General features: G+C 42.2%; 1 protein-coding gene across 1 annotated transcript; it reads right to left on the reverse strand.

Annotated features, from left to right (window-relative positions):
- Positions 1–7,533: 7,533 nt before the first annotated feature.
- ALDH1A2 (aldehyde dehydrogenase 1 family member A2) lies at positions 7,534–94,349 on the reverse strand. Its single transcript, XM_079769514.1, has 13 exons — positions 94,001–94,349; positions 57,985–58,089; positions 57,693–57,833; positions 54,464–54,593; positions 44,090–44,151; positions 41,884–42,012; positions 41,646–41,759; positions 22,147–22,249; positions 19,633–19,817; positions 17,663–17,827; positions 16,335–16,492; positions 15,947–16,021; positions 7,534–9,342 (listed from the first exon to the last, which is right to left on the reverse strand). Exons 1-13 carry the CDS (start codon positions 94,115–94,117, stop codon positions 9,270–9,272), a joined length of 1,557 nt encoding a protein of 518 aa, XP_079625640.1. The 5' UTR covers positions 94,118–94,349; the 3' UTR covers positions 7,534–9,269.
- Between the last annotated feature and the right edge of the window lie 49,830 nt (positions 94,350–144,179).

The following is a 144,179-nucleotide window of genomic DNA, read 5'->3' on the forward strand; positions in this document are numbered from 1 at the left end:
TCAGGATCAGGCGGGCGGTCCCGGGAGCCACTCCATGCAAACGTCAGTCTTGATCACAAGAAAGAAGAGCTTGGGATTCATTACAAGACACTGAAGCCAAACGAGAGTTAAAGATGGAAGTGAGCCGTGAGAACTGAAGAAGGCGCGGCCCAGAAAACACGTGTGCGCGCAGACACACCTGCTCGCCACTGTTTCTGCTCCTGCCGCGGGCGGGTGCGTCTGAGAAAGGGGTGGTCCAGAGGAGATGCCCTATTTTTCATTCCCTGGCAGGACCCCTGGACCAGCTGGTATGCGGAGCCTTAACCTAAGGCTTTCCTCCCACTAAAAGGCAAGTCAGTGCTCCCAAGGAAGGCAATGCTCTCTTACCAGCCACACACACCGAGTGTCTACAAGCTTATCAGATCTTTTCATGAACAGGTGGTTGTTTATTATTATTATTATTATTATTATTATTATTATTATTGTGATAAAATATACATAACATATAATGTGCCATTTTCACCATTTTTTAAGTGACAAGTTTTGTGGCATTGAGTGCATTCCTTATTGTGCAACCATCACCACCACTGTCCCCATAACTTCTTATCTCCCCAACTGAAGCTTCCTCGTTCCCCTCTCCCCACCCTTGGCCACCACCATCCTACTTCCTGTCTCTGTGGATTTGACTGTTCTGAGCACCATGGGTAAGTGGAATGGTGCAATGTATTCCTCTCATGTCTGGCTTATTTCACTTAACATAATGGCATCACAGGTTCAACCATGTGCTGTCATGGGTCAAAAATCCCTTTTTAAGGTTGAATAAAAAGGGATGTGTCTATACCGCATTTAGTTGATTTCTTCATCCACTGATGGACACCTGAATTGCTTCCATCTTTATTGTGAATAACACCTCTGTGAACATGGGTGTGTAAATATCTGTGCCAATTCCTTCTGTGACTGGGTTTGGATAGGGGTGGGCAGGCCATATCTGGCAGGCTGAAGCATTGCAGGCCGGCTCCATATTTCAGAGTTTTTTTCCCCATGCAGTGAGTGAGTCCTCTGGCCTCCCCACCGTCCGGTGGCAGCCACTGTGTCGGACACCCCCAGGCTTTCCTTTCCGAGTTGGGAGGGCCTGGCCCAGCGCGTTTGGTGGCTCCGTAGAACGTTTTGGACTTTCCTGCCTCCTCGGCTGAGGACACGGATGTGTGACTCAAACTCACGTAGGAGCACATCTCCCGAAATCTCAATGACCTTCAAAATAGGAAAGAATTTAATTGGAGGGTATGGGAACCTCTCTCCTAGAGTAGGGCTTTAAAGGTTACCAAAACATTTCTGAACAATGTGTTGAAGAGACAAGACTAAAACTGTGGTTTAGTTTCCTGAAAAGAATTCCTGACAAGCTATTTATTACAGAGCCCTTGATATCACTGAGGGTAAGTGGAAAAAAAAAAGACAAGTGTTTCCAATATGTGCGTGGCTTTGCGCATTAAATTATTTGTTATCTTTGAGAGGGAAAAGGGAAAAAAAGCCAAATCAGAATCCTGGGTCATCATGCCCCGAGCCAAGCACTCGGCACTGAGTTCACAGAGTGGTTTTACTTTCCCCAAGTTTTTTGAGGTTATTGAGTCTTCTTGTGGGCAAGCCTTGTAACTAGTTTGTAAGAATAGCAGTTACTTTTTTATTATTTTTCAATCTTCACCCAAGGATATTTTTTTCCAGATTTTTAGAGAGAGTGAAAGGGAGGGAGGGGGGAGTAGGAGGGAGAGAGATAGAGAGACAGAGAGAGAGAGGGAGAGAAACATGGATGTGAGAGAGACACATTGGTTGTCTCCTGCACTTTCCCTGACCAGGACAGGGGATTGAACTTGCAACCCAGGTATGTACCCTTGACTGGGAATCAAACCCTCAACCTTTTGGAGTGAGGGCCAATGCTCTAACCATTTAGCAACACTGAGTGTGGGGTTGGAGGAGGAGATGAGTGGAAGGGGGGAGTGGTAATGGAGATGTGTGGCCAAAATGTTACTTATTTTTTAAATATATGAGAGCCAGGACAACATCTTCTGTGTTAAGAATTCTTCTCTAAAACTCAGTGTCTCCACAGAACTGACGTGTGATTTTAAATGGTCATCATCTTTCCAGTCTCCCAGAATTCACATGAGTTCCAGTTCCAATCCCATCATCTAAGGCCACCTTTAAAAAACATTTATTTTCCAATTACAGCTGACATACAGGTGTACAACAAAGTGATTAGATATTTATATCCCTTCTGAAATGATCACCCTGATAAGTCTAATAACCTCCAGCATCATCACATAGTCATTGCAATATTATTGACTATATTTTCTATGCTCTACATCACCGTGACTATTATGTGACTACCAATTTATACTTCTTAATTCCTTCACCTTTTTCACCCAGCCCCCTAATCTCCCTCCTCTCTGGCAACCATCAGTCTAGTCTGCTCTCTGATTCTATGAATCTGTTTCTGTTTTATTTGTTTATTTACATTATTTTATAGGTTCCACATATAAATGAAATCACATGGCATTTGTCTTTGTCTGACTTATTTCACTTAGCATAGTACTCTCTAGGTCCATCCACGTTGTTGCAAATGTAAGGCCACCTTCATGTAGGTGTCCCCCTGCCTGGCTTCCACATGAGAACCCAAAGCCACAAATGTGCTAGTGCAACCACAAGGAAACGTGAGATTTGCAACCTCTTCAGGACTACAGCTCTAGTGAATACTGATTTATTTATTCCCTTTTATTCATCGCTACCACTTTATTGTGATCTTACAATGGCCAGATTAAGCACTTTACACACAGTTTCTGTTCCACTCTTGTGACAGCTGTATGAAGTAGGTCATTTTATTGCCCCGTTTTACAGGTGAGGAAAACTGAGGGTTTGAATGTCTAATTTTCCAAGGGCACACAGCTAGTGAATAGTGAAATACTTTAAAACTCTGCTCCTTTGCCGACTGGGGAAGGTCTTTATGTAACCAACAGATTTCCCTTTCTGGAATTAGAGTGTGTCAGATGTGAACTTGAAAGACTCAACATGTGATGGATGGACAACCTTACACACACACACACACACACACACACACACACACACACAGTCCCCAGCCTATGCCTGACAAGCTCCTGCCCCCACCTCCCTTTGGCAGGGCAAAGCACTCTTTAGCACACACAGTTAGGGGCAGTGGGGGTGGGAGGGGACATCGCTGTGAGCTTAGAGAGTGTCTGTGGCCATTACACCTCCCTCAGGGCTACTTGGGAGCATGAGCTAATTGTATTAACAAGTGACATCTGGAATTTATTCAATTTTACACAAATCCTGTGTTGTTTATGAATGAACCTGGGATCTCAGCTGTTTAACAAACAGACCCTGCCCATGGGTTTGCCAGGTCTGGCTAGAGCAGCACCGTGGGTCCTTGTCCATTGACTCAGCTCCCCCCAGGGAGGCCTGAGGGTTCCTACCCTAGGTCACCAGACAGGAGGGACCAGGACAGGTTCTACACTGTCCTTCCACAAATAGGACATAGCTGCGTGGGATTGGAAAGAGGGGTCCTGCCAGGGTCCTGGGGTCGCCGTGTTTGGCTCCAGATGGGGTCGGGTTGGAGGGAGAGCTATTCTGTACAGCTCAGGACTGCTTGGGATGGAGTGCTTTTTATCCTGCTCAGAATATAAAATATGAAACCAGCTGCCCATCTCTGCAAACAGACTGCAGAAACAGTGTTGTACAAGAAATTAGGCAACCCAAGCCCACTTGATAAATAACATCTATTTCATAAGAAAGAAAAGAAGGGCAGGGACCTGCTTTGGAAAAAGAAACAGAAAAGGCAGGGCCCAAAGACCTTGAAACCATTAAGAGGCAATGGGGCCCAGGCCACCGTGGTTTCAGGTTCCTGCTCGCTACATAGATAAATGGCCAACGGAAACATTATCCAAGCAGTTTCACATCAAAGGCTAAATGGCAAGCCGGTCTTCCTTTTAATCTGGCCAATAACCAAGTGAGAATCAGACATGTACATGTTTAGGGAGAGGGCTTCAGGCTGTCCCAGAGTGGACTCTCCCATGCCCGTTCCCAGCCGGTCTCCACGGAGGAGCACGCAGGGTGGCACCCACAGCTGGCCAGAGCCTTCGGGTCTTGCAAGCACCCTACAGAGCAGCTGAACAGTGTGTTAAACACACAGGACCAAAGCCTGGGGGACATCGGAGCTGCACCCATCTCCCTTGCCCCTAGCTGGCTGGAGGAATTCCCATGGGGTCCACCTGCCTGGACACCCACAGGAAACCTACCCTGAGGGGTCAGGCTCTACCCGATGGCCTCGAAGCTGGGGGAGAAATGATGAATCCTCATGACCTGCTGACTTATCGGCAAAGCAACGGAATCATTTTGTTTTTACTCTCCGTAGTTGTCTAAAGCTGTGCGTCTCTGAAATACATCAGCCGTGACGTGGATGAATCCTCACTGAGCTTTGGGAGGCAGGCAGGGCAGGAGCGATCGTCATGATCCCACGGAGGCAGGGGAGGCCCACGGAAGTGAAGTCACTCACCCACAGACGCCAGCTTGTAATGGCCAATTCGGGGCTCCAAGTGAGGGCTTCTGATCGCTTGCCCAACCCTCTGGTGCAGCGTGCTCTTCACCCCGCCTCGTCGCTAGTCAGCTACGGCTAAAGAGGCAGCCCACAGAGCAGGAACAAAGTCTGTGTGGAGGTTTTCCCCAGCAGTCTCGCTCTCTCTCCTCTTTACACCTTTCGCAGTTCTACTCACAGGTTGACACTATTCCATGGCCAGTTTCCTCCTGCCTGACCTCAGCCAGCTAAGCTAGTCCAGCTCCAGTTTCTTCTAACTCAATGTGACGTGTACTAATTATGGGTTCACATCCTCTTTCCAGGGGGTCAGAGGGGGTACTGGCTTATTGGTAGAGTGTATCCTATGGCTCGGGGAGGCCTGGTGGCTACAAGGCTGTTGCTGAGCACGGGCCTGTGAAGGGCCTCCTCGCTCACGGCATAAAGCACGCACATGGCAGGGGTTGCTGATGCCTCCTCAGCCCACAGACCCAGCAGTCTCTACTTCATAAAGGAATAGAGAAAGTCAAGGTCTCCTCACATCACCATCATCCTCTACCCTCTTTGCTGCCTGCCTTCTTAAGCTCTCCCCTGGGTTTCTGGGGGGCACACCTGGTGCGATCTCCTCCTACTTCTCTCACTACAGCCTCCGTTTGTTTTGCTCAGCTTCTTCTCGCTGGCCCTGGTTTTTGTTATTGTTGTTGTTTTCTTGTTTTTTGTTAATCCTCACCTGAGGATATTTTTCCCATTGATTTTTAGAGAGAGTGAAAGAGAGGGAGGGAGAGAAAGAGGTGGGGGGGCGGGTGTGTGGAGAGAAACATTGATGTGAGACCCTGGATTGGTTGCCTCCCACATGTGCCCCGATGGGGCCGGGAAATGAACCTGCAACACAGGAACCTGCCCTTGACTGGGAATTGAACCCTTAACTCTTTGGTGCATAGGCTAGCGCTCTAACCACTGAACACACCAGCCAGCGCCTGGTTTTGTTCTTATTCCTGCATTCAGAACCATCCCTTTCATGTCCGTGCTGTAGTTCGATCACCTGAGCCAGGTTCTGACCCCGATTCTAAATGCCTGCTGGAGATTTCTGTCTGGATACCTCTTTATCATCCCAAAATGTCCACGTCCAAAGCCTGACGGCAAGACTCTCTTCCCAAAACTTTGTTCCACGTTTCAACCTCTGGGGCAGCGGTGCTGCCATTTCCTCACTCAGCTGGGCTTGAAAGCTTCCTCGCCCACTTTTCATCTTTCATATTCATTCATCAGGCTCTGGTGATTGATACCCTGGCTTGTTTCCTTCCGCTCCATCCCCATGACCAAGCAAGCATTACACCAAGCTCATTCATAATCAGCCTGTGTCTCCTCTCCACGCCGCTCCACAACTGCATGCTCTGCCCACTGCCTCATCGCTTCCCGCTCCAAAATAGCCGGAGATGCCTGCTCTCTGTGACGTGACCTCGGGGCAGTGGCTGCCCCAGCCCTCTGCAAGGCAAGCCGAGCACTGCCAGCACGCCAGGCCTGCTCTGGCCTCGTCTCCTCACGGTCACACAGGGGTGCCTTGGCCTCGCCTCTGCAGCTTTGCAGCTTTCTCCTTTGACCAGAAACCCCTTCCTCTTGCTTCCTGGCCTATTGGAATGACGTCCTCCCAGTTCAAAACCCACCTCTTCTACTAACTTCTCTTTGTCCTCTTTCCTTGGGTGCCTTCCTGTTCTCCCACACAGTCCAGTGGGTTCTGTTTTTTACTGTTTCTTTGTCCCTACATTGTAATATCTTTGTCCTTTGTTAACTAAAATGTCATGAAAAAGAATGAAACCATCGATATGAGTGCACTGAGGGTGTTTTGGAGGAAAAGGTACAATGGAAATCTCAGGTGTTAACAATAAGCTAAATGTGAGGAGTTTGGGAGGCCCTGTTCTCACAAACCTGGCTACGTGGGGAAAAGACCGTAACTACGTAGTGCTGATGGTGAGTGACCGATGGGTGTCTCTGTTTCGTTAATGACATCTGTGATGCCGCCTGCACTTGCCTGTATGTCAGAATCATAAAGGGAGGAAGTTTGAGGAATGCTATGCTTTGAAGAACACGGTATGTCTATCTTCTAATTCATGCTACAAATAAGCTCTACAAAGGCACCTGCCCAGAGGACTTCAATGCTTAGTCTATGCCCAACTCCTTCTCGTTTTCTTCCTGAGCATGAGGGACATTAGCAGGAAGCCTCTTATAGATTGAGTTCAGCCCGGCGTCCGGGGACTGCACTCTCGCCCACACCACCGGCTCCTCTGAGGGACAGGACACAGCAGTGAGTGGCCGAATCCCAGCCACAGTAGCTTTCCTCTGCGGCCACGTCACCACTTTTTGTGTTTGTCTCACTAGACCTGGACTTGGGTGGAGATTGGAAGGAGGGGATGTGCAGGTCTAAAAGGGTAGACACCACTCCCCAAAAGCTCAACTCTGAGAACACAGACAGAGCAAACAAGCGTAGGTGGTGGTACAGTCATCCGACAGCTTCCTTCTTACAGCTGCAAAATGTTGCATCAGGCAGTCAGTCTCGACTTCATTTTGCTTCGGTAAATACAAATGCAGCCACGCTAAGTGCCATCAGCAACGTGAGCTCTCACCACGTAGCCACGTTTGTGAGAACAGGGCCCCCAAAACTCCTCCACATTTAGCTTTCATGGAGGCTATTTTGAATGAAAAATGTTATTTCACATGTTTCATAGATGGTCATACGTGTTCGCCACATAAAACCATACACACACACACATTCTAAGTCATGTCAGAAAATGAGGGTGTTGTCTGCCCTGCCTCGGCCTGTAAGAACACCCTCCCGGACTCCTGCTCCGTCACCAGAGAGCAGCACAGCTGGGTGCCCGGCCGCCGGGAGAGGGATGCGCATGTGCTTTGTGTGACACAGACTTATAAACACAGCCAGAGCCCTGAGGAGTACACAATATAAATGCTTTATTGCTAGCACAGAGGTTTCTTCTTAAGTAAATTAAAAGAAATAAATCTTCATTTTCACATTCTATATTGCAGTTCGAAGGTAACTAGCTGGTTAATGGGTATGTTCACTTGGACACACGCTATAAGGGGAGAGCATGACATTCACACGGAGGATCAGACACGTGGCATCCCTCGAGGCATCAGGCCACGGAATGCACTGTCGTAGGTAAGTAACAGCAAGGAGGGATTTCTTTAAAACGTGAACAGACAAGGGTTAGAAAGGGAACCCGGTATGGTTAGAAAGCAGAAACAGTTAAATACAGAAGGCTATATATGGGTTGCCCACATTCCATATACTCTAGGTTATGTTTGGTACTTTTAAATAAATGATCTTCCTCTAGGTTAGAGATGGGGTTGGATTTGGCAACTGGAAGGAGGGAAGAAGGAAAGAAAGCTGACACTGCTCACATCTCACTGGTGGGCTCACGGGAGAGGAGTGCGTGGCTGGGAGGAAAGGGGGCCAGCCTGCTTCTCACCCCCGCTGGGGAGGCCGGGGGGGGGGGGGGCGTTGAGAGGCAGGAACGGCCCGGGGAGGGCCCGCTGCGTGTGGCAGAGCAGCTCTGGTGCAGCGTGGCGACCGGGGCACACTGGAACCGTGCCAATGGGCAAGAAGACCGCCAGGCTTGGCCAGATTTCCCAAGGTTCCTGCCAGTGGAATTGGGGCATTTTAAGGCATGAGAGGCCAACACCCATAGCACTGGGGGGAGCCACTGGTGGTGCAGTGGGGGCTGGGGTGCAGGAGAAACTATTGATCCAACCGCAGAGGTAATCCACTTAGTTAAGAATTGTCCAGCGGTGTTGGAAACAAAATTATTTCTGCCAGGCACCCAGCATTGCCTTTCTCCAAATGCTCGAGCCTACTCAGATTGCTTTGGTTGACTTTAAAGATAAACTTTGGAAAAGATCTTATTAATCTATGAGAACCCACTCCCTGCCTTATTCTAGAATAACCAAGGAATCAGATGCAGCTGTGCACCCCCTCCCCCAAACATGCCCAAGCTCAGAAGCTGGGAACTACACACGATCTCTGCATCCCCACCTTCCTGGTCCTGCCCTCGTGCTACCCGTGGATGTGAGAAATCCAGGCTGGGTCTGGAAAATCCCCAGTTCCTCCTTCCTTCCTAGTGTATCTGCAGTGCACCAGCTTCTGGCATCGTCGGTCTGGCCTGGCTCTAACTAAAGCCATTTCAGTATTTTGCTTTGAAGAAATGGATAACATGAAATGGTAATTTGGCTGCAAAACCTTGGAAAATTGTTCCTGGCCCAAACATCTGCCCCAAATGAGCTCAGCTGAGCTCTCCTCGGAGGAGCAGGGGCAGGGGAGGAGCAGGGAGCGCCTGGACCGGGAAAAGGAAGCCGGCGGGAAGGCTGCCTTTCCCTAGGAGGAAGGGTCTTGTGACAGAAGGCATCCAATAACACAGCTCCCTAATCAGCCCCACCTCAGAGAGATACTGGGTGTGCCGGTAGTCACCCTCTTTCCTTCATCCTGCCCGCCCCAATATTTGGTATCGTTAGGTGATCCCCTACAGAGTGCCAAGAAACTGTGCCCAGCTGGCTTGCTTTAGTGATGCAGTGACCGGCCTGGCCTATGTGTTATCTTTTTCATCTTTAAATAAGGACCGAGTATCAACTTTGGATTCCTGAGAGCTGGGCCCCTCAGGGAAAGCAGAGAGGGGGGTCGTGCAGGCGGCCTTCACCTTCCCTCGTGGCCTCCTTAGGAATTCTTCTGGGGGATCTTTACTGTCACAGTCTTCACTTCGGAGTACTCTCGCAGGCCGAATTCGCCCCTGAAAACGGAAAGGGACAGTGTCAGACACCAGGCCGGGCAGCCCCACGGGAGATGCCAGAGTCCGGGGAGGTGCAGCTTGCCACCTGCTACCAGCGGGCCCTGGGGCTCCTGTAAGAATTCCTAATGACGCCCAGCCCCATGTGTGGGCTGGGGAAGCCGTCATCTATAAGCAGCCACTGTTTCTTAAAGGTAAAGGATGATCTGTCTTCACAGTATTACACACAAAGGCCACACTTCCCAACTACTCAGAAACAGGCCAGAGGTTTGCCGTGGCCAGCAGTCACCAGAGACCCTGGCTGTGCTCCTGCTGGGCACCACGGTCAGCAGCAGACCCAGTGTCTAATGCCTGGACTGTTTCTACTGCAGGGGCACCGGCTCCTCAGGACCATGGCGTGCTTTACTCTTCCAATCCCAGTCCTGCCACTGGGCCCAGGATGCGTCTGTGCTCCGATAGCTCTCCCAGAGAGCGGGTCCACTCTACCTGGGAGGAGGCCAGGAGATCCCCAGGCTAAGGGCCTCTGGGTTTGGGATTCTAAATCCCTTCTCATTGGCTCTTAGATCTAATACATGGAAATGAACCCCAAGGCCTATCGCGGCAGAGCACAAACCACCTGAAATGCCTGAAAAACATCATTCTGAATAAACAATGTCCGCAGCCCTCACAGTAATCAAAATAACTGACTGAAAACGACTGGGGAGCATTTGAGAGCTTGCTCCTTGGCATATATTGTCAAACAAACTCTTAGGGAAAATGTTTTAGAAGATAGGAAGTGGCAGTAAGCTGTCATCCACCCCCCACCCCCCACCCCTGCCCCAGACTCTCCTTCAGCCACTTTCCTTCCTGGCTCACAGGGACCTCTGGGATCTTGGTTATAGATCCAGGATTGTCATCCATCTGGTGAGCAAACATAACTGAGCTATGACTATGGGCAGCACTGCACTGGGCTGGGCGAAGGAGGAACTAACGGCTCCAGGCTCTGAGGAGCGTGCCGGTGGCTGAGCTGAGAGGAGGGGGGAGCTGCTCACCCGGCCAGGTGGCCACAGGAGACTGCGGCCGCCCTCCCCAGCCCTCTGGACACTCTCAGAGGCGGCTTGCAGCCACTGCTCTCAGGCTGCTGGGATGGAGTGAAGCCTTGTGGCTACGATGCAATTTGTCTTTATTTTTCTTCTCTAGCCCCTCCCATTCTTACCTCTTTTTAATTGTCTTTTATTCTTTTCTTGATTTCACTGTAAAACCAAGTATGTTCTATTTTTTCTTTAAAAATGCTTGAATTTTCTCCTTCTATTCTCTGTAAAGTCACACCTCCATGAAGCTTTTCCTGACGCTCCACAGAAGCAGCTGCCTGCCCTCTGTGTTCACAGAGCCCTGGACCCACCTCTAGCACAGCCTGTCACCAGGAGCTGCCTGAGCTTCCATCTCCCCATGGGCTTGTATCTCACTGACCGGACTTCCTGCCCCACCAACCTAGTGCACAGCCCACAGCATCAGCTTCCTGCCCACCAACCTAGTGTACAGCCCACAGCACCACTTCCTGCCCCACCAACCTAGTGCACAGCCCACAGCATCAGCTTCCTGCCCACCAACCTAGTGTACAGCCCACAGCACCACTTCCTGCCCCACCAACCTAGTGCACAGCCCACAGCATCAGCTTCCTGCCCACCAACCTAGTGTACAGCCCACAGCACCACTTCCTGCCCCACCAACCTAGTGCACAGCCCACAGCATCAGCTTCCTGCCCACCAACCTAGTGTACAGCCCACAGCACCACTTCCTGCCCCACCAACCTAGTGCACAGCCCACAGCACCACTTCCTGTCCCACCAACCTAGTGTACAGCCCACAGCACCACTTCCTGCCCCACCAACCTAGTGCACAGCCCACAGCACCACTTCCTGCCCCACCAACCTAGTGTACAGCCCACAGCACCACTTCCTGCCCCACCAACCTAGTGTACAGCCCACAGCACCACTTCCTGCCCCACCAACCTAGTGCACAGCCCACAGCACCACTTCCTGCCCCACCAACCTAGTGCACAGCCCACAGCACCACTTCCTGCCCCACCAACCTAGTGTACAGCCCACAGCACCACTTCCTGCCCCACCAACCTAGTGCACAGCCCACAGCACCACTTCCTGTCCCACCAACCTAGTGCACAGCCCACAGCACCACTTCCTGTCCCACCAACCTAGTGTACAGCCCACAGCACCACTTCCTGCCCCACCAACCTAGTGCACAGCCCACAGCACCACTTCCTGTCCCACCAACCTAGTGCACAGCCCACAGCACCACTTCCTGTCCCACCAATCTAGTGTACAGCCCACAGCACCACTTCCTGCCCACCAACCTAGTGCACAGCCCACAGCATCAGCTTCCTGCCCACCAACCTAGTGTACAGCCCACAGCACCACTTCCTGCCCCACCAACCTAGTGCACAGCCCACAGCACCACTTCCTGCCCCACCAACCTAGTGCACAGCCCACAGCACCACTTCCTGCCCCACCAACCTGGTGTACAGCCCACAGCACCACTTCCTGCCCCACCAACCTAGTGTACAGCCCACAGCACCACTTCCTGCCCCACCAACCTAGTGTACAGCCCACAGCACCACTTCCTGCCCCACCAACCTAGTGCACAGCCCACAGCACCACTTCCTGTCCCACCAACCTAGTGCACAGCCCACAGCACCACTTCCTGTCCCACCAACCTAGTGCACAGCCCACAGCATCAGCTTCCTGCCCACCAACCTAGTGTACAGCCCACAGCACCACTTCCTGCCCCACCAACCTAGTGCACAGCCCACAGCACCACTTCCTGCCCCACCAACCTGGTGTACAGCCCACAGCACCACTTCCTGCCCCACCAACCTAGTGTACAGCCCACAGCACCACTTCCTGCCTCCACCAAACCCCACTCCAGCATAAAGGCAGACCTGTGATTGCGGTGGTCGCCTTCACAGCTGGACCATGTATCAGGGCACAGGTGCACTTAGAAGTCTTATTCCTGTTTCTCAGCCAAAACAGGTTATATTCCCTAAGAGGAACCAAACTTGGCATATCTACAGATAAGGTAAGATGTTAGATTTTGGTGTCTCTCATCCCGCCATTTAAGAAAATCAGTTAGACTCACTCACTAAACAAAGGGATTTCTGCTTTCGGGTGTGTATTTCCCTGCCTTGCTCTTTGGCTCACAGCAGCATTTCTCAGCGCAGGGTCCCCAGCCCACCTGCATGAGAACCACTCCAGGAGCCCTTTAAAAATGCAGAGCCTGGGCCCCAGCACACATCTACTAAGTCAGAATCTCTGAGAGGTCCCCAGGTAGGCACACTCAGCACACCCCTCCCCAGACTGCAGGCACTTTCTGTGCATGCGCGTGTTGTGCACAGACATACATGCACAACGCGTGTGTGCACACCATGAACTTGAGAAGCCCTTATGCAGAGCATCCTAATAATGCTTCTCATCTTCAACGCTTGTGTCCTTCGTTTGTAAAATGCTGAGGTTCACGGCTTTCTTTCCTTTCCCTTGACGGTGACACATATTTTATAGCTCGGGCTCTTGTGTCTCAGGGGAGCCTGAATGAGGAAGGAAAAGGACGGGGCAAGTGAAACAGATGGAGTTAGCTGAGCAGGCGGAACTGAGAGAAACAGCCTTCTCTGACCCCGGAGTCAGAGGCCAGCCCGTTAGGTAACCTGCAGAGGGAGCCCTCTCCACAGCTCTCCCTGGGGGAGCACACAGAGGCTCCCCAGCCCTCCGTGCAGCTTGTTTCAGGAGGTGCTCCCTCCTGTCTCTACTCCTCTCAGAGGTGGCAGGGAGGTGGCAGGGAGGTGGCAGGGAGATGGCAGGGACCGAAGCTGCATGGAGTTTGCAGGCTGTGGGGCAGACAGTTCCTTCCACACGCAGGGATAGGTGGGGTTTCTAGGACTGTATTAAATGAGAAGGAAGAGTGAGGCCGGGACAAGGCAGGTCCTTTATATGAAGCATTTCCTACCACGCAAGGTTAGTTAAGGAAGAGAAAGCATGTTTGAGGGGCAAGCGGGGACAAAGAAGCATATAACTGAGCAAGATGAAGTGGGTCTCATCAAAGAGCTCTGCTCCCTAATTCCTGTTTAACTGCCTGGGAAGGCCAGTTCACTACGTATAGTGCCTATAAGACGAGTCGAGCGCTGTTCTTCAGTATCTTGGCCCACTGTTCTGGGTGGTTCTGACACAAACGGACTGTCTCCTGGACCATCTTTCTAGCAGGGGGAATGTTTCTGATAGGAGCAGACTGGACCTGGACTTCACAGCCTGAATCCCGGGAGGATGCTTGACCATGACGAGGGTCCAGGCCAAGCCTGGGATTACAGCCATCAGCCAGCGCTTACTTATTACAAGTATAGTTCACACGCATGATTCACCCTGTTGATGACCCGTCACAGGAAAGTCGATGTGAGTAGCATTCCCAGAGCCAGTGACTGTTCCAACCTTTCAGAGCCTGGGGGAGCCCAAACCCAGGGGCGGGAAGCGAAATGACAAATGGAAGCAGAAAGCAAGGCCATGTGCAGGCTAAGGAGAGACACTTGGAGTATGTGAGGACTGTATAAAAGCTGAGGAGCACTAATGGCTGAGCAAAGAGCATCCAGACTGGCTCTGGGTTCTGGCTGTAAAGCAAGTGAGGGGTGCTGAAGCCAGAAGCAAAGGTTCAAGCAGGAGTGGTTCCTCCCTGGCATCACCAGAGACAGCACAGAAGTTGGTGATACTAGCTGGAATTTAGGAAAAATTCTGCCACACTTCCAAAGTAAGATATTTATTAAGAAAAAGGAGGATCACCTGCATAGCACTCATCTACAGTACTTGATCAATAATGATGAGAGCAGCTAACATTTTCTGAAGGTTGGCCAGACACTCTGTTGGATGTTTGGCATACTTAATGCTAACATTTAATCCTCACAGCAACCCTTTGGGGCAGGTACTATAATTGTACCCATTTTATAGATGAGGAAATTGAGGCTTAGTAAGATTAAGTAACTTGCCTAAGGTTGCACAGGTATTAAATGCTACAGCCAGGATACACATCTGAGCAGTGTGATTCTACAAAGTCTCCTCTTTGCCTCAAAGTTACATCTACTTTATGGTTTAATGGCTAGGGGCTGGAAATGACCAGTTAAAGTATCTTAACACATTACGGACCAGGACTGGTAGTTTTATTGCTAGCTTTGCCCAGTGGTCAGATAAGTTTCTATTGAACAAGTACAAAAAACGTTTTACATAAATGTTAAAGGCACACTTTAAAATTAAATACCCATTGCATTTTGAAGTTATTTATTACATGTTCTTACAAGCTAATATCTTTTTAAAGTATGATACTTTGTAAAACACTGTGTAATATGAAGTGAGAATTCTCGTGATCCGTCCGCAATTTGTTAAGCATGTAGCCCTTCTGTGTTAGTCTTATGGGTTCACTGCACTCTCCCCGCAAATCACACTTATTTCTCCCACAGTGTCTTTACTTACTCCTCTCACACTGCTTCCTTGGCTGATCTTATGGAAACTAAGTGCATTTAGAGCCACTGAATCCCAGGTTCAAATCTCAGATCTGCCATTTACTGGCTCTATGACTTGTGCAAGCTACATAACTCCTCTAACCCTTCATTCCCCCTCTAAACTATCTGTAATATAGACAAGTATTTATCTTAAAGGATCATTGTGAAAATTGAATCAGACGTTAGGATACAAGTTAGCATAAAGCCAAACACAGATAAGGCATTTAACTAATGGTATCATTATTGTTACTGCAAATTCCTTCTAGCGGGTCATCTTCTTATAATCTCTGCCCAAGCATCCTCTTGTGCCATGAATCTTGGCCTTAAACACTCTGGGATTTCCTCAGCTCCCACAGAATGCCCCTTGAAGCCCTTTGAGATTTGGATTAAACCACTCATTCATGCTATGCACTAACGCTGCATTTCCAGACTCAAAGAACCTACAGGTGCTGAGCAGGTGAGTGAATCAGTTGTGTGTAAAATGAATGACAACCAATACTCAGGTCCCACAAGCAACAAGAGGGGTGGGGAAATGGCGAACTGCAGAGCTCACAGCTGCAGCAGTTCTATAGGGAGAAGGAAATAAGTGAGGAATCTAGATTTATTTAGAGCCTCCTCATTGTTGAATGGTCGATAAAAATTTTTAAATGTGAGGCAAAACAAAACATTGCCAGCCACCTTCGTACCTGGGCTAGCAGTTGGTGACCTTTGTTTTAAACACTCCAAACTTGGTTTGGTCCCTGGCTATTCCATATTTGTTGTACCTTCACGCTTTTGTTCTTGCTATTTTCTCTGCCTGGAATGCCTGCTCCTAAAAAACTCTCTGACCCCATCAGGTGAGATTAATTGGTTCTGCCTCTATACTTACAAGATGTTTGACATACTTCTCTAATGGCCCTTATAATATGGCATTGCTGGTACATTAACTTTTCCCCATTCCCACCTCAGATGAGAGAATTGTCTTTGTTCATCTTCGTAACATGCAGCACGGAGCTTAGCTTACAGTGGTATACGTTCAAGCAAATGCTTGTTTAATGAGAGTCCTCTTCTATGCTAAGAACCAGCTACTTTGGACACTTACATTTCTCTCCCATTTCCAGACATCTTGAATCCCCCAAAGGGGCTCTGGGCATTTAAGGCATTGTAACAATTGATCCTGAAAGAAGAAAACAGTGCTACTGTTAGTGTGAATTCTGCTCGCACAGAAATAATCCCACAGGCATGATACCTCTTTTGTAAGTTTTATTTTTATTTCCTTTGTTTCCAATGGAAAATTGATAATTCACTTGGATTTCCTGATCTGGCCAGTAAAGGCTGCATCCACTCTCAGGGTGATGTCTGCTGCTTTGGGCCTTCCCCATCCCTCCAGAGGACACATGTGTATTTCACCCAGGCTCTGGAGAATGGCAAGGCCCCGTACCACCCCTGGAATGTGTTATGGCCAGAATGCTGACACAGACAAATCTTACCAAACAGTCCCAGCTTGCATCGCAGAAGACACTGTGAGGGCCTTGTTGATGTCATTGGTAAAGACAGCGGCTACGAGTCCGAAGTCGGAGTTATTGGCTCTTTCGATAACTTCATCCATAGTCTTAAACCTCAGAATTTCCTGAACAGGGCCAAAGATCTGCAACAAGATAGTTTGCCTCAACATTGTTGCTATGCCATTCCTTCGCCTGCTCTCCACATTTCAAAGAAAATGTTCTCTGCCTTCATTATTTAAATAACTAGAGGACCGATGCACAAAATTCATGCATGGGAGAGTTTCCCTCAGCCTGGCCTGCATCCTCTCCAATCCAGGACCCCTTGGGGGATGTCCGACTGCTGGTTTAGGCCTGATCCCAGAAATCGGACCTAAACTGTCAGTCAGACATCCCTCTCACAATCCGGGACTGCTGGCTCCTAACCACTCACCTGCCTGCCTACCTGATCACCCCTAACTGCCTCTGCTTGCCAGCCTGATTGCCCCTAACTGCCCCCCCCTGCCAGCCTGGTTGCCCCTCCCTGCCTCCCCCTGCCAGCCTGGTCACCCCCAACCCCCCCCCCCGCCTGCCTGGTTGCCCCCAACTGCCCCCCCTGCCAGCCTGGTCACCCCTCACTGCCCCCCTGCCAGCCTGGTTGCCCCTCACTGCCCCCCCTGCTGACCTGGTTGCCCCCAACTGTTCCTTCCCCCCCACCCCGTGCCAGCCGGGTCACCCCTCACTGCCCCCCCTTCCAGCCTGATCACCCCACGCAGCCTGCTGTTCACTCATTGTGTGAGGGTGTCCTGGCCAATTTGCAATTACCCTTTTATTAGTATAGATGTTTATGTTCAGCAGCACAAAACTGGAAAATATCCCAAACTTTGCAGAAATAGATTACACAGGAGTCTATCCTTAGAGTGCGTTTGATGCCCCATGCCCCACCCTCCCTGGTGTCACTTGGTCCCACTGTGTGTACTTCAGCTGTGTCTCTGAGCCTGGGCAGAGCCGAGGAGGCACTGTTCTGGCTGCTGGCTGACCTGCGTGTTCCCTCTGCTGCATTACTGTGAGGATGCCTGGATGCCTTTCCTTTCATGCTTAACAGCCTGGTGACCCCACAACTGGCTATTCTGATTATTCTGTTGGCTAATAACAATTGCAATCATGCAATATGTCACCTACCTTCCCTGTCTTTTTAACTTTTTTCTTGAAACAGAGATTTGCGTAGCCATGTTTATTGCTATAGTACAATATATACAAAATAGAAAACGCTAATATCATTGTACTAGAAATGCTCTGGAAAACATGCCAAAATGTTAGAATCTTGTATTTTATACCTCCTCCTTGGCAATGCGCATGTCATCAGTCACGTTGGAAAACACCGTGGGCTCGATGAAAAACCCCTTCCGGCCCAGCCCCTTGCCGCCACACTCCAGCTTGGCGCCCTCAGCCACACCGCTCTGGATGAGCTCCAGGATCTTGTTGTACTGCTTCTTATCAATCTACAGACAAAATTGTCAAGTGACTCCAAGTAAAATCTTCCATGAAAACAGAAATAAGCATGTTCTCAGGAATCATTTGTGTTTTTAAAAAAGCTTCATCATATCTAGTCAAATCATATGGAATACTATTATTTAAACATTTTTTATCCATGGAAAATGGCAATTTGTTTGGTTCAAACAAATATATCAAGAATTCCAATAAAAGAACGGCTCTGATGATACCACTAAATCAGATATACCAGTTTAATGTTTAAACAATGTTTCTAAGTGATGGAGACACTGGTGAATTGATTATTCACTGTGTGGAGGAAAATGGACTTCTATAGCCAAAATGAAGAGTTTAACAAGTTGTACTGATACTAAAAAGATGAAAACAAGAGATGAGCTAATGCAGCCTCTTTACCTCAAATCCTATTGGGATAAATTTTTAATGGAATGTTCCACCTTTAGAGAAAAGGGTTAAGTTTAAAGAGTGAGGCCTAGCTTCCTACTCCATAAAATAAGGTCAGTCTTGCTTCCCAAAAGTTATAGGCTTATCATGCAATTATTATGGTAAATAATATAAAAACTGACATTCTCCTGAGTTTCAAATGCTCAGCTAGAACCGTGGTCGGCAAACTGTGGCTCACGAGCCACATGCGGCTCTTTGGCCCCTTGAGTGTGGCTCTTCCACAAAATACCCACGGCCTGGGCAAGTCTATTTTGAAGAAGTGGCATTAGAAGAAGTTTAAGTTTAAAAAATTTGGTTCTCAAAAGAAATTTCAATCGTAGGGCTGTTGATATTTGGCTCTGTTGACTAATGAGCTTGCCGACCACTGAGCAAGAATATCAGTCTTCTCTCAAATGGCCCCACAACTGAGAAGGTGTTGATTCTTATTAGGAAGACCCAGGCTCTAGTGGCCCAGATGAGATCTGGTCCACGCATTCATTACAAATTCTCAGCCTCTATCTACAGTTTAAAACCAGAACTCCATCTGGAAATACGCCTTGATGACTGTGGAAAGCCTGCAGCGCTAAGGAGAGCAGGCTGCGGGACTTTTGTGGCCTCCCCATCCACCACAGTGCATGAGGCACTCAGCGTGAGAGACAACTGTATGGTCTTCAAGTCCAAACATTCACAATCTACAAATGGTCTCCCCAGGCGCATCAGGGTGGTGGAGAGAACCCTTTGCAGCTGAGAAAAGGATATATGGCTTCTGAGAATGAGAGAGGCCCAGCCTCCTTGACTGTGGCCTCTGCAAGAATGTCTGAAGTCAGGGCTGGGACTGGGTTCTCATGGCAAGATCCACCGTGTCATGACTAGGTCTTCCTTTAGGGCTGAGCGACTCCAACTTACCCCCAAAGTTGAGAGTATCCTTAAGGCAACTCTAATCCTTTTGTTTTCCAGAAATAAAATTGAGATATGGAAAGAGAATCTAAGATATAAGCAATGCCTCACCGGCCACACTTCCAGCTGTGAAGGTGAGGCAGAAGAGTGAGGAGGCAGCGGGATAAAAGAAGGTGGTGCTTTGCTGGGTCCCACTAAGTGACCAGTTTCTGTGCTCACCAGGGATAAAGTAAAGAAAGGGCCCGGGCCGGTATGGCTCAGTGGTTCAACATCGACCATGAACCAGGAGTTCACAGTTCAATTCCTGGTCGGGGTATATGCCGGGATTGTGGGCTTGATCCCCAGGGAGGGAAGTGCAGGAGGCAGCCGATCAAAGCTTCTCTCTCATCATAGATGTTTTTATCTCTCCCTCTCTCTTCCTCTCTAAAATCAATATTTTTTAAAATGTAAAGGAAGGGATGGTTCATGATTTCTCTACCTGGGGTCCCTGCTCAGTGGTGGGGTCAAAGGGACTCCCCACTATGCGCCTCTTGGCCCGCTCCACGCTTCTCCTCACGAACTCCTCGTAGATGGACTCCTCCACGAAGATGCGCGAGCCCGCAGTGCAGCACTGGCCTTGGTTGAAGAACACACCCTGGTGAGCCTGCTCCACCGCGTGGTCCACTGCAAGAGGAAAGGCACGTTCCCAGCACTGCCTCACCTGTGAGGGGCCGTCCGTGAGCCGCCCCTCCCCTCACAGCCCAGGCAGGGTCAGGCTGCCCACGGGGCACAGGGCGAGTAACTGTGAGAGCCCTGGACTGAGAACGCAACGTAGTTGTGGTTCTAATAGACCCTGACGTTACTGGCTGTGTTAACTTAGGCATCTTCACCACTTTGAGTCCCAAACCCCAATTCACAGGGGTTGGCAGATAACGTAATGGTATGAATCTGCCCGAGAGTAAAACAATGTGAGGGACGCTGGGAAGGAAAGCCACCACATTTGGCTATTGCTATGCATGGATATAAGCCCATGATTGCCACATTTCCAATTTTAAGGAAAAACAGAAATCAATACTTTCAATGTACAGTTTTTGTTTTTTTAAGCACTGTGTAATATCTAGACTATAAGCATAGTTAGAATGGCATATGGCCTGTGACTACCAGTGTGCAACCCCTAATCTATAGGGCCTTGTGGCTGTTATGTTTAATTAGTATTTTGGTGAATTTAACTGTAACAGTGATGGCTTTTCTTTGAAGACATCACATTTCCTCTCTTTTTACAGGGATTTGTATAATAGCCTGTGATAGCGCTTTCATTTCCATCTCTTATATTTCAAGAGAGAATTAAATCTGGTGTGCGCTAGCTGCTAAATGACTGAATCAATCCATCAACGTCAGGTCAATGAAGTGCCTACTCCTCGGGAGGATTTAGCTGTAAGAATTCTGATCCCCTGGCACCTAGTATAAAACTGAAGCTGAACTCCTTGCACATTCCCAGCTGGGGCTGGAACGCAGGCAATCTGCCCCCTGTTCTCCCAGCGGTGACAGTGGGGAAGCAGCTCTGCCGGGCAGGGTGTGGGGAAGGAAGAGGATGGCTGAAAGAGACTGGGAATGTCATTCCCGGGACAGGTTTTCAAAACAGAGAGACCACACCTGTGCAGAGTGAACCAGACAGTATCCTGCCTGGAGACAGGGGGCTCCCTAGGCTACTGCTTCAAGCCTCCCTAAAGCCCCACTGCCAAGGCGGAATCGCCTCCAATTTGGGTCTATTCACACAGAGCTGACCACCGTGTGTTGTCATCCTGACTGAGTGTCACGGGAGCAACAGAAAGGGGTTGGGCCGAGACCGGTTTGGCTCAGTGGATAGAGCGTCGGCCTGCGGACTCAGGGGTCCCAGGTTCGATTCCGGTAGGGGGCATGTGCCTTGGTTGCGGGCACATCCCCAGTGGGGGGTGTGCGGGAGGCAGCTGATCGATGTTTCTCTCTCATCGATGTTTCTAGCTCTCTGTCCCTCTCTCTTCCTCTCTGTAAAAAATCAATAAAATATATATTAAAAGAAAGAAAGAAAGAAAGAAAGAAAGAAAGAAAGAAAGAAAGAAAGAAAGAAAGAAAGAAAGAAAGGGGTTGGGCTGACCAAACAGAGGAGAGGCTATGGGTTTGGAAAAATATTGGCTAGTGAAGAATTTTCTAAATGACCTACAAAGCCACTAGGCACACTTGAGAAGTTTCAGACTTCTTGAAACTAGCCAGGGAGGTTATATTTCAGGTGTTCAGATCGCAGCACATTGGTCTTTCTAGTATATAGCGCTGACCAAGCCTTCACCTCCCCCCCTTCCACCCTATTCTACACATCACAAGGTCAAATGGCTTATTAGTGTCTAGAAAATAAATCCTATTCAGTTCCACATTGATAAGTGCTCTTTTCCTATATTAAACTATTTTCCCCTCGAAGGAAGAGTCCAGAGTCTTCTTGAGTGCCCCTTAGCATTAAAGATCTTTTTCTCAGTGTCCTGTCAAAAGCTATAGGAGTTCATCACCAGTATTACATGAAATGTTGAAGGGTATTACTTAATAAAAAGATGAAGAAAAAGAAGGGGAAAAATGATCAAGATTATGAACAATAAAATGGCAATAAATACACACCTATCAGCAATTGAATCCAAAACTCAAAATAATTGAACAAAATAAACTGATGAATAAAATGCAAACAGAGGCATGGACACACAGAACAAACTGATAAATCTCAGAGGGAAGGGGGGATGAGGATAGGGGTGTGGGTGAGATTAACGGGGAACTTATATGCATATATGCATTACCTATGAACACAGATCATACAGTGGTGGTGAAGGCCTGGGGCAGGGCAGGAACCGGGTGGAGGGGGGCAATGGAGGGAAAAAAGGGGGACATTTGTAATACTCTCAACACTGAAGTTTTGTGTGTGTTTTTAAGGGAGATACGAGAGATCACTGAAGGGCATGTGCCGGAACACATATGAGGCCTGTGGTTGACTTACAATCAGCATCTGCAAAAATAATATTGGGACTTTTCCCTCCAAGTTCCAGAGTTACTCGCTTCAAATTACTTCTGCCAGCTGCTTCTTGGATAAGCTTTCCAACCTGAAAGGAAATGGAGAGAGGTTTCACACACTGTGCATTGAGATGGTCAGTGGCCTGAGCCAGCTCTGGACAACAGTGGCAGGCAGCAGAAATGGACCCTGCAAAGCAAACCCACCCACTGATGACACAGGAACAGCTCCTGGGGTCAACTTGTGTGGACAAGATACAAGTTAGTGCCTCAGCGACTAGGAAGCTGTCAGCTCCTTCAGAATCTGCCTCAGCTAGAAAGAGCTCTCTTGCCCACAGGGATGCCCTCCCCTGGACATCCCTCATCCATCCACTAAGGGCCGGGGTATGCAGGCCTGCTCTCTCAGCCCACCGCAGGCCAACTCCGCAAGACCATATATGCTCAGCCAGGCCACCTATGGTTGGCTGAGGACGTCAGGCCTGCACTGCAGCTTGGCTTCCCCTGTGTCCACTCCCCTTCAGCAGGGAAACCTGATAAACAGCCTGCACGCCAAACCCCACCTCAGGGTCTTCTGGAGAACCTGACCAGTAACGGCGCCGCTCTCCTGGAGGGCAGAGGTCACTTTATGGAAAGCACTGAGCCACCATGTAGGCAGTTTGCTCTAGTTGAGATGAGAAATGTTACCTGTGCCTGGATCCACCAAAAATTAAGTATTTTGAAAGCCTGGAGAAGAGAAATGCTGAATTTATGTTGGATTCCTCCAGCCGCGTGTTGAGACCCTCAAGCAGGACTAGTAATTCCTCGAGCAGTGTTGAGTCACGGCTAAGAGCAGAGGCTCTGGGGCCTGAGTTTCTTTTACTGATTCTATCACTTATTGTTTGATCTTGGGAAATTTATTTAGCTTCTCTGAGCCTCGGGGTTCCCTCCTCTGTAAATGAAGCTAAAAACAGTATCTGGTGGGTGGGTGGGAAGAGATCAACCAAAGAACTTGTATGCACGCATGCATAACCCATGGACACAGACAACAGGGTCGTAAGGCCTGGGTCCGGAGGCGGGACTGAGCTAGAAGGGGTCAAAGGGGGGATGGGAGAGGGGAAGGGGACATCTATCATACTTTCAACAATAAAGATTTTTTTCCCAAAAAAATCAATGGAAAAAAATAGCACAGTATCTGCCTCAGAATTTAGTTGTCCTGAGGATTAAGTGATGTAAAATATCTGGGCCTGAGAACCCATGTGCAGGCGTGGGGAGCCAGGGCCCCTCTCCCTCCACCTCTAGTGCAGAGGAGGAAATGATGGTGCGGGAGGGCCCCAGCCCATTCACAGCAGGTCTTGTCCTGCATGGACATCCTGTCCATGGACATCCACTGTTTCGGGAATGCTGTGGAAGGTCTGAGGACCTCCCACACCATCCCCTCCTTCTCTGGATTAGCTGGCTTAAATGCTTTGTGGTTGTAGTCTAACTCCACCTCATGGCAAAAGTTTTAGAACATACACACTCCTTCTGAGGAAACCCAATCTTGGGGAACAAACAGCGATGTCTCTGAAAGAGGTAAAATTAGAGCCTCTTTGTTTGTGGAACAATGTTAGTTAACAAGGGGTTGAGAAACGCCTACATCTGACCCTAAAGATGAATGGGCAGACGTCAGCCCACCAGCCACATTGCTCCTTCCCTGCCTTGCCAGCTTGTCTCTTCTGTGACGAGGTAAACTCCCTATGAAGACGGGCTAACAAAGGCCCCGTTCTCAGGCAGACATACTCTGTCTCTTTCAAGAAGAAAAGACGAGTACACCAAGGAAAGGAGGATTGGCCCTCTGTTCCAGGGACCATCAGCGGGTGGGAATCATGACAGAGGCCTGAGGCCTCGCAGGAGAGAGAAGCAGCACCCACAGGCAGCTGGGTAGCAGCATCAGGGGCATCCCCAGGAGGCTGAAATCCCTGTTCTGAGGGATTTCAGTGTGTGTGGCTCTCTCTGCCCTGAAGAAACCATATTAATTGATGGGGACTCATTTCAAAGTCCAGAAAGATAGACAAGTGCTTTCTCAGAGGAAATAATCACTGCAGTCATGAATGTCATGACTCATTGTATTAAAAAACTAACATTTATTGAGTTAATGTTAGACATTTACACGCATTCACTCATTTAAGACTCTCAAAGCCCCTAAAAAATAGGTACTAACTCATTTCAAAGGTGAGAAAACTCAAGAGTTAGACATCAATGGATGTTACCTGGTTACCCAGCTGGCTCCGGGCAGAACCTGTTGGACTCTATGAAGGCTGAATCCAGAGCACAAGTGTGGCTCTCACCCTCTCCTTCCCTCCCTTCCCCCAACACTCTGCCCTGGCTGCCTGCCTTTCTGTGCATAGTGAGCAGCTAATGTGTATCTCCTCCTCCCCTAAATCTCATCCTCAAACTCCAAACTGATTTCAAAGTGAGTAGAAATTTCACCTTTTGTAGACACAAACGATTATCTTAAATATTCTGCCTTCAGATAGACATTTTTAAAAATAAGCAAAAGCCAAAAATCATGCATTTTATACAGTGTAAGACATTAAATAAGTGTTTGGTGTTGGTAAAGAGAGTGTTGGCCTAGCGCAGTGGTCGGCAAACTCATTAGTCAACAGAGCCAAATATCAACAGTACAACGATTGAAATTTCTTTTGAGAGCCAAAAACCGACTTCTGCGCATGGGCCATGCGGTTTCAATCGCACTGTACGTGCGTGTCCGCACGTGGTATTTTGTGGAAGAGCCACACTCAAGGGGCCAAAGAGCCGCATGTGGCTTGCGAGCCGCAGTTTGCCGACCACTGGCCTAGCGGGCATTATGTTCTGTTAGCCCTACTCCCTGACCTTCCTCAAACCCTCTGTGGGTTGATATATATGTATTTTTTTGCCACTATGATTATTTTCATGGCTGCAGTAACTACACAAAATCTTGCTCAGTCTATGGTCATCAGAGAATACCTAAGCATAATTTTTCCTGTGTCAATGCTTTGCCAGCCTTTCCTTAGAAACCAAATCCATGCTAAACACTGCAAGGCAAATCTCAGATGAATAATGAATGTCTTTCCTTTTCATCTTTGGAAGAAGGTCAAGTTGTAGCCCAGCCTCCGGAAAGAACTGGGTGTGTTAGGCGAGGGGAGAACCACTTCCATCTGGAGTGGCCGCAGGACGGGATACCCATCTCCTTCATTCAGACACATATTTCTGGCTCTCCTACTGTGTGTCAGGTGCAATGTTGGGCACAGTCCCTAGTAACAAGGAACTCCCAGCTAAGAGATCTCCCACGTAAACCTAGCAGGTGCTCAATAAGTGCAGTTTTGCAGTCCACTTAAAGGAAAATCTGAGTATGACTTAATATTAGATCTCAACAGATGAAATATGGTTCTGCAGCACTTCGTTGTAAGCCAGAGTCAGACCTCTCTGGCCCTTACCCATAGAATGGCCAGGATGCAATAACCTTCATTAATTATGGGATCAAGTATCATGTGCCTTCCCATGACATGCTCAGTTTCCAGGTCAGACTCTTTGGAGAATATATTGCTACTCATGAATCCTCCCTGCCAGTGGAGCAAGAGAGGTGAAGTGACCCCAAACAGGAGGCATGCCTCATTATCATTACCACGAGGGGGAAGAGGCCATGGAAGGAGAACAGATGCAACTCAAAGCAGGGGATTCTTAATAGGAAAGAGCAATGTTTAAAAACAATAAGCTCAAGGGAGAGCTGACTCTGTGTCTGCTTACAAAACATGGTAGGTCTTGTGCAAACCAACCTAAACTATTACTTACACAAATACCATGCAAAGGTTTCCCAAATTAAAATCTAGGGGGTTAAAAAGTCTAAGAACAAATGAAATATTGACATCAAACCAAGGCCTTGGATCCACCGGGCCACCTTACATGGAAAAGTAATAAATAGGCTTCCTTGGGGATAGGTGCTACACTGGTCATACTGAACCCTTTCATATGTGATCAGAAGGTGGAAGGACGTGGTGGGATAGATGAGGCTGCAAGGACGCTCGGGTCTTCTAAGTGGTTAAGTCAATAGGAATGGACCAGAAAACCAAGCCCTATTCTGATCAAACAGGCAATCTGGGCGGTGAAACAGATAAACATATAGTTTGGGAAACATACAGTATGGGAAGATAGATTAAACAGGATAAAGGCATAGAGACCAAAATTTGAGTTCATCGTTATCTTTTATCCCCAATCAGCAAAGATATCACAATATACCCTTCTTATACTTCCTGCCCTATCTCTGGCTAATTATAACCATGCTCAGATTTGTGGACTACAGTTTGGCCCATAGCAGTTGGAAGACCTACGTACTACAAACTCTGGCTTGGTCCCTAACTCACCTTCAATTTGGGAAAGCCACTTCAGCCCCCTGGGCCTCCGTTTCTTCATCTGACAAATGAAGGCACAAGCCAAGCAGTTAATCTGTCCCTTCGGTCTCCAGGTTGTTGGAAGAGTTAAGCAAAGACCCAGAGGGCTCCTGGAGCCCTGCTCGTTTGGAGTCTATCCCCAATTCTTCTGCATTCCTCCAGCCTTGTGGAGCAGAAATAGTTTTTCATGGAAGCACCGCGGCTGCACTGAATGGGAGAAAAATCTGACCTTTTTTTTTTTTCTTTTCATTTTTCACATAGAGCTTATTATGGAAAAGTGACCGTGTTCCTATCATGTGGTTTCCTAACTTCACACTCCCTGCAGAGTCTCTCAGCTGTATCCATGTACCCCAAACAGGCAAGGGCAGGGCACCGGGGCTCCCCCACACATCATGGAACTGGGCTAATTCTCAGCAGGAATGTTGGCACAGATCAACTCTGACTCCCATCCTGGTTTTGAATAGTCCTCGAGATTCATATCAGGAGCATCGCTGGACAAGCCACAATGTGCCAGAATCATGTTCACAGCAATGCACAGGGTAGGAAATGCGACTTGGCATTTTGCACGGAGAGTAATTAGTTACACAGGATAAAAGAGAACGCGATGGCTCTCCCTGCCCTTTGTTCAAGGCTGCTTCTCCCTGAACAGAGTTCCTAAAGTTGGGTGGATTTTTTTTCTTTTTATTAATTACCCATATCGAGATGGGTTTCTTCTCAAAGATATTTATTTTTCTTGATTAATTACTTGTACATATTAGGGTGAATTCCTTCTCAGAGATATTCTATCCTTTTTAAAAATAAAAAATCTTCTAGTCAAGAGCTCAATAAACTGGTTGAAGATGCCTGCTTTCTGCAATATGTTTTCATTTCTTAAACCTCCTTTCTTAGCTTTATTGTGCTCACTGGTTCTAACTAGGATGGGAATAGAAATGCCAAAAATGTGTGTTATTGGATATTTGTCTCTCTGAAATATTCAGAAATAACAGGCTAAATCAATCTGTTTGATTTCTACCAGAGAGTAACAGGACTGAGGCATCTAAATATCAATTTAAGTGGTAACAGCAATTTCAAAACTTCATTTGTGAAATTCAGATTATGAAAACCAATAAAGCCACTAACGACATTTCCAGCCTCTTTCCCACTATTCCCACCACCACAGCCCCATCACTCCGCCACATGAAACCACCTGCCCTTCCCAGAAGGTGCCTGTCTTCGTGTAAGCTGCTTCATCTGAAATCCTCTCCTCCCCCATTTACTTGATACACCAAGTTCTTCAGGCCTACCACCTGTCACCTCGCCAGAAACACTAGCTTTCCACACCCACCTCCCCCGGGTTTAGGTGTCCACGCTCCACTGGCTGGTCCCACATAACTCACACCATTTTCATTTAATAGCTGTCTTCCCCACTAGGATGAATGTGTGGGCAGAGGGACCACACACACACACACACACACACACACACACACACACACAATTTTCAACATGAGATGAGCCAATGGGCCAGACATGACAGCTGCTCTTGAGGTCTCTGAAAATCAGAGAACATGACGTCTTTAGATAAACAGAAGTGAGAGACTGGGACACAGGACACCTACTTCCCAGGCTTAGCTTTGCCACAGCTGGCAGCATGGGTTGTAGCTTTTCTCTTCTCACTTTGGCTTAAATTTCTGCATCTTTCACGAAGGGCAGGTATTTGTGGTCCTGACTCCACATTGGAGTCCCCGCACTTAAAAGCTTTTTCTATGTCTGGGCTCTACTTTCAGAGAGTCTGATCTTTGTCCGGAGTGGGGCACACAGGCATGCGTTGGGTATTTTTCTTCAATCTCAAGAGCATTTCAATGTGTTGCTGGGTTTCAGAACCATGAGATTAAAGACTCTTTAAGGACATTTCTCTCCTACTGACTCTAACCTTTCATGGTTGGTCCTAGTTTCTAATTTTTTAACATTATCATTTATTAAGCACCTATTGTATACTGCTTGTTCTCACCAACATTACTTTATATAATCCTCATGACAACCCTGTGAGGCAAGAATTATTGCCCCATTTTAGAGCTGAAACAAACAAACAAACCACAACTCAGGTCAAGAAGTGACTTGCTGACAGGCACCCAGCAGTGGCAGAGCCAGGAGTGGACTCCAAAGGCCCACACCAAGCCTTTTGCTCCACAATAGCTGCTCTCTGTGGTTCCTGCTTCTCTTCTCCAGATGTTCTCCTGGGATTAGATCCCCTCTGCTGTGGGTAGAATTCTCATAGCTAAACACACTACCCACAGCTAACGAATAGTCTAGATCAGTGGTCAGCAAACTCATTAGTCAACAGAGCCAAATATCGATAGTACAACGATTGAAATTTCTTTTGAGAGCCAAATTTTTTAAACTTAAACTTCTTCTAAGGCCACTTCTTCAAAATAGACTTGCCCAGGCCGTGGTATTTTGTGGAAGAGCCACACTCAAGGGGCCAAAGAGCCGCATGTGGCTCGCGAGCCGCAGTTTGCCAACCATGGGTCTAGATCGACTGCCTGGCACACTTAGCCATTCTTTTGTTACATGACTGTCCCTTCCTCTGTCAGAAAAAAAAATTTTTAAATCAAGATTTTGATTTTTTGGTCACTTAGATAGGAAGTAGCCTGATATACTCAAGTCAAGGTTACTTCATGTTAGTCCCACTAACTAGGCGAACTACAGGGTGGGCATCTTAGAACCCTGTTCATGCTCAGCCGAGAGCTGAGGAGAGAATCCTGCATCCAGTCACAGAATCAGCTAGCAGGCGGAGACTACAGCATCCCTTTTCTCCCTCTTCAGTACTCCAGTTTAGATTACAGCATCGAAGGAGGAAAGGGAGAAAGCTAACCATTTAAAACATGTCCATCCAACGGTTTTGACACATCAAACTGGTATATTTGATGCAAATGCTGGATATTCACCAGTGGACTCATACAACCTTAGAGAGAGGCCCTTCGTCGTTTTTAAAAAAATGGCTAAAACTGGAGCTCGCTGCTTCCCCACCTGCAAAGAGGCAGAGGCTGCACAGAAGAGAGCTGACCCGACCCATTACTCAGGCAGCAGAGAGGGTGTCTGTATCATGCAGCATGACATTCATCTCACTTAGGAAATGAAAGGGGAACCCCGGCTGCGTAAGCTGGAATCAGTGATAATACAGCTGTTAGCTACAAACATTTGCTTGGCACGAATCAATCTGGACTCTCCTGTAGTTCGCTTTGATGGTCTCTCTACTATCTTGTTGACTAATGATGAAATCATGGTTTGTTAATCTAAGTGAATAAAGAAAACACCGCACAAAGCAAAACGCAAACTGTTTCCCTATCCTTCACTGAGGCTGTTTATTGACTCTGTGTTTGTTAGAGCCCTTTCATATTCGCTTCTTAAATATTTACATGTATTGCCTATGTATTTAGCTGCATAAATAGAAATTAATTCCATCTTTAATCTGAGTGGCTTTGTTTGCTTTTTAAAGGCCTTTGCTGAAGTAAATGGGAAGCAGCCATCTGAAGTGAGCGTCTTGTTGCTGACTGATGGGCATTTGGTGATGTACCAATAGGTCCCTCTCCCTGGGGTGACCATAACAGGAGCCACGTTCAAATCCATATTTAAGTGACACGTGCCCTCTGAAAGCATCTATACAATTTTCCATGTAGCCTACAAAATTGGAAAAGGATAAATAGATATGAAACTAAATAATATAAGCTGAAAAGGGGTTTGGGATTATGTGATCATTTGGTTTGCCTGTGAAAATTATCCACCTGCCACCATTAATAGGGATAACTAGAGGCCCGGTGCACAAAATTTGTGCACTAGGGGTGTCCCTCAGCCAGGCCTGCCCCTTCGCACAGTCCGGGAGCCCTCAGGGATGTCCTACTGATGGCTTAGGCCCACTCAGCAGCTTGCTGGCCCTGGACAAGAGGCAGTGGCCATCGGTGGCTTGCCAGAGCCCCAGGCCAGCCCTGGGCAAGCGGCAGCTGCCTTCACATCCCCAACACTGCAAATCCCCACCCACCCACTGCTCACGCAGCCTGCTGATCGGTCGTTACTGTGATGGCATTCTGACCAATTTGCATATTACCCTATTATTAGATAGATTATAAGTTGGCTTTCATATTCTAGACAAATGCATCTCCCTCAGGCTCTCTATTGTCTGTCAATGATATCATCCCAGAGAGGAAACTAGGAGATTCTCCAGAGGCCACAGCATTGGTTCCCATCCAAGTGAATGTAAGCCTCTCCCTAGAGAGAAATATCAATAGACTGTGTCAGGAAAACATAGCTGAAATTTCCTCTATTCACACTGCTATAAGCCACCGCACTGCGAGTAATCCTAATAGCAAAACACTTCACAGGGCCACCTTCCACTGCATTCTCAAATTTTCTCTTCTCTTTCTTTCCTCTCTGTTCCCTCATTTAATATCTGCATCTTTGAAAATTGCATATTTAGGTCTTACTGTTCTTCCTACGAAGATAAAAACAATTCCTATGAATAAGTCAGTGAGAGAAAGATAGGTATCACATGATCTTACTCTAATTAACAAAATAAACTGATGAACAGAGTGGATCCAGAGAAATGGAAGCATGGAACAGAGTGTGGAATCTCAGAGGGAAGGCGGGGGAGGGAGGGTGGATGGCAGGTAATCAAATAAAGACCTTGTGTGCATATATGCATAACTCATGGACACAAACAGTGGGGTGGTGAGGGCCTGGGACGGGGGCAGGATGGGCTGAAGGGGGTGGATAGGGGAAAAAGGAGACATATGTAATACTTTCAACAATAGATTTAAAAAAAAAAAGAAATTCCTATGTTATGTTATACTAGAGGCCTGGTGCATAGACTCATGCACCAGTGGGGTCCCTCGGTCTGGCCTGCACCCTCTCAAAATCCGTAACCCCTTGGGGGATGGTTGGACTGCCGGTTTCAGCCCGATCCCCATAGGCCAGGCCGAGGGACCCTGCTGGTGCACGAATCCGTGCACTGGACCTCTAGTATGCATATAAGTTCTTTGGTTAATCTCTTCCTGCTTCCCTCCCTCCCCTCTTCCCTCTGAGATTCATCAGTCTGTTCCATGTTTCCATGCCTGTGTATTGAGCATCTGCCCCTTGGTGGTCAGTTTGCATCATAGCTACTGGTAGAACGGTCAAATGGTTGAATGGTCATTTAAGCTTTTATATATATACTAGAGGCCCAGTGCACAAATTCATGCATGGGTGGGGTCCGGCCAGCCTGTCCCGATCGGGGCCCATCAGGGCTGGGCCATCTGCGGGGAGGGGCCGCAGGAGGTTGGCTGGCTGGCCCCACCCCTGATCGGGCCGGTTGGCTGGCTGCAGTGTGTGTCATAGTGACTGGTCATTCTGGTCACTTGGCTTTTATATACACTGAGTGGCCAGATTATTATGATCTCTGAACGCATAATAATCTGGCCACTCAGTGTACTTCTCTTGAGTATCTCATTTATTTGATATCAAAGATACTATAAATTGTGCACCTGATCAGTTTTCCCCTTTGCATTGGCTGATAGAAAGCTCAGGGCAAATAGGTGGTTGATCTCCAGCAAAAGTCTAGAATACTTTTGATACCCATTTGAGATACAAATACACTGAGTGGCCAGATTATTATGCGTCCAGAGATCATAATAATCTGGCCACTCAGTGTATGTAGATATAGATAAAGCTACAGGGAGATAACATTATACACCTATTGGAATGGCTAAAATTAAAAAGACTGACCATACCAAATGCTGGCAAGGATATGAAGGAGTTGGAAGTCGTTTACATTGCTGCTATGAATGTAAGCTGTACACCACTTTGGAAAACAGTTTAGCCATTTCTTAACCTAATATGACCCAGCCATTTCACATTTAATTCCTAAGTATTTACCCAAAAGAAAAGGAAATACACACACACACACACACACACACACACACACACACACACACAAATTTGCACATGAAATATTCTTGGGAGCTTTTATTTGTAGTAGTCCTAACCTGCAAACAACCTGAATGTCCTAAATGTCCATCAACAGGAAATTGCTATTGTCCATAAACAAATTATTTAGCAATAAAAAGAAATGAAGTATTAATACACGCAACAACATGAGTGGATCTTAAAATAATTGTATAAATAAAATAACTGAACAAATTAATTAAATTTTAAAATAATTAGAGCTGAAAGTGAAAGAGAACAAGCAAAGAGGAAAAAAAAGAAAAAGAAAAACAAAAGGTAGTAAAAATAAAGAACAGATCAGAGGCCAATAAAAGAAATTACAATTGGAACTAAAAGGAGACAACATCTGAGATTATGAATCTGAACAAGAATGAAGCATTGTACTCAATATAGAAGTTGGTCAGTTCTCATTTATCTGCACAGAAGGTACAACAAATCATTGTGCTAAGGACTCACTAGATAGGTGGGAAGGGAGGGCATTTCTGGCAGAAGAAATGGCATTTGCAGTCACAGAACTGTGAAAGTGGTTGGCAAGCACTCAGGTAAGGCTAAAGAGCAGGGGAAGGTGCAAGGGCAAGGCCATGAATCAACTTGTCCATTACCTTAAGGAGTTTTCATCCAGGCAGAGATGTCCACTCCACAGTTAGACATGGAAGTCTGGAGCTCAAAGGAGGACTAATAATTATCAATGAGCTATTTCAGCAAAATATTCTAAATGAAATATTAGTGTTCACTCACTTGTTTGATTACTTTCATATTGGTAAATAAAAAAATCAAATGGATCAATTAGGTTACTACAGGTGAAAAATCTTTTATATTGATGGTCTTAAGGAAGAAAGCAAGTTGGAGAGGGAAATGGTGGTTCATTTTTCAGAAACCAATAGTTATGGCAGAAGTAAACATTGGACCTTGTTTTAGGAATGGCGCTTTTATGCAGATAAGGGTACATGAACAAAAATTGCTGATGGGAAGGAAATCCAACCAGCTAAGCCTGGAAGATACAATTTCCTACCAATTCATCAGCTGAATCCCTGGGCTCCATTGCTCAGCCTCTGTGCATAAGGGTGCCGATGATGGCATTAGATCTGTGCTAAACCTGTAGGACCCTCTGGGGAACAGGACTGGAGCACAAAGGAAACAGAGAAGAGAGGGAGGAATAATTCATAAAGAATTCAATTCTATTTACCAGGCATCTGTTTTATGCTCATATGCTGGGTGGAGCCCTGAGTTGCTTCATTTGTAAAGTAAGGAATGATCTAAGGATATCTTCACCATTGCCTGGCACACAGGAGGACATCAGTTAGATAAAACAGGAATCTTAGTTCTCAGATAATCAAAGCCATCTCTCTTTTGTAGCTAGTGAGCCCATTCCTGCCCTTCCAGGCTCTCCAGGTGCTCCAGTACCGGGGGGAGCAGGAAAGAGAGAAAGTGTAATTAACTACACACGGACTAAAAAAACGCAACCGAGTTGCTATACTGCTTGTTGACAAGGTGTCACGTATAAAGTCTTAGCACTTTACAACTGCATTGTGTGAGTTAGAGCCTCTATCTGAGAAATACAATCGAAGCAGAACTGCTCACATGGCAATTAGTTAAGTCCCCCTGCATTCAGTCGGCTGTTTTCCCAGATCATCAGCACTGTGCAGTTTCATAGTATGTATGCACTTTTGGAAACATCTGTAAACTTCTAATAAAATACGGGCATTTTTTGTTGTGTCTTTGTTGAGTAATTCAAGGATATAAGGACTGCTTTGGACCATGTCCTTGCTTTGCTAAACTGATTTTGAACTAATTTCTTTTTTCCTTCAGGTGCTTGGGAGAGAGGTTATTGCTGGAGGGGGAACTACAGACATAGCATACAATATGAGTGGCACCTGTCAGTTTACACGACTTTTTATTTTAGCGCAGATGAACACACTCGGAGCTGTATTTTTTTTTCCTTAAATGGGCCTGGGAACATGTTCTGGAGTATGACCCAGCTACTTAAACTGTGTATGTTAATGAACAGAACAATCACGAGGAAACCTTGTTAAAATGAGAATTCCTGGGCCCCATTTCCAAGTGTTCTGAGAAGATCTCGAATGTGCACAGGAGTCTGCATTTAAATAAGCTCCTCCCTTCCCCTGACTCCACCCCTTCTCTATGACTGTATGTGAGGTAGTCCTTGAAGGACAACTGAAAAACAATGGTACCTGCATTACACTTGACTGTAAAGGATTCTGTCCCTACACCAGAATTCAGTTCTGGCAAACTTAGTTGAAGGAGTGGCCCCTGGACTAGGCCAGTGGTCGGCAAACTCATTAGCCAACAGAGCCAAATATCAACAGTACGACAATTGAAATTTCTTTTGAGAGCCAAATTTTTTAAACTTAAACTTCTCCTAATGCCACTTCTTCAAAATAAACTCACCCAGGCAGTGGTATTTTGTGGAAGAGCCACACTCAAGGGGCCAAAGAGCCGCATGTGGCTCGCGAGCCGCAGTTTGCCGACCACGGGACTAGGCCATAGCAAAATCATAAGCGATTCCTTAATAGGTACCAAGTGTCTTCTTTCAGCACTATCTCTAAATCCAGCACACTCTACCACTTAAAAAAAATAAAAAGATTCAAAATCAGTTTATCCAAGCAAGCACCTGGGCAATCTTCCAAAAAGTGAAACAGAAGAGCAAATACAAAAACAGAAAAGCCCAAACATTTATTAGAAGACAAAAATATTTATAAAATATTTATAAAAGCTATAAAACAAACAAAAGGAAAGTAAAACTGCCAGAGGCGAGCAGGAATTAGTTTTTGATAGGCATATTCTTTACAAATGGAAGTTTCAAATTCAACTAATATTTACTGAGTTTTTACAATGTGCCAAGCAATAGAACTGGAACTTTCAAATATATTGCCTCCACTAATCCACAAGTAAACCTTTAAGGAGTTATTCATGGTGCCTCTTAATAGATGAAGAAATGAGAGATCAGAAAAATTAAATAATTTGTCAGGGTCGCACAGCAGGAGAGGTGGGATTTGATCCAAGGTCAGTTGAACCCAGCCCCCTTCTATTATTATTTCACACTTTCCTAAGCATAAATTGCTCTATGAATTCATTTAAAAATAAACAGAAAACAATGACAACTAATATTTATTGACACTTTTCTAAGAACCACGCCCTGTTTAAACACCTTAGATAGTCCAGCTTATTTCAGCCTCAAAACCCATGAATTAGGTACAATCACTACTTATCTATGGATGGAAACCTGAGGGCTGGAAATTGTTAAGTAACATGTACTGTGAACAACTTCACACAATCATTATAGAGATTTAAATTATGTCTAGTTTTCTGATATGGATATGATATCTTATTTCATCTTGATTGCTTTGTATGATTTGAAGACTGTGTTTGGAATTTCTTATTGAAAAAGTGACAGTTTCCTCTAGTTTTTGTTGTTGTTTTTCTTTTTGGTTTTTTTGTTTTTGTGTGTTTGTGTGGGGTTTTTTTTTGTGTGTGTGTGTGTGTGTATTTTTAGAAAAGTATGGTATGATGAAGCATTCTTTCAAGCTTTCATTTCAGTAAAGGAATGAAGAGTACTCTATTTTCCTTTAAGAGACTTTAAAGAATTGAAAAACATTAATTCAAGCTGAACTACATCAAAGTTCTTAACTTCCTGAATCATTTTAAATTCTATGAGGTGTCCGTTGATCATTAGATTAATTATTAACTACTCAGCGCAGTTATTACCTTTGCTTATGATAAGCCACTGGATAGTTTTGTTGCTGAAAATTAATTGGGTCTGAATATAGGTGAGAGTTATATCATTTGAGGATTAGAAAGATGATTTATGAGACATAGGTATCGAGGCAAACCTAATTTCTGCACACTTCTGTGTTTCTTAAATATTAAATGCTTTCACTAGAACACTGGGATTATGTGTTTAGCAATCATTGAACATCTGGTGTCCAGCATTGGCTCAATCCACCAAGTGTCCGGGGCACTAGGAAATCAGACACACACTAACGCCTCAACATGTCCCATCTGTCATAATTTAGGTCCTTAGGGCTTTTATTTTCCATTCTCTATAAGGCTTTTCACTTCCAGAGGAAACTTTTAAAGTTACACACTGAATCAGTATCAAATCTACAGCTCTGGAATTCAAATGCCTGCTAAAAGTAGAGCTGCCTGAAATGAAAAGAAAAAGAAAACTGCATTTGTTACTGGAAGGCAACAGTGAAACCTAATCTCCCATTTTACATTCCAGCCGAATATGTATTGAGCTTTTTCAAAGTGCTGGTCCTTAATGTCAGGCATGGGAAATGATTCTGAGAATTGAACGGTACCAGTATTTGTTGATTATCTGCCAATATTAAGCAACACACTACTCACAAGGGTCCCTCGCTGGGGTTCCTCCAAGTCCTTTTGGTACTTTGGTTCCCACACCTCTACAATTTCATTTTCTCCAAAGAGAAAAGGAAATAAACCTACATTTTCCCAGTTGTGAATATTAACAACTGTAGAATTAAGATGTAGAATTATCTTTGTCTTAAAGATTATTTTTGCATGAAGTAGCTTTTCATTTAAATTTAAATATCTTCAACTAGCAATACTTCTCCTTTATGCACAGACACATTTAAAAGGCATGTTGAGCAAGGTAATTTTAGTTCTATCCTTCATCTTTTAAAACATCGTCGAAATCAGGAAATTTTTAAGTAAAGTGATGCAGAACTGGTTTTCTCTTCCTCCACACTCCCATACACATCCCACAATATTAGTTACATATTCACAGTAACTAACATTCAATCACCTGAATCATACAAGTTCTCTAAGGTCTAGCATAGTACTTGATATTTAATAAGTGCTTAATAAATGTTTGTGGAATTGATTTAAGAAAGTTTAGGTTTAAAACTTCAGGTCCTATATCCCAGAAAGCCAGATGGAAACATAATATATCAAATAAGATTTAAAGAAGCTAAAGTAAATTTTGGGGTGGGGGGGGGGGTTAGAACAGCAACCTTTCAGAATTAGAAACTTTTGACCATGATTTGAACAAAACATGTTCCACTGAGAGATATTCCTTGTTTTTAATGGCTCCCTCCTCCCATGGGGTGCTGTACGGCCCCTCAGCCAGAGAGGCAGTGCAGCACTGTGATTTGGAGCAGTTTTGCTATGACTCTCTGAGCTACAACTTACTAGTAAGTGACCATGGGCAGGTAATTTAACCTCTCCCAGCCACACTGTGCTCACGTGTGAAGATGTAGTGAGATGATATATGCAAAGTATTTAGAGGAGGTGCTCAATCAATATTGGCTATTAATAACCACAATTAAAACCTTAAATGCTTTTTTAAAAATCGTCCATTTTTAAGAGCATTACTAAGATGTAATTCACATACCATAAAAGCCACCTTTTAATGTGGATGAGTCAATGACTTTCAGTACATTCAGAGAGCTATGCAACCACCACAATTGCTGCCATCTAATTCCATCATGTTCCTACGTGAGAAGTCAATCTCATGTGGAGAAAGTACTTATCCTCAATTTAATATAAACAGGTAATGTAACACCAGTCAAAATTCCAATGAGAGATTTTTGGGGAAGAAGGGAAGGTGCTTAGAAAATGGATTTGAAATTTTATCTGAAAAAATGGGCAAGAATAGCCAAAAGGTTTTGAAAAAACCGAATAACAGGGTGTCTTGCCTACCACACTGCAACACATCTTTTATAATCTAGTAACTAAAGCAATCTGGCACCAGTGAAAGAATAGACAGATAAAATTCTGAGTCTCAAAACAGAAACATGAATATATGAAAATTTATCATATAACGTTAATGTTTTATTCAAATGAGCTGCAAAGGGATAGATTGTTTAATAAATGGTGTGGAAGGAACTGAACACTCATTTGTAAAGAAAATAAACTTAGACCTCCTCTTTCATTATTTATGAAAATAAATTCCAACCAGATTAAAGATTTAAACAAAAACAAAGCCATAAAGGTACTGAAAGAAAATGTTAAGGGCCATTTGTATAATCTTGAAGAGGTTCTTTAAAGATGACAGGAAGCCCAGAAGCCATTAAGAGAAAGATTGAAAGCTATGACTGTATACAAATTTAAAACTTGTGCATGACAACTCTTTTTTTTGTTTAATTAGAAAGCAACGAACAAACTGGGAATAGTTGTAAATTCTACAAGAAATAGATTAACACAATATATAGCTCAAAAATAAAACCATCACTCTAATGCATTCTTGGTGATAAGCAAGTTAACATATAAATATCCTTTTGTTTTGCAATTCCACTTCTAAAACATATCGAACAGAAATTCTTAGATCTCTAAGAATTTTTATTTCAATAATATGTGTAATAGGCTGTGTAAAAAAGTGAAAAAAATGTCAGTGTACATGAATGAGTGTTACACTGTATTAAACTATGATACACTAATGCAAGAGTATTCTTGCAGCTATTAAAAAAGAATGAAGGTGATCTATAGAGGCTGACATATAAATTCTAATATCTCATTTTATATATTATGAACTCATTTTTATTAAAAATTATTATATAGCCCAAGACTCTCATCTGACTCAACCAGGACCATTGGTTGGTTAATGAGAAAAAGGTTAAAGCATAGGCAGTGATGGCGAACCTATGACACGCGTGTCAGCACTGACACGCATAGCCATTTCTGATGACACGCGGCCGTTGAGGCGGCCGCATGCTGAGGATGAAACATTTGCTGCTCCTAAGGATGAAACATTTGCGAAATGTTTTTTCCTCAAAGTGACACACTACCCGAATTATGCTCAGTTTTTTGGCGAAGTTTGACACACCACGCTCAAAAGGTTGCCCATCACTGGCATAGGGAAAGATACTTTAAGTACTTCATTTTAGTTTTAAAAATATGTACACTCATTCTGCAATCTTTGGATATAGGACCAAGGACTTTTCTTTAACTAGGTGTCCACCTGTCCTTTCTTAGTAAACTATACCCTTAAAATATTGTTTAAGATTTCTGGTTTCAGTTTCTTTAAAAATGCAGTGAGGACTTAAAAACATTTGCAAAGCAATCCAGGTGCACACTCTATCTAGATTTATATTCCCCCCACCCACTCTTCATTGACTGCCGTTTTCCTAAGCATCTAGCTCTTAGCAAATCTTTTCAACACATTAGACTTAGTTGATTAGGAATAATAATTCTCTTTCACACTCACATTTTGGGTTATGTTTCACTGAAATTTCAAAATTACTATACTGAATACAACTAAAATAAAAGGTTGACAAACATAAAACAATAATGTGTAACTATAAATTACCATCAGGTTTATTAATCAATTAATTTCTTATTAAACATTTTGACATCTGTCAGTTTAACCAAGTACCATTAACTGTATCAGCAGATATACTCAAGTCCCTAGACCTGTGCTGTCCAATTGCTCAGTTGAGCCCAGCTGGCATTGCTCAGTGGTTGAGCGTTGACCTATGAACTAGGAAGTCACGTCTGATTCCCAGTCAGTGCACATGTCCGGGTTTCAGGCTCAATCCCTAGTGTGGGGCGTGCAGGAGGCAGCCGATCAATGATTCTCTCTCATCGTTGATGTTTCTATCTCCCTCTCCCTCTCTAAAACAAATAAAAATATTTTTAAAAAATAATAAAGCACTTGAAAAGTCAAAATGTGAATTGAGATATGCTAAATGTAAACTATATACCAGATTTTGAAGACTTCATAATGAAAAAAGAATGTAAAATATGGGATAATGATTTTTATATTGATCATAAATTAAAATGATAATATGGAAATACCAGATTAAATAAAATTGCCCAGCCAGTGTGGCTCAGTGGTTGAGTGTCGATTTATGAACCATGAGGTCACAGTTCAATTTCTGGTCAGGGTAAATGCCCAGGTTTCCAGCTCGATCTCCAGTGGGGGGCATGCAAGACGCAGCCAATCAATGACTTTCTCTCATCATTGATGTTTCTATTTCTCTCTCCCTCTCCATTCCTCTCTGAAATCAATCAATATATATATATATATATATATATATATATATATATATATATAATTAAAATTAATTAACTTAAAATGTTTCATGTGGCTAATAGCACATTTTAAATGACAAATGTTGCTCTCATTATATTTCTATTAGGTAGCACTGCTCTAGACCCGCAAACATCCTTTGTTTGATGATGGTGTCATCCGTAAAGTTCTACTTGGTAAAGTGGGTCAGATTATCTTTTGTCACCTCTGTTACCTCAATCCAAGACATTTTGGGGTAACATTTTATTATAAACCCTCTAAGCAGACTTGTGACTCCATATCAGGCAGGGATAAATAAACTATGGCCCAGGGGCCAAATTTGGCCCCTTGCCTATCCAGTATGGCTCACAAGCTAAGAACCGTTTTTGTGATTTTAAATGGTTGGAAAACAAATTTTAAAAAGATTCATATTTTGTGAGGCATAAAAATTATATGAAATTCAAATTTCAGTATCTTTAAATAAAGCTTTATGGGCCTGTAGCCACGGTCAGCTTATATACTGCCTGTGGCAACTTGGTGCTACAGGGGCATAGTTGAGTAGTTGCGTCAGAGACAGTAGTGCCTGCAAAGTCTACACTACTTATCACCTGGCCTTTTACAGAAAAAAGCTTGCTGACCCCTGCTCTATATCATCCCTTATGACTCATGGGCAGAGGTAGTTGCCAGTTGCATCTACATGATCTGGTGGAAATAAACAGAAGAGAACACTTCCCACTTTAATCTCTACCAGAGATTAATTTCCAGCTTCTTAACTGGCTTTTGCCATTATTGTTCTTGATTCAAGAGAGTGTTCAGAAACCCAGTCATTGGGAGAGTCTCTTCTGAAATAGTTTTTATTTGTTTTTGCCTCTGTATTTCTTTTATTTCAAAAGACAATAGGGTTTTGTTTATTTTTCTGAGACAGGTTTTACACAGATGGCATCACACACAAAAAGATCAGGGGTCTGTGGCCGCGCTGGTCAACGTGTGCCTTTACTTTGAGATTCGCCAGTATCCCAGCTATGACACCAATGATGTCCTTGGAGGGCTTGGGTGCTCACTGCTCCTTTGGTGACCAGCCTCTCAGTAACATTTCCTGTTCCTTTTGAACCCTCAACTCACGTGCAGGATTGTTCAACCCATGGTTTCCCAGGTACCTACCTCAGTAGACCCTGTGAACGCAATCTTGTCTATGCCAATGTGAGATGCTATTGCTGCCCCAGCCGTTGGCCCATATCCTGGCAAAATATTGACGACTCCTGGTGGAAAGCCAGCCTAACAAAACACAATTGGAGGAAGGGTGGCTTGTGAGAGCTGAAGAAGCAGGTGAAATCAGCTAGGCTCCAATAGGCCCCAACTGTACGGAGCGGTGGCCACTTCTGAAGGCGGCTTCTCTTACCTCCTTGATGAGGGCTCCCATGTAGAGCGCACTGAGTGGTGTTTGCTCTGCTGGTTTAATAACTACTGTATTGCCGCAGCACAGAGCTGGAGCAATTTTCCAGGCAAACATCAGCAGGGGGAAGTTCCACTGAAAGGAAAAAAACCGCGGTTGGTAGATGGAAAACTATCCCTCCGCTACTTTGTTTTCAAGCTGTGACTTCTCAGGTTTCTCAGACTAGTCCTCAACATAAATCTTGTCCCACCACAAAGTGTAGATGTTTGGATTTTTAAAATTACTTCATTAAGAATAAAATAGGACTGGCCTTGAAAATCCAAATTACTGTATTCCAACTACCCAGCAAAAGAAATCACACAGTGAAAAGAGTCTTTGCTTTTTTTTCTTTGTTTTGTTTTTTCATTGTTGTTACTTTACATGTTTTTAAAACTAGACTTTGGTTCCAGGAGGTTCTTGAGTATGAAAACTTTTTCTTGCATTTGTGATTTTTGTACCAGGGATTTCAGACGGGTATGAAAGCTCTCCAGTGTGGAAGAACTGGAAGAGAATATTCCAGCTGTGAATTATATTTAAGTCAATGCGTATTTCAAGGCCGTGCCTTTTACATATATATATGTAAAAGGCACGGCCTTGAAATACGTGATATATATATATATATTATCACAAAAACATGATTATAAAAATAGAGTGCATCTTTGCTTTTGGAGTAGGCAAAAATTTTAGTTTGTTTTCTTTCCACTGCAAAATAAGCTAATGGAGACCAAAAAATATATGTATCTGAATTTGGGGCCAAAAATGATTTTAAAAGAATATTGAGCTTGCATTGTCCTAAGCACAGGCATGAGCCTCAGGACTATCAGGTGTTGCTGATAATTTCATTAAGAAAGAAAACAGAATTGCTGGTCCCCTGGCTTCAGCCCGACCACAATGTGTTTCTGCCTGAAGCATCTCAGCTGCCACCCCTGAAAGATTCTCACTGGCCCTGGCAAGCTTGCAAAAATATACAAGTGTCTTGCCTTCACCAAACACCCAATTTCTTTTCCCCTTCGTTGTTTATAAACTTGGGAGTCCACAGTGATGTTTCAATTCCATCTACAGCATATAAATCTTGGAGCGCGGTAACCGAGCGGAGTGGCTGACAGGCAGCTCTTGTCCTGTCAGTGAAAGCTGCTGCCCCGAGAGTCTGGGAAGGGCCAGGAGAGCAGGCTTCAGCTCCTGCAATTAAGGTAACAGACCTCACCCCTGCTCTGATCCAAGTGGGGTTTCCCGGGGGGGGGGGGGGGGGGGAGGGGGAAAGGGTCGGGGGAGAAGGGGAGGGCGGTTAGGAGCAGGAGAACTTAAACCAAACCTCTCATTTTCCGCTTTCATTCTCTAATAAATTTCACAGTAACCCGACTCTATAGCTCATGAAAAGAATATTGATATCTCTAAAAAATTTTTGCCCCCCCAAGCCCAAAGATGATCTTAACTCATTCTCGTAGATTTTAAAAAGAGAAATCTCCTTGTCTACAACGTAAGAGTTTAGTTTGAGCCTCCCCTGAAATCCTGGCCAGAATGATGAGCTAGCACTGTTGGGAGATTGGATGGTGTTTTGTATAGTGCCACGGCTGTGTATGAGAGAGAGGCAGGAAAAAAAGACAATGTTTAATGTTCCAATCCAAACACTAAGCACTACATCTATTTCCCTTTACAAGACACACAACAGCCCGGCATGGTTTCAATTATGACCGTGACGTTAATGGTACTGCTGTGTCTTCTGTAGAGTCTTCTATCTAGATTCTTGTGAAAAGAAACAGTGAGAAAGAATGGGATTAAAAGACCATATAAAACAATATGCCTAGAAAGATGGTGAGCCACAGTTTTAAAAAATAAACAAGCAAATATAACAAAGCATTAATTTTCCATAAGCTGAATGGACATCCATAACCAAGGGTAGGTTATTAATACATGGGGCTTGGCTTTGCTTATTTTAATCATGAGAATTCCATGACTTGAGAACTCAACTCCTGGTAACGGAGCTGAAACCCTATTAACCTGTTCAAATAAGCATTTGCAGGGAGGCTGTTAAAGATATGTCAACAACATGAGCTCGGTTTTTTTCCCCCCCCAGTAATGGAAAACACACATCACTGAGATCCATGTTTTATGTATCTTTTAAGAGAACTGGTTCAAATGAAAATAAATACGAAGCATGAGGATCTACACTCACCGGGATGATCTGTCCACACACTCCAATGGGTTCATGTCTTGTGAAGGTAAAATAGTCTCCATCTGAAAGAAATGAGAATGGTCACTACCAGAGAATCCAGATCAGAAAAAAAAACAAGCAGAGGGAGAACTTGGTGGCAGCAAAAATGAGAAATAAAGTTGAGAAAACATCCCACTCAACTGAGTACGAAAGCGGGTAGATACTTCACTTGGCATAAAGTATCTCTGGTTATGGCTCCCAGATACCCAGAGTACTAACCTCAGAGGCAGAATGATGGACAGGTTGATGGTACTAGAAACAGTCTTGGGGAGGAAGTTTTTGGGGTGGGGGTTACTGGAAAATATTCACTACTAAATTTTATATTAGATATTTAAATGATACTTATATGTAGAACAGTTATTTGATTTAAAAACTGAGACACCTCAAAATTTTCAAATGCACTTCCTGAGCCCTCGGACGCAAGCATATGTAGGCCTAATTTTAAGAAGGCCAAAGTCCACTTCAAAGAAAACTCCATCAATAACCCAAAGCCTCCACCCCCAAACTAGCCATGGAAACAAGGATGATTTAATAACCTGGTTTTCCTTATAGGGACAAAAGGTAATTGGAATAATTATCCGGGAAAGCCAAACCAAATTCTCCTTTAGGAAAATGCCATTATGTTTATCTGAATTATTTTAAATGGCTAATTGAAATAACCAAAAAGAAAAAGAACAGCGCATTTTTAGCATAGGGCCTTCCCTTTCTGGTCCTGGGCAAAGTCTTTGTTTTTCCCTCAATTGCCAACCTTTTGGTCACTTCACTGATACATTTTCTCTCTCAAAAGCCATCCCTCTGGGAAAGTGAAGAGCATCACTGCTGGGGACAGGCAGGGGTACAGGTGGGGACAGGAGGGAGGCGTGGGTTTCGGGAAGAGAAAATGATGTGACTGTTAATCATTATCTCTAAACACATCTGAATCACTAATATTTACCACACAGAATTGTTTTAAATTCAAAATTATACATTTTAAAATAATTAAAGGTCTCTCTCTCTCTCTTTTTCCTGGACCTCTTCCCAAAATTAACAGCTATCTGTTACTGGTAGCATCCTTTTATTCTGCCCCACCTCTTGTTTTTTTAAAATGTAAATAGCATCATATTATTCAGTCTTCTATATTTTATCTTTTTTCCACTTTTTTTCACATAAATATAACATATTTAACTGCTGAGTGTTATTCCACTGGCTCAATAATGGTACTACTTACAAACTATCCTGAGGGACACCGAGACTGCTTTCAGTTTAGGCTATCTATCTATAATAACAAAAGCGTACTATGCTAATTAGACAAGACAGCTGAACAACCTTCTGGACATCATTCTGGACATCCTTCTGGATGAAGCTGTGGCAGCAGGGCCGAGGCAGAGTCGGTTAGGGGTGATCAGGCAGGCAGGCAAGCAGTTAGGGGCAATCAGGCAGGCAGGTGAGTGGTTAGGGGCGATCAGGCAGGCAGGCAGAGGTGGTCAGGGGCAATCAGGCAAGCAAGCAAGTGGTTAGGGGCAATGAGGAAGGCAGGCAGAGTAGTTAGGGGCGATCAGGCAGGCAGGCGAGTGGTTAGGGGAGATCAAGCAGGCAAGCAGAGGTGGTTAGGGGCGATAGGCAGGCAGGCAGGCCAGCGGTTAGGAGCCAGCAGTCCCAGATTGCGAGGGGCATGTCCCAGATTGCGAGAGGGTGCAGGCAGGGCTGAGGGACTCCCCTACCCTCATGCATGAATTTCATGCACCAGGCCTCTAGTATATATATAAAAGCCTAAGCAACCGAATGACCAAACAACCGAATGACCAGTCGCTATGGCATGCACTAACCACCAGGGGGCAGATGCTCAATGCAGGAGCTGCCCCTTGGTGGTCAGTGCGCTCCCACAACCAACCTCCTGTGGCCGGCCAACCTCCCATGGTCCTTCCCCCCCCCCCCCCCCCGCCCCCGGCCGGATGGGCCGGATGGCCCACCCATGCATGAATTTGTGCATCATGCCTCTAGTTACAAATAATGCTGTAAACACTATCATTTTATATACCTTAGTTTGTGTGCAGACAACTCAAGAATTATCATAGATGTCATTCTTTACAATAGTGCCAGTTATTACCCTTCTTCAATTTATAAATCTCTGTAAAGGTGGGTGTTTTTTTTAAATGTTAATACCTTTTTATGTTTCAGATTGTTTTTTTCAGTAGATATAAATGTGATGTCAGGCTCTTCTTCCAGGGAAGGTATTCCATGGGGAGCAGTAATACCAATCAATAGGCTAAAGAGTTTCATTTCCAAGGAAATCCTTCCCAACTAAACTCTACAGTTTGGCTAAGGTGATGGATTCAGGTGGATAATCACAAACCATAAAAATCAGAGTATAATGTCAAGATGGAGTACAAATGGGCTGAGGAAAATATGGGAAGAGGAACTGAAGAACAATACAGGTGTTTACTTTAGAAGCCCGTGTGGGACATGGGAACGGTTCAGAGAAAATTCACAAGGCACTAGTGCAAGCACAGCATGGTGATTCATAAAGCATTTCCCCCTCTGCGTGCTAAGTGCTTAAGAATTTAGTGGTATTACTTATGTGATTTTGAAAGTTACTGAAGAAATGAAAGAGAAGAAAAAAAAGTGTAGGCAAAATCTTAAAAAACTGACCTCATGAGGAACTGAACTTGACTCCATAATTGTGTCCCAAGAGAAACTGAGTATGGGGAGTGAAACTTTCCTGAATAAACAGCTCACAGATTGGACAATTAGCTAAAGGCTGGCACTGAGAAATGAACTGAAGAATCTTCTGTCCCTAGTAGTCAATAAAGAAATACAGGGTTTGGTGCTTGAACTCTTCCCAACAGAGCACTGAGTGAAAGAGATAAAGAAAGGACCATAGTTCAGTCTGTATTCCAGTCTGGTCAGCACAAGGTGATTCTGGACACCCCTAGCCTGATCTGGGGCCCTGGCAAATACAGTAGCTGTGCCTTCTACATGCATCCTTGTCTAAGGCTAAAGGCATTTCAGAGGTCCTCCCAGGTACTACGACCCGCTCCAAATCCCACCAAGCTTCCAGACTAACGTTATCCAAACACCAATTGATCAAGAGCCATCTTCATCATTTCTGCTATATCCAAGTATAACTACTCTATTACTCAATCATTCTATTAAATCAACTCATCTTTTAAATATATGTACATGACTACTTGTTAGCATCACCTTAAAGAAAATCTATGAAGCAACTGGGTTCATGAGTTAGCAATCTTTTCTTCTGATTTCTTCAAACCTAATAATTAAAATAAAAAACATTCACTACTTTACTGTGTAGAGTCACCTTGCATGCTACAAGCGCCAGGTGGTGTGCTATATTGTACTTCTCAAGTTTAAAAGTGTACACAAAGCCCCTGGAGGTCTTGTTGCAATGCAGACTCTGAGTCAGGAAGTCTGGGGGACCTGAGCCTCCACAAGCTCCCAGGTGATGCCGGCACTTCTGACCCATGGATCACACTCCGAGTAGCGAGGTTCAATGGAACCAAGAGGGTAAATGGGAGTCGACAGGCATCGTGATGACCTACAGCCGGCTTCATGCTGACTTCATTTCTGTTTATTTATTTTTGCCTCTCTGGTAACTCGACTAATTTGCCTGAAAGGAATCTGAAGGGTAGGGGAATCTGATCAATGTTTTTAATACTTTTAAAATAGCAAAATAAGAACAAACATATATATTTCTATAGAGCCTTACAAAATATTTTCACATTCTTATTTCATGTTCAAAACAATTTGATGAGATTAAAAAAACAAAACACAGCAACTGTTATTATCAGCATTTTATAAATAGAGAAAATATGGCACAGGTAGGTTAAGCTCAGAGTCATATAACTGGTTAAATTGTGGCTCCTGGACTTGAAACTAGGTCATCAGACTTCAAGTTCATTACCCTTAAAAACATACTAAAGACTCTTTTGTGAATAAGGTGTTGAATTTAGGTGGATATCACAAATCATAGGATCCGTGTTATGTCAACAAGTTCAAATGGGGTAAAACGACAACCCTATTGTAAAAAGTGAGGATGACTCTGAGGATCTGGAATGTGGACACACAAAACTCACAGAAACTCCAGCATCTTAAAGTATACAGGGAACACTGCAAAGCAACATCCCCTTACCTCAGTTGGGGGGCACAAGGCTGAGCGCCTCTCTCCCCTTTTCCTAGGTGAGTTGACTCACAGGGGCGACAGTAATAACCTCTCTCTCCCTTCTACACCTAAGATGATACATAATGAGTACTCTCATCTGCTAGAAGAAAAATTACCACCCATTTTCCCATCTTTTATGTTAATAACTAGAGGCCTGATGCACGAAATTCGTGCAAGGGGCTCGGCCCTCACAGCCCCGGCTTCGTCTGGAACGTCGTCCGGATGATCGTCTGGAAGGATGTCTGGATGGTTGTTCTGCTGTTCGGTCTAATTGGTATATTAGCTCTTTATTATATAGGATGCTCCCCAAGTACGGCAAGATGACTTAAAAGGTTGTTCCCTTCATTTCTCATGGGCTTGATGTGGAAAACATGTCCACCCAAACACAGACTCTCCACTTGGGGCTGCGATGATCTTAGGTCTTCTTACCAATCATGAAGCAGAGAGAACCAGACTCAGCACGAAGGCCTGCATTTGATGAGGACACCAAAATAATGTTCTGAATCCCACAGCCTGAACTGACAAGTCAGAACATAATAACTATGGTGGAGAAAACTAAAGAAAAGATGAGATACTGAAACAGAAATACTAAAGCACACATGTAAGGTTTTTATCTCTCAGCCTCTTTCCCATTTCACTCAAGAAAGTAAAAATCATAGAGTAAGATACCACTCTTACAGGAGTTTAAGACTCATCCAGAGACAACTTCCCTGATGTGTTTTACACCTGAGTGTTTTTACACAGCATGAGGAATATAAATTTCTTACAATTAAAGATATTATCATACTACTAGAGGCCCAGTGCACAAGATTTGTGTACCCAGGGGGGGTGGGGGGGGAGGGTGGAACCTCAACCCAGCCTGTGCCCTCTCATAGTCCAGGAGCCCTCGGGATATGTCCAACTGACAACTTAGGCCTGCTCCCGTGGGGAGAGAGCCTAAGCTGTCAGCCAGACATCCTTAGCGCTGCCGCAGAGGCCGGCTTCTGGCTGAGCAGCACTCCCCCTGTGGGAGTGCACTGACCACCAGGGGGCAGCTCCTGTGTTGAGCTTCTTCCCCCGGTGGTCAGTGCGTGTCATAGCGACCAGTCATTCCACCGTTCAGTTGATTTGCATATTACCCTGTGATTATACAGGATAAATTTAGTTGAACTTTGGATCAAATTTTATATGTGTAGATTGAGCCATTTCTAGAATTATATCGTCTTCTTTCCTAGAAATAAGTAATAAACTTCCTCTGTATTTGTGAAATACACTTGAGCTACTGTACTGTTTTTTGAGGAGGGCTCAACAAATTACATAGGAGAGACTTGGCTGGTTTGGCTCAGTGGATAGAGTGTTGGCCTGTGGACCGAAGGGTCCTGGGCTCAATTCCAGGCACGTGCCTCTATTGCAGGCTCCTCCCCGGCCTGGGCCCTGGTCAGGGCACGTGCAGAAAGCAACCAATCGATGTGTTTCTCTCATATCAATATTTCTCTCTGTCTTTCCCTCTCTCTTCCACTCTCTCTAAAAATCAATGGGCAAGTATCCTCGGGTAAGGATTAAAAAGAAAAAATTGCACAGGAGAGATAGCAATTATTTAGTTAATTAGAACAATTTAATTATTTGGATTATTCCTTCAAAGTAAACATTACTTCTTAAAGCAGATTTTATAGTTGCTTGAAAAAAAATTTTACAGACTTCTCATAAGCATATCTGACATTGGCACAGTCTATACAAAAATTAGACAGTATAATTGGGCAATATGTAAAGTCAATAAAATCAGAAAAATCTGAAATGTGCCAGAAGTTGAGAAGTTTATCCAAAATGGACTGCAAGAACTAGCTCTCAGTTACGTAACAATACTAAGAGTATTTGAAGAACTGCAGTTAGTTTGATATACCTGGTCACACTAAAAATTAGTTTATTTGATAGCATAAAAATCTGTACAGAATTCAGTGAATGGGAGGTCATCTTTCCATCTCCAGTATTAAAACAATTAGACCAGCTACACTGATCCATCCCGTCATGTCCCCTGGCAGATTCCTATGTATTCTGACACTGAACAGACACTGAACAGACCTCGCAGAACAGTTTACGGCTATAATGATAAACTATAAACACCTATACAAACACTGAGACTTTACATTACTTTTCTGGACCTCAGTTTCTTTGTCTGAAAAATGAGGAGATTGGTCTTAGGAATCCTTGAGGTCTTTGCAGCCTTAAACCTCTCAAAGAGGTTACATGTGAAACAGACTTCATGACCTCCTGTCACCACCAACTCAGGTCCCACTAACTACCCTGATTCTTCCCTCTTAGGGAACAATAAGATTTCACCATATGCGACCTTCGTTAATAGCTCTAAACTAGATGTAGCTGTTTAATGCAAAGCCTTGGGATCTGAGTCAATGTCTGAGCACTTTTTTACCTATTATTTCATTTAACACGTAAAACTGAAAGGGGATGGAAGTGAATAAATAATTACATATGACCTGAGTAGGTTTTTAACCTTTTTTGTAGGCTAATATAAAGCCATTCTGTAGGAATTCAGCTTAAAGCATGAACTATATTTTCTCTGCTTACATAGCCCAAAATCAATAAAATCAACACTAAGTAGTTACAGAGGAAAACCTTACGCAAATCAATTAACCTCCATTTCTCCCTCCATTAATTGCAAATAAGTTTTGATCCTCCATCATAAAGAGTTTGTGGACACAAGAGAATATAGGTTTAAAATAATCAAAATGGGGAAAATAATACTTTGCCTGCTGGGTTGCTATGAGATTAGAGATAATATAATGAGCACAAATAAGGTGTTCACTAAATCATAGTAATGGTTATTATTTATCAACATAATTAGAAGTGCCATTGTAGCAGGGTCAGAGATAGGATTTATGGTCAGAGACAACAGCTCCACTGAGCATCATGGCAGGAAATGACAGACAGTGCTGTACAGGAAAAAGCATCAAGACCTTCGTGAATCACAATGATACTGCATGATTCTGGGATAACATTCACGATGGGCCTTGAGTGGGATGTAATGGAGAGGAAAGGGAGAGGCTCTCAAGTCAGAAGGAGAAGCAGCTGTCCAGTGGATGGCTCAGAATGGTCATGCCATAACCCTTTTGTCCTCTTTCCAAATATTCTAGAGGGAGGCTACCCTACGAGGGGGTGGAGGAGGTAGCAGATACTTGCTCTCCAACTGATTGTCCATCATGTAATCAAAGTGCAATTTTGATCAAGGCACTCATGTATTTAAAATAATTCAGTGACTCACCATTGGAATAAAATGTGTAGCATAGTTGCCCCAGCCCCAGAGCCCCACTGTCTTCTATATCTGGTTATACTTTCAGATCCACTACCACTCTGTACTCTCCTCCCTCCATGCTTTGCACAGGGATTGCCACCATCTGTGATGGCCCTATCTCCATCTTTACTTTCCTATCCTTCAGGTATCATCTTGTTCATCTCAACTCCTTCTCAAGGAAGCCTTAATACTGGCTAAGATTGCCTCTCCTATGAATTTCATGCTTCCACATCTGAACAAACCACACTGTACTGCATTTGCTTATCTACTTGTTGCTTTTCCTTACTATTTTATGAGCATCTTACTTACTCACCTTTGTAGTCCCCAATGCTTAACACAGGACCTGAGAGAGCAGGTGCCTGCTCCGTGCTGGTCTCTGTCCTCTCCTTGCTACTCAAGGCAGAGGCCCTGCAGCCCAGGCATCACCTGGCAGCTGGTTAGGAATACAGAATCTCAGGCCCCACCCCATGCCTATTCAATCAGAAACTGCACTTGAAGAAGATCCCAGGTGGTACACAGGCACAATGAAGTTTGAGAAGAACTGCTCTAAGCCATCTGCACTATCAGCCAACCATCCCCTTTTTATAAACCAACGAGAGGCCCAGTGCACGAATTTGTGCACCGGTGGGGTCCAGCCCCAGTTGGGGCGAATTGGGGCTGAGCCTATCAGGAGGAGGAGACAGTGGGAGGTTTTTTAGCCGGCCCGCCCTGATCGGTGCCAATCAGGGCCAGGCCGGCTGGGGGGGAGGGGCTGCAGGTGATTGGCCAGTGGGCCCTGCCCCCGATTGGGTGGGGGGGCCGATTGGGGGTCAGCAGCTGGGGAGGGACTGTGTGAGGTTGGCCGGCCAGCCCCACCCCAATTGGTGTGTGTGTGGGGGACAATAGAGGGCGGAGCTGGCTTGGGGGAGGGGCTGCAGGTTGTTTGGGGTGGTGGGGGCCCATTGGCGGCAGGGTCGGCCTCGGGGAGGGGCCGAAGGCAGTTGGCCTGCCAACCCTGCCCCTGATCGGGGTGGGGGGCCCATCTGGAGTGGGGCTGGCTGGGGGGAGGGGCTGGGGGAGGTTGGATGCCAGCCCCACCTCCAGATCTGGCCAGTTGGCTGGTCGCATTGGGCGTCATAGCGACCAGTCGTTCTGTTCATTACAGCTTTCTGGTTGCTGGCTTTTTTTATATATATAGATACTCTTGAGTCTAGGAATGCCTCACAGGGCACTCCCAGGATCCCAGCATTATTTCGCACTCTTCCTAGTACAGGCAGTCCTTGGGTTACGTTTGACTCGACATACTTCGTTTCATAGTTACGTGCCAATTATTTATTAAAAAAAAAAAAGTTCCATCATTTCGACATATGTACATATGTGCTTTATGTTTTTTATTATTTATTTACCACAAGTAAAGGTGAGGAATTGTTATCTTCCTTTTAATTTCTTTTACTGTTTCACTTCATTACTGCTGTGTACGTGCTCCATGTGAGTGATGTAGGTGCTTATGTAGGTGGGTTCCGACTTACTGCGAAAATACGTCGTGCCTCAGGAAGGGATCTCCGACGTAACGCAAGGACCTACTGTATGCACAGGGAGAGCAGGCTGTGTTCCGGAGAACACAGGTAGAGTACCTGGCACGGGACTTGGCAGCCTCCAGGAGCCACTCAATAAACATGTATTTTCTTTCCTTGTATCTACTCACACTCCCATCCACATGGCTCTTTCAGTCAGTCCCTTTCCTGTCATAACTCTTCCTCCCAGTAGGTAAAACGGATCCTCTAGTGAGCCGAGTCACCAAGCTCTAATGTTAAAATTTCAGCTTTACAACTCTAGCTGGGTTAGTTAGAAAAACTATTTAACTTCCCGAGGCCTCAGTTTCCTCCTCTGTCAGTGAGGAGGTTAATAATAGTGCCTTCCTTTTGGGGTGCTGGGCAAGCACTCCATGTGGGATTCGCTATCCCTAATATTCACGCTCAGATCAGGAACTCAGTCTGGATACTTTCCCTCTCCTTTAAAGGAATACAGCACTGATAGGCCAAGCCACATGACTTAAAAAAAAAAAAAGAAAGAAAGAAAGAAAGAAAAAGAGCCCTAACTGCTTTGGCTCAGTGGATAGAGCATCGGCCTGAGTACTCAAGGGTCCCATGTTCAATTCCGGTCAAGGGCATGTACCTTGGTTGCCTTTGGTTGTGGGCACATACCCAGTAGGAGGTATGCAGGAGGCAGCTGATTGATGTTTCTCTCTCATCGATGTTTCTAACTCTCTGTCCCTCTCCCTTCCTCTCTGTAAAAAAATCAATAAAAAATATATATTTTTAAAATGTACTCTAAGTCTTAAAAAAAGAAGAAAAAGAAAAAAAGAAAGGTATCAGGATGATTGCTGTTTTTATAGATTGTGAAAGTAATTCATGGTCAATATGGAAAAAATATTATTTTTAAAGAAATACGTCATCCATAATCTCACCACCAAGAGAAAACAACTGTTAACATTTTAGAGTATTTTCTTCCAAACAAATAGATCTTGCTGGTATGTTTCAGGAGGGAAAGAACTATGTCTTAATCTTCTCAGAATTTTCCCAGACTTCACCAAACCCGAGGCCTCTCCCCGGCTCTGAACCTAACCTAGCCCAGTGCTGAGCACTCAGCAGCTGACAGACACATACCTGTTCCTTGGCTCACTGATGTATTGATGTAAGTGGCTTTACCCTGCACTTATATGTGAACTGTCTATGTGTAGAAATAGGGTCATTATCCTAGTGATGTAATTTGTTTGGTTCTTTGCTCGGTTCAGTCTGCTAGAAGTGTGCTCATATCTGTATTCTATGTGACTGCTGTTTGTGTTTGGTGGTGAAAAGTATGTTTCCGGTGGGGTCTCATGTTTCCTTTTTCAATGTAGTCAGATCTCACATACCTACAGGAATGGTCATTCCGTGAATTTTATCAGCCCAGCCTGCGTAATACCGAAGGGTTTTGATGACCCCCTGCAAATCCACATAAAAAGCTTGCAGGAACGGTTTGCCACCATTGAGGGATTCCATGGTCTGCAGGAAAAGAAACAGAGAAAATAAGTTTGAACTTTCCAGTAATACGCTATATAATTTCTGGAGCAGAAGAAAAAAGAAAGCAAGAGAACACAGGTGAATATGGACAGTGATGCATACCTGGTCAACTCTGATTTCTCAAATACAAAGTTTTCAGTGCTGCCATTTAGTTTAGTTTCCAGTAAAAACCACAATAAATATATCTGTGCATGTTCTTGGGCTTGCGTGCTCCCAGTAATCACTATCCAAGCGCATAAACACAAGATTTCTTCAACTGGTGATAAACAAGTACTCTCTAGTCACACCACCTTCCCTTATATTAGTGATCAGAGCTGGGGAGGGAGGGGGTCAGAGTCCACGCCAGTAATCTGAATCCACAAGAGGAGTAGGGACATGGGCTTTTATGCAACTGATGAGAATATAAAACGTTTTCCACAGCTGCCAAGACCCCTGCTGAGGAAGGGAATATCCACGGCGCACAGTGAGTTTATTTATTGCCACCAAATAAACAAGGTCTCCTCCAGGGAAGCTCAGACTTTAACTACTCGAGGGCTGCTTTTTTGTAAATATTTATGTTAGCAACCATTATATATTGAGAGTGAAGTATCTGGTTCATTTAATAAAAATAGAGATATAAGCAGTTTTAGATTATAAATGTTATTATTTTAATCACATGTTTCTAAATGGTTAAATCCGTAACAAAAAGAATTAGAAATGAATACACTGAAATGAGAAAAGAGTATTTTGACTTGAGAAATATTAACGGTGTTACAAGGTGAACAAATGAAATAAACAAAACATGTTTGTAATCTCATGTCCTTTTCTATGAGGACATTTTATAAAACATAATGGTATGAAAACTGAGCACTGAAAACTAAAATTGAAATATTCTCCATCCCATAACATGAAAATACTATTATTTACAGTGCAATTTATCCACTTACTGTATGTATAAGATGAAATTCATTTTAAAATATCATGTTACTTAGCTTCTTTTTCTGACTGACTTATTTTGCTTAGCATAATATTCTCAAGCTAAGAACCATATGATTTTGTTCATATGTGGGATATAAAAAAGAAACCCATAAATACAAACATGGTTACCACAGAGAGGTGGGTGGGAAGGTGGTAAAGGATATAGGGGGCCTAATACATGGTGATGGAGGATGATTTGACTTGAATGGTGGGCACACAATGCAATATACAGATCATGTATCATAGACATGCACACTTGAAGCTTATATGATCCTATTAACCAATGTCACCTCAAAAACATAAATAAAATATCATGTTACTTATCACTGTACACTGACTCACCTTTATTAAAGGAAATCAAATTACTTCCTAGTACTTTTTAGAATATTTATACATTCATGAGATGAGCATTACATTCTCCATGTCTAACATAGAGCCATCTATACAGCACAGAGTGGAACAGAGTCAATAATGAAAATCCGGGCCACCTGAATGGTCCCTAGGAGCTACTGGCACCAGCCAAATCTGCCTGAGAGCTGCCAGACTCGGTTTACTTTCAACTGTGTTTACTCGGATACAGTATTAACTTCAGTTTCGGGCAGGAGCTCCCCCACATTCCAGAGGCTACCTCTTATTAACACTCACTCCTCTGGTGACTTGGTAGGGTTTAAAAGTAGAAAGGCCATTCAAGTGTCATCACAGTGAGACATATGTCAGAAAAAGAATGGCATTTGAATTTTATGACATGAAACTAACAACTACAAAAATGAGCTGTATCATCATCCAGTACATATTGTTAATCTAATGTTGTAAATATTGTATGTCTTTAACTCAATCAAGCTGACCCTTACAGACCCTCAGAGTACCTCCCACTGACTATTTATGTGCCAAGAACTGTGCTAAGGATTTTTTTTTAAGTAAAACATAATTTTCACTCTCAAAAAAATCATGTACCTTGGAATACCCTAAGCTATTCCAAAAAATTCAGTTTTGCATGATATTGATAGGTTAGCCAAAAAAAAAAAAAAAAAAATTGGTGTTGAGGCTTAAATAAGTTTGAGAAACATGAGATAGGACTTTTCAGAGTCATTAATATGCTTGGTGTCTTGTGAATCTCCAAGAAGGAACCATTTCACCATGAAACACCTTTTTCACAATATGAATAAGCACCTCCTTGAAGGACCAGGTTAGGAAATGGTTTTATAGATGAATAACTGTCACGTATCACTAGCGTTCCAAACCCTCTCCATAAGGATGCACTTTTGTTTCCATACTCTGAACAGATCCCTGAGGGGGCTGGTGGGAGGGAGCGGCCATGTAGGTGTGAACTGAGGAAGGGTGCTGATGCCTGCCTCTCCCAAAGCAAGCCCCACGGGGACCTGTTTGCCCAAGTAGACAGCAGGGTCTAGTATTCGTGGTTTGAATGCCCTGACTGAGCAAGGAGGCCCTAAATATTAATTGATCAGTTGTGTGTCATCCACGTGGCGATCCCTTGTGTACAGAACGGGCATTCCTTAATGGTGCCAGCTTTCAAAAACTCTTTTCTCTAACAAAATGATTTTGCTTTAAAAACTGGCAGTAACAACAACAAAAACATTAAGAGAGGCAAGTTCCTTATGTAAGAAAAAGACTGTTTTAGTGAAAGGAAGTAACTGAAAGGGACTGAACAAAGGGCACAGGAGTCCCCATCACGCCCCGTGCTCCTGAAGGAGTCTCCTTAGTCAAGAGGGGTTAACTCTGGGGCGTCAAAAACTGCCCTTTTGATTCTTCAATGAATCATTTGGCATTGGTTTTCCGCAAGCAGCATGGTGACTCTCCTGCTGCTTAACAGGGTTGTTTTGTTTTGTTTGTCGTGGGCGGGAGGGAGACAGGAAGACCCTTACCAGTCATGGGAAGCTAAGGTTTTGTTCTTCAAAATTAAGTAAGAAGAGACACTCAGCTGGTCCTCCACCTACCTCCCCCACCTGATGCAAAAACCAAACATCTCTCGTTTTTCTTGCGTTACGTACCCCGTGGCTTGTTCCCCAGGTCTGCTTCACACCACACTTTCATAGAGAGTGAGGAATCTGAATTTCAGCGGAAAGGTAAATTTGGGGTAAAGACATGTTTGCTTAGGCTACTTACTGCAAGCACTGCCCTGTCTCGTTCCACCAAGTCTGCGAGCTTATCCAACAGACGGCCTCTTTCAGAAGCATCCATCCTTCTCCACACTGAACCAAGGGAGAAAGCCAGGCGGGCTGCCTGCACTGCTTTGTCTATATCCGCCTGTTAGAGAGAATGAAGCACAACTGAAGCGAGACAACACTCCAGATAAAGGAAGAACCAACTGCTCTCATGAAAAAGGTGATGAGTGAATGTCAGGGGTGGTGTCTGGAAAGTAACTTCATAGGGAGTCTTTTTTCTAAGAAGGACGTACCTTGTCTGCTTCTTGAACTTCACACACCTGTTCTCCTGTGGCTGGATTATAGACAGGGAACACTCTTCCGCTCTCTGAGTTCTGCCACTCGTTGTTAATAAAAATCTAAAGGAGTAGACAGCAGAATGGGCTTGGTGAGACAGGTGACAGGAAGCCAGTCAGAGGCAAACTGTTACGGAAGTATCACAGTAATCATACTTACTCTATATGCTTGCAGCTATGCAAGTAAAGTACAGAATATGAAGAGTTGTAAGAGACCCCTAAACAGTATGCAGTCCAGCTTCCCCCCAATTCAGGAATTTCCTCTATACATTTTTTTTACCTCAATGTCATCCAAAGATTAAATACAGTGAACCTGTCAACCAGTGAGAGAGTCAAATAGAAATGAAAGGACAGAGTCTCATAAACATAGAAAACATACACTGGGGCTGAGAATATTTATTGATCTATTGTCCAAGCTCTGGCCAATACACGTACGAGTAAATTGTGGATTAAACTGACAGTGGTCAAACCTTAGATCCTAGTTTCTCTGTCAGAGGCATAAGCGTCTTCACAAGGAAACTTGAAGGTGCTGAAATAAGCGTTTACTTAATTTACAGTCAGATCCTAATCGAGCAACGACTCTGACCAAACTAACTAGTGAATCAAACAAGTTACAAGTTGAACCCAAGTGAGATTTCTTTCTCTTTGCTTGGTAGGTTACATGGCTTAGCAGAGGGAAAAGGTCTATAACTTTCAAATTTTTCAAGTTTCCTTATATAAAAAATGAAGATTTTTTTAAAATGGCAAAGAGACTAATGGTTTAAGAAATTATTTGAGTCAATGTCTCAGAAGATTTGTAAGACACGAGTTAAAAGAGAATGGGAAATAAAGGCAAAAAAATTTTAAAAATTTTATTGCATTAAGAAAGAAACCCAAGTGAATAGTTTGGACTATTAAAAGTCAAAGAATGCACAGACATTCTCTGTAACATTAATGGCATGACAATGAAAGTTTCTGAACTTATGAGTCAGTCAGTGGTAAGCTGGTTTATTGTTGCCTGCCATTTTAACAATCACAGATGAGGCAAAATGATTACAGAGTTACAATTTTAAATATTAGGTTCTATACTATTCCAAAGCTTCCCTTTTTCCTGGCTTTGATAAAACAATGAGCTTGTGTTGAAGAAGTTATCTTTTCCTAAAGGCTTTTTAAGATAAAGGGAGAAAAATATATTATATCTATATAGCACTTAATACAAATGTATTAAACACAAACACAATGACCTTGTAATTTCATACATTTTAATATACAATGTATAAACATACTTAGTGTAATTATTCATTTATTCAATAAATACTTAGCTACTTCTAGCCACTGGAGCGGCAAAGATGTCTAAGAGTTCCAGCCTTCCAGGCAGCGTCTTACATAGTCTCTAGTAATTCATTAAATACTTACAACACCCCTAACAGCAGGATTTTATTATCTCTACAGAAAATGAGACAACAGAGGCCGGGAAGTTAAGAGTCCTAAGAAGCAGGTTCTCGTGGTGGCTCTGAATCAGTCTATTGCTCTTTCCACTATACCATGGTTGCCAGGATTGCTCAGTCCAAAGAAACACAACTAGTTAGCTGATGTCTAAGCCTGAATTAGAGCTACAGTTCTTGGACTCCTGGTCTAGTTCTCTTTTCACTCCATTTAACAAATTTCCTAACAGTTCACAGCTGATCATATCTGCATGTTCCTTTGAAACACTATATGATCACACAAGAAAAATAAGAGGTTAATTTTATTAAGGATTCATAAGTACTGTATTATTATCAGATTTAAGGAACAAGGAGTCTTGCCAATATTTATTCATTTTATCCACTATTTATCTACTTCTCAATCTTTGGAAAATCATCACGATCCAATTTTAGTTTTTAAGATTCTTTGCTGAGCAGTTCTATTTGTAAGGATTGATATTTCATGACTTTTATTGTTTCATAGTGGTCTTCTAATTTGATCTAAGAGAAAAATTATTTGTTTTTAGTAGAATAAAATTCATTCTCTTACTATTGTCATTTAGGAGCATTGATCTTTTTATAAACCAAAGATATAATATGGGATCTTAGTGATTTTTCCTAAACCTTGAAACATTTTGCTATTTCATCATCCTAAAAACTATTTCATCATCACTCATTAATTATTTCTAACTATGCTAAAAAAAATCCTAAAAAATAAGGAAACAAAAACATTATAGAACTGCCTAGAAATCTATATATATAAAAGGCTAAGTGACTGTCCGACCGTCTAACCGACTGGCTGGCCTGTACATCTGACGCGCACTGGCAATTTAAAAAGAAATGTTGACTTGTGCATGTGTGATACATATAAAGCTTTCATTGGCACCAATTGCACACATGTGTTTCAATCTGCCATTGTCAATCGTGAATTTGGTTGACACTTCTATTATAGAGAAAGGGCAAATAGTGATATTAAAATATTTCTTCTAATTAATTTCCTTTTCATGTGCACGAATCTGTGCAACAGATCACTAGTGAATAAATAAACACATCACCCTATTTCATCATCATTCACTTTTCTTACTGTGTTGTCCAATGTATTATCTTTCAAAAGGGTATACAAAAATTGGGAAGCACCACCTTTGTCACATTCTTTTTAGCTTTTACTGAACATAGTTAAGAATTCAAATTGTTTCATTTCTGTCCATAATGGGAAAGAGAAGGAAATTAACAAGGACATTTCACAATTGTTAGATGAGTCAGAAGATGAAGGCAGAGAGACAGAAACACTAGAGACTCTACTAATGGGGGTGAGATTGACTGAATGAGAAAAATCTTGGACTATGAGTCTTTAGGATAAATAAATTTTCTCAAATTGAAAAATCAAAGAGCGAACAATTTATAAACACAAAGAGGAATATGACATTTTAACCAGTCATTCATCAGGAAGGACTTAATCATTTATTATTTTGCAACAAGAACCTGGACCATCTTGTTTTGATAAAAGGATATGTAACAACTGTTTTATCTTTTATGATATGTGTAGATAAAAATTTACTTGCTATGATTCATAAATGGATAAATACTGAAGGTAGGTGTATACACAAAGGTGATTGAAAGGACAGATATGATGTAAAAGTTCATTGGATTAATCAAATTTATGCTTTCAAAAATAAAAATAAAAATGTTTTCGTAATTATGGGACAAAATGATGGCCATCATCTTTTTTACAAAATTATGAGCCTTCAAACTTTTTAATAGTATTACATTGTATGCACATGTAAGAAAAAAAAACAGAAATGATATGCTATAACCTACCAGAAATGTATTTAAAATCTGGAATCAGTATTTATGACATGAATATTTCCCATTTCATACATGAAAACTGATAAACGCATCAATGTACTCAAAGGTCATTGCCTATTTCAGGTATATATACTTTCAAAACCAGAAAAATACAGAAGAAACTTTGGTTTGCTATGTTTCAATTATTTCGTTCGTTTAGCTATCTGTTTATTTACTAATTTTTCATAAAATAATTTTAAAAATTTAAAATATAAAGAGTCCAGCCCTAGCTGGTTTGGCTCAGTGGATAGAGTGTCAGCCTGTGAACTGAAGGGTCGCAGGTTCAATTCCAGCCTAGGGCACATGCCTGGGTTGTGGGCTTGATCCCCAGTAGGGGGCGTGCAGGAGGCAGCGGATCAATGATTCTCTCTCATCATTGATGTTTCTATCTCTCTCTCCCTCTCCCTTCCTCTCTGAAATCAATAAAAAAAAATTTTTTTAAATTTTTTAAAAAGAGTCCTTTGGGCCCAAATGGTAAATGTGATGACTATTTTTCCTGATATGACAAAGGTTAAAATACTTTATATTTCTACTGCATTACTATTTTTGTAGACCCTAATTTGTCTACAGTATGACCATTTAAAAGCTTGTACAACAACTTTGTTGGTACATGTGATAGCAAATACCTCCACAATGCTTGAAGGTTTTCAACTTCTCTGGACCATTTCAAAAATTTTAAAATGCTGTCTAACGTGTTCTTCTCTGACTGGGCTCCTTGGAGAAATAGTTTATTTCAGAGTTGTAGCAGGGAAGCACAAAATGATCCTGGACTAGTGTGATACCAGAAATCAAATACATGTTCAAAAACTGATGGGACATATTGAAAGGACAGGAGCCAACATGAAGGGGCTCCCCAACACCAACACTGGGATAATTTAAACAACAAAATAAGTAAGAATATTAATGAATTATATTCATATAATGAAAAAAGCATCCAAGAGTCCATACTGATATAAAGATTTTAAATGAATAAGTAAATAAATGAGGGATAAGGAAAAGCTCTTCTTCAAGTAGAATTCCAACTAACAGCAGTGAAGGAATGATGGAATTAGATCATCACCATTTGTCAAACACCACAATAATAACTGCTTCAGGCAAAAATCATCAACACATGGTAAACTTAGTGGGCAAAAACATGATGAAAAATTGGGTGTTTGTGTAGTCTCCCTCAAGATACTTCTTAATTACAAAGGGAAAAACAGCCACTTTACATTGAAGAAACTTGGCAGACACCACCTTAATCAACTGATCAAAGTTAACGTCACCAGTGATGGGACATATTGATAGCATGTGCTCCTTATGTGATACACTGAGGACACAGATCCTTCTGCAGTATTCTTACTTGAAAGGCATAACCTGAATTTAATCAGGAGGAAATTATCAGACAAATCCAAATTAAAGCACATCCTACAAAATAAGTGGCCTTAATTTTTTTATCTTTTTAAAGAGCCAAGGTCATGAAAGACAAAGAAAGACTAAAACACCATTCTAAAATAAAGGACACTAATGATATGTAAAAATAAATGAATCATGTGACTGTGGCCTGGCTCCTGGACCAGAAATATATATATCATTGGGACAACTGATGGGATTCGAGTAAGGTCTTTGGATTAGATCGTGTATCCATGTTAATTTCCTGGGGAATCTGGGTGAAAGGTACATAGGAATTCTTTGCGTTATTTTTGAAATTTTTAAAAATAAATTGGAAATTATTTCAAAATGAAAAGTGAAAAAAAGTAGAGGTTAGAGTTGCCCTTTGGTGCCTACCTTTCATACTATAAGTGACCAAAACAAATACGTTAAATGAAATAATGAAGATTTAACATCTTTCTTTTCACAAAAGTTCATTCTTAAATGTGAGTTTGTGGAAAATAAAATAATTCAAGCTCTGCCTTAAAATATGGCCCAATGCTGCCAAAATTATTCTTTTAAATTTACAAATTATTTCTGTTAAAATACTTGTTAATAGTTGTATGAGAAACTAGAAAATTCTGCCTTGCATGGTATTGAATTTCAAAATAAGTATCAGGAAGATGTAGCCTTTTCTACTCTAGACCTCTGTGCAAGTAAAGATGTCTGACTCTAGCTAAGTTATCTGAGCTTGCTCAGTGTCTTCATCTGTAAAATATACAAATATTGACATAATACATAATATTATATAATTCCGTGATGCTCAAATCACAGGCAAAAAAAGCATATGACCCATAAATAAGCTCCCTGTCTGCTGTAGGATGGATTAGCTCATAACCTAACTTTCTTCCTATGGCTGTGAAGAACTGTCCATTGGCATTTTATGGGTTGCTGTTGGTATTCAAAGACATAATGAATGTGGTGGGCACTTAATTGATGTTAACTGGAATGGGATGTCTGCTGGGAGAGGACATGAATCACTGTCTAGTACCTTTCCTGATATGATTAGAAATATAATGTCTCCCACACCAAAATAAAATCTGAAACACTCTGAAGAATGAAAACATATTTGGGCAGTAAAGTTTTCTTTTATAATACTATATTTAATACATACAAAAGAATATATGTAACATAAATGTGAGTGAACAAGCACTATATTAAAGCACATCATGAACACACTATTCAAGCACTAGAATGTTATTAATATCACTGAAGATGCTTGTGGGTTTCTGCCAGGTCCCATCCTCCTGCTTGACCTGGCATCCTAAATTTTAACTTTTTTATTCTTAGATACATTTTTTGCTTTATTTTACTTCCTGTTTTCCCCTTTCTTGATTCTTCTCTCAAGTTCATTAATATTTGCCATTGTTTGTTTTACAATTAAATTTCCCCTTTTATTGGTTTGGTATTTGCACACAATATTTCTATTCTTTCATTGATTGTTCATGATTTTTTATGATGTTTTATCATGTATATTTAATTTGAAGTGTAAAGTTTATATACATTCCTCCCAAACAATTATAAGGACCTTAGAACACGAAATATAATTGCTTTCTTCAAGAGTTTGTTATAAAATTATTTTACTCAGAAAATTATGTATTTAAGAAGTTTTTATTTTATTCTTATGATTCTTTAGAATTTCATTCAGTAAAGATCTATTGGGGATGAAGTCTCAAGCCCAAATATAAATATATATATACACACACACATATATATTGCACCCTCATTCTCAAAAGATATCCCCAGAAGACAATTACTTTCTCACACTACTTTGAGAATATTATTCCAATATTTTCTATCCTGCAATGGTGTTTATAAGAAGTCTGCTGTAAGTCTCTGATTATCATCTTTGTCGATGATTTGCCCTTTTATTATTTTCTTGCAGGTTTTCTTGTGCAGTTTGTAATCATTGAGTATTTATTTTTTGTCCAATTCTTTTTCTTTCTTTATTTTTTTTTTATTGTCTAAAGTTTTATATATGTTTCCTTTTTCCCCAATTGATCACCCCATCCCCCCCCCCCCCCCCGCAGCCATTCCCACCCCGGGCAAGCCCCCACTGCCCCAGTGTCTGTGTCCACTGATTATGCTAATATGCATGCATACAAATCCTTTGGTTGCTCTCTAGCCGCCCCCCTCCCCTACCATTTGTCTCTGGATCTATTCTTGTTCATCAAATTATGTTGATCATTATATCCCACATATGAGTGAGATCATGTGATATTTATCTTTCTCCAACTGGCTTATTTCGCTTAGCATAATGCTCTCCAGTTCCATCCATGCTGTTGCAAATGGTAAAAGTTCCTTCTTTTTTATAGCAGCATAGTATTCCATTGTGTAGATGTACCAAATTTTTTTAATCCACTTATCTACTGATGGGCACTTAGGCTGTTTCCAAATCTTAGCTATTGTAAATTGTGCTGCTATGAACATAGGGGTGCATATATCCTTTCTGATTGGTGTTTCTGGTTTCTTGGGATATAGTCCTAGAAGTGGGATTACTGGGCCAAATGGGAGTTCCATTTTTAACATTTCCTATACTATTTCCCACAGTGGCTGCACCAATTTGCATTCCAACTAACCATGAACAAAGGTTTCCTTTTCTCCACATCCTCACCAATGCTTGTTTGTTGATTAATTAATGACAGTCATTCTGACAGGTTAAGGTGATAGCTCATTGTGGTTTTAATTTGCATTTCTCTGATGATTAGTGTGACATTGAGCATCTTTTCATATGTCTATTGGTCATCAGTATGTCCTCTTTGGAGACGTGTCTATTCAGATCTTTTGCCCATTTATTAAGTGGACTGTTTGTTTTTTGGTGTTGAGTTGAATAAGTTCTTTATTATTAACCACTTATCAATGTGTCATTGGATAATATGTTCTCCCATTCAGTGGTTGCCTTTTCATTTTGTTGATGGTTTCCTTTGCTGTTCAAAAAAAACTTTTTAGTTTGAGATAGTCCCATTTGCTTATTTTTTCTTTTGTTTCTCTTTATATTATCCAATATACCAGAAAAAAATATTGCTATGAGAAATGTCCGAGATTTTACTGCCTATGTTTTCTTCTAGGATTACTATAATTTTGAGTCTTACATTTAAGTCTTTAATCCATTTTGAATTTATTCTTGTATATGGTGCAAGAAGGTGGTCTAGTTTCATTTTTTTGCATGTGTCTGTCCAGTTTTCCCAACACCATTTATTGTCTTTACCCCAATGTTTATTTTTTCCTCCTTTGTGAAATATTAATTGACTATAAAGGTGTGGGTTTATTTCTGGGCTCTCTATTCTGTTCCATTGATCTGTATGTCTGTTTTTATGCCAATACCATGCTGTTTTGATTATTATGCCTTATAGTATAGTTTGATATCAGGTAAAGTGATTCCTCCAACTTTGCTCTTCTTTCTCAAGACTGTTGTGGTATATAATATGTTTATACATTGTTGGGTTTTATTTGCTAATCTGTTTTAGTATTTTTGCATTATGTTAATGAGAGGCATTGGTTTGTAGTTTTCCCTTTCCTGGTTTTGTATTAGAGTAATGCTGGCTTCATAGAATGCTTTAGGAAGTGCTCCTTCTGCTTTCTTTTTTTCTGGAAGAGATTGTAGAGAACTGATATGTTTGATAGGTGTCACCAGTGAAACCATCTGGACTTGGTGCTTTCTTTGGGGGGAAGATTATTAATTACTGATTCAATTTCTTAAACACATAAACCTATATTGGTTTAGTCAATATGGGTATCCACTCTCAGCTCCCACCAACAACTATTCTTTTCCTTTCGGTCTCTTAGATTAACCTCCTGAGAAGAGCATCTTTTCAAATCAGTCAACAGCTGTAAATTAAATGGCTGCCCGTGGGTCCAAACATCTAGAACCAGGAAATAGTACCATTTGAGGTGATTTAAGGGCCAAGTTATGAATCAAAAGAACTTCTTCTTCTTTTTTTTTTTTTTCAAAAGAACTGTGGAGAGGCAGGCAATAGGTGATGAATAGCTCAAGAATGGGTGCCACTTTGATAGGTGTTAGGATTTTAAGGACATTTTTCTGGTAATGCCTTTGGTTTTGGTATAAGCGTAATGCTGGTCTCAAAGAATGAGTTGGTAACTACTCTCACCTCTTCAATTTTTTTGGAAGGGTTTATGTAGAAGTGGCATTTTTCCCCTTAAATATTTGATAGAATTCACTAAAGGCCTTGATTTTACTTTGTGAGAACTTTTTTTAGCTACAGATTCAATTTCTTTAGTAAATATAAGGCTATTCAAGTTATCTATTTCTCCTTGTATGCGTTTTGGCGTCTTTCAATAAATTCGCGTCTTTCAATAAACTTATCAAATTTGTGAGCATTGAGTTGTTCATAATATCTTTCTATTATACTTTTAATGTTTATAGAAGCAGTAGTGATGGCCCCTCTTTTAATTCTGATATTATAATTTATGTCTTCTCTCTTTTTCTCTTCGTTAGCCAGCCTAAATGTTTAGCAATTTTATCCATCTTTTCAAAGAACCACCTATGGTTTCACTGATTTTCTCTATTCTTTTCCTGTTTTCAATTTCACTGATTTCTGCTTGCTTTAGTTTTATACTGCTCTTCTTTTTTTAAAAAAAAAAATGTTGTTTTTATTGATTTCAGATAGAGGAAGGGAGAGAAAGAGAGGGATAGAAACATCAACGATGAGAGAATCATCAATCAGCCGCCTCCTGAACACTCCCTACTGGGGATGGAGCCCACAACCTGGGCACATGCCCTGAAAAATCCTGAGGAGCAACTTTTGGCAGCCAGCACCTATTAACCTTTTAAATTATGCAAATTTAAAATAATAATCTCAAAGAGAGTCTAAAGAATAGTTATGCCTCTTAGTTGCAATGCAACCATTTCATAAAATTCAGGGAACTGCAAAACTCCTTCCCACATCCTCCTTTCTGAAACAGATTGACAGAACAAAAATAGTGTGAGTTGCAACCAAGAGGGAAAGGAATAGCTGAGCAGAAATTTGATTTCACAGAAAAACCTACAAAATGTTTATTAAAGGTCTATTGTCAACACAGAGTTGTTTGTAGGGCCTACTGAAAATCCACAGAAGACCTGTATGTACTCTGATGTCCTCAAGCTGATAATCATGTTTCACAGACAAGATTACTTTCAGGAAAGTTAAATAATGCAAGACACTGTATGATTTAGTGCCAAGATGATTGGTGGAGATAAGCACTGCAGGGAGTACTCTTCTGAGAAGGAAAATATCAGTGTGGGCTGACATGTTAGAACACTTCAGGGAAACAAGAAATAAGGAGGGAGTATGACCTGGGGTAGGGAATGGATAAGGTAGAAGAAAGAAACTCTATCCCTAATAAAATGATTCAGCTGGCCTGATCAGCCCCGCTTCCTTAACGTTAGCTCCTCTCTGAAGATGATCTGATAGCCTGGTTTAAGGAGTGTGACAGAGAAAGAAGATAATTGAAATTTAGCTTCTCTCCTTCCCTCTTCAAAGTCCCAACCCACCAGCAGTCTCAGGGGCTGAGTGGCCCCTGTGGCACTAGCCTCTACCACAGCATTGGCCTACGAGTAAGCAGGGTGGCTTCAGGCAAGCAGGACCCAGAAATCATGGAAATCCAGAGTCCGTATATAGGTCAAAAACTCATAAAGCTTGTCCAACAGAGTCATAGAAAGGAAGACACAGGAAAAAGAAAAATGTTAAATATGTTATAAATTAACCACATTCAGAATGAGCAATGATTAAAGGGAATGAAAAATGCCATACAGGAAACAGGAAGAGGAGACTTTTAAAAGACAAGGACAATGAATATTTAAAAATAGTGTTAGAAAACAAATACTTATTTTAAAAATATATAGTTCTGTTAAAATAGAAGAGACTGAGAAAAATAAGCCTTATTACTGCATATTGAGAAACAATGAATTGACAAGGGAAACAAGGATGAAGGGAGGGTGGAGGGACAGGGAGAGGGTGTGACAGAAAAAAAAAAAAACAGAAAGAGGTAGAACTCATTTCCCAGGAAATTTCAGGTATTCAATATTTTCAACTATTCAATGCTAAATAACCAGCTTTCTTTCCTTTCTATCACCATGAAAACACAGTTAGAAAAAGCATTAAAGCAAGACCAGCCAGAAAACATACATAGCCTGTGCATGAGAACAATTTGATAGCCACAGGCTATCAGAATCCTGCTATTTGCAGAAATGTATCATGCTGCTGGTTTTGGTCTATTTCTGCATTTTGCTGGTAACCCCACACAACGGAGAAGGAATTTTATGTAGGGGAAGTGTGGTGTTCCTTGGGTAGCACAATCCTGATATTCATAAGTATCTCCTTGGGCCAAATGGTTCTCAGAAGCCATGCAAAGAAATGCAGAAATAAAGACAAGGAGTCCCTGGCAATCAGTAGGGACTTTTTGTTTTATGAAGTCTAGTCTAAACAAAGCTGAACTCATGAGCATATGTCTCTCTTAAGATATGGGTTTCCATGGTCTCTTCCTATTAACACCCTCCCTTCCCTTCTTCCCTTCCTTTCTTATCTCCTTCTACAGTTTTTACTGAGTGTCTGCTCTCTTCTAGGCATTGTACTTGCTAGTGTCTCCTTAGATTTGTACCTGTTCTTTCTTTTCCAGGCTGAGCAAAGTATGTCTTTCGGGCTAAATATATCTGCCCGTCTCCAGTTTATGATCCCAGGAGTACAAGAGGGCTAAAGGGGTTCCTGTGCCAGTCATCCCAAAAGAAAAAGGCCCCTGCTTCCATGTAGAGCATCAAAACACCCCCAAATAATTTTGTAAGAGAAAAAAAACAAAATTCCCATGACTGATTCACTTGTAGAAAACAGAGCTAGCTGAAACAAACTCAATTATGTGTAATCAGGGTACCAACCTACTTACTGTCCCATGACGCCCATGTCTGAGAAAGCTGTTGATATCTGCTTTAGGAAAAGTAGTAGGAAACAGCCAAGCAGCCTTGACCAAGTCACGCTGAATTACAGCAATTGTTACCCTGTTGAAGCAACATGGCATTTAAAGCCAAGTACACACCATTGTCAGTTGTGACATATTCCCACACTGGAAGAAACTATACATGCCATCAGTGTTGTGGCAGAAGGCAATGGGAGTTGCTACTGGTAATGGTTAATGTTCATTTCTTCCTGTTCCACTTTCTATAAACAAGGTAATGCCTATACAAGCTCATTACTGTAAACTGAGCACATTTAAATTGGCAGTAAAACCAGAGTATTTACTCTAGTGCACATATAAAGTGCCTCATCCAATGTTTTGGAAATGTTTCAAGTTTTGAAACCAAGCAGCTGGCAGCTTTACAAGCCAAACCTTACACTTAAATCACTCACTCTGGAGAGTTTTTGGGTGTCCCGTGTCAGGTAGTACCAGTCGGCAGACATTCATTCCCCCACCCCTTGGATTCTTTTGCAATAAATTTGCATTCACAGGGCTCTTATAATTCTTCCAGCACCACAGACTCCAATGGCTGTTGATTAAATGTATATATCCCATGCATTTAATCTGACTTTCATTATGGCCACTTCGTAAAAACGCCACACTGGACAAGCGATGACACATGGCAAGAAGCTGGAATCCCTGCAAAGCCTCAGATTAGGGTTTTTTCTCCTCCTTTATTAATAGTGACCATTTTGTGGCCTAGCTCTAAATCAGCAAAAGTATTTGACAGCAAATGTTCCTATCTAGGGGTTATATATAGCCCGTCCTAAACACCAGATGAAAAAGGGATAACCCGGGAAGGGAAGGACTCACTTCATGTAAATCATGTTACAAATTGGACAACACCCAGAGAGTTCATTGTTCAACCTCAATTGTGAGGGCCATTCCCATTACTATTCCCCTAGAATCGATGTTAATTAAGGCGGACTGAGACCATAAATCAGCCTGGGAGTTTTACAATGTAATTCAGCATTAAGCATATATATTTATATTAAAAGTAACTGATTAACCACAAGAGTTTTTCCAGAAGTTGCTGAGGCCATTTCTTTACAATGAAGACATGTCACCTTTCATTTTTGTGAAGAGAGGAAATGAAAGAAATATTATCTTCTAGAAACTGAAGATAGTATTAAAGCTAGCAAGTACTCAGAGTAGTGATAATTGGGGAAAAGGGAAGAGCTGAAAAGAGAGCGGGAAAAGAAGAAAGGAGGACAAGTTACATGTGAAAGGGGACGCAGTTGGCATCTTTATTCTATCTCCCTGGAAGTCATTAATTCTTCCTTTATTCACAATCATTTCTTATGCACCTACTATATGTTAGACACTATGCTAGGCACTAAAGGACACAGAAATAAATAAGAATCAGCCGCTGTCCTTGAAATAAATGTTCAGCACTGTGGTGGGAAGGCCAACACAGTAATAGCTCCAATAATATGATGTGGTCACAACGTTCAAAAGTATTTATGGAATACCCACTATGAATATGCTCCAAAGATCACCTATTTTATATTCTAATCGTATAAAACACTAGCCAGGGAATCTGTGCGCCTCAGAGAAATCCAGCCAAAGAACCACACCTGCCTGACTGGAGGAGGAGGTGAAGTGCTGTGTTCTAGTCTTGGTTTCTCACAAGATGTCCTGCAGGTTTCTCACCAAACCTCCCAGCTTTCCCAGCCCTGTTTCTCTGTCTATGAGAGAACTGGACTTGGTAACCAAAGGCAGGCACAAATCTTCAGTCCAGCCCCTGGGCAGACATGGATAATTGATCCTGACACTTCCCAGTTGAACTCTTGAATACTTTCAACTTGGCACTTTAGAAAGCTGCTACCAGCTGGGGAAGATGCCCCACCTCAAGACTTCCTAGTTCTAATGCTGGGTATCTAAGGTACTGTCCATAGAACATATGTGGCCACCAGTGGGCGCTCCATAAGAAAGTTCACCAGAAGCTCTGTGACACTAGGTTCGTCTTGCTCCTTCTCTAACCACGTGAATAACATATCTCCATGCCCATAGCAGAGTCCATCCTCCCAGTTCAAACCTGACTGCCACCTTTTCCAATTCTGTCTAGTACTTGATCACGCAATTTATGTACTAGGAAGATACCATTTGAAAAGAGAAAGTTCGCTGGAAAACAAGCATTTAAAAACCTATGCAAAGTAATCACCAAGAGCAACTGGAAACCTCTCTCTCACACACACACACACCCCCCAAATAAAAAACAAACAAACTGGTTTTAGTTTCTTGTTTTGAAACTATGGAGTATGCCCAGATCATATTTTAAAGCCAAGGCTTATTAAAGCACTATTTTATTTTATTTATTTTTACTTATTTTGTTAAGCCTCACCTGAGGATATTTTTCCATTGATTTTTTTTTAGAGAGAATGGAAGGGAGTGGGAGAGCCAAAGAAAGGTAGGTGCTTTTGACTGGAATTGAACCAAAGACCCTTCAGTCCACAGGCCAACATTCTAACCACTGTGCAAAACCGTCTAGGCCCTAAAGCATTATTTTAAAATGCACCAATAAATGAATACATTTTTCTTGTTCTAAATATAGTGGAGGCCACTTTATTCACAGAGCTGGAAGGGGCCTTAAATATATGCAAATGGAAAGTGTTATATAAACTTGTCAAAAACCCAGTGAATGGCACGAGGTCACACACCTCACTAGTGGCAGAGCAGGGATTGAAACCCCCACATCCTGATTCGCATCCCAGTGATTTTTCTAAATTTAATTTTTGCTGATGTTTCCTTAGAAAGCAGATTTGATGGTTGGCCAGGGACTATGAGCAATCCCCACCGCATCTCTTTCACGGTGTCCCCTAAAAATTATTCAGCGCAGGGAATTTTGCTTCATTCCCTTTTGCTTTCAGCACAATCAACACAGGTGACTGCAAAATAATTTTTCATTTCCTTTCTTGAAAGCAAAGTGTATTAGGGACAACGTGGTGATTTACATTCCTGATGCGATTCTGCTTGGAGGTGAAGTCCTGGGACAGGCTGCAGTCTCCCAGGTGCAGAGGCAGGACTTCTGCCAGACGACACCCAGAAGCCAGACTATTGTGAGCCTCAGGTAGGAAATCATTTTCCTGGGCGCTGTAAAGATCAGTTCTGTGCTCTTACAGCCGCAGGGCTATAGCTGAGGGTCCAGGAAAGGGACTTCAAAACGTGTCCTAATGACTTTTCCCAGGAGGGTTGGTTTTGGATGAGCAGAGAAAAAAGGGAATTGCCAACCTGGGCTGATTTAGGAGCTGATCACAGTTGTACTGGATCAAAGTGATTCCTTTTTCCTATGTTCCTTTCTCTGTAGAATCCAGGTATCCAAGGCTGAATAAGAAAAGGGCATCCAATGCCAAAGTCTTTATAAAATGGTCACAGATGTTTGGCTCAGTTACTTCTCCCAGCTAAGGGAATTAAAACAAAAATTCATAATGGCACTTTATTAGGACACTCCATACAGGCATTTGAAGAAAAGAAAAAAAACTGTGAGTACAATTTCCTTTTATAAATATTTCATAGCATCCTAGATTCTGGGCACCTGGGCAGGAAATGTCATATATTTCTCCATCTGAGAAGTTTTATTCCCTTTCTGGTGGAATGCTTTTAAGAACTCTAACAAGCACAATATTCTACTGCAACAAAGGCTTTCTGTCGAACAAAAGTGTCTCTTTCCAAACCTGAAAGGCATTATGCCTATTTCATAGTGTCCAAACAACAAAGATAATAAAGTTGGGCTTTTTTTTCCCAAAAGAGACCATCAAGATAACAAAGTAACATGCAAGTCTATTCTCCCCAAGACAAGTGTAGAGACTGAAGTTGCTTAATTTAGTCAATCATGAAAGGTCAGTGTTACGAGGGTTATGTGTATGCATATAAAACAAAGTATGGAAATAAGGAAATTCACTGAGGAGTGAGGTGATTAATTTAGCATGTATTCCTTTATGTTCCTTATAGAACAAACTAGATGGAGATACTAGAGCTGAAAGACGTCCATTTAAACACGTCTGCTTTTACCACTTATGTAATCCTGAAGGATCTTAGGCTCTCCATCTCTAAGCTTTGTAAAAAGGGGCGGAGGGGGCGGAGGACGGAGGGGAGCCCTATCCACCTTACCAGGCAGATGCACAGTTAAGGAGATACCATGTGAATGTTCCTAAGGCTTCCTGGCTGAAGTGGAAGTTTCTCCCTTTCCTATGTTCCTTGAAGAAAGATCTCCTGGCTTCATGTGATTTCCCCCACATTCTAACATGTAATCAGTGTTCAAAAAAAAAAAAAATAAGTGATAGTACTGGAGAAAGAAGTGAAGATGGGATAAGGAACTCAGATTGACTGTTAACAGGGATCTGATTCATCTAAAAGTTGCTTTAAGTTGTTTTATAAATCTCAGCAATTACTTGGATAAAGATTCAAAACCATGAAGCTTCGCCATGCAAGCCAAGCCACATCACTTGGCCACTTTTGCAGCCAGAAGGTAATCCAGGACAAGTCAGACTTACCACACTTTTCCTTGGCCCACAGCAAAGTGGCCGTGACTACAGAGAGAGGCTGCCATGAATTTTCTAACTGGGGAATCTAAACCCCTGAGGAATTCTCAAAGCAGCAGGCATTAATGGCAGTTAGGTGTAGATAATTTCCTATCCTCAATGAATCTTTGACATAAAGCTGCCATGTTTTACTTCAGTAATAAAATGTTTTGTTATTTTAATAGTAAATGCTTCAAATGATTTGTATTAAACCCTGAAGTAGACTGTGCCTTGGAGAGTTGAATTTTACTCACCTTGCCACTAAACTGTTTTTGGTTCATCAAAGGAAAGTACCAGATAGCAAATCAATAATCACATTGATCTATTTATAGAAAAAAGCTCAATTCATTTTAAGTAAGCAGAACAAAGAAGTAGTTTGAGGATTTGTCATATGTTGGTTATCTCCTTTTACATGATTAATCCATTGTTTCTACAGATGTACTTTAGAGACTTATGGACAATGAAGAATAGACAGCACTATCATTTAACTATATGAAATTAAATGTCTATTGTTATAAAAATAGTCATATTGATGATCACTTCAGTATGCTACTCTGCAAAGTAACATATAATTTAATATTATAATCAAAGGTAATAAAGGTATTTTTAACTTGAATGAGGAAATCTTCACCTTATTTTACTTCTAATCAACAGGTTTTCTGTATGAAGTAAAATGATGAAGCAAATGATCAGATCAGTTATGGAGGGATGTCCTCCTATTGAAATATCTAGGTAGGTAGAGCAAAAGTGGTTCTGTTGACTTCCATTCTTCACTCTGCTTCACGCCAAAACATCTGGCTAAAAAGTGAAAAACCACCCAAATGGCATTGTATAGGAAAACACCTAGATGATTGATTGCATTTTTTACTTTAAAGTCAATGTTTTGATATTATAGAGCCATGGCCTTTGTTCAATAGGTGTAATCTTTTACTGGTAAAAAACAAAAAAAAAACAACAACAAAAAAAAACATGAATTTACAAAGCTTGTTTTGACAAAGACTAATTTATTAGTTCTAATTTTAAATCAATGAACAATTTTAAACACTGGACCCAATATTGTATGCCCTGAACCCCTCCTATCCTGAGTCCTAGGCTGAAAGGCAGGAAAAAGGAAGACTTCACTAGAAAAAACTGCAAACTAGACTTTCAAAGTATTTAGACAGCCCAAGGTCAAAAGAAGTAAGAAACTAGAGGCAACATTTTAAAAGAGCTTTAAATATTAATCTAAAGTGATTGTGCCAGACAGAATATTTTAAAATAAATGTTGTATGCCCAACATATTATACTAACGTGCAATGATGACACAAATTGTGTGGAGTTGTAAACAGAAATAAGTTAGGACATTAGCAGTTAGTTAGGTAGTGAAGATCCACTCAGTTTCTGTCATATACATCTAACCTCAAGGTCTGTTTCTGAAAGTGAAAGGACACTGATGAGAGTACAAAGACAAAAGGTCATTAGTCATGTTCCCCAGAGGACAGTTCAGTTTGGCCAGCCTTTCGGGGGACAAATAAACTGGGAGGTGATGTAAGGGGGCGCGGGGGGCTGGCCTGCTTCCCAGAATGAAGCTTCTTGGATCTTTCAGATAGAGAGCTCTGGGGTAATTCTAGGGGCTAGTGGTACAAATTAGGGCAGACCTAGTGTTCCCTTTGACTCAGGATTCCAAGCCTTGTGGTAGGATGTCTCCATCATAGACCTAAACTGCCCGATTTTCCCATCTCCCGGGTTTGACTAGCACCTAAATTGAATCTCATGAAGGTCTTTTGGGTCTTCTTCAACCACAAAGATGGACAAAGGTGTCCTAAAGTCAAGTTCTGCCTCCCCATTGCTTTCATATGATTTCTTAATGGGTCAAATTCCTACATGTATAAAGATTACTAGATGATATGACTTGGGTGTGTCATTTAAACTTCCTGTGGCTCAATTTTGTCATCTGTAAAATAATAAAACCATGTCATCCAGTGGTCATGAGGATTAAATAAGGTACCTGATTACTAAAAAACCTGGCATAGTATGCACTCAAACTTTTAACTGATTCTAATTCTGAATGCAAGCAATCAATTCAGGCAATTTAGTAGTGCTGTTAAAGCTAGTCACTCCTTGTCCTGTGTTTGCTTATTCATTCATTTATTCTTCTCTCTATGGCTAGTAACTAAGACCTGTCTGCCAAACCATCAGAGACCCATGGGGCAAAAGGATGTGGGGAGAAGGTAAGGACTGTGAAGGCCATCCAAGCCGTTAACTGGTCCCCTGGAATTTCTGATTGCTACCCTTTGCTGCTGGCCATGAAGACCGGCTGAAGCAGGCTGGTTCAAACACAGCAGAGTGGCCTGCTCTGAGAGGGGCTGTGCAGGGTGTGGGAAACGTGCTTTGAGAAGAGGAAACGGGAAAGGGCTTTGGCTCCCTCCTGTCAGTCTTAAGAAAACCTCATGTAACATGATTTCTTTTTGTCTTGGGCTTGGAAACAAATGTTCCTTTGCCTATCTTCCCCAGGTTTAATTAGTCTTCTGTCTTTCTCAGAATTCAGCCTGTTCATTTGCAAATGGAAGACATCAGAAAGGCTAGTGAGGGTGGGTGTGGGTGTTGGGGGAGAGGGGGTGGAGGCTGAAGTGTTTGTTTTCAAAGCCACAGGGGTCCCCATTTGAAAAAGCACCCAGCTTATCTCATGTTTTTGTTTGTATGATTTTGAATTAAAAGGTTGGAGCAATTCATTTAGGAGATTAAGCTGTCTTTACAATGGGCCTAGTTGACCTATTTATTCACTAGCATTGCTAGGGTTAAAAAAAAAAAAGTCTACTACACTCTTCTTTATTCAAGTGCAACAATTTTAAAGGATTCTTTTGGTCTTTTATATTTATTGCCAATTAATTTTACATTAAAATTATGTTTATTTGCTGGTCACAAATAAAAGTCACAAACCATGTGTATAACAGTTTAGGGTTACCAGTTTTAGCAAACAAAAATACAGGATGTGCAGTTAAATAAGAACTTCAGAAAAGCAATGAATTAAACTTCAGTATAGTATGTCCCAAATCACGGGCAAGTCATGGGAAATACTTATACTTTTTAATTATTCATTATTTTCCTAAAATTCTAATTTAACTAGATGCTGTACATTTTATCTGCAACCCTACCAGGTTTTCATGGATGTTTATGTGTTCCAAGGATGCCAAGTGAAAACTAGGAGAAATTCCATTTCATTATTATACTTAAACTTGCTCCCAACAGAGCTGAAGTAGTTCATCAGTCAAAATAATCCCCAATTTATAAACAGATAAATTGATAGATACCTCAGGAAATCAAGTGAATTTTGACTACAGGATGAGATCTAGTTCTGACCACAAAGCCCATTCCATTTATGGTAATGAATCCCATTTATGGCCATCTCATTAAGAAAAGAAAAAGTAAAACACAGAAGGGACAACTTGAATCTTCAGTTAAATTAGAAGTTAATGTCATGACCTACTACATTTAAAGGCCAATACCATCTTTCATTTATGTTACAAAGCAAACATCCTGTGCAAAGAGGGCTGGAACACCCCAGTGCACATCCTAGGGTTGAAGAGGCCTTTGAACCAATAAATAAGTGATTTCTCCACAGGAGACTAAACATTTGTTTGTCATAGTAACAAAAAAGCAAGCTGAATTTCATGTAGCACTATCATTCTCATGTATTTGTTGATACAGTTAAATGAGGAGAGGGAGTGTTAACTTGTTTTTCAATTAAAATTAAAATGTTTGCCCTTGACTCAAATCTTAGCAAATATTTTCAAACATACTTATACCTATTTTGTAATTAAATGATTAAATTCTTCCTCTTTGCTCTTGGTCATCACAAATATGCAAAAAGGTCTATGTGTTGCCTTCCCTTACCCCAGAATTATATTGTAATATTTGTAATTATTCATTCCAAAAGCCCCCAAGTTAATAAAATGTGATGTTGAACTAAAAAGCCTAATTGCACATAACTTATAGAGTCAATTTCATTACCTTAAATTCATATCTAATATTTAGGGGGAAAAAGCTTTGTTGTTGTTGTTGTTGACCTCAAAGGACCTTAATTTTTTTATTTATTTTTTTTATAGGCACCTTCCCAGAAAATGAAAAAAAGAAGAAAAGGAGACATTGGGCTCAAATGAAGCTTCAAATATTTGGTCAAGAAATGCCTATTTGCCATGTAAATAAAATATTTAAAAAGTCTTGCAAAGACTTGATTTTGAAACAAACCTCATGTTGGAGGTAAGTCTTGCTAAGAAACGCCACTGAAAGCTGCCACTTGACCCGGAATTCCTTTACAAGAAAAACCCACCATCACTACATGTGAGACCTGTATGAGAAACTGCCGGAATGTCAACTTCATTCGCAGTGGCCCCATATGGCCTGATCACTCTCCCTGGCATGATAAATCACTGGCAGGATCCTTACCTTCCTACGTTTGATCTCTGCTCAGCAAGATGTGGTTTTGATGTGAAGAACTCCAGATCTCTTAGGTCAGAGACAAATAGCAGTGGCACTCACTGACCTGCAAAGTGCTAAGTCTCTATTAGACTCAAGTGAAGAGCTGTAAGTTTCTGACAAGTTCCCTCTCCCCCCGAGTTTGCCCAGGCTCACTGAAAAGCTGCTGATGTGCTTTGGGAGAAAAGTGCCAACAAGCCTCTTCTTTCTACCACTATTGCCAAGTATTAAAATCAATTTTTCTTAAGATTTAAAGGAAGAATTCTCTTGGGAGTCACCACTCTACTTTCAAGTCCTATAAGTCTTTAGCAAAACAAGTATTTTGATTTCCAGTGGATCTTTATGCCACTGCTCAATCACTCACTTGTATAAGGAGAATCATTAACAGAGATTTCTGTGCACTACTCTCCTCGGGATCCCTTGATGTGACATTACCAAACGTACAAGTTATTTAGCAATAATAATAAAAATAAAGATCTGAAATTAATCTAAAACAAACACATTTGGGAAGGCTTCTTGCAAAAGAGTTGTTGTGTTCAGCTGTAATTTGTCACTATAAAAAATATACCCTGTAGAATCACTGCAAAAATTGTAAGATTAAGACTGGTGTGAATTTTAGTTGGCTGAAATAATGAGGAGTTCAAAGAAAGCAAAAAGTGTGCTATCATTTTAACAACTTCATTATTTCAATAGCCATCCTCTTTATACCACTCATGATTAGAGACACTCATAAATAAGCCTCTCGTTAGCTCTCTGTGGAACTGAGTCAGCGACTTGGCAACTTCATTAAAAGCAAAATGTTTGCTTTCTTTTTTTAGCTAAATGTAGTTTCTGTACCCATATTTGTACGTAGGCGCCTGTACTAAATGTTGAACAATAATCTCTCTCCTTAATTCAGCTCATCAAGAGTTCCAAAAACCTCTGATTAGTGTACTGCTTTGCTAAGCCCTCTCTTTTTCTGTTGGAATTCCTGGTAATGACACCAGAATGTGGGCAAACCTCATTAGTCTCCCTGCTGTTTACAAGACAGGATTTATGCTCAATGTGCTGAACACAATCACACACATCACTAAATGGCTAGAACTACCACCCAGGCTCTAATCTGAGAAATTTTTCACTCAATGCAAATACCTATCAGCGTGGAGAAGCATGGAAGAGCAATTACAGCCAACACATGTAGTCTTTTAAGAGTACACCAATAAATATCCATTTGTGAAGGTTAATTTAATGCAACCCAGGGTGTTATCTGGAATAGTATATGTCACTGATTCAATCCATTAAGTAATTACTAAATTCCCAGGAGGGCTCACAGAAGTCAGATGTGGTTATTCCAGGTTCATTGCTTCTGGTCTCCCTAAGGACCATTTAGGCCAACAGCTGGAAGAGCTGACTACAAAGGTTCCCAGGCATAACTAGCCATTTTGTGAAAACAGGTAATGAGTCTAACCAAGGAAGGAGAGTCTTTAAGAGCCTGTCCTGCGAGAAATACTTAGGGAAGCAAAGAGAAGTGCAAGTGCGTAAAAAAAAAAAAAAAAAAATAGAAACAGAGATGAAAAAAGATGAGAAGAAGTAGGAAGTAGAGGAGAAAGAGAAATGTTTTCTCTCTAGAAGTGAAGACAGAGAAATCTAGAGAATAAGGTCTGGCTTTAGAAGACAACTTGGCAACAGTTTCCTTAGACAGGATTTTTGAGCCATTGACTACAAAACATTAATTGTGCATCCCACCACCCTGTCACTGAAACTCTACTAAAGTTTGGATATTGCATAAATTTCTGGGGCCCCTCTCTATTTCTCTATTCTGCATCACCCTCCTAAGGTGACATGTAACAGACAGATCTAACAGTAAAGCCTTAGTGAGAAAGGATTGCTCCTAAAAGACAACATGGAAGATATCCACCCATCTCTCTTGACAAGTGTCTTCCCCACAAATGATGGTTTATGGCAGGAGAAGAATCATTAAAAAGAATGTGAAATATATTCGCTTTCCACAGTCTCACACATCCTCACTCCCAATGGAATCTAATAACCATAACAAAGAAAAGAGCATTTTGAATGAAAACACAAACAAGCAGGTGTTATTAAGGGCCATGTGTGACTGACTACCCGGTCAGTGAGAATCTAAAAGCACAGTTCTTTATCACAGCCTAAAGAATCACACCTGCCCAGGTGATTCATACCTAAAGTGTTGCTTATATCAATAGTTTTCTCTTTTTGGTTTGTATGCGCATTCTCATCTTTATGTCAGGTTGAAATTGTTGCTAATAGTAGCTATGATAATGTCAACTATAATTAAATTTCGAATTTATATTCAGAGAATTGAGTTTGGGATTATCCAGCAAAACACTCAGCAGAGCTTTAAGCTAAGAGTTCAAATTTTATTGCCTTTGTTGTGGTTCTTGTGTTTGTTCGTATTGTTATGAGCAGGAAAAGAAAAGGATTATTTGAGTTCTGAAATTGTCACTTACTAGCTAGTGAGCCTGGAAAAATTATTTAACTTTAATATGTCTGAGTTTCTCATTTATAAAATGGGAATGTCAGCATAGTATTCACATTTTAGGACTGCCACAATTATTAAATGTAGTCACATGTGAAAAGCCCTTTGGAAATGTATTAATAATAAAAGCTGTGGAGTATAACAAGTATTCATTCAATGAACATTTTCTAAGCATTTACACTATGAGACACTGAGCTAGATGCTCAGAAATACCATGATGAATAGGAGTGCACAATCTAGTACAGTTTAGGAGTAGGGAGTTACACACAAAAAATATAATACGAGACAAAATTTGTACCATTTAGGAGTAGTACAAACAAGTAATATGGGCATTCAGAGAATATGTTCAGCCTTCTTAGAAAAGTATGGGACAACCCTGTTAGTTATTACATAAGTACTCCATGCACAGAAGGACTAGATTCCCTTTTAAGGTTGGAAAATTTCATTCTTCTTCAGTAGCTTCTTCAGAATTAGATGCACACACGAACAGATCAAATCGCTTACAAAATACAAGCACATAGGTGAATGAGTGTACAACACCTGCTTTGATTCAAAACACAGTAAGTTAAAGAATTAACAAAATACAAAGCAATGTTATTTTCAAGCCTGATGCTAAGGAATAACTTAAATTCTCTAAACTAGCAAGATAAAGCACAGTATTGAATCAGTTGCTCAAGAAAAAGGGTATTTCTATTAGAAATTCTTTTTCACATTATATCCATTGTCATCTCTCTACTTTTCCTCCAGTTCCCAAAACAAATAGCACACAGTGAACAATTCATCTATTTACCAGGTAATAGCCCTTCAAAAATGGGTGGTGTGTGTGTGGGGGGGAGTGATAGTGAGAGAGAAAAAAAACCCACAATAGTAGCTACATTTGAGCACATATTCTGTTCTAGGTAATATAAGAAAAGTAGGGAAATTAGTCTTAACATGAAAAGTTGTAATGATCATGTATTCCAGAGTTTCCTACAATGACACCTTAAGGTAGATTTAAGGAATGCATTTCTGTTCTTAGTTTAGGAAAACCAACATGTATTCAAATCATCCACCAATGTAGGACTAGTTTCTGATATTTTCCCCTAGTGGAGAAGATTAAGCTTAGAAAAGAAACACACATTCTGGACCCCCTAATCTTATTCCAAAATTTCATAAAATACAATTTTGAAAATCTCTGACACATTAATATCGTTTGACTTTACTATATGTTGCATCATTTGTCCTTAAGATTTATCTGTGTTCCTATACATAAACAAATACCAATTACAAGTGGATAAAGACACAAATGCAAAAGGTAAAAATTTTAATAAAAATAAACTTTGAGAATACTATGTAGAAGAATATATTTAAAAACTTGGAATAAGAATGAATTTCCTGCCGAAACTGGTTTGGCTCAGTGGATAGAGCATTGGCCTGCGGACTCAAGGGTCCCAGGTTCGATTCCGGTCAAGGGCATGTACCTTGGTTGCGGGCACATCCCCAGTAGGGGGTGTGCAAGAGGCAGCTGATTGATGTTTCTCTCTCATCGATGTTTCTAACTCTCTATCCCTCTCTCTTCCTCTCTGTAAAAAATCAATAAAATATATATTTTTTAAAAAGAATGAATTTCCTAAACAAGACATCATAAGCACTAAACATTTTTTTAAAGATAGAAAAAATTCTCCATTTACATTTAAAGCTATATGACAATTACACTAGAAAAGAAGAAAGAAAAAGCACCGGGGGAAGGAAATGTTCACACAGTATATAACTGTTAAAGAATTATAATCCAAACATATAACAATTACCACAAGTCTACACACCTACACAAACAGAAATGAGCAAATTATATACTAACCAATTCACAAAGGAAGAAAGTCAAATGGCCAATAAATATATGAAGAGATGTTCAACCTCACAAGAAATCAGTGAAATGCAAATTAAAACTGCAATGGGATAACTTTACACTCATCAGGTTGGCAAAATTTAGTAAGTAAAGAGAACTCTAAGTATAGGTGAGGATGTAGAGTAATAGGAACTTTGATATACTGCTGGTGGCAGTGGAAACTAGTATAACTGTGTTGGACAGAAACCTGGTCATCTGTGATTAAGCTGTAGATACATACACCCTATGAGTCAGCAATAGCACTTCTAAGTGTATATCCTAGATGGCCTTTCACACAGGTGTATAAGGAGATGTGTTCAGGAATGTTTAATGCAGCACTATTGTAATAGTAAAATGCTAGGAGTATCTTAAATGTCAATAGTAGAAGAATTAAATGTTGTGATATATTCAAGGAATGGAATACTGTGCAACAATGACAATGAATCAATTGCAGGTACATGCAACAACATGGGTGAATCTTGAATATATTAAGCAAACAAATCAAATTGCAGAAGAATGTATACACCATTTATATTAAAAGATTTAACATGCAAAACACCCCCATGTATTGTTTGTGAATACATATACACACACCTATGGGAAAGATAAATGGCTCTGAGGAAGGAAGGGGGAGGTAGAGAGGAAAAGTGGAGTTCGCAGGGGAGTTTCAGTGTATTTCTTTTAAAAACAAATTAGCAGCAGCCGAAACCGGTTTGGCTCAGTGGATAGAGCATCAGCCTGCGGACTGAAAGGTCCCAGGTTCGATTCCGGTTAAGGGCATGTACCTTGGTTGCGGGCACATCCCCAATAGGGGGTGTGCAAGAGGCAGCTGATCGATGTTTCTAACTCTCTATCCCTCTCTCTTCCTTTCTGTAAAAAATCAATAAAATATATTTTAAAAAATTAGCAGCAAACATTGCAAAATGTTAAGAACTAACAAATCTGGGTATAGATACGTGTTTGTTATATTACTGTCTATAATCTTCTATATGTTTGAAACATTTCATTTCCTGTCATGTCTAACAATACATTATGCTGGTGATCTGCTGAGCAGCAAATATCTCTTTACCTTCTGAATCTTCGAGGTGATTAAGTGCACTTGTCTCAGGCATTTAGCATCTTCTACCATGTACCATAGTTACTGTGTACATGTCCTCACCCCATACCCAAGTGGGACTCCTCTCCAGCCTCCTTTAGGACAAAGTCCACATCTTTGTGTCTTCATGCCAGATGGTGACTAACAGCGTTTTGTACACAAGAGGCCCTAATAAATGTCAAATGAATAAAAGAATGAATAAATTCAGGGAAGCAAAAGGGTAGCTCTAGCTGCAGTTAAAAATAAAAATGACCCCAAGATAATACAATTAGATATAACTTTCCCTGTGAAAATCAAGTTACATTGGTACACTGGGTATCAGATTCTAAAATATAAATGAGGCAGAATTCACTGGTTTCAGGCTTGCTAGAGAATTTAACCAGCCTCATATTGGTTCCTGATCTCCTCCCAAAAAAGGAAGTCCATCTTTCACACGTAGGAAAATAAGATTTTAAGTTATCCTCTGTAGATGCTTTAGACACTTCATAATTTTGTCTTCTTAGGCAAGGTGTCATTATTATACCATTTTTTGGACTCAGTTTAATCTTTAAGAAACCCCTAGAAATGACCTCGGGCAAAAATCCTTAAGAGTCACTGGATTCGAAATCAGAAGACTTAAGCTAGACAAATCAAAATTATGTATCAGAAAAATATACAAAAATATAATCTTTTAATTATTTTGAAAAAATTTCCTTATATTTTATAATCAAGACTAGAGGCCCAGTGCACAGATTCATGCACATTGAAAGGAAATTAATTAGAAGAAATATTTTAATATCACTATTCGCCCTTTCTCTATAATAGAAGTGTCAACCAAATTCACGATCGACAATGACAGATCGAAATGACAAGCGTGCGATTGGCGCCAGCAAGAGCTTTATATGTATCACACACACGCGAGTCAATTTAGCCATTTATATAGAGAGAATAAACTTGCTTAATTAGACCTGCTTTCTGATTTAGCTAAACTTTTTCCAGTCCAGTGAAGCACCCTAACTTCTCTTTCAGGTAATTGTCAGCAACACAGCAGTAAATATCAACATGAAGCAGATTATTATTGTAGATCACACAGGGAGAACAAAGAGTAAAATATTTAACTGCAGCAGTGTTTGACTATATTTTGCACAGTGAGAAAACCTGAAGTCATTTTCAAGGTCCACCATTTCTTACTTCTCTTCAGTTGGGTCAAGTTTCTAAACTTTCTAAATCTCCATTTTCTGGCTAATGTAAAGAAAATAGGATTTTATCGAGTCTCCTATCTACCTACTCCAGGACTTCTGTGAGGATCAAATGAGATAAGGCACGGGAAAAATGCTTCACAGACATTTGGTTACAGTGTGAAATGTTTCCACCTGGCTATAAAGCAAGTCGTGTTCCTGGGCTGAAGTAACTCCAAGGAGGCTAGTCCTTAGGGAGAGGAAGCTGGGCGTTGCTACATGACGTCATTACCCGGTGCCCACAGGGACCGTTTCTGGGCTGGGCTGGGCTGTGGGCCATATTTTGCACCATGGGGTCTTGGCAGCATTGGCTACAATTTGGTGGGGTGTTGCTATGGGGTGGTGGCGGGGCCTGTGTCCCACTTGGGAGAAGTCGAGTGTTGGTTTGTCAGTGCCAGGTCTGTGGTGCTGTTTCTTTGTAAATGGCCAGTGTGCATCACGGCAGTTCCTGCATTGAGTGTCTGCCCCCTGGTGGTCAGTGCACGTCAAAGCGACCAGTTGGACGTTTGGATGGACACTTAGCATTTTAGCCTTTTATACATATAGATTGGAGAGTGTTTTGGTACCACCAATGATATCCTAAATTCTTCTAAATAAGAGACAGGTGTTTCCAGGTTCAACTGGACAATAGGTTTTATCTCTCCATGCAGAAACCAATTCCAGCATGTAATAATTACAAGAGTTTCACCAAAAGGTTGGTGAAGTTCGGAGGCTCAACAAGGGCTGAGCCACATATATAGTTTACCTGTTGGAACAGCTAAACGGCACTTCCCCCAAACCTGAATATTATTGTTTGCTGCCAGACAGCTCAGAGCATCTTAATCTGCATATTATTGCCTCTTGTTGGCCAAACACCTGAACAGCTATAGGCTATTCCCCTAACTGACAATGCTTCTGTAAACCTTACCCTTTAACCTTTTGCACTCGGATGTCGAGTGTGACTCAACACGGTTAGCATCGGTAGCAGCTCGAGAAAAAAACAAGCGAGTGCAAAGGGTTAAAGTGTGTGTCTCCACCTTGCCTTAGGACAAATTGTGTTAATAAATAGCATGGGGTCCTTAGACAAAGAGTAGTCTTCAGTTCCTTTAGCTGAAGCTCCTCTGACCCCCAATGCCTTTCAAAATTATCTTTTGTCCTTGGACTTCTTCTTGAATCTACGCGCAGCTCCTTTCTCCAGATTGCTGAAACCTTTGTAAGGCTGGGACAAGAACCCCGGCATCTCCAGAGATGTAGGAATAAAGAAACTACTACTTTGCTCTCCAAAGATCAAACTATAGTGAGGAAAGGAAACAAAGCTGGTAGTAACAGAGCTGAACTGGAGGAAAAGGAAAGCTTCCTTCTATAACAAAAATTAGAATGTTCACCCATGACAGTCTAATTTTCAATCACAATCTACAGAGGTCAATAGCCTCTGTGTTAGCCCCAGCGAAGTTTTGCTGAGAGACCAATTATTATTCCAACTGGAATTTTCAAAGTCTGGAAGTGTTTCCAAATCATGTGACACAACAGAGACTTGCTATAAATAAACTTACTAAGAGTTAAGATTATGAAGAGAGACAACTTGAACATAAGTCAGGCCAAAAAACAAGCAATAGATATATGCCAGAGATAAGAAATTCCCAATTTGAAGAATCTTATATATCTGAACAGTAAAATGGAATAGAGCTCAAAGATATGTCTGAAAAGGCAATTAAACATTAATCAAAGTGACATTTTGGCAATCACTTTTATATGCATTAGACTCAGTCTTTGAAGAGAAATGACTGGCTTTGAAATGACCTGTCACAGCAAATAAAAAAAATTAAAGAAATGCTAGAAGGACTTTCAAAATAGTCACTGCATGGTGCTTTTCCAGGTGAAGTGTCCCAAAATTGGGCAGTCAGGACCAGTGAAAGTCTAGTCAGTTTTAAATTATATAACTTAATATACCTTCCGATTTCCAAATAGTTATCTTCCTTCAGAGAATGTCCTCACAGGCTGTCATACTTCCTAGATCTAAGCATCCATGACTTGGGAACATCTTGGTCCAAACGACTTAAAACACCAGTCAGTTGGGTATACTGAGGCATATTAATGCTGAATTTTGGCACACAAGTGTCAGATACCTAATTTAACTATTAAAATACAGTCATGCACTGCTTAACGATGGGGATATGTTCTGAGAAATGCATTATGAGACAATTTTGATCTTGTGTGAATACGGTAGAATGAATTTACACAAACCGAGGTGGTATCTGTCATCTGTGTCTGTATTTTTAAAATTTCATTTTTTATTACAGTTGACATGCAATATTATATTAGTTTCAGGTGTACAGCATAGTAATTAGACATTTACATCCCTTATGAAGTGGTCACCCTGATAAGTCTAGTACCCACCTGGCAGCATACAACCTATATAATAAAAGGCTAATATGCAAATTGGCTGAACTATGATGCGCACTGACCACCAGACGCTTAATGCAGGAGCTGCCTCCTGGTGGTCAGTGTGCTCCCACAGGGGGAGCACCGCTCAGCCAGAAGCCCTGAGCCGGCTTTATGGCTGGCGAGCACAGCAGCTGTGGCGGAAGCCTCTCCCGCCTCCTCCGCAGCAGTCAGACATCCCGAGGGCTCCTGGACTGCAAGAGGGTGCAGGCCAGGCTGAGGGACCTCCACCCTCCCCCCACCCCCGAGTGCACGAATTTTGTGCACCAGGTCTCTAGTTTATTATAATATTATTGACTATATTCCCTATGCTGTACTTTATTTTTATATGACTGGTAGGGCAGTAGGTTTGCTTACACCAGCATCATCACAAACACATGAGTACTTAGAGTTTAAGCCCTGACTGTTGGCTTTCCTTTTTATAATACAAGTGCCTGATTTAAGCTTTGATTGCTGAGGCATTCACTTTAAAGAGGCAACACTTCTAAGCAGGCTATCTGGAATGCACACAATTCCAGTCATGGGACTGGACAAAGAGTCAGTCCACCTCCTCCCATTTAGGCTCCTTTGATTTAGAGATCTTGATTGATTTAGGTAACTATTTTAGGCTACTTGTGCTTTGTTTTGTTTTATCTTCCCATACTTTAAGTTCCCACTCTTCTGTTTTGAATTCACCAACAAAGAGTGAGCCAGTGTGTGACGCTAGCTCATGCCCTCTCTACTCAGGACCTTCCTGTGCCGTGGGTCATGTGAGCCAGGGGAGCACCCCCAGCCACTTCTAGCTGACAGCAGGACTGTGGATGGGCTGAGATGGCCCAAAACATTAATGCCGTGGGCTACAACATTATGATGGCTATGACATCACTAGGGGATAGGGATTGTTCAGGTCCATTTTAATCTTATGGGATCACTGTAGTAAATGCAGTCTCTTGTTGGCCTAACCACCGTTATGTGGCTCAAGACTGTACTGGCTGGGAAACTGATTTGGCTACTTTTTTGGTAAAAATAATACCTTGGTAGGGAAACCTCCAAGGGATCCCATTTGATGAAAATCCGGTGTAAACATACGAGCTATGCAGAATATTACTCTTATGACTAATTAAACTACTAAACATGAAATAAATAAAAAGAATACTAAACATTGGCCTGTTTGTGAAACTTTATTGTTAGTACAACTCTGATATTTCTTAATGGGCCTCCATTAATTTGGAACTACAAATGTAATGATCACTTTACAAAAATGAAATGGGATTAGTCTTGGGTTGATTGTCATTATATGCCATTTACTTTCTCACACTGACAACTAGAAATTGATACCCAGTGAAGAAACCCCCTAAGAAGAGACACCATCCATAACTGCTCACATAGCTAATTAAGCACATATCTGATCAAGATTTGAACAAAGGCCTATTTTAATTCAGAGCCTTTCTTTTCCTAAGTCAAGGCTTTATAAACTTTTTCTAAAATTCGGGCCAAATGGTCTCTGTTGCAAATACTTGACTCAGCCATTGTAATACAAACACAGCCACAGACAATATCTAACTGAATGAGTATGGCTGTGTTTCAATAAAACTTTATTTACAAAATTAGGTAGACAGTTTGTAGTTTGGTGACCCCTGCAAGTTGTCACTAAAATAACTAAAAAGGCAAAAATATCCATCAGTATTTGTATTCCACCACCCAAATTGAGAAAGACTTGAGAGAGAACTGTGCATGTTGGTATTTGAGATGCTTGTCTAATACAACAGAGAACTAATTATGCATGCCTGGCTTCTCTTAAGCCTGGATACAAGGAAATGAGACCTCACAGAGTAGGCTCCTCAGAGAATCTTCTACCCTGAAATGGAAACACTGGTTCCTCATTTTATAGATAAAAAGGACTTGATGATTCGATATGGTAACGTAAGCCCATCCAGCAGAAGGCATCGGGGCAGGCAGGACCCCAGGAGAAGGGCCTAATTCAAGTCTAACAATGAAGTTGGTCAGCTCCCCTGTGTTAAATGGAGATGATACAAACATCAAAAAGCTGTGCAATTGCAAAAAGTTTTCTTTAATGTAAGTTCCCCTCTAAATGTAAAGTTTGATTAATAATTTATGATCAAGACAGACAATCTCAATTAGAGGCAACTAGACCCACACCATCTTATAAGAAACGATCCCTAAGACAGGCAACAATCCTGCCTCAGACATACAAACCATAGACACATCTAAAGTAGTAATTTAAAGTTAGGGAATCAGACGTCACAAAAGGTAGCTCTTTCTTAAGAGGACTAGGCCAAGTCATACTCTCTCCATGTTTGCAATAGAAGCAACACAAAAATGAAGATTTGAAGTCTCTCTCTCTCTCTCTCTCTCTCTCTCTTAAAAAGAAAAAAGTATGTGACTATTAGGAAAAGCAAAGGTTATGATGAGGAGTGCTCTATCAATTTTTAAAAGTCAAAGCCAAGGTTTTCCTTATCCATTTTTCCTACTTCTTCCTATTCTCTCTCTCTCCTTCATAAGATATATATGAAAGTGCTTGGTAAACCATTAGGCCCTATAAACAATGTAAGTAGCATTATAACTATTATTGTCATTATTGTTATTTTCACATTGATCAACCGAACTATCACCAGGCTGACAACTAATTTTTGGCACTCAATGCTTCCACAGCCCAGCTAGCATAATGGAAAGCACGGCTGTTAGAAACATAGCCATTCATATTTGAAATTGACTTCAGAAAACAGAAGTTCAATAAAAGGTTGTTAATTTAATAAATAAAAGAATAAATAGTAGTTACTCCATGCACATCAGCTCTGATTATCAGTTGATTGCCTTTTATTTTTCCTCTTCTATTTTAGTAGGTCAATACCCCATAAATGCCCCCTTCCTTCTTCTGTTCTAGCTCTCCACGCTCCACGGTATCAGATGCTGGAGTAAAACACAACACTTTATATTACTGTTAGTTATGGGCATAAACTCTCACTGAACAAGTGATCAACAGGGAAAGAGTGCAACCCATGTGTGTGTGTGTGTGTGTGTGTGTGTGTGTGTGTGTGTGTGTGTAGTGGAGTAGTGTGTGTGTGGGAGGGGGGGGCGGGCTGGGACAGATGGACAAGTAAAGCCAGGAGAGATGATACAGACAATGGAGAAGGTAGGGGTGGTATTAAAGTTTCCAAAGACCTGGGGATCTGGCAAAGATCTTTTCTGCAGTTCTGGGCAGTCAGTAAAGTACTAGGCTTGATTTTACAATGTGTGTGCTCCTGTGATATATTCAGCTATACAAAACTTCTAAAAACTAGACTGATAAAACAGAAACAACTCAGAAAAAAATTTAATTCATAAAAGCATAGCTCAAAGCAATCAAACCCTTACGCTAGCTGTTAAGCATTCTTCTTAGCATGCAAGCAAGAAAGTATCCGTTCTCTCTACCTCAAAGTAGTCCACTCACTCCTTAGTGTTGGCGCTGTTATCACACTTTCTTGACTAATGCAGTCTTATTTGTTTGTTTAACATATTCTTTAATAAGAAATCACTTTTAAAGCTTGAGGTCTAGCTTGCTTTATTAGGAAAATAAAAATAGACATATTCCAAAGATAGTGTTGCCATTGATCATTAGTCTAAAATGGGTAGTGGAACCTTAAGGCTTATTTTCAAAACTGAATGTAATTGCCTGAAAGTCAATACATACAAACCGGGAGGTTAGCCCTTTCAGCATCCTTGGAGATTGAACTTTAATTTTGGAGCACTTTCACTGGACCTTTAACAAACAAAGGCAGTAACTTTCCCCCCTAATTATCTGCCGCATTCCCCTTTTATTAAAAAAAAAAGTAAAATAGTTTTAGGAGAAAGAGAATGGTGAATAAATACAATAATACAAGATCCCAGTGCAAAGTTTCCTAGATGCATGCTACTTGAAATTCTCAGTAGTGACTTTATGTTGGTCCCAAAATCATATTTTAAAATCCTACCGCAATAGCCTTCACTAAAAATGTATTTGTTTAACAAGACAAAAATGATTGAGGATCCACCTATGTTTTTGTCTTGTACTATTTTCTGACACAAACATTGTTGGTTCCTATGTGTTATTAAACAAGCCCTCTAGCATAATAATTTTTAGCTACTAACTACCCTTTTAGAAATTCCTAGTGATTGTGGTATCACTCTTCTAAAGGACTAACTGTCCATCCTACCTTATTCATTCTTCTGCTTAAAAATGATAATATAATTTCCCTCACTTGTGAGCATAAGTGAATTTTTTAAAAACTTCCCATTCATCTTATTTTCCTTTTAAGTAAAAGAGCATTCGCCATTACCCTCGGCTACCAAAGAGCAGCTTCTGCCCCGCGTTAAAAAGGCTGCATGCCCACACGCTTGTCTCAGAAAATTTTAAAGTCTCACCAAAGAGCTAAGAAGGAAAGCTGCTGGGAATGTTCACAGATACCTGATTTTACAAGGTTTTGTGAAAAGAGGTCGCCTTTAGATGAGTACTACTCAGTGTTTATGAGGGTTGTTTGTCAAGCCAAAAATAAGATGCCTCCTCCCCACAAATTAAAGAATCAAGTTACAATCCATTATTTCATTTCTGATTGTTTTTCTTTGTAATAAGTGGGAAAGCGGATACTGGATAAAAGTCTCCCCTGAGTGAAATGACTCCACATTAAAGACTTCAATTAGCTATAAATCAGTTGTCTTTCCTACTGAGGGAGAACAAGAGAAAAAAGAGCGCGGGGGTAGTGAGAGGGAAAGAGAGCTGGAAGAGTTTCCAAGTGAAATTCGGAGATACCTACTGCATACCTAAAACTCCTTTCGGGGCTGTGAGGAGAATCTGATCAAAAGGGAGACGAAAATCAAACCCTCCCAAAGCTGAGGATCAGGTCCTCTCTAGGGAGTAGATCTTGCATCTTAATAATTTTAAAGTGGGGCTGAAGGGGTTAGAGACCCTCCTAAAACAAAACTTGATGCTTCAGGCTTCCCCCGCTGGCTCCTGAACCCAGAGATGTGCCAAACATTGGCACTATAGTGATGCAAATGATGCCTAAATGGCTGTAACCACTAACGACCTCTCATTAAAACGGCTTTCAAAAATTTGTCACACCACCTAAAAAAAAAAAAAAACTAGCAGGTACATCAAATTCATCTAAATTGGCACTCAAAACACGAACCACCCTGATTTGTAACTTAAAACTCAACGCAAGTAAAATTTTAATATTCCGATGTTGTTTTTTTGTATTTCTTTCAACCATTAAGTCAGAACCAAACAATTTACTTCTCGACAAAATTTAGTTTATCGTGTAATAAGCATGATGGAAAACAACTTTAACCATATTGTGTGTGTGTTCAGTGTGTGTTTAAGTTAATCGGGAGTTTAGGGTAGAAATCAACGGAAAGAAAGAGAAAAATCAAACAAGAGAACTGTAAAATAAACTCCAAGAAACAAGACTTAAAATCCCATCTCTCCCTCCCAATGCTATAACACTATAATTCCCCCATACGCGTAATTAATAATTTTTCTATGTCGAGTTTTTTTTTTTAAAAAAGAAAGTAAATTCAATGTATACTAGGTAGCGAATACATATTCTTTTTTTAATGTGGTGCAACAAAAAACATTCGTGCTTGGCAAACCCAAGATGTCAGAGTTCGTTATAAAGAGTTAATTTTTTTCAGTTCCAAAGCGAGCCTGTTGATTTATACAGATGAGAAGACTTCCCAAGTTTTCCAGGGAAGCTGCCACTGCCTACAAAGTCCGAGTGCGACGCTGACGCCGGGTCTCCTGCGCCCAGCAGCCAGGTTCCCACGAAACCCGTGCGGGCGGCCAGCGCCCGCGCTCCTCCCGCCGTCGGGACCCCGAGGACCCGCGGGGCGGGCGACCGAGCGGCCCTCGACGGCGGGGGACCCAGAAGCCACAGCCAGGCTGCGGGGCCAACCTGGCGGGACGCCCTTCTTCCCCATTGGAGGAGCCGACGGGTGCCGGCGCCTTCCCCGAAGCGGCCGCGACCCCGAATGGGATGGGAGGCAGCCGCGGATGCGGTTTGGGGAAAAGCCGTTGACGGCGAGCCCTCCGCGCCGCGTTTCCCGGGTGGTCAGTCCCCGAGGTGTCCCCAGACTCCGCGGGACTTCGGCAGCCCCCACCCCGAGCCCGGGCGCCCCTCTGCTGCGCGGGGGTGACAGGCTGGCCCCGGCGACCCGGCCCCCGACCCCCGACCCTCGCCCCCTAACCGATCACGCACGACGCGGAAGGCAGGTCCGAGAGAGCGTGCGCGGACGGCCCCCCGCCGCCGCTTACCTTGGTGTACTTGAGCTCCAGGTTGGGCGTGGGCGACGGCAGGAGGTGCAGGGACGCCATGAGCGCGGCGGGGTCGGCCTTCACCTCGCCGGGCATCTCGATCTTGCTGGAGGTCATGGTGTCGCCCCGCGGCGTGGCGGTGCGGGCTGCGGGCTGTGCGCGGGGCGCCGGGCGCTCGCCTGTTTATAGGCAGGTGTCAAGCGGGGGCGCTTCTTATTGGACGTGAGGGCCGGGGCGCGGGGGCTGGTCCATCCTACCTAGGACTTGGGGCGCAGCGATTTACATACAGCCCGCCGCCTGGTGCTCGCGCCCACGGTCAAGGGCGTCCGCGCCCCCGCCCCCGCCCCGGCCGCGGGAGCCGGCCCCCGCCCACGCGCACGCCCACGCCCACGCCGCCCTCCTCGACGGCGGAGCGCGAACCTGCCCAGGGCTTCGCGGGCTCGGAGAGCAGCGGGGCGGCCTCGCTCTGGCCAGGTCGGCATCGGCGGGAGGCGCACTTTGGCCGAGGGCGGGGGCGGGTCGTGGCCCCAGAAGTGGGTGAGCGGGGGGGGGGGGGGGGGGGCGGGGTCGGCGGGACAAGCCCGGGACGTAGCTACAGGGGTGCGGAGAACCCCTCCCACCCGCGTGCCGGGGGGGCCCCTCCAAACTCCGGCGCTCCTTTCCCTCCCGGGGGCCAGGGAGGGGGTGTCCTCAGCTCTCCTTCCCTGGGCAGGGGCGCGGGGACCTCCGCAGCGAACCCCGCACACCTCACTCTCGCAACCGAGCCCGAGGTTCGCCTTGGCCGCAGGGTCGGGGCGGGTAATGATGAGTCGAGTCCCTCGCCCCACACTCGACAAGAGTGTCCCCGCGAGCCGGGCGACTCCGCGGGCCCGGGGCTGGCTTCTCCCGCCCAGCTGCTGCCCTCTGCCGGCCGGGACTGCCGGGGAGGCGGGCCTCGGGCCTCAAAAGCTCCTCAGAGTTGCCAAGTTTCATTTGCCCCTCTAATCTTCCTTCTGGGATCCCTCCTTCCAGCTCTCACATTCCTCGCCCGAAAACACACAAACATACACTTGGTTTGCTTTTTTTGTTCTTCACGCTAACAGCTATCATCCCGCTGGACATGGGGCCCCTCACTTAACTACCCCGTTGGGCTTGAGCTTCCGTATTTATACCCCCTATCTTAAGTGTTTCCGTAGCTCCAATAGGCCTTCTTCTCGTTTGTGGGAGCCTAAAGGTCAGCATGTAAGTGTCCATCTGTCAAGAACCCAGCGACCCCATACCAGAATGGACTTAGGGCTCAGTGGACTAAATCTGGGTCCAAATGAAAAGATCTCTATAGGGCACTTCCCTCCTCCCATTATAAACCTAACAGGAGCCTACTGATTCTTATCCTAATTGCCATTTTCAGAGCCCTGAGAACCCCATTTCTTTGGGTGCTAAATGTCAGCCAGACAAGATCTTGCCTTAAATATTTTCAGTACCTAAAACTGTCTAATGTTCAGTGCTTGGCTGCTAAACAATAGAAATAGACAAAAATATTTCATTTTAGTATTAGGTCTATAGAAATAACTTTCAGCTCGAAGTATATACCCACGGGTACCTGAGTGAATTGTTTTCATGGAGAAACTAGGGACCTTAGCTTAGGTAGTTGAGAGATCACAATTCACACAGGATCTCTATACCCAAAAAAATCATGCTTTAATAACAGTATATGTTCTTGAGATACACTTTTAGAGGGTTAGAGATACAACTGAGGAATACAAGAATACGGTCTTAGAATTAGGTGGGGAGAGAGGGAGAAGGTAGCAGCAAAGGAAATAAATCAATGATGCTGATGGAACTATTCTGCAAAGGTGTTTTGAGCGCTTTCCAATGCAAGGCAAGGTGCTGGAGGCTGGGACAGCCCTTGCCGTCAGTGAGCTTGAAACCCTTCCCCGCAGAGAGGGAGATCACTGATTATGAGAGCTTGTGGGGGAAAGTTACAAAAGAGCATCAGCAGCACGTTCTGGATGCCCAAGCACAGAGATCGGCTCTCTGGGAATGCTAACTTTTCGACTAGGCCTTAGAGGAGAGGTGAGGCAAGGACAAGCAGAAGGGTCCAGAGAGCAAAGGCATAGAGAAGTGAGAATACTTTGTAGGAAACATCAATGTGGCTGGAGGAGCAGCAGACGAGGAGGGCAAGATAGTTGATTCAAGGTTGTAGGGACTTTAATTCTTGAGACACTGAGACATCATCAAAAGGTTCCAAGGAGAAAAGGGAAATCTGTCAAAATTAAACTGATAAATGAATATTGTCAGGAAAGACTATCACAAACGAAAAGCCATTGATTTTTTTTTTTTCTCTCAAAAGCATAAGATGGGGTTGTTCGTCCGTGACCCACTTCTTGCTTGCTAACTCCAGTTCTATCATCATGGCTGGAAAAATCTCTCCCAGAGAAGAAACAGTGTGATGAAATGATGAGCATTTGTTACACAGTGAGGTAGAGCCAGTAAAGAGGTCCCCTTCTTCTCCAGGCAGGAAGGGAGGATCTCTTGGCTTTCATAAGCATGTCCAAAAGACCCAGGACAGTGACAGACGGCACACTGGTTTGAATTGTTCCCTGGTGGCTACTTTTGTGTGAGATTTGCTCTCCAACTAGATAGTCAAGTGATCAGCACAGGAACTGTGGCTTCTATTCCTCTTGTTCCTTCCCTCAATTCCTACAGCAGCATGGAGCACACAGTAACTATTTGATAAAAATATTTGTTGGCAAGACAACTCTGGTGAGGGAAGGAGTGTTGGGTCCAGGCAGAGGGTAGGGGGGCATGCAGGAGGCAGGGGATTGATATTTCACTCTCACATCAATGTTTCTCTGTCTCCCTCTCCCTCTTTTGCTCTAAAAAAAAAAAATCAATAAAAAAGTTTTTTTTAAAAGAAAAAGAATTCATGGACACAGTAGTGTGGTGATTTCAGTGGGGAGGGGCGTTGGTGAAGGTGGAAGATGATATGGGGGAATAAATTGTGATGGAAAAAATAAACTAAACTAAAATATTTTTGTTGAGTGATATGAGCAAAAGAGGAAGCACATTCCCTATGGGGGCATTTGACTACGTCTAGTGTAAGTAGAAATGAACTTTTTCTATGCTCACTGATTACAAAACATTTTCTTTTCCTAATCTTGGAGTTTGTTTTGCTTTGCCCCATCTTTTACTGCAAACCCTCCTGGTCATAGATTATTAATAATTTTCTTCATATAATCATCCTCTGAAAAAAAAAAGTTACCCTATCTTCAGTTCATGATTACAGTCATATACTAATATATATATATATATATATATATATATATATATATATATACACATATACACACACATACTAGTAGCCCTGTGCACGAATCCGTGCGCCAGTAGCTTGCCAGTAGCTCGCTGTTGCCCTCCAGTAGCTCTCTGCCTGCTGCCCCACCCTCCTGTAGTTCCCCCGGCCTCCCCTCATAGCTTGCTGCCCTGCCCCCTCCTGTAGCTCTCCATCACCCACTTGTAGCCAGTAGCTCGCTGCTGCCCTCCTGTAGCTCTCCGTCCCCTGCCCCGCCCTCCTATAGCTCCCTCCACCCCCCTGCACTCCCCTTATAGCTTGCTGCCCTGCCCCCTCCTGTAGCTCTCCACTGACTGCTTATAGCTCGCTGCCCCACCCTCCTGCTGATCTGTGATCCGGTCATTACACAGTCAGTCGTTACGCTTAATGGCATAACGACCATTTGCATATTACATCTTTATTATGTAGGATGTATACTAGAGGCCCAGTGCACGAAATTTGTGCACGGGGGTGGAGGGGTCCCCTCAACCCAGCCTGCACCCTCTATAATCCGGGAACCCTCAGGGGTTGTCCGACTGCCGGTTTAGGCCCGATCCTGGGGATCAGGCCTAAACCGGCAGTCGGACATCCCTTTCACAATCCGGGACCGCTGGCTTCTAACTGCTTACCTGCCTGCCTGCCTGATTACCCCTAACTGCTCCCCCCGCTGGCCTGGTCACCCCTAACTGCCCCCCTCTGCTGGCCTGGTCACCCCTCACTGCCCCCCCTGCCAGCCTGGTTGCTCCACGCAGCCTGCTCTTCAGTTGTTTGGTCGTCCCTCACTAATGCCTCTGCCAGCCTGGTTGACCCCAACTGCCCCCCCTACTGTCCTGGTCATCTCTCACTGCCCCCTCCTGCCAGCCTGGTCGCCCCACGCAGCCTGCTGTTCAGTTGTTTGGTCATCCCTCACTAACCCCCCTGCCGGCCTGGTCGCCCCATGCAGTCTGCTGTCTGGTCATTACTGTGAGGGTGTCCTGACCAATTTGCATATTACTCTTTTATTAGTATAGATATATATTTTGTCCAAGCTCTAATTCAACACGAGACAGTATATGTCTTCTTGGTTTTTGTTCTTCTGTTACTTATGTTTAAGGATGCCTTAACATCTCTTCTGACATTCTCATTCTTTCTCCCTCTTCTTTCTTTTATCTTATTTTATTATCTTCTCATTTCCTCTATAGATTTCAAGATGGTTTAAGTCTTCCCCACAACTACCTTCAGGTTGCTAACATTTTGAATTACAGTCTTTTCCCTGATTTTGTTAAGAAACATTTTCTCCACCCTTATAATATTTCCTTCTTCTAGTCTCCCCCATCTATAATTATTTATTGTTTAGGAGAGATAGTGTTTAAAACCTTCTGTGCAAGGGAATGTAAACTACAGCATGCTCTATTTATTTCCTTGTGAAAACAGTTTATTAGGCATGGCAGAGCTAATCTCCTGGACTTGTAGAGGAGAAAAATAAATTCTTGCCTCATATTTCCTCACCTCAATAATAGAATGCAAAATTATAATTTTAAAGCATCAATTTTATGTGAAGTTTGACTTTGGTATGAAACCATAGCAATTCAGGCTTCTTTTTAGTTTTCACTTAAGGAGGGTAAGTGTTTCTTATTAGAGAAACATGCTTTAGAAATCAATGAGGTCCCAGCCATTGTGGCTCAGTGGTTGAGCATCAAACTTTGAACCAGGAGGTCATGGTTCAATTCCTGGTCAGGGCACATGCCCGGGTTGCAGGCTTGATCCCCAGTAGGGAGCATGCAGGAGGCAGCCAATCAATGATTCTCTCTCATCATTGATATTTCTATCTCTCCCTACCTCTTCCTCTCTCTGAAATCAATTAAAACATATTTTAAAAAAAGAAGAAAGAATTAATTAGGGCAACTGAATGGAATATCAAGACTCCTCCTAAAGAAGAAATACTTTTGGTTTTGACAGTAACTGAATGCCAATCTTGAATTGCAAGCTTCCATATTCAGGAGCTGTTTCAGCCTCCGGTAGCCCTGCCTAATGGCCTTCCTGTTCCTCTTACTAACTTAAATGACAACCCACCTTTTCTAACAGACACACTTGCGTTTTAATTTATCTGCCAAAATAAATCACACATTATAGCATTTCTCTCTTCTGGGTTAATTGAATCAGGTCCTTAAATGTCTCTGTCTAATGATTTGAAAGAGGCACAATGTTTGAAATATTTAAAAAATTAGGGCCCTTGGGTTGTATGCAGAATGATTGCTTATTTCAGATATAAGTGTTTCCTAATGATCTCATTCATCTCAAATGGGATATGCTGGGCTACTTTATGTAAAATGTTTCCATGAAAACTATAGCAGGAAAGCTTAATGCATGGTATATTTATAGAGAAGTGGTATTTAATTTATTAACAAAAGCTTGTACAGAGCTTTACATATTTCAACACAGAAATGTTTAATGAAGTATTTTGGACTCGTTATGAAAACTTCTATTAAATAACTTCGCTTATATTTTTATTTAATGTGAATATTAACTTTTTATTTGGGATCTAAATGCTCATTTAATTATCCCTTTCCTTCCAGCATCTATAAGAAAAGAGGCTGAGATTGTGGCATTTATTAACCATAAAAATTCTCTACATATTAAGTCCCTCGTGGCCCAATGTGGCCTCTGGTCACTCTAGTCTATGAAAAGGGGTATTTATGGTTGCAGGGAGTATATTCCTAATTGGTTATGACTCAAAAAATCATGTTTTGATACAAAACACAATTCTTGCCTTTTAAAATATATCCTCCACCTTTTGGGAACCTCAAGAGACTAATTTAAAAGTGGGAACTAGCTTTGTCTTTGTTTGTAAAGCCCAGTTCCACCTCACATATGTTTAAAGGCTTCAATCTAGGTGCAGAGATGAGCTCAGTACTGTATCAATAATCACACTTTCGAGGCACAGGGGAAAATAAAAAACCCCAGCTATGCCCCCTTTTCTGACAGGCCTGAGGAAAAAGGCATTAGCTCCCTCTGCAGTTCATGGTATGTATGTGCAAGTGAATATTATTTTAAAAGCAAAAGTTTGAATTCAATGTATTATATCTGCTACTGATGAGAAATCTTCGAAGATGTGATATTTATATTTGATTACTTTGGAGGAAAAAAAATCTCAGAATGCAGACAAATTTTAGACTACAAATTTTTAGGAGAGGGACTTTCACTAAAAGACCTTTTGACTTTTAAGATAGGAATGATGGTGTTCATTAGCCTGACTTACCACAGAAAGCGAAGTACCCAGAACACTACAGTCCTGCTCACGTAGTAGTTCGGAGCATGCAACATCACAGAGCAGGTCGCAGGGATGTGTCTCAGATCGGAAGCAGCTATTTTTATCGTGGTAGGCAGGGAAGAGTTACTAATAGGCAAGCTCCAGGTTTTTTATTCTTGCCCTAATAAGTGCTTGGCATGTAACTAAGTTAAGTTTGCTCTTTTGTTTTTTTTTCATGTTCCTTAGTTGACACTTTTCTTTTTACTTTTAAAATTCTTTATTTTTATTGATTTCAGAGAAGAAGAGAGAGGGAGTGGGAGATAGAAACATCACTGATGAGGAGAGAGCCATTGTTTGGCTGCCTCCTGCATGCCCTACACTGGGGATCAAGCCAGCAATCTGGACATGTATCCTGACCGGGAATTGAACCATGACCTCCTGGTTCATAGGTCCACACTCAACCACTGAGCCACACCGGCCGGGCAGGACTCTCCCATTCTTAAACATAAGCTTCTTTCCCAAGTCCTTCTGCCTTTATATAATCATTCACTCAAAGGGTCTTTGGGTATAAGGAATTCTCACATGAACTTTGGTGATATTTTGGGTAGGGATCCATTAGAAAATGGGACTAAAGGAACAGTCACTGTGTCTCTCTTTTACATGCTGGAATGAACCACTGAAAAGGTAATGAGGAACATGTCTTGACAACAGAGGGAGAATGCCAGCCTCTTTCTTCTCAACCACACAGTCCAACCTGTGAATGGCACCAGGCAAAAATGGGAAGCCTTCAGAGATGTCAGTAACAGACATCCAGTTTGGACTTCCAGCCCCACCCTACAGAGGAGGGGTGTCTTGCTTCAGGCACACGTCTTTCCCCTTTCAAAGCATCTGTGATGCCTTGACTGCTGTTGCTAAACCTGGGTTTCTTTCCTCTATCAAATAGCTGTGAACAAATACTGAAACTCATTGACAAAGCATTGTAAGCCAAGCATTGACATAGAGTCTGTGAAGAGCAAAAAGAAGTCTGCGAATAACAGTAGCTGTATACGTGAAGTTACTTAAGGGGCCACGAGATAGGAAAGAAGTCGGAATATGCAGGGCAGAGTGAAAGTGAGAGAGAGGAGACAGCCTAGTCACAAAGTTTCATTGGGGCTTGCCAGGGACCTTCTCCTCTTCTAGGTGCTACTGGGGAAACATAAGATACAAGAGATAAAGATAACATTTTCCAAAACTGGTCTCTACAAAGAATTCCTTTTACTTTTTTCTAGTGTAAAGATAACAAATGTTATCTGTTAAGTTGAACTCTTTGTAAAACTGGAATTCCCAAGAACAAATACTTGGAGCTGAGATTGCCTCCTACTTCCCAAATCTGAGTTAAATGTTCTCAAGTGTAAAGACCCTTTGGTACAGACCTAGCCAGAAGAGGAAATAGAAGAGGGAACAAGGCAGCCAATTTTTTCCCACTTAGGAAGAAAAGAGAAAATTAAGTAGGGCATGAGATCATGTTTCTAATGCTTATATACCTGCTACAGATTGATGCTGCCACTCTCCTCCTGCTTACTCAGAGGTTCAGACATTCATGAAATGGTCCAATGGTTTTGAACTCAGGTTCTATCACCCCAGAGGTTTCAGTTAGTTTAAGAAGGGGCCCAAGGCATTGATATCTTTAACAAAGCTTCCTGACGTCTAAGACACTGCTTGATTTGAGAACCACTGGTTACCCCACAGTGCCGGCAACCAATTCCAGCATGTCATAATTACAAGAGTTTCATCAAAAGGTTGGTGAAGCTTGGGGGGCTCAACAAGGGCTGAGCCACATATGTAGTTATCTGTTGGAATGGCTAAACAGCACTTCCCCCAAACCTGAATAGGATTGTTTGCTGCCAGACAGCTCAGGGCATCTTAAATCTGCATGTTATTGCCTCCTATTGGCCAAACACTTTTACAGCTGTAGGCTATTCCCCAATCTGACAATGCTTCTGTAAACCCTACCCTTTGAAGTGTATTATCTCCACCTTGCCTTAGGACAAATTGTGTTAAGAAATAGCACGGGGTCCTTAGTCAAGGGGTAGTCTTTTAGCTCCTTTAGCTGAAGCCCCTCTGACCCCCAATGCCTTTCAAAATTATCTTTCGTCCTTGGACTCCTTCTTAATCTACTTATCAGCTCCTTTCTCCAGATTGCAGAACCCTTTGTAATGCTGGCACAAGAACCCCAGCACCACAGCAGATTAACTCTGTGGGGTTCCTTGAGTCCACTCTGCAACCTCTGGATTGGAAGAGTGGATTCCATGCTTCCCATTTTGTAATGCTCTTTGATTTGCTATTTTTAATTTATTATTTGAAAAACACATCAAGCCTCAAATGGATTGACCTTTCTGCTAATGTGTCTCACCTAAATTAACAGAGGCAATTAACTAATTTATATTGGAACTGTGCACTTTCCAGTTCACATTTATCAATTCTTAAATGCTTGATCTGGTGTTGCAGTTTAAATTTTTTATTATTACCCTTTAAATCTGAAGAAATGTCTTACATCTAATTAGCCAAACTTACATATTCAATTAATAGATTCATTATGGGCTAATGAATACGGAGGCAGTACTTACGCAACATCTGCCTGTCAGTGGAAGGACTCAAACTTTTCTGCTGTGAAAAAGAAAAGACTCTGCTATGTAACTAAAATGGCTTGGACTTCGAGTTTTAACGTTTCTGCATACTGTGATGGTCTAAAAGAGTTTTATGGACCTGCTAACATAAGAAAGACAATATGGCCCTAGCCAGTTTGGCTCAGTGGATAGAGCATTGGCCTGAAGACTGGAGGGACCCAGGTTTGATTCCAGTCAAGGGCACATGCCTGGGGTTCGGGCTCAATTCCCAGTAGGGGGTGTGCAGGAGACAGCTGATCAATGATTCTCTCTCATCATTGATGTTTCTATCTCTCCTTCTCCTTTCCTCTCTGAAATCAATAAAAATATATTTTTTTAAAAAGACAATATGTTGTCCAGAGATACTGCCTTTCTAGAGAAAAATGGGAATCAGAATTGCAAAAGAAATACACATCTGAAGACATGTTTTAATATAAAAATGTATAAATCTAGTTTGTCTTCTCAAATGATTGAGGTTTTCTAACCTGGGTTGTTCATAAAAATGCTTAAGAAAATAAACTCAATAAGAAAATTAATATCACAAATGAAACAAAAACTTTATACTTTAGGTATTCTAAACTCATGTGATTTTATAGATTTAAAGATATGGCCAGACATTATTTTGGGAACTAGAAGGTCCAGTAGAACGTGATATTTGGAATATAGATAATTCAAAGATTTAAAATGAATTTCCACAGTATTTCCAGTTATTAATATTCTGGCTTTTTAGTTCTCTGGCTATGAATAAATAGACATTTTTAGTAATTGTGAATCACAAGGTTCAGGAAAGGTGGGTGAGAGCTAGAATTCACTTGAAAAGCTATTTTTAGGGTGGCAAGACTGTAAGGAAAATTATCAGGAATTACTTCCAGAGCATGTGATATCTCCCACATCAAAGCATGAATTGAACAAGTGACTGTGGACCTGTGTCTGCAGCAAGACAGTAAGAGTATTTCAGGACATGAGAGTGCTACTCTATTATATTGCAAGCCTTTTTTTTTTTTTTTTTTACAACTCCTTACATTCAAGATGACACTTGAATTATTAAAAGACTACATTTCTTACTTTCATTTATTCAAGTGCAAATCCTAATATCTTTGCTAGAATAGCAAGTGCACATTTATCAACTACTCTAAAAATGAATCACTGCAATATTCATATGATTCTCCTAAGGAAAAATCTTCATAAAAATTGACAACAAATATGCCTAGGCCCACAAAATGTCATGTGGTTCTAGGGTAAATCACCCTGAATCACTCTTCAGTATCCAAAAATACTGCCAATGTGAGTAAATCTTACCCATGCTGCTCTCAGTAGAAAGAGCACAGGAAAAGAGAAAGAAAACAGCATCTGGTATGGTCAGAGGGCCTAGAAGGAGAACATACAAGTGGTGCCTAAGTAAGAGAACTGTGGAGGGGCCTGCAGTTAGAAATACACCAAAAACAAATTGAATAAAGAACTGTGAAGAATCTGACTCTCAGTGACGGCACCCCTAAACATCTACTGTCATGACTAACACCATTCAGGCCTCAAGTAAATGTTCTTCTTCATCTCTTGTTCTGTGTCTGAAAACACAAGACAACATTAAAGGATTAGTGAGTCAAAGGGCTGTCATCATTAGAAGGCAGGGAGGATATGAGCAGAGCAAGCATGGGAGTGAAAGAGAAGATAAATGAATTAGCCTATCAAATCCTTCTTCTCGGCATGAATACAATAAATTCCTCAAAAATGGAAGCATTGTTACCCACAAGTGCCAAATGTCCATTTTCCTGATGTTCTCTGTGTTCCAAATGATATTTTTCAGGTAGTCACAAATTAGTATGATATTTGTAACAATTCTGTGTATGAACTGGGGAATACTTTGCAAAATTAAATCCTTACATTTTTAAATACCTTTGCATTTTTAGATATATAGGTCTAGCCATAGATGGATTAAGTGGGATATTTATTCTTTTTTTTTTTAAATATATTTTATTGATTTTTACAGATAGGAAGGGAGAGGGAGAGAGAGTTAGAAACATCGATGAGAGAGAAACATTGATCAGCTGCCTCCTGCACACCCCCTACTGGAGATGTGCCCGCAACCAAGGTACATGCCCTTGACGGGAATCGAACCTGGGACCTTTCAGTCCGCAGGCCGACGCTCTACCCACTAGGCCAAACCAGTTAGGGCGGGATATTTATTCTTTATCTTGACAACTAGATGGACAGTTAGGGGGAATCAGACAGGCAGGCATAGAGGTTAGGGGTGATCAGGCATGTAGGCAAAGGGGAAATCAAGCCAGCAGGCAGGTGACGGTTAGGAGCCAGCAGTCCCAGATTGCGAGAGGGATGTCCTGTGGGATCGGGCCTAAACCAGCAGTCAGACATCCCCCAAGGGGTCCCCGATTAGAGAGGGTGCAGGCTGAGCTGAGGGAACCCCCCCCATGCACTAATTTTGTGCACCGGGCCACTAATCCTATATAATAAAGAGCTAATATGCAAATGGTCATCACGCCCTCACATTGGCATGCCCTCACGCGATCACGCCATAACTTCTCAGATACTCAACACTGGGGAGAGAGGAATGGGGACCAGCCCGGCACAAATGAGCTCTTGAGAGAGGAATGGGGACCAGCTAGGCTGTGGGAGAGGGACAAGCCGCCCACACCACAGTCCTGGGCACCAGCGGCTAGGGCTGCAGCCTGGGAGAGAGACAAGCCACCAGAAGCCAGTGGCTGCACCTGTGCCTGCAGCCCAGAAGAGGGACAATCCGCACACACCATGGTCCCCACAGTTCCAGGTGCCAGTGGCTGTGTCTGCACCTGCAGCCTGGGAGAGGGACAAGCTGCCCACCCACAGTCCCAGGCACCAGCGCCTGTGGCTGCAGCCCAGGAGAGGGACAAGCCTCACGCCCTGCAGTCCCGAGCACCTGCAGCTGCGGCCCAAGCAAAGATGCCTGCCCACAGTCCCCTATGGCCTTGGCCAGCCTGGATGAAGCTGGCCTGGGTCCTGAGTGCCTACAGCCAGCCAGAGGGAGGGAAGCCTGGGTCCCAGGTGCCTACAACTGGCCAGATGAGGGAATCCTGGGTCCTGAATGTGGGGCGAGGCAGAGGTGGTTAGGGGCAATCAAGCCAGCAGGGGAGCAGTTAGGAGCAATCAGGCCAGTAGGGGAGCAGTTAGGGGCAATCACGCAGGCAGGCATAGGTGGTTAGGGGCAAACAGGCACACAGAGGTGGTTAGGGGTGATCAGGCAGGCAAGCAGAGGGGTTAGGAGCCAATGGTCCCGGATTGCAAGAGGCAGTCGAACATCCCCCAAGGGGTCCTGGATTGGAGAGGGTACAGGCTGGGCTGAGGGAACCCCCCCCCCCCATGCATGAATTTCATGCACTGGGCCTCTAGTTTATATATATAAAAGCCTAATATGCAAATTGTCCCTGAGGGAGCTATGATGTGCACTGACTACCAGGGGGTGGCGCGGAATGAAGGAAGGCCCCAGCCGGCAGCCAGCAGCCGGGGAAAAGAAGCCCTGGCCGGCAGCTGGAAGGCCCCAATCGGCCCTGATCTCCGGCCAAGCCTAGGGACCCTACCCATGCACGAATTTCATGCACCCAGCCTCTAGTCTATATATATATAAAAGCCTAAGAGACTGTTCAATCATTCGACCGGTAGCTATGATACACACTAACCACCAGGGGGCAGACACTCAATGCACAGGCATGGAAACATGGAACAGATTGATGAATCTCAGAGGGATGGAGGGAGGGGGGAGAGTGGGAAGAGATTAACCAAAAATCTTATATGCATACTAGAGGCCCGGTGCGCGGATTTGTGCACCAATGGGATCCCTCAGCCTGGCCTGTGGGGATTGGGCCGAAACTGGCCTAGTGCACAGATTTGTGCACCAGTAGGGTCCCTTGGCCTGTTCTGTGCCCTCTCGCAATCCGGGACCCCTCGGGGCATGTCTGAGAGCTGGTTTCAGCCCAATCCCTGCAGGCCAGGCCAAGGGACCCCACCGGTGCATGAATCTGTGCACCAGGCCTCTAGTATAGTAAATAACATTGTAACATTTGCATCTATGTAACAACTATATGGTGCCAGATGGGACTGGGAATATTGGGGAGAACACTTTTTAAATTATATTGTCTAACCACTACATTGTACACCTGAAACTAATCCTATATAATAAAAGGGTAATATGCAAATTGACCCTGATGGTGGGATGACCAGAACGACTGCTCGACCAGTCACTATGAGGCACACTGACCGCCTCTAGGTCTCTTTCCCTGGCCATCAGGCTCCGATTAGTGGCAGGGGGCAGGGCCAGTGAGCAGGTGGAATGGCCGACCTCGTGGTCCCTCCCCCCGGCCGTCAGGCTCCAATCACCCAATGTCGAATGGGGAACCGGGGGTGGGTGGTGGTGGGGTGGGCCAGCTGTGGGCAGCCAGTGAAGATGGCCCTGATCACAGGCCAGGCCTACGGACCGTACCTGCACACGAGTTTCATGCACTGGGCCTCTAGTACAAAATAATATTGAACATAAACTGTAAAAAGTAAATATAATTAAAAAATATTTGTTAAGATGTAATTATATTTTTAGCTCTGGCCAGTGTGGCTCAGTTGGTTGGGCATTACCCCATGAAGTGAAAGGTTTCTGTTTTGATTCCCTGTTGGGGCACATACCTGGTTGGGGGGCATGTGGGAGGCAGCTGATCAATGTTTCACTCTCACATAGATGTTTCTCTATTTCTTCCTCTTTCTTCCTTTCTCTCTAAAAATCAATAAAAATATTTTTAATAATGTAATTATATTTTTAAAAATGGAATAATTTTATTTATAATTTTGATACACAATTTAATTTCTATTTTACCTTTTGGTTTTAATAGAAAATATAAAATATTTTATAAAATAACTTTTTTGAAAATATCTATGAGAAATACTTTAAAGTTTCAATTTTTACTTAATTCACGTTTCTGATGAAATATATTCAAATTTATACACTTTATAATTTTTAAGAACTTTTAAATTATTACTCTGAATATCAATAAATTATATTATAATCTTGGTCATAACAATGATAAAATCAAAGCAAAAGCTGTGTTTTGTCAAATAAGTATATAATTTATGAATAATGCATATCTTTATTTTATTTCTTACTCAAATACTGCTGGCACATCAACAGAACACTAAGATATACATAACAATAAATGAAATTCAGTAGCCTTAATATTTTTCTTTTAGTCAAATAAAAACTATAGCTTTACATATTTAAAAATTTTGACATCATGAAAGTCTATTTGTTAACTTAGAATAGACTACAACATGATACTTAATAATTTATAGTTTAGTTTAAAACTGTAAGATATTCAAATGTATGTGATATTTGGGCTTCAATTTATCTTCTTCATTTGGACCTCACAAATGTTAGGGGATGAGCCCAGGTACAAAAAGTTGCATTTTTCATGGTCTCAAGAATTTGATGTTTTAGCCCAGCCTTCATGGCTTAGTGATTGAGTGTCAACCTATGAACCAATTCTGCCACGGTTTGATTCCTGGTCAAGGCACATGCCTAGGTTGCAGGCTTGATCCCTAGTATGGGGCATGTAGGAGGCAGCTGATCAATGATTCTTTCTCATCATTGATGTTTCTATCTCTCTCTCCCTCTTCCTTCCTCTCTGAAATCAATAAAAATATATATATATTTTTAAAAAGAGTGTTGTTTTACCCGGCTGGTGATGCTCAGTGGTTGAGTATCGACCTATGAACTAGTGCATCATCTCATGCACTGAAAGGTTGCTGGTTCAATTCCTTTTCGGGGCACATGCCCACACATGCCTGGTTGTGGGCTCGATCCCCCGTAGGGCCCGTGCAGAAGGCAGCTGATCAATCATTCTCTTTCATCATTGATGTTTCTATCTCTTTCTCCCTCTCCCTTCCTCTCTGAAACCAATAAAACGATATTTTTTAAAAAAGAGAGTTTGATGGAATATGAACAAAACAAACTGTCATTTTAAGAACTAAAATGATTAGTTGTGCCAAATTAAAGATAAAAAAGTTTGATGTTTCTTTGTATTCTGATTCCATGTGACTTTTCAGACACACTTGACCAGTGTGTACTGCTTACTTTTGTTTATTGTACTGTGATAATCCTCCTACAGATTTTTAAGTTTTTTCTGAAAAAGCATGTCAAGTATTTCTAGAAACATTGTTTGAATTGGAACTCAATATGCTAATTGGCGCTTCATTTTTAGGTGGTTTTCATGTATTGTTAACAGGTTGAGTGAAAGTTTTGGGGGGTTTTCCTATCCCTTAAAATTTTTTTGTTAATTTACCTATGTCAATATGGAAAGGGCACCAGATCAGGTCAGGAAACACAAATCTATTCTTGACTATTCCCATAATGACTGTGTTGAGCCACTGAAAATGTTTTTTACTTCCCCTAATTGAAAATGTTCATGCTAATATGAGTATGTCTTCATTCAAACATGCCAAATTTTATAATAACTGCATTATTTTTAACTACAATAGGAAAACAATTCCAACTCTTTATCTATGTTATAAAGCTATTCTCAAAATCATCTTCATAATTCCACAAAAACAACCAAAACACTGTTAGAAACTGGGGACTATTAAGGTGTGTAAACCATCATCTCCCATCAAGGAGTTCTATGTTCATTCAGGCCAGCAGGGAGCAGAGTGGTGACATCATGCTCTAACAGGTGTGCAGTACTATGGAGACCAGAAGAGAAAGTGGTTATGTCTATATGGGACTCAGAAGGATGGCATTTGAACTGTGCCTACATTACAGGAGGGCACATAGGCAACACTAGCATAAGGCAGGAAGACTGGAGCAAATTTTTGAAAAGAAAGCAAAGTGTAACATACCTATAGAGGAATGCCTAGGAAATAAGCCTAGATGATAAATGAGGAAATTGATTTAGTAGAATGGGGAGCTAGAGTAAATCTGTTCTCTCTCTCTCTCTCTCTCTCTCTCTCTCTCTCTCTCTCTCTCTCTCTCCCCCCTACCTTTATCTCTATCTCCCATTCTCCCTCCTTATTACACTGGCATATTATGTGTGTTAGATGGTAGCAAGTCCTATACAAGTGTGGTGTGTACTTTATTGCCATTCAATGTTATAAATAACCAGGCAAAGCAGAAAAGGTTCAGAAGGTCTATACATGAATCAAAGGATTCCAAGGTGGGAGAGGAGTTTCTGGGCCATAGGAGGAGGAGGCAAAGTGATAAAAAGGAAAGGGTTGTGAGATGTCCAAAGGTGCTGCTAAGAAAGATGTAGGAAGTCACTCTCAATGATGGAGCTACACTACACTGTAAGATACAGACTGGTCTTTGTATTAAATCTTTCTCCACCAAGTTTTGTATCTTCTATCTCACTGTCATTCCACCTATCCTGCCTCTTTCTCTCAATTTTAATGCTACTGCTTTGCTTCCGGTCCTCTGCATCTCTTGAATAGTATACACACCTCTATCAAGTTCTATATGAATGAGAACACATTTCACTTAAAGTTAAATGATACCGGATCAGTTCCTGTAAAATGTGGGAAGCAGAAATGCTCTCAGCCACTGATGGGAGAAGAGGATATCTGGACTATTGTGATAATTTTGTCTGTTTGTGATCTTGTACCATTCTTTATGCTGCTGATGGAATGCTCTTTCAACATCTCACATATGTCCATGCTACTCTTCTCTGTAGTAGCATCTCATTGCCCACTAGGTGAAACCCAAACTTCTTTTTTTTTCATTTTAAAATTATTTTTATTTTTTAATTATAGCTGACATACATTATTATATTAGTTTCAGGTAATAGTGATTAGACATTACATAATTGACTAAGTGATCATCCCAATATATCTCGTACCCATATTAGAATAGTATTGACTATATTCTCTATGCTATACTTTACATCCCCATGACTATTCTGTTACTACCAATTTGTACTTCTTAATCTCTTCACCTTTTTCATCCCCCCCAACCTCCCTTCCATCTGGCAACTGTCAAAATGTTCTCTGTATCTATAAGTTCTGCTTGTTCATTTTTTTTAGATTCAAGTGTTGATGGATATGTATTATTGTCATTTTATTGTTCGTATTTTTAAATCATTTCTCCATCATCATCATCATCATCATCATCATCATCAAAATGGAAATAAGATAATGGGGGCAAGGGTGGCTTAAAAAAATAGGAGGCGATGAAGGTTATCCAAGCCAGCAGGAATGGTAGGACAGAAAGCCTTTCAATTTTTTAGGAAAGCTTTTATGATTTTAGTTTAGTTTAGAAATGTTCTTATTTCTAAGTACCCAAGAGGTGAGAGTCAGTAAGAACAGCAGAATACTTGAACTGATTCTTTCCTACTCTCTCCTACCCCAACCTTTCCTCTACTCCTTTAAATCCAGATTCTAGGCTGCCAGTCTATTTTGTTGGTCCTTCCATCCCCACCTAATGATGTCTAGATGTTACTAGCACCCTCCTCCAAGTTTGTGTTCTTCATGCCTCTCTCCAAGTATGAAGGTCATGGTGCCAGTCTCATAACCTAGTTTCTGTTGCCTCTTGCTCCTCAGTATCAGGATTCAGTGGAAACCTTAGACCTGGGGTTTTGTAGGGGGCATGAAAGGATATGTTTGAGAGAAAGAGGATCTCAACTGTTGAGAAGGTAGAATATGGCTTTTTAAAGATAGATGAGTGTAATAATGATAATCATGAGGAGGCAGAAAGGTTAGCATATAGAATAGAGGCCCTGGTCTCTACACCTTCCCTCCTCTCCTAGGTTAGGACCTGGAAGTGACTTGTGATCAGACACCTGCTTTCCACCGCTCACCTACTGGATCAAAGCACTGCGGATGCAACTTGTGACTAGACACCTGTCCCCTTGCTGCCCCCTCCCAATGTGCTGGGGTAAGAAATAGTTGAGACAAACAAAAATCTGGTCTCAGCCAGAGTTGACAGCCATGTTGACCGACATCGTGATTTTGAACCTGCTACGCCCTCTAAGAGAAACCCACCACCCAGAGAAGGGACTGAGATGAGCTGCACCAACAACCTCCCACCCCAACATCAGAGACCATGGACCACCCTCATTCCCTTCCCTTACTCATAGTTGATAAAAACCTCCACCCAGACCCCCTCAGGGTGACTCACTTCGTGAGTTTGTCTGCACACCTCTCCTTCTTGAGTATGTACTGTCACTTTAATAAATCTGCTGTGCTTTGCTGAATCTCTGTCTCGCTCTCAAATCCTTTCTTGTGCAGTGACAAGAATCTGGATACTGTCACTGGGATGAGGATTCCCCTGGCCCCACTATGAGCCTTCCGGCATCAATGAGACTTAGATGATTTATGCTAATGTGTACTATTTTCACACCAAAGATGACTGTAAATACTAGAGTAACAATGTGTCCATCAATACAAATGATTTGGTTGTATAGTTTTCACTCTATAATGCCATTCACCATTTAGAGCAAGACTTGTTAACTGTTGCCAGCTGCCTAGTAAATGTGGAGGAGAGACTGTCCCATGATGTGATGCTGACAGACCCGTGAGCTGGACCCAGGCCAGAACAGAGATTGCCTCTCATAAATTCCCTCAGAGACTGATCATAATCTACTTTTCCTCTGACATATACCAGTGCCTCTTTCTTTTGTCCCATATCATGTTGGTTCCTAAAGCAGGCCCTTGTCCTGCCCTGGACAAATATGTAAGGCGTTTTCTCTTACCTGGGATGACTCATGTACTAGTCCTCCTATCCATCCTTCCCCTGTTCTTTATGAGTCTTCAATACCTGCCACCCAGCGAGGAGGATATCCACTTTGTCTTACCACTGCTTGAGATGTGCCTCATATGTAAATTTCCCTTAATGAACTCTGTTAATTGCCAGACTGGAGTGTTCAGCCTCTCCTCCACGTATATAAGTAGATTTTCAGTCTTGGGCCTTTTCACTGGTTCTGAGTGTATGAACACTTCTATATATGGTAGAAGACAAAAATCTAAGATATTTAAGAAAGCAATGCAGCCCAAATATACATACATACATATATATATATATATATATATATATATATATATATATATATATATATTCCTGTGCATGAAATTCGTGCACTTGTGGGGGGGGGTCCCTCAGCCCAGCCTGTAGCCTCTTGTAGTCCGGGAGCCCTCGGGGGATGTCCGACTGCCGGCTTAGGCCTGGTCCCCACATCCTTAGCACTACTGCGGAGGCGGGAGAAGCTCCCGCCACCCCCGCTCTGCTCACCAGCCATGAGTCTGGCTTCTGGCTGAGTGACACTCCCCCTGTGGGAGTGCACTGACCACCAGGGGGCAGCTCCTGCATTGAGTGTCTGACCCCTGGTGGTCAGTGTACATCATAGTGAGCAGTTGAACAGCCTTAGCATATCATTAGCATATTACACTTTGATTGGTTGAATAGCCGACGGACAACCGGACACTTAGCATATTAGGCTTTTATTATATAGGATCTGTATATATATAAAAGCCTAAGCAACCATTACAGCTGGACGACTGGAATAACTGGAATGACCAGTCAACCAGTTGCTATGATGCACACTGACCATAGGGGGCAGATACTCAATGCAGGAGCTTCCCCCTGGTGGTCAGTGAGTTCCCACAGCCAACCTCCCGTGGCCTTTCCCCGTGGCCAGCCCCCATCAGCCCCTGATGCTCAACCATTCATAGACGACCTGCTTCTGGGTTGGGGTTTTGTAAGTAGCAGAGCAGCTCCCTCACTGTGATCTATTGAAAGTCAGCTCTCAACACAAGGGTTTGTCTCACTCCTGTCCTCTCCCTTCCCGGGGGCCACTGAGGTGGTGGCACAGTGGCAAGGGAAGGAGGAGGGGTGGGGCTCCAATGGCGGCGTTGGTGTCCATTTTTTCTACGCCCAGCCCGGCCACCATTGCCTCCTCTCCTGACTCCCCCGGGCCTTCAGGCCCCAGGCTGGGACGGGGAACCGGGAGAGGGTGGCAGCAGATGTGGCCCCTTCCCCAAGGGGGCCAAGGGCCGGCTCCCTCCTCGGGGCCGGTGGCCAAACTCCCGTGGCCCACCCCCCCCCCCCCGTGCATGAATTAGTGCACCGGGCCTTTAGTATATATATATGATGAATTAAAATTTTGCCTTCACTTGATTTATGCTTTATTCTTTCTGCTAAATAGTTGACGCATCTCTAAACGTATCTAAGAGTAGTTAGCAATAAATTCTTATGTGCACTGTCATGCATTTTTATTCATCTTAGTAAGATTCTGAATTCAACTTTTCTAGCACTTCATTGAGCAACTTCTCTCTGCCAGGCTCTTTTACATTCCTTATCTTACTCAACCCGAACATAAAGTCCACAAAGTAGAATTTTATCTGTATTTTATAATTAGGAAAAAAAAACTTAGTGAATTTAGGTTGTGACATGCTCAAGGATAAATGACTCACAGTGGCAAAGCAGGCTTTCAGGCTTGATATTTTGATTTTCAAATTCAGAATTCTTTTCACAGAAAGTATGGTGGACTTAAGCTGTACCTTTACAATAGCAGTAATTGAAGGCAGACTGCACTTGTCTGTTACAATCATTTAACTTGTTTTTACCCATACAAGGACAAACTGACAGACTATACTCAAATGGTTGAGTGGATGTTCAGATCTTAGTTGCTAAGATTCTTTTTTTAAAAATATTTTTTTATTGATTTCAGAGCGGAAGGGAGAGAGATAGAAATATCAGTGATGAGAGAGAATCATGGATCACCCCCTACTAGGGACTGAGCCCACAATTCCTAGCACGTGCCCTTGATGGGAATCAAATACAGGACCCTTCAATCCACAGGTCGATGCTCTATCCACTGAGCCAAACCAGCCAAGGCAGTTGCTAAGATTCTTAATGCAGAGGTTTTCACTAGCCCTGTGTGAGCATCAACCCCAGCATCTCAATCATTCCCTATTACAGTGAGAACTTGGAGGGCAGCTATGGTGCTTAAAAACCCAGATTCTGAAGCCAATTATTTGGATTCAGACTATAACTCTGCCCTTTATTATTTCTGTGACCTCAAGCAATTATTTATCCTCTCTGTACTTTAGTCCCTTCATCTACAAGATGTGGATAATAATAGTGCCTCTGTTGTGAGTTTATTGTTAGAATTAAATTAGTTATTATAGATAAAGTACTTAGAACATTGCTTGCAAAATACTAAATGCCATTTAAGTATTGGACATTTATTATTATTATTATTATTATTATTATAGGCAGTCAATAACTAATTATGAAATTGGTATGTCAGTTTAATAGCATACACTTATGGGTGCATGTATGTGGATATGTTTATAACTGGATTTTTTTTCCTTTCACATTCTAATTTTCCAACTGAGATTAAAGGGTTCTCATTGTTTGGTGCTTAATAAATCTGTCTCTCTTTAATCATCGTGGTAACTAGACAAAATAAGTAATGACTTATATTCGTTTGCCAGGGCTGCCATGGAAAAATATCACAGCCTGGGTGGCTCATACAACAGAAACTTATTTTGTCACAGTTCTGGGGACTAGAAGTTGAATATCAAGGTGTTGGCAGGTTTGGTTCTCCTGAGGTCTCTTTCCACTTGGCTTGACTATGGCCACCGTATTGCTGCTTCTTCACATGGTATTTTGTCTACACCCACCTATCCCTGGTATTGCTTGTGTGTCCAAGTATAAGGACACCAGTCATGCTGGCCCTCATTTAAACGTAATTACCTCTTAAAAGGCTTTAGCTTCACCCTGACTGGTTTGGCTCAGTGGATAGAGCATTGGCCTGCGGACTCAAGGGTCCCAGGTTCGATTCTGGTCAAGGGCATGTACCTTGGTTGCGGGCACATCCCCAGTAGGGGGTGTGCAGGAGGCAGCTGATCAATGATTTTCTCTCATCAATGTTTCTAACTCTCTATCCCTCTCCCTTTCTCTCTGTAAAAAAATAATAAAATATATTTTTTTCAAAAAAGGCTTTAGCTCCAAATATGGTTACATTCTGAGGATGGGGGTTTAGGACTGCAACATATGATTTTGTTGGGGACACAGTTCCTCCCATAACATGACTACTTAGAGTATGTTGACATGTCTACTGGGTAGGAGCTTTTGTCCCTCACTAGAGTTACATAACTCCCACAGTTTCCCAAGGATAATGTCCCTGGTAGTAGAAGCCGTGCATCGACACTTGATTGAAATACGGTATCTTATAAAAGCTTCTCAGTCTTCTCAAAAGCTGGGCTGCTGGATTCCAGGGGAAGGACTGTGAGAGTAGAGCCACCCGGAGGGCCCCCTGTGCAGCCTGTCATTGACCTGCCAGGTGCTGCTGTGAGTATCTGCAACACAGAACCCGTGGGACCCAGAAAGTGGATCGGCTGGAAAATGCCAAAACTGATCAGACTATTTCCTGTGGGTTTACTTCAAAGGTTTCTAATAATTTAACTTGAAAATAGCTATAACTTGGCTTTTTCAAGGTAGACAATAGGAGACCCAACAGGAAGAAAGGGGAGGCCAGAGGAAGCAGCTAGAACATGACATCAGAGCAAAACTAGATTCACCTTTGTATATCAGTCAGCTCTGGCCTGTGTCAGAAGTCTTATATGAAAGGACAAGCTCCTGCAATGGACTTAATCAAAGAGCTCTAACTGTTCTGTTCTTCAGCCTTCTTTGCCTTGTAATACCTTTGGCGGCTTGACTCTTCTTGGTAGCAGCAAACAGCAGTGTAAGCAGTTAAGGCAGCAACTAGCACTGGTTATTAGTTACTAATGACCTATAAGCCAACAAAAGGAAGTTATTGTCAGTTCTTGATAACTTAATTCAGAGGGCGGCATACCAGGAGACAGCGTGCCAGTGCTGGAATGTTTTCTGAGGCAGCAATGTCTTCGTTTTAGCTGATGGGACAAGGTGAATTCACAAGCACTGAGCTTATTTACATTGACTGTGACTGCACTAATGGAAGAGAGAATTACAGACCCCAAGTCATTCCCAGGCTTGTCATTGGGGGATTATTTGTTTGGCTTACAAACCAGTCCATCTTCCTGTGACCTCATCTTTGGTCCACTGCATAATCTTCAGAAACACCTTCCTAGACCTGCCCCAAGGTGGAGGTCACTAGATAACATGTGGCTTGGCTCCTAGTCATGTTTTACCTCGTGTGCAAGTAGCTTTTCTCACTGAGATATCATTAATGTAAGGAGAGGGCCATGTAACCAGGACACTGGGGAGTGGGTTCAGGGAATGCAGTTCAGCATCAGCGAGCTTCAAAATGATCTTGTCCAATTTCATTGTTTTCCCAGAATTCACTGGCTTCCTCTCCTAAAGGATATTTCCTTTTTAGGAATTAATACTTAAGATTTCCTCACCTTTCATTTCTTTCTAAGATTTTTATCCCCTTATAGAAAGAAATGAACTTCTGAATGTTTTCATATCCTTCTCTTCTGATCTGTCTTCCCATTATAACATAAGAGAATAACCAGTTTAATTTATCTGGCTAAAATTATTCTGATTGAAATAGCTGTGATGTGGCCATGAAAGAGTTTAGGATTTAGGGTCATAGGATCTAGATTTGCATTCTAAGTCCACTGTTTAGCAACTGGGTGAGCCCAAGTCAATTCTTTAATCTCTCTGAGCCTCTGCTTGCTCCTATATAAAATGGGGAGAGAAATACCTCTCTCACAGGATTTCACTGGGAATTATGTAAGGTATAACTTATAAAAGGATTATACCTACCATAGGGCCTTACCCATTACAAACTACCTGGTATATTTTTGTTAAATCCAAATTTGTTGCATTTATATATTTTTTTTTAAATTTTTTTATTATGGAAATTTTCAAACATGCACAAAAGGGAAGGGCGAATCATAATGTATGCCAATGTACCCCTTACCCACTGTTCAACATGTGCCAACAGTTTGTCAAATTCATTTTACCTGTCCATCGACACTTTCTTCCTGGAATATTTTAAAGCAAATCCTAGATATTATATTATGTCACATGTAAATACTTTAGTATGAATCTCTAACTTGCCATGATAACATTATTATACCTAACAGAATTAAGAGTGAATCCTTAATATCATCACTTACCCAGTTGATATATGAATGTTCTTGATTATCTTAAAGATGTTTTGTACAGTCAGTTTGTTGGAATAAAAATCTAGACAAGATCCACATGTAGCATTTATTATGTATCTTAAGTTTCTTTTATTTTGAAATAGTTCTCAATCTCTTGTATTTATTTTTTTACTTTATGCCATTGATTTGTTAAAAACAAACAAATAAAAAATGTAATTTGTGTTATGGAATGGTCTACCCTCTGGCTTCAGCTATTGTGCTGGGTCCATGGTATTGTTTACCTTGTTTCTCTGTATTTGGTAGTGCCTGTAAACTGGTTGTTGAATCTAGAGGTTTGATTAGATTCCTGTCCAAATTTTTAGACAAGAATACTTTATAAGTGGTGCTAGAGTTAGCAATCTTTTGAGGATGACTCACGTTGTATTTTTAATTATTTTAAAAATAAGTTTTAGAAATCTTTCTGCCACAAAATCAGGTATATCATGACCTTGATGGTAGTTGCATTTACTTGGCTATATAATTTAGCTTATTGTCATTGGATGTGGCTGTATTGGTTTGTTTTTGTTTGTTTATATAATCTAATACTGTTAGGGAAACTATGATGCCTCTACGTCTAGTGAATAAACTATTTTTAAAAGTCATTCATTTGTTCCACATACATAGATATTTACTTAGAATTAGTGTTGAGTCACAGTATATTTAAAATAATGAGTCACTGCTCCACATACAATATAATAGGAATTATTCAAAGGATAATAATCATCTTCTTTGTGGTTATGCCTTAAATTAAAGATTACTGTAGTTTTAGATTACAGATAATTCAGAATCCCAAAATAGCTTTCCTCCAATTATCCAGATATTCTTTCAAAATAGTGAGTCAATTTGAAGAATGGTAGCAACCATACTTGGGTAAAAATTGCTGTTTAATATTTTAACCTTGCTGTTTTGGGTTCTGTACTCATTTAAAAGTTATTTTGATTTTCTGAACTTATGTATACTATCCCAATACTCCATTGATGATGGTTTGAATATCCCATTGATTGTGATCTCACTGGTTACTGAAGCACATTTTTCTGGGACCCAAGACAGTTAAATTATCCTAAATTGCCTCAGTAGCTACAGATAGTGCATTCCTGTGACTCAGTGATCCCAGAATCTGGACAGCACAATTATTCTAAATTGTCCAGGTGGTCCCAGATATGGTCCCAGATCATGTGTTTCTGTCGATTCAGTGATTCGTAGATACTTTAGATAACTAACTTGCTCAATTTCACTTCTGTAAAAATGCTTTTCGTGAAACAGGTTCCTCATTCCAGACCCAAAGATGTAATCGATACCTTTGTGATATTCTGCCAATATAAGCCAGATGTGGCAAACTGTTTGGGGCTGCGAGATTTGGGGCTTTAGCCCCTCGTATGCCACCGGCGTTTAATAAATGACTCCATAATTCGACTTTTTTTTGAGGCATCCTTTGTAAGATGGGGGTTACGCCACAACAAATTCACATGATCCCCTCCAGTAATTTCAGGAAGAAATATTTGTTGAACCCCTACTTTGAATAGATTTATGAGGTGCTACAGATATACAAAAGTAAGATGTAGTTCCTGCCCTCCAGATTAAATTTAGTAGGTAAGATAGTGAAAACATAAATAGTTATATATAAAGTACCTATGTGACATAAAAGTGACAGCAACAAAGCACATAAATGTTTAGTCTAGGGAGATTACGGAAAAGTTTTCAGAGGCATTTGAAATAAACCTTAAACATTTCGTAGGATTTTTTTGGTCCTTGGGAGATGGGGAAGAGTGACTTTAACAGGAATGAATCCAGGAGAAGGCATCTAAAAAGCCAGAGGCTGAAATCACCAGATATGGTTTGCCTCTAGTTAGTGGATGAGATAGGAGATAGAAACTGAAAAGCAGATCAATATCATGAGTATTATTAAATACTAGAGGCTGGATGCAAGAGTAGGCCTTCGCAGCCGGGCTGCCTCATGGCCCCACCCCCCCACCCACTGGTCATTCCGGAAGGTTGTTCTGGAGGGTTGTTCTGCCATCAGGTCTAATTAGCATATTAACTCTATTATATAGGATCAGCCTGATCTTTCTTTCTTCTTTTCTTCCTTTCTTTTTTCCTTCCTTCCTTCCTTCCTACCTTCCTTCCTTCCTTCCTTCCTTTCTTTCTTCCTTCCTTCCCTTATTTTTTTAAAAATATTTTTTAATTTATTTTAAAGAGAGGAAGGGAGAGTGATAGAGAGTTAGAAACATCAATGAGAGAGAAACATCAATCAGCTGCCTCCTGCACACCTCCTACTGGGGATGTGCCTGCAACCAAGGTACATGCCCTTGACCGAAATCGAACCTGGGACCTTTTAGTCCACAGGCCAACACTCTATACACTGAGCCAAACCAGTTAAGGCCTTTCTTTCTTTCTTTCTTCCTTTCTTTATCCCTTCCTTCCTTCCTTCCTTCCTTCCTTCCTTCCTTCCTTCCTTCCTTCCTTCCTTTCTTTCTTTCTTTCTTTCTTCCTTTCTTTCTTCCTTTCTTTCTCTTTTCCTTCCTTCCTTCCTTCCTTCCTTCCTTCCTTCCTTCCTTCCTTTCTTTTTCTTTCTTTCAGAATGTAACAGAAAACCATTAAAGTAATATGATTTACAGTGGTGTCAAAAGAAGTGTTTTAAGATGAAGGGAAGAAGCATTATTCACAATACCCTAAGAGTTAAAATAACCTAAATATCCACCAATTAGTGAACGGATAAACAAATGTGGCATGTCCATACAGTGGAATATTATTTGACCATAAAAAGGAATAAAGGACTGATACATATTATAACATGGATGGACCTTGAAAACATGCTAAGTGAAAGAAGCCAGTCACAAAAGACTACATATATGATTCCATTTATATAAAATGTCCAAAATAGACAAATCCATAGAGGTAGAAAGTAGATTAGTGGTTGACTAGGGCTGAGGGAGAGGTGGGGGAGTTGAGGTAGTGAAGTATTCTAAAATGAATAGTGATGATCATTGCACAACTCTGAATATATTAAAAACCATTAGATTATATACTTTATCTGGATGAATTGTATAAATGTGAATTATATCTTAATCTTGTTGTTTGAGAAAAAATGATGTAGGTAGTGATCTATAGTATCAGTTTTGGCAGGAAGGTCAAAGAGGTTGAATACTGAGAAAAGGCTATGGAATTTGATGATTAAAAATTCATTAGTGACCTTCAAAAAGGGAATTTCTTCTCTGACATGGTGGGGGCAGAAGTGAGTGGGCGAGGAGGAAGCAGAGGCAGAGTTGTCTTTTAAGAAGTTTGGCCATGAAGGGTGAGGCCTAGGACATGGGTTTTTTCAACTTCCTCCTATTCAAGCCTCAACATTTGTTTTTTAAAATATTGTCATTAATGTTTATTATTTCTGAAGAAAATCATTCTTTTGATCTAGGGTTTGCCTCTCTACCTGAGTTCTTGAGCTCATTTTCCACTCTCAGTCCCAGAATCTTTCCTGATTTGTTGTGGGGTTTTTTCCTCAGTTGAATCATGAAGAAACATCAAACAAACCCAAATTGAGGGGCATTCTATAATATAATTGGTAATGTTTAAAAGTGTCAAGATCAAGAGAGTCCAGAAAAACTGAGGAACTCTTCTTGCTTGAAGAAGTCTAAAGAATTAACATGATAGCTATATGTAACACCTGATTCTAGATTAGCTCCTTTTTTATATAAAAGACATTATTGGGACAACTGCTGAAACTTTAAATGGGGTCTGAGAATTAGATAATATATTAATGTTAACTTCCTGATTTTCATGGCTGTGTTGTATATGAGAATGTCCTTGTGTGTGACAATACTAGAGTAAATGAAAGTCATGGAGCATCATTTTGACAACTTACTCTCAAATAGCTATGAAAAAAGTACTTTGTACAATCCTTGTAACTTTTCTGTAAGTTTGAGATTGTTTCAAATATATAAATATAAATATTACTTTGAACTAAAAATAAAGTGAACCTGGGAAGGTAATCCTCCCAGTAACCTGCAGAAGCTAGCACAAATCCTTTCTGAAGGAACACAACTTTAGCCTGTGTCTCAAAGAATTTCTACTTGTGAATACACAGTTAAAATCATGAAACACAAGAGAACATGTTATCATGAAGAAGAGCCAGCAGAAACAATACATAGCAGAATTATAACCATAAGGACATCAGATATTAGAATTACCAAGTAATATAAAATATATATGTTTAACATGTTTTAAGAAGTAAAAAGGAGAGATGAATATATATGTATATATACACTGAGTGGCTAGATTATTATGATCTCTGAAAGCATAATAATCTGGCCACTCAGTGTATATCCTATATAATAAAAGGCTAATATGCAAATTGTCCCCTCCACCAGGAGTTCAACCAGCAGGCAAGCGGGTCAACCGCCCATGTCCCCTCCCCTTGGCCAGGCTAGGAGTGGAATTGCCTTCAGGGCCTGATCTCTTTCCAGACTCACTAGTAAGATGTTTCTTCCCACTCAGAGTGTGTGAGGAGATGGGGAGGTGTCAGGGATGGTCTTCAAGCAAACACCCCTTCATGTGGGAAAGGAATTGGATGATTCTCCCCACTCAACACCCGGTTGGATATAAAATTCTTCAGCAATTCTTTTGTCCTCAAGAAAATGGATATATTACTCTATATATTTATGTTTAGAATTGCAGGGAAGAAATATATACCCAACTTGATTTCTGCTTCTTAGGAAATGAAAGTAGAGGGGGAAGGGGTTCATTAACAGCAAGGAAGAGAGTACAACCTTCAATACAAGGTACAGAAAAAAAGATGGAGAAGCTTTAAGTCTAAGACAGTCCCCTAATCCTGCCCTCACCTCTCAGAGGCCTACTGAAGGAAGAAGGTGAGGGAACCCAATCCTGAAGATACTCATGAATATTCTCCAATTTGTAAGAAGTATACCATAGCAACAAGTCATAGCCTTTGTAGATGTTAAGCAAAAGTCCTAAAAGCAGGTGCTCTATACATGGCACCCTGGAACCTTAGCAGAGTTGGAAGGACTGCAAGACTAGCCATCTTCCGGGGCAGGTTGCTGAGTTTGGGGGAATCAGCTGGCATCCAGAGGAGTAGGGCTCATCCCTGGCTGGGAGGATGGGCCCTGATGTAAGAAGTGTGTATTCATTTCCTTCCCTGACCCTCCTCCTGGCTGGCAGGTACCAATTGCCTGATCGGGGCCGGGTCCCAGGCTGGGACAGGGAACTGGAGGTGGGTGGTGGCAGACGCAAAGGAAGAAAGAGACAGGGAGGTGGGGAGGCAGGGAACCTGATCATCCCTGGTCACTGGCCAGGCATAAGGACTCCACCCGTGCATGAATGTTGTGCCGGTCTCTAGTACTTACATAAATACAAAATATTTCAATAGAATTATTTATAAATACAGATATATAGAACACATACATGTAAGTCTAACTTTATACTTATAAACATTTTATATATATTATATGTGATTACATGCCATACAGAAATCCTACGTAATAAAAGGGTAATATGCAAATTGACCACACATTCGCTATGCCCAAGCAACGCCCACCAGCCCAAGCCATGCCCACCAGCCAATCAGGGTGAGTATGCAAATAAACCCAACCAAGATGGCTACAGCCACAGAGAGCAAGGTTTCCCAGGCAACAGAGGAAGCCAAGCTTTCTGCATGCCCTTGCCAGGCCTAAGCCTCCACTCAAGCTACAAAGTTTCAATTATAGAAGGTAAACAAATTCAAACAGAATGGCGGCAGCCACGGAGCTGGAGAGACCAGGCCAGGGTTGCCCATGGCAACAGAGAAAGCAAAGCTTTCCGCACACCCTGGCCAGGCCCAGGCCTCCGCTTAAGGCTACAAAGTTTCAATTATAGAAGGTGAATTAACCCAAACAGAAATGGCTGCTGGTGGTGGAGCATACAGGAGACTTGGCTCCGCTCCAGGCTACAAAGTTTCAATTGTAGAAGGTAAATAAATTCCAGATACCAGGGCCTCCACTTGGGTCGCCAGGGGGCGTGGCCAGCCTGCAAACCACCACAGGCCCCTTGCTCAGGCTTCCCCACACCCCAAGGGAACCCCCACCTGATCTAGGACACCCTTCAGGGCAAACCAGCTGGCCCCCACTCCTGCACCAGGCCTCTATCCTATCTAATAAGAGTAATATGCAGATTGACCATCACTGCAACACACAATATGGCTTCCCCCATGTGGTCAAAGATCCTGCCCCCATGTGGACACAAGATGGCCACCACAAGATGGCCAGCAGGGGAGGGCAGTTGGGAGGCACCCGGCCTGCAAGGGAGGGCAGTTGGAGGCGATCAACCCTGCAGGGGAGGGCAGTTAGGGGTGACCGGGCTGGCAGAGGAGGGAAGTTGGGGGCAAACAGGCTGGCAGGGGAGCAGTTAGGCATCAATCAGGCTGGCAGCGGAGTGGTTAGGGGTGATCAGGCTGGCAGGCAGAAGCAGTTAGGGGCAATCAGGAAAGCAGGCAGGTGAGCAGTTGGGTCCCAGATTGGAGAGGGTACAAGCTGGGCTGAGGGACACCCCCCCTCCGTGCACGAATTTCGTGCACCGGGCCTCTAGTGTAAGTATAATATGATACAGATTAATAGTGATGGGTTGGGGAATAATCTGCTTTGACAGGGTTCTCAAGGAAGGTATTACATTTGAACTGAGAGCTGAAAAATTAAAAGAAACCAGGATAGGAGAAGAGTCTTTTCAGGAAGAAGAACAGCATGTATGAAGGTCCTAGGGCAGGAAAGAGCTCAGTATGTTCATGTAACTTAAGGGAGGAAAGGAATGTGAAATCTAAAGAACAAATAAACTGATGAACAAAATAGATCCAGAGACATAGATGCATGAAACAGACTGTTGAATCTCAGAGGGAAGGCCAGGATAGGTGGGTGGGTGGGAAGAGATCAACCAAAGAACTTGTATGCATAATCCAAGGACATAGACAATAGGGTGGAAAAGGCCTGGGGCAGATGGCAGATATGGGCTAGAAGGGATCAATGGGGGAAAAGGGACATCTGTATTACTTTAAACAATAAAGATTAAAAATAAGTAAAGGGAGAGAAGGAAAAAATAGAAGCAGAACAAATGTAAACCCAAATTGAATAGGAAATTTAGGAATTTTGAAAACCTAAATTAATCTGAAGTGTTATCTAGGTACAAGATAAAATAGATCAAAGACTAAGTAAATTATGCTAATACTCATCATCAAAATAGCCTTATCAGAAATACAGGAAGGGTCTGAGGGGGAAGACCTGAAGAGAAGGAGACCCTAGAGATCATGGGCAGGGAGCTTCCTAAGGTTGGCCATTCTCCAATCTTTGCCAGTGGGAACCCCCACAAATTTGATCACATCTTTGCTGTCTGGTATGTCAAGATGGTTTATGCTTCTCTGGTACATTTCCTGTCCCAGAACTGGAATCAGCCACTTCTCCAATAAGTATTTATCTTTTTTAATGGAAAATAGATTTTCAAAACCTCATTGCTAAGTTGATCATTATATTTAGGCCTTTGAAAGTTTACATTCTATATAATAAAAGGGTAATATGCAAATGGTCATCACGCCCTCACGCATAATGACCAATCAGCAGAAGGCTGTGTGCGCAATAGGCGAGCACGGGTGGACGGGGCTGCATGCCTGTCAAGGCGTGTGCGGGTGGGCAGGGCTGTGTGCATGACCGGTCACCAGGAGATGCATGAAGCACCTCTCGGTCCCTCCCCCTCGGCTCCAATGAGTGCTGGCGACTCGCTCCTGCCTCCCTTCCGCAGAAATGGCGCGGCTCCCGCCAGCTCCCGCAGAAGTGACAGGTGGCCTACTGCGTGCTATTTCGTGCGCTGGGTCACTAGTATATACATAAACACATTAGAATAAAGCAAATGAGTGATTATAGGATATGGTAATTCTAATTCTATCATCCCTTATGTCATTGAAAACCAAGATTTTCAGTGTGGAAGAAAGAGTACACAGATTCAATATAAAAGAGTTAGGTAAAAAATCTATAGTCCTAGATCTGAATTGGGAACACCATTGCAATTCTTACTTTACAACTTGAGGCTCAAGTTGTCCAATCTTTGCCAGTGGGAACCCCCTCAAATTTATTCTTCAGTCCTTCTGACAAATTCTAGTACTCTTTGATCTCATCCTTGCTGTCTGGTATGTCAAGATGGTCATCTTTGCCAGTGGGAACCCCCACAAATTTGATCACATCTTTGCTGTCTGGTATGTCAAGATGGTTTATGCTTCTCTGGTACATTTCCTGTCCCAGATCTGGAATCAGCCAATTCAGATCCAGGACTATAGATTTTTTACTTAACTCTTTTATTTTGAATCTGCATACAATACTTTAGCCTATTACTATCACTACCAATTATGATAACTGAAAATAAATGCAAAAAATTAGGAAGCAAGTGATTCCACAAAATGGAAAAGTAGGTAGAAACTGCACTCATCTCCTTCCATGGCCTCATCAAAATTATAACTAAATTATAGAACAATCAACCTATATAACCATCTGAAGTCTAGCTGAGCAGAAGTTCTATAACTAAGGATATACAGAAGAAGCCACGTCAAGACTGGTAAGAAGGGTGGAAATGCAAAATGAGCTGGCCCTGCACCCACATGTGGGGGTTGAGGATCCAAAGGAATATCTCAGCTGTAGAGGGTACCCCGAGGAGCAAGGGGTCTCAGCCCCACTCCTGCATCTCCAGCCCAGAGCACCAGCATTGGGAAGAGGAGCCCACATTACATCAATCTGAAAATCAATAGGAATTCCTTTTCCCCAGGTGAGATAGAAGACTGATGGAAGACCTTGCAAACATTTATGCACCCAACATAGGAGTACCTAAATATAAAAAGAAAATATTGGTGGACATAAAGGCAGTTGAGAAGGACCAGGCCTGCAAGGGAGGGCAGTTGGAGGTGATCAACCCTGCAGGAGAGGGCAGTTAGGGGTGACCAGGCTGGCAGAGGAGGGAAGTTGGGGGCAAACAGGCTGGCAGCGGAGTGGTTAGGGGGTGATCAGGCTGGCAGGCAGAAGCGGTTAGGAGCAATCAGGAAGGCAGGCAGGCAAGCAGTTGGGAGCCAGCAGTCCTGGATTGTGAGAGGGATGTCCGACTGCCCGTTTAGGCCTGATCCTAAATGGGCAGTCGGACATCCCTTGAGGGGTCCCATATTGGAGAGGGTACAGGCTGGGCTTAGGGACAATCCCCCTCCGTGCATGAATTTCGTGCACCGGGCCTCTAGTAAAATATATAATTGTCTAACCACTATGATGTACATCTGAAACTAATATCAAATAATGTTAAATGTCAACTGTAATTTGAAAGATAAAGGAGAAAAATGGGAGGCATATGTTATTTTCATTATTCCCCTAGTTTTTATGGCTATACCATTTTTTTTGTTGTATGTTGTAATATAGCCATTATATACTATAATCTCTTTTAATCCTTGTTAATCTTAGATGTATAAGAACTATATATCTAACTAGAGGCCCAATGCACGAAGATTTGTGCAAGAATGGGCCTTCCTTCCCCTAGCTGCCCGCACCGCTTTCACTCCGGCCAGAGACACCTTTCTGCCTTCCCACACTGCCCTGAGGCCCAGAGCGGCCGGGGGCAGTGTGGAATGCCTGAGTCATTGCCATAGCGATGATGCAAGCATCCCACCCTGCCCCCGGCCGCTTGGCACCTGTGTATGCAAATTAACCCACCATCTTTGTTGAGTTAATTTGCATACTCATTCCTAATTGACTGGTGGATGTCGTGAAGGTACAGTCGATTTGGATCTTACTCTTTTATTAGTGTAGATGCTTATTTCAAGCCCTTATGCTGATGTCTCCATAATTACTTTGGTTTTCTGAAGCTTATTCTTGACTACATTCCTTCAGAAAGGCTCATGGGAGTCATATTTTCTGAGTTCTTGCATATTATAATGTGCTTTTTATACTTTATGGTCAGTTTTACTCAGGATATAAAATCCTTGGTTCACATTTGTTTTCCTTCAATACATTAAATATTATTCCTTTTTTTTTCCTGGCATTAAGCATTGCAGTTTAAAAAAAAGTCTAATTTTTATTTTATTATCCTTATAAATAACATTGAATTGTTTTTAATTGAGGAGAAAATAATTTTAGTCTTACAGAAAAGTTACATCAATAGTACAGAGATTTCCCATATACCTTTTACTTAGCTTTCTCTGACGTTAATGTCTTATACACCATACTATAATTATAGAAACCAGGAAATTGGCACAGATACAATACTATTAACTAATCTAAAGACCTTATTTGAATTATGTTGCTTTCCCTCTGATGCCTTTTTCTGGTCCGGGATCTAAATAAGGATCACACATTGCATTTAGTTGTCTGATCTCCTTTGTCTTTTTTTTTTTTTCCCTTTTCCTTTTTATTGAATTTATTGGGGTGACATTGGTTAACAAAATTATACATGTTTCAGATGCACAATTCCATAACCTGTCATCTAAACACTGTATTGTATGTTCACCACCCCAACTCAAGTCTCTTGCATCACCATTTATCCCCCCTATACCCTCCTCTACCTCCGAAACACCCCTCCCCCAGCAATCACCACACTGTTGTTGGTGTCTATGAGTTTGTTTTATTTCTTTCTCTCTCTTTTTATTTTCTCAATCCCTTCACCTCCTACCTAGCCCTCAACCCCTACCCTGACAGCTGTCAGCCTGCTCTCTATCTATGAGTCTGTCTCTGTTTTGCTTGTAAGTTCATTTTGCTCATTAGAGTCCACATATGAGTGAAATCATGTTACTTGTCTTTCTCTGACTGACTTATTTTACTTAGTATAATGTTCTCCAAATCCATGCATGCTGTTGCAAAGGGTAATATTTCCTTCTTTTTTATGGCTGAGTGGTATTCTGTTGTGTAAATATACAACAGCTTTTTATCCACTCATCTACTGATGGGCACTTGGGCTGCTTCCAAATCTTAGGTATTTACACTAATAAAACAGTAAGATGCAAATTGACCGTACCTTCACGACACCCACCAGCCAATCAGGAGGAGTATGCAAATTAACCCAACAAAGATGGCAGGTTAATCTGCATACGCAGGCACCAAGTGGCCAGGAGCGGGATGTTTGCATTGTCACCATGATGACGATGCAGGTGTTCTGCACCACCCCAGCCACTCCAGGCCTCTGGGCAGCGTGGGAAGGTAGAAAGGCGGCTCTGAGCCGGAGCAAAGGCGGTGCCGGCAGCCAGGGGAAGGAAGGCCCATTCTTGCACAAATCTTCATGCATCAGGCCTCTAGTTATAAATAATGCTGTAATAAATTTAGGGATGAATACATTCTTTCAAATTCTTTGTCTTTTCTAATTTAGGATTTTTCATCACTCTTGTTTGTTTGTTGTCCATGACCTTGACACTTTTGAAGAGAAATCATTAGTTATTTTTAGAATGTCCTTCAGTTTGGATTTACCTAATTTTTTTTTAACTTAAACTGATATTATACATTTTTTTGGTAAGAATAACAAAGAAGTGATATTGTGTTCTTCTCGGTGTACCATATCAGAAATTATGTGCTATTGATTATCTTTTTTTTAAGAGTGGCTTATATTTTTATTACATCTTTCAGTTAGGCTCTGTTGATACATCTTATTACTGGTGATGCTCACTTTGATCACTTGATTCGAGTGGTTAATCAGATTCTCCATCATAGAGTTACTATCTTCTCCTTTGTAATAAAGAGGCATCTTTTTTTCTTACAGTAATTTTGTATGGAATTTGACCTCAATCGTTTTGTATTACTAATTTTTATGTGAATTCAGTTTTCCAATATTATTTACCTGAATATTTTGAAGGAACCTTGGTTCTGATGTTCAGGTAGCTCTTCAGACTCCACAGAGCTCCTTCTTTTGTTGTTTTTACTCAGTGTCAAAAGATAGGGAGGTTTGCCTTCTGACATACTGACTGTTTCCTCCCCTATTTTTACCTGGACCTTCTCTTTTCTTCATCTCTATGTTTTAAAATATATTTTTATTGATTTCAGAGAGGGAGGGAGAGGGAGAAAGAGATAGAAACATCAATGATGAGAGAAAATAATTGATCAGCTGCCTCCTGCACACACTGGAGATCAAACCTGCAACCCAGGCATGTGCCCTGACTGGGAATTGAACCATGACCTCCTGGTTCATAGGCCAATGCTCAATCACTGAGCTACACTGGGGGGCCATCTCTATTTTTATTCCACTCCCAGTACTTTCTCCTGGGAGTCAGATCTTAAACCAGAAGGAAACTCTAGGGGGTCAGTTTGGAGAGTGTACAAGGGGCTACCCTCCCCAGCCTCTTTGGGCCCTATCATGGGCACCTTGCACTCACCTTGCACTGTTCGAGATGGTTAGAGCTCTCCCAGCATCAGCTACTGTTTGGCCTCCTGATACTTTTCAGTGAACAACTGTCAGCTGTTTCAAGGTTTTCCTATTCTCGGGTCTGTTAGACGCTTTCCTGCTGTTCTCTTGCTTCCTTCTTTGCAGGATCCAATAGAACTCAAGCTGATGGTTTGTTCACATCTGTATTTTGGAATTCCCTTACCTTTGTTATAACTGTTGATTTTGCTCTCTAGTCACTCTCTCTGTTTTTATGTGATGAATTGGGAAGACAAAAGCTATGCTGCCACAGCTGCTTTAATGTGCTAGATTTTATGCTAGGGTCCCAAGAAAAATGTGGGTATCAGAAGGAATAAGTTGCAGCATCTACCATGAAAGAAATCACAGTTTAATAAAGGAAAAACAGAGAATCCAAGCACAATTGAGATGTGTGGTGCTGATGGCTCTATGCACATTGCAATAAGAAAGTTGCCTAACTGTGGAGTAGTGGAAGGAGATCAGGAATAGTCTTCCAGAAGAAGTAATGTTACAGCTTCACTTCGCAGGAAATTTGACGTGAACTAGGATGGTGGAGTCAGGGAAGCTGTTCTACACCAAGGAAACCACACAGGCAAAAAGTGTGGAGCTGGGGATAATAGGGTATAGTCAGGGATGACACGTTAAACTATAGATGTGTAGGAACAAGAGCGGGGCTCTTAGGGAAAATGATGAGACTTGAGCCTAGAGCAATAAGTGGGGCTAGTCCTTGAAGGTTGGGGCTGTGGCTATGGGAAAGGACTATGTTGGGGAGGCATCACTTACAGATGGAAGAGAGGTGTGTGTGATTGTCCACAGAGTGCCCTGCTCTGCCTCACTGCTCAGAAAAATCATTCCAATAGTGATCCTGACCCTTGACCCCTGCCTACCCCTTCCAAGTCTAAATAAACAAGTCTTTATAGTTGGGCTATACCAGTGGTCAGCAAACTGCGGCTCGCGAGCCACATGCGGCTCTTTGGCCCCTTGAGTGTGGCTCTTCCACAAAATACCGCGGCCTGGACGAGTCTATTTTGAAGAAGTGGCATTAGAAGAAGTTTAAGTTTAAAAAATTTGGCTCTCAAAAGAAATTTCAATCGTTGTACTGTTGATATTTGGCTCTGGTGACTAATGAGTTTGCCGACCACTGGGCTATACAACCAGTTTTTTTATGAGTTCATTTTTCAGATTTTTCCCCAACTTGTGCACATTCTCTGGCCCCAGCCTCTTTATAATTGCTGGTTCCATTTGGAACAACTTTGTTTACTTCCCACTGTCCCATCCCTGCCCATCAGCCCTGACTTCAAGACAATTTCTGACCTGACTGATGAAATCATTAAGCTCTCATTAGCTGATTCCTTTGTTCATATATTAAAATTATTAGGTATCTAAAATGTGCCAAAAAGTTGAATGAGGAATTCTATGCCTTAGTTTGAAATCTCCTCTTTAAAACAGACACTGAATCAAGGATTAGAGTGCAGTTGGTTTACCTGGGAGGTGATCCCAGAATGTTTAAGGGGAGGACTGAGGAAAGCATGACAGGGAAGGGATAAGAGCCAATAAAGGGTGCATTAATATGTGGGTCATCACTGGGAACAGCTGGGGCTCAATCCCTCTGGGGATCCTCTTTGGAACCATATAGAACAGTGGTCGGCAAACTCATTAGTCAACAGAGCCAAATATCAACAGTACAACTGAAATTTCTTTTGAGAGCCAAATTTTTTAAACTTAAACTTCTTCTAACGCCACTTCTTCAAAATAAACTCACCCAGGCCGTGGTTTTTGTGGAAAAGCCACACTCAAGGGGCCAAAGAGCCACATGTGGCTCGCGAGCCACGGTTTGCCAACCACTGATATAGAACATGCCTCCGAATTGTCCTATTAAGGGCCAGGAAGCTGGGGCTTTTATCAACAGATTTCTGTATCTCATTGTTTAAAGTTTGCCCCTGAAAGCATTACATCCTTGGCACTTCTGAGCTGCTCTGCAGCCATGCAGAGCAAATTCTCATGGTGTGGGAGAAAGCCCTTGGGTAGCAAAGGAGATTGGCATAACACTTGAAGCAGGAAGGTGTCAGTGTGCACAATAGCTGCCAGCTGCGTTGCAGAGTCAGCAAAGGGCACATAGGGCAATGCATCAACATCTTCTACTGCATAGTCCTTGCTTTCAAGAGGGTTTCTTCACATAGGAAGAGATAGCAAACTGTGTGCAGTACTGCTGTGGGTGCTATGGTAGAAAAATATGCAGGGTATGTGTGAGAGGAAGTTGAACAGGGGTTCAACCTACCTGAAAATGTTTCCTAGAAGAGTCATCCAGAGACTCGACCCTATCCCCACTTGGCTTTATCCCTCAACTGAGACACAGCCTGAATCAACCAATAGAGAGTTGATAATAGGAGAACTATATGATCTGGTCTATGTTTTGGAGCGTCAACCTTCTAGCTGTGTTGAAGAACAAGACTGAAGGAAAAGCCAGATCCATGAGAAAACTCTTGTAGTAATCCAAGCAAGAAAGTATGGCAAACTGGATTAAATCTGTGGCAGTGGGGCTGGAGAGAAAAAAAAAATTAGAAGAATAGATGAGATAGGATTGAGAGAATGTGGTGATGAATTGAAAACAGGGTTTTCAGGAGAGAAGAGAATTGAAGAATGTTTCTGGACGAAGTGACTGAGTGGGTGGTGACATCATTCATGGTGATAGGACAAAGGAAGGAGAACAGGTTTTATGGAGAAGAGAGTGAACTCGGTTTGGGGCATTTGGAGATGCTCTTGGGGCATACAAGTAGGAAAGTGACCAAAGGACGACAGAAATAAAAGAAGGGTGGAGGGTAGGTGGCCAAAGAATTTGGAACTCAAAGAAATGAGGTTGCACCCGGCTGGTATAGCTCATTGGTTAAGTGTCGACCCATGAACCAGGAGGTCCCGGTTATATTCCTGGTCAGGGCACATGCCTGGGTTGCGGGCTTAATCCCCAGTAGGGGGTGTGCAAGAAGCAGCTGATCAGTGATTCTCTCTGACCATTGATGTTTCTATCTCTTTCTCCCTCTTGCTTCCTCTCTGAAATCCATAAAAATACACTAAATAAAAAAGAAGTGAGAGTAATGGGAATAGTGAGGACTCAGGGGAGCTGGTCTCTTTCCTCTGTCCTGAAACAGGATGTAGAATGAGTCATTGGGGAAAAAAATCACAAAGGAAACTTGGTTCTTAGACGAAAGACAATTTAGTTAGAGTCTAGAGGAGACGCAAATGGAGAAGGTGGGGGTGGAAAGGTCCTGTTATCAATCAGGGGCTTTGCCCAGGGTTCTAAAGAGAATCTCATAAGAAGTTGACCAAGTACTTCGACCAAGCCCATCCCCAACTAATGGAAAGAGGAAAAGATAGACTGAGTGTATTTTCAATTCACTATAAATAAACAGGACACTCCATTTATACTACAGGTAAAATAATCCTCCTTCTTTAAACTTTTCTAAATTGTGCCCTTTCTCCATCCCTTATGGTAGAGGGGTGGAGAGACTCTGATGGGTATATCTTAGGCTTTTAAAAATCAGAGGTTGAAATAAAGTTGTTGTTTTTTTTAATGGAATACTTTTAAACACTTTTGTTCATCAATCTTTTTTTTTTCTCATGTGTGTAAGTCACATGATGGACCATATTTCAGAATAGTTATTGTTGGATGGCAGAGAAAGGACCAGAATGGAGGACACAGTGTATTTGTGGAGTATAGAATTGTTTTCTGGGAGAAATGGTAGAGATAAAAGAAACTATTCACTCATAACTTTCTCTAGGCATTTTGAGGAATGTAAAAGAAACTTTTTTTGCTGACTGCCTTTTCGAGCTAAGATATCATTCTTCTCCTACCCTTTAACTGGGACTTATATCATCGACACTCATGGTTCTCAGGCCTTCAGACTGGGACTGGAATTCACACCATTGGCTTTCTGGGATTCCAGCTTGCATATGTCAGATAATGGGGCTTCTCAGTCTTCATAATCAAGTGAGCCAATTCCTTATAATAAACTCACTGTATTTATATTCTATTGATTCTGTTCCTCTAGAGAACTCTGACTAATTCAGTAAGTATATGACCCCCAAATAATGAGAAGTCTCCAAATTCAAGACAGGAATAAAAACATGGAACAATAGATCATTATATTTATTAAAATATATTCAAGAATGCTTAATAATATGAGAGATGTTACTAATATAACATATTTTAGAGCAGAGTATTACATATTATAAATTATATCATCTATATATATAAAAGCCTAAGTGACCTTTACGCCCAAACGACTGGAACGACTAGTTGCTATGACACACACTGACCACCAGGGGGAAGACGCTCAATGCAGGAGCTGCCCACTGGTGTTTAGTGTGCTCCCACAGTGAGAGCGCCACTCAGCTGACAGACCCGTCCTGGCAGAAGGCACTCACTCCCTCAGTAGTCCTGCAGGTCCAATCTCTGGAGAATGGGCCAGGCACCGACCGACCAGCACTGCTGGCACAATCTCAACAGCACGCTGGCCTCCTGGAAGTCAGCCTCGGGCACCATGGCCGCTTCCCCTCCCTAGCTGCTCTGCAAGAAAGAAAGGATATAAAAGCAGCCGCCAGGTGGCTTCCAACAGCTGGCACAAATGTCAGCGGGACAGATCCAGATCCCGGGCCGGCAAGGGTGTTCCACCACCCACTCAGAGGGCCGATTGTGCCCCGCCTCCCCCCCCCCCCCCCACTCCTTTTCAGGACCCCACCTGTGCACAAATTCGTGCACTGGGCCTCTGGTTATAAATAAATGTTAATAGGATTTCTCTGTTTCTAGAATAGATACTTTGAATTCCAATTCTGTATTTCCACTAATTATTTTGCATTTTACAATTATTTAAAATTTTAATTTTACCACATGGTGAAAAATGACTAACTATGCTTTTTTGTACTCTTTTTATTTTTCCCAGAATTAGTAATTCTCTAGTTTATTCAGATCATCTGTTTTCCACATAATTATCATTACCATAGCCTCAAACACTCCAATGGTAATATAAACTCTCATATGTGTTCAAATATATCTGGTATTTTATCAGTTCTTTTATGTTTTATTTTTTTATTTTTGAAAACATCTCTGCTAGAACTCCATTTCCCTTATTTGATCAGAAATTTCTAGGCCTCCTGCTACCTTACCATACTAGGACTCTTCATCATCCTTCTACGAATACCCTTTGCTTTTCTTCTATTCCAGATTCTATACTTTCTAGAGTCTATGTATTTCTATTTTTTTTTTTACATCAAGTTGTATAATTTATATACAACTAGGGGCCCAGCACATGAATTCGTGAACCTTGAAAGGAACTGTGGGCCGTAAGGCTGTGGTGGGTACAGGGGCAGGTCTCGGCCAATCTTCCCTGCCCCCACCCGACTCCTCCCACCACAGCCCCTGGTTCCCTGTCTGCCCGCAGCCCCACTTCGGCCACCACCACTCCCATGTGCTGACGGCACCGGCCCTGCTCTCACCCACTGATAGTGTGGAGTGATGGGCTGGCTCCGGCAGCAGGTACAAGTGGCAGCTGCAAGCCCCAATCACCCCTCAGGAGCAGGGGTTAGGTGGAGAAGCCCTGTGGGGCAGTTGGGGCTGGCAGCTACCGCTAGCACCCTCTGATGGTGCCAAGCGGTCAGAGCTGGCACTGGGCACCGGCAGTGGGTGCGAGCAGTGGCTCCAGCACCTGCAGCGGGTGCGAGCGCCCAACAGGACTACAGCACACGTGGGAGCAAAGAATTTTCAGTAACCACCAGAGGCTCGCCCTGATAACAGCGCCCGGCACCCCGCCTTGGTCTGGCACCCCGGCTCACCTGCTCCACCATCCTGCCATGGCCGATGCCTGCCATGTTCCGCGCACGCTCCATGGTAGTCAGCACACATCATAGCAACCAGTTGTTTTGTTGTTCAGTTGTTCCACAGTTCAGTCTATTTGCATATTTGGGTTTTAGATAGATAGATGATTGATAGATAGATAGATAGATAGATAGATAGATAGATAGATAGATAGATAGATAGATAAGACGCACCCAGTTGGTGTGGCCTAGTGGCTGAATGTCAACCCATGCACGTGCCCAGGGTTGGGGCTTTATCCCAAGTAGGTGGCGTATAGGAGGTAGCCAATTGATGTTTCTCTCTCGTTGATGCTTCTATCTATCCCTCTGCCTTCCTCTTTCTCTAAAATCAATAAAAGCATACTAAATATAAGATACACCATCTTAAATATACAGATAGACCATTTTTGACAAACATGTCCACCTATGTCCTATTCTTTTTATTTACTCATGGTTCTGGTTATTTATGTAAGAATGCATCTTAAAATTAAGTATTATTTTTTAAAATTAGCTTTCTCACATTTTCACCAACTGATAAGTACATAACTTTATTTTATGTGTAAAAAAAAAAAAGAGAGAGAAACTTTTTGCCTGAGAATATTTATTCTCAGCTAGAGGATGAGTCAAAATAATGCATAAACAGAGTACTAGTCAGCAATGACTCTAAGGCTTTATAAAGGAAAAGATTATCATAAATGATACGGAGGAAAGTCTTTGATTAAACAGAGGAAATTACAGTGATGGTGGGGAGTGAGTCAGGAGGTTATTCTTGGCAGACAACAGTGGGAACAGGGTTACAGCTGGGAATAATAATGCATTCTTGGGGAAAGACTTCTGTTGTCCCAGCTGGGGAACCTTCAGAATGCATTTAGAGAGATCAATTGGGGCCTGTTGGCTAATGGCCTTGTATGCTGGGCTGAGAGAGTGCATTGATTTGCTAGGCAAGAGGAAGTCATTCTAAAGTTATGCAGGAGATGGCAAGATGAGAGTGGTGTCTGAGAAGTAATTAGCTGGATTGTTAATGAAGCCAGTCAAGATAGCATATTTGGGGCATTGGCTCCTATGGTAGGTTGAACAATGACTCCCAGAGATGTCCAATATTCTAATCCCTGAAACCTGTGACTGTTACCTTATGTGGCAAAAATGTGATTAAGTTAAAGATCTTAAGAAGGGAGAGTATTCTGGATTATCTGCGTGGGCTCAACATGATCACAAGGGTACTTATAAGAGGAAGGCAGGAATCAGAGTGAATAGTAAGAAATATGACAGCAGAAGCAAGAGTTTGGAGTGATGTAAGGAAGAGTGCACAAGCCACAGAGTGCAGGTGGCCTCTAGGTCTGAAAAAGGCAAGGAAATAAGAGCCTCCAGAAGGAATGCAGACCACCAACACTTTTATTTCAGACTTTTGACTTCCAGAACTGTGAGAGAAAAAATTTGTTGTATTAACTTATTAAATTTTTGGTAATTTGTTTCAGTGATAACAGGAAACTGATATGAGTTCCTTTGAGAAACAGATAGAAAAAAATGAATGTATGCATATCACCATACCAGTATTTTTATTATTTACTAGAGGCCCAGTGCATGAAACTTGTGCACTGGTAGGGTCCCTAGTGGTGCCGGCTGCCGGCCAGGGCCTCCCTCCCTTCCCCTGGCCACCTGCTGCTGCCACCGGCTGGGGCCTCTTGCCACTGCCACTACCAGCCGGGGCCTCCCTCCCTTCCCCCAGCTGGCCCCACCCCTGGTCAAACTCCCGGACGAACTCCGGGTTGAGGGGATAATTTGCATACTATGCTTTTATTATATAGGATTTTTTTCACATTTAAAAATAATTTTTAAATATTTTTTATTGATTTCAGAGAGGAAGGGAGAGGAAGAGAAAGAAACATCAATGATGAGAGAGAAGTATTGATGGGCTGCCTTCTGCACGCCCCTACTGGGGATTGAGCCCAAAACCCATGCATGTGCCCTATACCAGAATCAAACCCAGGATCCTTCAGTCTATAGGCTGACACTCTACCCACTGAGCCAAACTGGCTAGGGCCATACCAGTATTTTTAAAACTAATTTTAGCCCTGGCCTGTGTGGCTTGGTTGGACGTCATCCTGTGCACAGAAAGGCTGCTGGTTTGAATCCCGGTCAGGGCACATGCCCAGGTTGTGGGCTCAGTCCCTGGTAGGGAGCATGCAGGAGGCAGCGAATTGATGTTTCACTCTCACATCCATGTTTCTCTTTCTTTCTCCCTCTCTAAAAATCAATAAAAAAACTTTTTAAGAAATGTAAACTTGTTAAAAAAACAAACAAACAAACCCAGCAACAAATTTCAGGGTTTTTACAGGCCCATTAAAATTCATCCATGAACATTTTAAGGCGTGTTTGCTTCCCATGTTAAAATCTCTGGAGTACACAAGTTATTTTAATACTTCATACACATAATGAGAAGGTTTAGGGCTATGACCTAAGGAAGAAGAGATAATAGAAATCTAGGAAGTACTCTAGTAGAAGGGATGCTAATAAGAAATGGAGAACTGCAAAAACAATACCTTCCTTTACAACGATATTGCCAGTGTTACCTGTGGTAATAGTCATTGAAGACAAGAAAGTTTGCCAGGAAAAGATGGTAGTAAAGCCCATGATAAAGCACCTGCTATGTGGGGCCAGAATCAAAGTTCCCAGTTCTTCTCAGGACTTAAGATCTCCAAGGGGAGCACTTGTGTGTATGGAAAAACCCAGATGCCAAACTCAGGCTCCAGGGAGTGGCCAAGGACAGAGTCTTTGGGGACTGTTTCCCCAGCCAGGACTTGATGGAGCTGGAGAAGGGAAATTGATCACCATGGAAGCCATAGAGGTGGTGTGAGGATGGTACCCTCAACTTATAGCCACCAATTCCTCTAATCAGGTCTTTGTAAAGTATATGATTGTCTAACCTCTATGCTGTACACCAGAAACTAATATAAAATAATATTGAGTATAATCTATTATTGAAAAATAAAATTTTTAAAAATAAGTTATTTAATTTTTTTAAAATATGATGGATTGACTCCTACCAGAGGGTATACCCCAGGACCAATTTGTCCTTAGAAGGAGGGGATTTTAGGAACTCCAGATCAAGAATTTATTAAGTCTAAGATTAGTAAATTGGTCTTCAGTCAGAGGGCTATTGAGACAGAAAAGTTAAGTTAATTGGTTTTTGTTAGGAGTAAGGAATCTGGAATTAATGCCAAAATAACAATAGAAGTAAAACAAACCAACAAAATGCAGGACAGCCTAGTGCCAAAGGTTACAACCAAGGCTGTCCCAAGAAATTCCTGGCATCTGGCCTGAATTGATTATGGGTAATGAGGTGTATGTCATTATTATGAGAGTCTATAAGAAGGTGCCCCTGCAATATGCAGACAACTTAAGCAAAGGGTCCAGGCCCTCTGACTTTTGTGAGGGAGACAATAGAGGATTCTGGAGAAAAGCCCGGGTTCTGGAATTCGGAAGATCTCAGTTCAAATCAGGACTCCTCCAGGTGCTGCCCATTCCAGGCAAATGTCCTAATGCCAGGAAGTCCAGTTTCCTAATCCTTAGAACTGCAAAAACAATACCTTTCTGTACAAGGATATTGCCAGTGTTACCTGTGGTAATAGTCATGAAGCAATTTGTCTGGTCATGGCACAGGAAAGTCCTTAATAAGTGGTGGCTGTTGTCACTGTGATTAGGCAGCTGCTAAGTTGTGTACAGTGGAAATGGCATGCAAAAATAATTGTGCTATCTAATCTAATCGAATCCTGCATCAAATCGAGAGGGTGTTACTCTGAAACTATAACCCACTCAATTGCATTGTGAACAATGCTCACAAGGTCTGAACTATTTATAATCCCCTTTCTACAGATGAGGAAACTCATTTTAGTTTCTGAGGTGCAAAGCAGTTAATGACTTGCCCAAGGTTCCATGGTTACTAAACAGTGGAGGGGAATTAGCAACCCACGCTCTCTAACTCGGGGGTCTGCAAGTTCAACTCCATACTCCAGTCTCTCCAAAGAATGAATGGTCTCCAGGTGGAGTCATGACCAATGGACACAATGTTCTGGTTCCTCCTATGGATAGATCTCCACAGTAGAAATAGGTACATCAATCAAGTAACTCTCTGAATTCCATCCAGGACAAAGCAATGGGGTGAGGATGTTAGACTATTGGCTGGAGAAGGATTCTGGTTACTGAGATAGCTGTATAAATGAGCAAGGTCAATGCCAAGAGTTATCTGAAGGACAGAAGCTGGGGGTGAAAGTCAGATCAAGAACCAGGTACCATCTAGGCCAGTGATGGCGAACCTATGACACCCATGTCAGCACTGACACGCGTAGCCATTTCTGATGACACGCGGCCGCATGCCGAGGATGAAACATTTGCTGCTCCTGAGGATGAAACATTTGCGACTAGAGTCTTGGTGTTAGTTTTTTCCTCAAAGTGACACACTACCCAAGTTATGCTCAGTTTTTTGGCGAAGTTTGACACACCAAGCTCAGAAGGTTGCCATCACTGATCTAGGCAAACATCAGTTCCAAAGCAGATGAAGTGCAAAGTGCAACCAGTTTGAAGAAAAGGGAGTATGAGAAAGAGCCAACAAGATGCAGTTATCAGACTCAGGAGGATCTGGAGCCGCGAGAGAGAATCCCTGCGTGTGGAATGTGAAGTAAGTAATTTCTTGAAGTGAGCCAGCCTGTGGTTGGAAGGAGCAGTTGTTGAGGCAGCCAATTTCCTCTATTCCCTGTGTGCCAAGCTCACAAGAGTAATATTTCTTCTATGAGGACTTTAGTACTGAAGAGGTGTGTGTTAACCAGCCAAGAGGAGTAGCATTATTGTTTTTCACATTGTAAATTAATAAACAGGCATCTCATTTGTTAGTCAGCATTTAGGGAATTTGGCAATGACTCAGTCCTCTAGGGCTTAGTCACATTTGAACATAATACAATTAAGTTTTACAGCTGTGAAGCTGAAGACAACATCCTGGGTCTCAGTTGATTCCAGTCAAAGGACATCCTCCTTTCATAGGAGAGTTACTCCTCTTTAACATCTTTTGGGGGCAAGAAGTTCCAGGAATTCTATGTACTAAGAGTTTACTCAGCTCAATCATTCATGCATTTACCAAATTCACCAACAATTTTCAATAGAATTGAGTTCATTTTGAAGGCCCAAGTTGGTTGGTTTTTTTTTTAATTTTCTTTTTTTTTTAATCTTTATTGTTCAGATTATTACAATTGTTCCTTTCCCACCCCCCCCCCCCCATAGCTCCCCTCCACTCAGTTCCCACCCTACTCCAGGCCTCCTTCCCCCTAACCCCCCACTGACCTTGTCCATAGGTGTAAGCTCTTTGTCCAATCTCTTCCCGCACCCCCCACAACCACTTCCCCCCGAGAATTGTCAGTCTGCTCCTTTTCCATGCCCCTGATTCTTTTACATTCACCAGTCTGTTCTGTTCATCAGGTTTTTTATTCATTTCATTTTTAGGTTCACTTGTTGATAGATATGTATTTGTTGTCATGTTGTTCACAATTTTTTTTATCTTTACCTTTTTCTTCTTCTTCCTCTTCTTAGAGAATACCCTTCAGCATTTTATATAATACTGGTTTGGGGGTTAGGAACTTCTTTAGCTTTTTCTTATCTGTGAAGCTCTTTATCTGACCTTCAATTCTAAATGATAGCTTTGCTGTGTAGAGTAATCTTGGTTGTTGGTTCTTGCTATTCATCACTTTGAATATTTCTTGCCACTCACTTCTGGCATGCATAGTTTCTGTTGAGAAATCAGCTGACAGTCGTATGGGTACTCCCTTGTAGGTAACTAACTGTTTTTCTCTTGCTGCTTTTAAGATTCTCTTTGTCTTTTGTTCTTGGTATTTTAATTATGATGTGTCTTGGTGTGGTCCTCTTTGGATTCCTCTTGTTTGGGGTTCTCTGTGCTTCCTGAACTTGTAAGTCTATTTCTTTCACCAGGTAGGGGAAGTTTTCTGTCATTATTTCTTCAGATAAGTTTTCAATATCTTGCTCTCTCTCTTCTTCTGGCACCCCCATAATTTGGATGTTGGTACGTTTGAAGTTGTCCCAGAGGATCCTTACACTATCTTCAAATTTTTGGATTCTTTTTGCTTTTTGCTTTTCCAGTTGGGTGTTTTTTGCTACTTCGTATTTCAAATCTTGGACTTGATTCTTGGGATCCTCTAGTCTGCTGTTGAATCCCTGTATATTATTCTTTATTTCAGTCAGTATATGCTTAGTTTCGATTGGTCCTTTTCCATATCCTTGAAGGTCTCACTAAATTTCTCAGAGGTTTCGAGAAGATTCTTGAGTAACCTTATAACCGTGGTTTTGAACTCTATATTCAGTATTTTGCTTTCATCCATTTCTTTCATTTGTGACTTGTTTCTTTGTCTCCGCATTTTGGCTGCTTCCCTGTGTTTGTTTCTATGTACTGGGTAGCTTCTAAGTCTCCTTGAGTTGATAGAGTGGCCTTGTGTGGTAGGTGTCCTATAAGGCCCAGTGACTCAGCCTCCCCAATCACCTGAGGTGGATGCTCTTAGTGCACTCCTTTAAGTTCCTCTTAATTGTGGAACTTCCACTCAGTTTGCACAGTCTTGTTGTAGTTAATCTTTTATTGCTGTTGGTATCACTGGGAGGATTTGACCTCAAGGCCAAATGGCTGTGATGACCATCTGTGTCTACACTGAAAGTTCTGTTATGCAGGAGACACCCTTATGGAGCGGGACTTGCTTTAGTGTTGCTTTGGTGTTCACTGAGTCTGCCCCTTGAGTGTGTCTCTTATGGATGTGAACTGACCACTGGATACCCTGGCTCTTGGAACTCAAGAGGTGCAAGGTCAGCCACTGTCTGGGGACACCCAGTAGGAGCTACAGAGACATCTGCAGATTCCTCTGGGGTTTGGAAGTGCCCAGATGAGGCCCAGCTGTGAAGCAAGGCAGGCTGCTGCTGCTGGGCCTTGGGCCTTCTTTTGGAAGCTCTGGGGCTCTCTGACCCAGCTGCAGTTTGACAGGTTTTAGGCAGAGAAAGGACAGGCCATTCATATGCAAAAGCCAATGTACACAGCACCCAATATTTTTGGGTGAGTATTAACAGCAACAACAAAATTTATAGATTAAGTGTTCTTTTGACCAATGAAATTGACTGCCATTTTGTTTAAAATTGATTGTTTTTCTTCATGTCCTTGGGTGGCGTTGTAAATTGGGTGGGGTGGGGTCTCTTGGAATCACCAGGGTGAAGCAAACAGCAATGGCTGCCAGTCAGCCCTGCACTGGAGAGGTCCTCGGGTCTCCTCGTCCCACACCCCCATGCAGGAACAATGATCACTGCGAGCACCTCTGAGAGAAAGCTGCCCTCCGTTCCTGTCCTAATGCCAGACAGTCCAGTTTCTCCCCATATGTATCTGGGTTCCCCAGAGTCTCACCTGGAACTGGAGTTCAGAGCAAGCGGGAGCTTCTATCTCCCTCCTGTTTAAAAGAGCAGCACATCCAGGTGGCAGCACTTTCCACGCCTCTGCACCTCTTACCGGTCTCAATGTGCTTCCTTCACCTCTTAGTTGTGGAACTTCCACTCAGCCAGCTTTCCCGTAGTTCTGGGTGGTAGTTGTTCTGTCTTTTAGTTGTAATTTTGATGTGGTTGTGAGAGGCAGCAAATATAGGTGTTTAC

Source organism: Cnephaeus nilssonii, assembly GCF_951640355.1.
Source record: "Cnephaeus nilssonii genome assembly, chromosome: 4".
Taxonomy (NCBI): Eukaryota; Metazoa; Chordata; class Mammalia; order Chiroptera; family Vespertilionidae; genus Cnephaeus; species Cnephaeus nilssonii.

What these genes read in the sequence shown, in the direction of transcription:
- ALDH1A2 (XM_079769514.1), bottom strand. Translation starts at nt 94,117, where the DNA reads ATGACCTCCAGCAAGATCGAGATGCCCGGCGAGGTGAAGGCCGACCCC. An exon ending in TGCGCATTGCCAAGGAGGAG is followed by an intron (nt 16,493 to 17,662) that starts GTATAAAATACA and finishes ATCTTGTTGCAG; the next exon opens with ATCTTTGGCCCTGTTCAGGA. An exon ending in ATGCAAGCTGGGACTGTTTG is followed by an intron (nt 16,022 to 16,334) that starts GTAAGATTTGTC and finishes TTCTTCTTTCAG; the next exon opens with GATCAATTGTTACAATGCCT.